Genomic DNA, 144,179 nt, shown 5'->3' with positions numbered 1-144,179 from the left:
AATCACCCTGGTTCTGTGGATGAATTAGGTGGGGTACACACAATAATCACACTGGTTCTGTGGATGAATTAGGTGGAGTACACACAATAATCACCCTGGTTCTGTGGATGAATTAGGTGGGGTACACACAATAATCACCCAGGTTCTGTGGATGAATTAGGTGGAGTGCACACAATAATCACCCTGGTTCTGTGGATGAATTAGGTGGAGTACACACAATAATCACCCTGGTTCTGTGGATGAATTAGGTGGGGTACACACAATAATCACCCTTGTTCTGTGGATGAATTAGGTGGAGTGCACACAATAATCACCCTGGTTCTGTGGATGAATTAGGTGGAGTGCACACAATAATCACACTGGTTCTGTGGATGAATTAGGTGGAGTGCACACAATAATCACCCTGGTTCTGTGGATGAATTAGGTGGAGTGCACACAATAATCACCCTGGTTCTGTGGATGAATTAGGTGGGGTACACACAATAATCACCCTGGTTCTGTGGATGAATTAGGTGGGGTACACACAATAATCACCCTGGTTCTGTGGATGAATTAGGTGGAGTACACACAATAATCACACTGGTTCTGTGGATGAATTAGGTGGGGTACACACAATAATCACCCTGGTTCTGTGGATGAATTAGGTGGAGTACACACAATAATCACCCTGGTTCTGTGGATGAATTAGGTGGAGTACACACAATAATCACCCTGGTTCTGTGGATGAATTAGGTGGGGTACACACAATAATCACACTGGTTCTGTGGATGAATTAGGTGGAGTACACACAATAATCACCCTGGTTCTGTGGATGAATTAGGTGGAGTACACACAATAATCACCCTGGTTCTGTGGATGAATTAGGTGGGGTACACACAATAATCACACTGGTTCTGTGGATGAATTAGGTGGAGTACACACAATAATCACCCTGGTTCTGTGGATGAATTAGGTGGAGTACACACAATAATCACACTGGTTCAGTGGATGAATTAGGTGGAGTGCACACAATAATCACCCTGGTTCTGTGGATGAATTAGGTGGAGTACACACAATAATCACACTGGTTCTGTGGATGAATTAGGTGGAGTGCACACAATAATCACCCTGGTTCTGTGGATGAATTAGGTGGAGTGCACACAATAATCACCCTGGTTCTGTGGATGAATTAGGTGGGGTACACACAATAATCACCCTGGTTCTGTGGATGAATTAGGTGGAGTGCACACAATAATCACCCTGGTTCTGTGGATGAATTAGGTGGGGTACACACAATAATCACCCTGGTTCTGTGGATGAATTAGGTGGGGTACACACAATAATCACCCTGGTTCTGTGGATGAATTAGGTGGAGTACACACAATCATCACCCTGGTTCTGTGGATGAATTAGGTGGGGTACACACAATAATCACACTGGTTCTGTGGATGAATTAGGTGGAGTGCACACAATAATCACCCTGGTTCTGTGGATGAATTAGGTGGAGTGCACACAATAATCACCCTGGTTCTGTGGATGAATTAGGTGGAGTGCACACAATAATCACCCTGGTTCTGTGGATGAATTAGGTGGAGTGCACACAATAATCACCCTGGTTCTGTGGATGAATTAGGTGGAGTGCACACAATAATCACCCTGGTTCTGTGGATGAATTAGGTGGAGTGCACACAATAATCACCCTGGTTCTGTGGATGAATTAGGTGGAGTGCACACAATAATCACCCTGGTTCTGTGGATGAATTAGGTGGAGTGCACACAATAATCACCCTGGTTCTGTGGATGAATTAGGTGGAGTGCACACAATAATCACCCTGGTTCTGTGGATGAATTAGGTGGGGTACACACAATAATCACCCTGGTTCTGTGGATGAATTAGGTGGGGTACACACAATAATCACCCTGGTTCTGTGGATGAATTAGGTGGAGTACACACAATAATCACACTGGTTCTGTGGATGAATTAGGTGGAGTGCACACAATAATCACCCTGGTTCTGTGGATGAATTAGGTGGGGTACACACAATAATCACCCTGGTTCTGTGGATGAATTAGGTGGAGTACACACAATAATCACCCTGGTTCTGTGGATGAATTAGGTGGAGTACACACAATAATCACACTGGTTCTGTGGATGAATTAGGTGGGGTACACACAATAATCACCCTGGTTCTGTGGATGAATTAGGTGGAGTACACACAATAATCACCCTGGGTCTGTGGATGAATTAGGTGGAGTACACACAATAATCACCCTGGTTCTGTGGATGAATTAGGTGGAGTGCACACAATAATCACCCTGGTTCTGTGGATGAATTAGGTGGAGTACACACAATAATCACCCTGGTTCTGTGGATGAATTAGGTGGAGTGCACACAATAATCACCCTGGTTCTGTGGATGAATTAGGTGGGGTACACACAATAATCACCCTGGTTCTGTGGATGAATTAGGTGGGGTACACACAATAATCACACTGGTTCTGTGGATGAATTAGGTGGAGTACACACAATAATCACCCTGGTTCTGTGGATGAATTAGGTGGGGTACACACAATAATCACCCTGGTTCTGTGGATGAATTAGGTGGGGTACACACAATAATCACACTGGTTCTGTGGATGAATTAGGTGGGGTACACACAATAATCACACTGGTTCTGTGGATGAATTAGGTGGAGTACACACAATAATCACCCTGGTTCTGTGGATGAATTAGGTGGGGTACACACAATAATCACACTGGTTCTGTGGATGAATTAGGTGGAGTGCACACAATAATCACCCTGGTTCTGTGGATGAATTAGGTGGAGTACACACAATAATCACCCTGGTTCTGTGGATGAATTAGGTGGGGTACACACAATAATCACCCTGGTTCTGTGGATGAATTAGGTGGAGTGCACACAATAATCACCCTGGTTCTGTGGATGAATTAGGTGGAGTGCACACAATAATCACCCTGGTTCTGTGGATTAATTAGGTGGAGTGCACACAATAATCACCCTGGTTCTGTGGATGAATTAGGTGGGGTACACACAATAATCACCCTGGTTCTGTGGATGAATTAGGTGGGGTACACACAATAATCACCCTGGTTCTGTGGATGAATTAGGTGGAGTACACACAATAATCACACTGGTTCTGTGGATGAATTAGGTGGGGTACACACAATAATCACCCTGGTTCTGTGGATGAATTAGGTGGAGTACACACAATAATCACCCTGGTTCTGTGGATGAATTAGGTGGAGTACACACAATAATCACACTGGTTCTGTGGATGAATTAGGTGGGGTACACACAATAATCACCCTGGTTCTGTGGATGAATTAGGTGGAGTACACACAATAATCACCCTGGGTCTGTGGATGAATTAGGTGGAGTACACACAATAATCACCCTGGTTCTGTGGATGAATTAGGTGGAGTGCACACAATAATCACCCTGGTTCTGTGGATGAATTAGGTGGAGTACACACAATAATCACCCTGGTTCTGTGGATGAATTAGGTGGAGTGCACACAATAATCACCCTGGTTCTGTGGATGAATTAGGTGGGGTACACACAATAATCACCCTGGTTCTGTGGATGAATTAGGTGGGGTACACACAATAATCACACTGGTTCTGTGGATGAATTAGGTGGAGTACACACAATAATCACCCTGGTTCTGTGGATGAATTAGGTGGGGTACACACAATAATCACCCAGGTTCTGTGGATGAATTAGGTGGAGTGCACACAATAATCACCCTGGTTCTGTGGATGAATTAGGTGGAGTACACACAATAATCACCCTGGTTCTGTGGATGAATTAGGTGGGGTACACACAATAATCACCCTTGTTCTGTGGATGAATTAGGTGGAGTGCACACAATAATCACCCTGGTTCTGTGGATGAATTAGGTGGAGTGCACACAATAATCACACTGGTTCTGTGGATGAATTAGGTGGAGTACACACAATAATCACCCTGGTTCTGTGGATGAATTAGGTGGGGTACACACAATAATCACCCAGGTTCTGTGGATGAATTAGGTGGAGTGCACACAATAATCACCCTGGTTCTGTGGATGAATTAGGTGGAGTACACACAATAATCACCCTGGTTCTGTGGATGAATTAGGTGGGGTACACACAATAATCACCCTTGTTCTGTGGATGAATTAGGTGGAGTGCACACAATAATCACCCTGGTTCTGTGGATGAATTAGGTGGAGTGCACACAATAATCACCCTGGTTCTGTGGATGAATTAGGTGGAGTGCACACAATAATCACCCTGGTTCTGTGGATGAATTAGGTGGGGTACACACAATAATCACCCTGGTTCTGTGGATGAATTAGGTGGGGTACACACAATAATCACCCTGTGTCAGAGAAACCTTCAGCTGCAGACTGGTCATCACATGACAAGCACCACATGACTTCCACATGACTTCCTGGCTGCCTATAAAAGCTGAGCAAGTGCTCAGAGGAATTGCTGGTTTGTCTTTCAGCTTCCTGTACCTGAGTTCCTGTTTCCTGTGTGATCGTTTACCTGCTGTGACCCGGATTGACCCTGACCTGCTCTGCTCTTCTCCTGGACCCGACCTTGGCTTGTTTTACGGACTTTGCTTTTGCTTACCTGTGTTTGACCCTCTGCCTGCGACCCGGATTTACCTTCAGTCTCCTGTGCCTTGACCCTCTGCTTGTGACCAAGTCTTGTCTCCTATCTCCAGTGCCTTGACCCTCAGCCTGTGACCTGGATTGTCTGCTTACCTGTGTTTGACCCTCAGCCTGCTCCGGACTTTTACTGCTGGATCCTGATCAGTCTCTGCTCCAGCTCTACAGGACCTCCACGCAAGCTCTACCCTGCCTGCTGGTAGCTTGTGCCTCTTTGTGCCATCCACCCTCTGTATCACCTCCAGAGGGGCGGAGTGCGCTTAGTCGCAACAGCGAACCGCTCTCGGCATCTCGGCCTCGGTGAGTACCTCTATTCTGATAGTACAAACCAGCCATGTCAGAGGCCGACAGAGCGCGTTCTCCTCTTGAGATCCTGTGCCAGCAGGTCACAACCCTCACTGATGCAGTCCAGAAACTGCAGGAAGGCTATGCCCAGATTGACGGTCGTCTCCAGCAACTTTCAGGGTCATCTGCATCAACAGCCGCAGCCCCTGCGCCCACCAGCGGAGCCTCCTCTTCTCAAGTTGCATCAAGCCCCACAGTGATCATGGCTACCCCTGAGCCCAGGGTTCCCACACCGGAGCGTTTTTCAGGCGATCGCAAAAAGTTCCGGGCCTTCAAAAATGCATGCTCCTTGTACTTAGCCCTTCAGCCCAGGACTTTTTCGTCCGAAGTAGTTAAGGTGGGATTTGTCATCTCCCTGTTGACCGAAGAGCCGCAGGCCTGGGCCCACAGCCTGATGGAACAGAGGAGCTCTCTTCTGAACTCTTTGGACCTTTTCTTTGAAAGTATGTCTCAACTATATGATGACCCCCAACGCACCGCTACTGCAGAAGCCGTGCTACACTCCCTGTCCCAAGGAAAGAGACCAGTGGAGGACTACACTGCTGAATTTCGAAAATGGTCAGCTGACACAGGGTGGAACGAACCCGCTCTTAAATACCAGTACCGCCAGGGGCTGTCAGAAGCTTTGAAAGATGAGTTGGCCAGGATTGAAACCCCTGCCACTTTGGAGGATTTAATCCAATCCGCTACCAAGCTAGACAGGCGCATGCGCGAGCGGCGCTCTGAGCGCTCCCAGGGTCCCCGACCTAGTTGGATGCTCCCTAAACCTTCTCCCGTTCACCCATCCTTTCCAGTGACTCCTGTCACCTCTGCTCCAGAGGCTGAGCCCATGCAGCTTGGATTGGTCCGTGCTCCTCTTACCCCTGAAGAGAAGCAACGACGGCGACAGGCCAATCTCTGTCTGTACTGTGGGGGAACTGGACATTTTCTGCGTACCTGCCCCGTGAGACCCAGTAAGTCACGCTCGCAGTTTTTTATGAACTTTCAGAACCCTGGTTTATCCCAGACTTATGTCACCCTCTCTGTCTCCTTACAGCTAATGGAAAAGGAAGTTCATCTACCAGCAATTATTGATTCCGGAGCCTGTAGTTGTTTTCTAGACACTTCACTGGCCCAAAAACTGCACATTCCACTGCAAACCAAAGAACAAGGCCTCCAAGTCTACCTGGCTGATGGGTCTCTCCCTCGCTCTGGATTTGTCACACAACAGACAAGGCCCATCCTTGTCACCACGGACTCCGGCCACCAGGAGCTTCTAAGCTTTGACATCATCTTCTCCCCCATGTTCCCCATCATTTTGGGGCTCCCCTGGCTACAGGCACATGAACCTGACATCAATTGGAACAAGAAGAAAGTCTCCTTTTCCTCTCCCTACTGTTCCCAGCATTGCCTTCCTCCAGCTCCAGCCGCCTGTTTAACCTTAGCACCTACACCTGACAATCTCCAGCACGTCCCTCCGGTATATCTTGAATTTAGAGATGTCTTCGATAAACAAAAAGCTGATTGCCTACCACCTCATCGGTCTTACGACTGCCCCATTGATTTGCTACCTGGTTCTGAAATACCCTTTGGCCGTATCTTTCCACTATCAGAGACTGAACTAGCGGCTCTTAAAACGTATATTGATGAGAACTTGGATAAGGGTTTCATTCGTCCATCATCTTCACCGGCCGGAGCCGGCATCTTCTTTGTGGAAAAGAAAGATGGTTCCCTAAGACCATGCATAGACTATAGAGAACTGAACAAAATAACGATAAAAAATCGCTATCCTCTTCCACTTATCCCAGAGTTGTTTCAGCGTTTCCGTTCTGCCCGAATCTTCTCCAAGTTGGATCTGCGAGGTGCCTATAACCTCATCCGAATCAGGCCTGGAGACGAATGGAAGACTGCCTTCAGGTCCAGGTTTGGACATTATGAATATTTGGTAATGCCCTTTGGGTTGTGTAACGCCCCGGCCACATTTCAGCACCTGGTAAACGACATCTTTCGAGAATATCTGGACAATTTCCTAGTTGTTTACCTGGACGACATTCTTATTTTTTCTGCCACCATTGAGCTACACCGGGTTCATGTAAAGACAGTCCTTGCAATTCTCAGGAGACACAAATTGTACCTTAAAGCAGAGAAATGCGAATTCGAAAAATCTGTTGTGCAATTCCTAGGCTTTATCATTTCTACCAACGGGGTCGCAATGGATCCACAGAAGGTCAAGGCAATTCAGGAGTGGCCGGCTCCAGTAGACAAAAAGGGGGTACAGCGGTTTATCGGATTCGCTAATTTTTACCGGAGGTTTATCGTTGGCTTCTCATCCATTGTTGCACCCATCACCCAACTAACCCGCCAACATAGTCGTTTTCAGTGGTCCCAAGAGGCCCAGGAAGCTTTTACCAAGCTCAAAGCCCTGTTCACCTCTGCACCAATCCTACGGCATCCGGATCCAGCCCTGCCATTTGTGTTGGAGGTAGATGCCTCGGAAACCGCCACTGGAGCCATCCTCTCCCAGAGACAGGGCCCCAAGGCTCTCCTCCATCCTGTAGCTTTCGCATCTCGGAAACTAAGTTCCCCGGAAAGGAATTATGATGTGGGAGACCGGGAGCTGTTGGCCATCAAGTTCGCTCTGGAGGAGTGGAGATATCTGTTGGAGGGTGCTTCCCATTCCATCATGATCTTCACCGATCATAAAAACCTAGAATACCTCAGGACAGCCAAACGCTTAAGACCCAGGCAAGCCCGGTGGGCCCTCTTCTTTTCTAGGTTCAACTTTCATATCTCTTATAGACCTGGCCTCAAAAATGGGAAAGCAGACGCACTCTCCCGGATGTTCCCTGAATCTCCCCAGTCAACGGAACCTAGCACCATCTTATCTCCACAAAACTTCCTTCTGCTCACAGACACTGACCTTATGACCACCATCAAGTTGGCATCCAGCCATTGTACTGACCCAGAAATATCCTCCTTGGAGAAACGAGATGACTTGTTCTGGTCCCAAGGAAGAATTTTCGTCCCACCGGAGGCTAGACCCATGACGTTAAAGTTGCTTCATGACCATAAACTGGCTGGTCACTTTGGGACTCAAAAGACTTTGGAATTGGTTGCCCGTTCTTTTTGGTGGCCTGGTTGGAGGCAGGACTGTAAAGAGTATGTCCTCTCTTGTATTTCTTGCCAGCGCAGTAAAGTGGCTAACACCAAATCTTGGGGATTACTTAGACCTTTACCCATTCCAGAACGCCCATGGGCTGAAGTTTCTATGGACTTCATTGTTGATCTTCCTCCCTCGGAAGGTTTCACCTCCATTCTGGTTGTTGTCGACCGCCTTTCCAAAATGGCACACTTCTTGCCCATGGTGGGCACCCCCTCTGCTTTGGAGACAGCTAACATTTTTATCAAAGAAATAATAAGGCTACATGGAGTACCCGACAGTGTTGTTTCTGACAGAGGGGTTCAGTTCACCTCCAAATTTTGGAAAGAACTTTGTAAAGCACTACAAATAAAGGTCTGTCTCTCCTCTGCGTATCACCCTCAAAGCAATGGCCAGACAGAGAGAACGAACCAAACTCTGGAGCAGTATCTCCGCTGTTTCTCTTCTGGCTCTCAGGATGACTGGTCCTCTCTGCTACCCTACGCGGAGTTTGCGTATAATAATTCAGTTCATTCAGCCACCAACCAAACGCCCTTCTGGTCTAACTTTGGGTTTCACCCTTCTTTCCTTCCAAACGCTACCCCTGAATTATCTGTTCCTGCTGTCCAAGATCGCATAGCCTCCATCCAACAGAACTTTCAAAGGATTCAGGAAACCATGCAAAAGGCCCAGGATGACTATAAGAAGTACTACAACAGGGGAAGGAAGGAGAACCCGGTTTTCAAGGTCGGTGAGGAAGTTTGGTTATCTTCAGCTAACCTCAAATTACCTTTTCCCTCACGGAAGTTGGGCCCAAAGTTCATAGGGCCGTTCAAAATCAAGAGGATGGTTAACCCTGTGGCCTTTGAATTGGCCTTACCCAGCTCTTACAGGATTCATTCTGTCTTTCATGCATCCTTACTAAAACCAGTGATTCCTAGCCCCTTCCCAGGAAGAGAGGAGCCGCCTCCTCCACCGGTCCAGGTGGATGGAGAAAATGAATTTGAGGTTGAAGCCATACTGAACTGCAGGAAGAGGGGTAGACTTCTCCAATACCTAATCAAGTGGAAGGGGTACCCACCTGAAAACAACTCTTGGGAACCCTCAAGAAACATACACGCCCCTCGCTTGATCCGAGCTTTTCATGTGAATCACCCGGAATTGATGTCCAGTTTGGGCGTCCAGAGGCCGCCCCTCGGGGGGGGGCACTGTCAGAGAAACCTTCAGCTGCAGACTGGTCATCACATGACAAGCACCACATGACTTCCACATGACTTCCTGGCTGCCTATAAAAGCTGAGCAAGTGCTCAGAGGAATTGCTGGTTTGTCTTTCAGCTTCCTGTACCTGAGTTCCTGTTTCCTGTGTGATCGTTTACCTGCTGTGACCCGGATTGACCCTGACCTGCTCTGCTCTTCTCCTGGACCCGACCTTGGCTTGTTTTACGGACTTTGCTTTTGCTTACCTGTGTTTGACCCTCTGCCTGCGACCCGGATTTACCTTCAGTCTCCTGTGCCTTGACCCTCTGCTTGTGACCAAGTCTTGTCTCCTATCTCCAGTGCCTTGACCCTCAGCCTGTGACCTGGATTGTCTGCTTACCTGTGTTTGACCCTCAGCCTGCTCCGGACTTTTACTGCTGGATCCTGATCAGTCTCTGCTCCAGCTCTACAGGACCTCCACGCAAGCTCTACCCTGCCTGCTGGTAGCTTGTGCCTCTTTGTGCCATCCACCCTCTGTATCACCTCCAGAGGGGCGGAGTGCGCTTAGTCGCAACAGCGAACCGCTCTCGGCATCTCGGCCTCGGTGAGTACCTCTATTCTGATACCCTGGTTCTGTGGATGAATTAGGTGGAGTACACACAATAATCACACTGGTTCTGTGGATGAATTAGGTGGGGTACACACAATAATCACCCTGGTTCTGTGGATGAATTAGGTGGAGTACACACAATAATCACCCTGGTTCTGTGGATGAATTAGGTGGAGTACACACAATAATCACACTGGTTCTGTGGATGAATTAGGTGGGGTACACACAATAATCACCCTGGTTCTGTGGATGAATTAGGTGGGGTACACACAATAATCACCCTGGTTCTGTGGATGAATTAGGTGGAGTGCACACAATAATCACCCTGGTTCTGTGGATGAATTAGGTGGGGTACACACAATAATCACCCTGGTTCTGTGGATGAATTAGGTGGGGTACACACAATAATCACACTGGTTCTGTGGATGAATTAGGTGGGGTACACACAATAATCACCCTGGTTCTGTGGATGAATTAGGTGGAGTACACACAATAATCACACTGGTTCTGTGGATGAATTAGGTGGGGTACACACCATAATCACACTGGTTCTGTGGATGAATTAGGTGGAGTGCACACAATAATCACCCTGGTTCTGTGGATGAATTAGGTGGGGTACACACAATAATCACCCTGGTTCTGTGGATGAATTAGGTGGAGTGCACACAATAATCACCCTGGTTCTGTGGATGAATTAGGTGGAGTACACACAATCATCACCCTGGTTCTGTGGATGAATTAGGTGGGGTACACACAATAATCACACTGGTTCTGTGGATGAATTAGGTGGAGTGCACACAATAATCACCCTGGTTCTGTGGATGAATTAGGTGGAGTGCACACAATAATCACCCTGGTTCTGTGGATGAATTAGGTGGAGTGCACACAATAATCACCCTGGTTCTGTGGATGAATTAGGTGGAGTGCACACAATAATCACCCTGGTTCTGTGGATGAATTAGGTGGAGTGCACACAATAATCACCCTGGTTCTGTGGATGAATTAGGTGGAGTGCACACAATAATCACCCTGGTTCTGTGGATGAATTAGGTGGAGTGCACACAATAATCACCCTGGTTCTGTGGATGAATTAGGTGGAGTGCACACAATAATCACCCTGGTTCTGTGGATGAATTAGGTGGGGTACACACAATAATCACCCTGGTTCTGTGGATGAATTAGGTGGGGTACACACAATAATCACCCTGGTTCTGTGGATGAATTAGGTGGAGTACACACAATAATCACACTGGTTCTGTGGATGAATTAGGTGGAGTGCACACAATAATCACCCTGGTTCTGTGGATGAATTAGGTGGGGTACACACAATAATCACCCTGGTTCTGTGGATGAATTAGGTGGAGTACACACAATAATCACCCTGGTTCTGTGGATGAATTAGGTGGAGTACACACAATAATCACACTGGTTCTGTGGATGAATTAGGTGGGGTACACACAATAATCACCCTGGTTCTGTGGATGAATTAGGTGGAGTACACACAATAATCACCCTGGGTCTGTGGATGAATTAGGTGGAGTACACACAATAATCACCCTGGTTCTGTGGATGAATTAGGTGGAGTGCACACAATAATCACCCTGGTTCTGTGGATGAATTAGGTGGAGTACACACAATAATCACCCTGGTTCTGTGGATGAATTAGGTGGAGTGCACACAATAATCACCCTGGTTCTGTGGATGAATTAGGTGGGGTACACACAATAATCACCCTGGTTCTGTGGATGAATTAGGTGGGGTACACACAATAATCACACTGGTTCTGTGGATGAATTAGGTGGAGTACACACAATAATCACCCTGGTTCTGTGGATGAATTAGGTGGGGTACACACAATAATCACCCTGGTTCTGTGGATGAATTAGGTGGGGTACACACAATAATCACACTGGTTCTGTGGATGAATTAGGTGGGGTACACACAATAATCACACTGGTTCTGTGGATGAATTAGGTGGAGTACACACAATAATCACCCTGGTTCTGTGGATGAATTAGGTGGGGTACACACAATAATCACACTGGTTCTGTGGATGAATTAGGTGGAGTGCACACAATAATCACCCTGGTTCTGTGGATGAATTAGGTGGAGTACACACAATAATCACCCTGGTTCTGTGGATGAATTAGGTGGGGTACACACAATAATCACCCTGGTTCTGTGGATGAATTAGGTGGAGTGCACACAATAATCACCCTGGTTCTGTGGATGAATTAGGTGGAGTGCACACAATAATCACCCTGGTTCTGTGGATTAATTAGGTGGAGTGCACACAATAATCACCCTGGTTCTGTGGATGAATTAGGTGGGGTACACACAATAATCACCCTGGTTCTGTGGATGAATTAGGTGGGGTACACACAATAATCACCCTGGTTCTGTGGATGAATTAGGTGGAGTACACACAATAATCACACTGGTTCTGTGGATGAATTAGGTGGGGTACACACAATAATCACCCTGGTTCTGTGGATGAATTAGGTGGAGTACACACAATAATCACCCTGGTTCTGTGGATGAATTAGGTGGAGTACACACAATAATCACCCTGGGTCTGTGGATGAATTAGGTGGAGTACACACAATAATCACCCTGGTTCTGTGGATGAATTAGGTGGAGTGCACACAATAATCACCCTGGTTCTGTGGATGAATTAGGTGGAGTACACACAATAATCACCCTGGTTCTGTGGATGAATTAGGTGGAGTGCACACAATAATCACCCTGGTTCTGTGGATGAATTAGGTGGGGTACACACAATAATCACCCTGGTTCTGTGGATGAATTAGGTGGGGTACACACAATAATCACACTGGTTCTGTGGATGAATTAGGTGGAGTACACACAATAATCACCCTGGTTCTGTGGATGAATTAGGTGGGGTACACACAATAATCACCCAGGTTCTGTGGATGAATTAGGTGGAGTGCACACAATAATCACCCTGGTTCTGTGGATGAATTAGGTGGAGTACACACAATAATCACCCTGGTTCTGTGGATGAATTAGGTGGGGTACACACAATAATCACCCTTGTTCTGTGGATGAATTAGGTGGAGTGCACACAATAATCACCCTGGTTCTGTGGATGAATTAGGTGGAGTACACACAATAATCACACTGGTTCTGTGGATGAATTAGGTGGAGTGCACACAATAATCACCCTGGTTCTGTGGATGAATTAGGTGGAGTGCACACAATAATCACCCTGGTTCTGTGGATGAATTAGGTGGGGTACACACAATAATCACCCTGGTTCTGTGGATGAATTAGGTGGGGTACACACAATAATCACCCTGGTTCTGTGGATGAATTAGGTGGAGTACACACAATAATCACACTGGTTCTGTGGATGAATTAGGTGGGGTACACACAATAATCACCCTGGTTCTGTGGATGAATTAGGTGGAGTACACACAATAATCACACTGGTTCTGTGGATGAATTAGGTGGGGTACACACAATAATCACCCTGGTTCTGTGGATGAATTAGGTGGAGTACACACAATAATCACCCTGGGTCTGTGGATGAATTAGGTGGAGTGCACACAATAATCACCCTGGTTCTGTGGATGAATTAGGTGGAGTGCACACAATAATCACCCTGGTTCTGTGGATGAATTAGGTGGAGTACACACAATAATCACCCTGGTTCTGTGGATGAATTAGGTGGAGTGCACACAATAATCACCCTGGTTCTGTGGATGAATTAGGTGGAGTGCACACAATAATCACCCTGGTTCTGTGGATGAATTAGGTGGAGTACACACAATAATCACCCTGGTTCTGTGGATGAATTAGGTGGAGTGCACACAATAATCACCCTGGTTCTGTGGATGAATTAGGTGGAGTGCACACAATAATCACACTGGTTCTGTGGATGAATTAGGTGGGTACACACAATAATCACCCTGGTTCTGTGGATGAATTAGGTGGGGTACACACAATAATCACCCTGGTTCTGTGGATGAATTAGGTGGGGTACACACAATAATCACACTGGTTCTGTGGATGAATTAGGTGGAGTGCACACAATAATCACCCTGGTTCTGTGGATGAATTAGGTGGAGTACACACAATAATCACCCTGGTTCTGAAGATGAATTAGGTGGAGTACACACAATAATCACCCTGGTTCTGTGGATGAATTAGGTGGGGTACACACAATAATCACACTGGTTCTGTGGATGAATTAGGTGGAGTGCACACAATAATCACCCTGGTTCTGTGGATGAATTAGGTGGAGTACACACAATAATCACACTGGTTCTGTGGATGAATTAGGTGGAGTGCACACAATAATCACCCTGGTTCTGTGGATGAATTAGGTGGAGTGCACACAATAATCACCCTGGTTCTGTGGATGAATTAGGTGGGGTACACACAATAATCACCCTGGTTCTGTGGATGAATTAGGTGGGGTACACACAATAATCACCCTGGTTCTGTGGATGAATTAGGTGGAGTACACACAATAATCACCCTGGTTCTGTGGATGAATTAGGTGGGGTACACACAATAATCACACTGGTTCTGTGGATGAATTAGGTGGAGTGCACACAATAATCACCCTGGTTCTGTGGATGAATTAGGTGGAGTGCACACAATAATCACCCTGGTTCTGTGGATGAATTAGGTGGGGTACACACAATAATCACACTGGTTCTGTGGATGAATTAGGTGGGGTACACACAATAATCACCCTGGTTCTGTGGATGAATTAGGTGGAGTGCACACAATAATCACCCTGGTTTTGTGGATGAATTAGGTGGAGTGCACACAATAATCACCCTGGTTCTGTGGATGAATTAGGTGGAGTGCACACAATAATCACCCTGGTTCTGTGGATGAATTAGGTGGAGTGCACACAATAATCACCCTGGTTCTGTGGATGAATTAGGTGGGGTACACACAATAATCACCCTGGTTCTGTGGATGAATTAGGTGGGGTACACACAATAATCACCCTGGTTCTGTGGATGAATTAGGTGGAGTACACACAATAATCACACTGGTTCTGTGGATGAATTAGGTGGGGTACACACAATAATCACCCTGGTTCTGTGGATGAATTAGGTGGAGTACACACAATAATCACCCTGGTTCTGTGGATGAATTAGGTGGAGTACACACAATAATCACACTGGTTCTGTGGATGAATTAGGTGGGGTACACACAATAATCACCCTGGTTCTGTGGATGAATTAGGTGGAGTACACACAATAATCACCCTGGGTCTGTGGATGAATTAGGTGGAGTACACACAATAATCACCCTGGTTCTGTGGATGAATTAGGTGGAGTGCACACAATAATCACCCTGGTTCTGTGGATGAATTAGGTGGAGTACACACAATAATCACCCTGGTTCTGTGGATGAATTAGGTGGAGTGCACACAATAATCACCCTGGTTCTGTGGATGAATTAGGTGGGGTACACACAATAATCACCCTGGTTCTGTGGATGAATTAGGTGGGGTACACACAATAATCACACTGGTTCTGTGGATGAATTAGGTGGAGTACACACAATAATCACCCTGGTTCTGTGGATGAATTAGGTGGGGTACACACAATAATCACCCTGGTTCTGTGGATGAATTAGGTGGGGTACACACAATAATCACACTGGTTCTGTGGATGAATTAGGTGGGGTACACACAATAATCACACTGGTTCTGTGGATGAATTAGGTGGAGTACACACAATAATCACCCTGGTTCTGTGGATGAATTAGGTGGGGTACACACAATAATCACACTGGTTCTGTGGATGAATTAGGTGGAGTGCACACAATAATCACCCTGGTTCTGTGGATGAATTAGGTGGAGTACACACAATAATCACCCTGGTTCTGTGGATGAATTAGGTGGGGTACACACAATAATCACCCTGGTTCTGTGGATGAATTAGGTGGAGTGCACACAATAATCACCCTGGTTCTGTGGATTAATTAGGTGGAGTGCACACAATAATCACCCTGGTTCTGTGGATGAATTAGGTGGGGTACACACAATAATCACCCTGGTTCTGTGGATGAATTAGGTGGGGTACACACAATAATCACCCTGGTTCTGTGGATGAATTAGGTGGAGTACACACAATAATCACACTGGTTCTGTGGATGAATTAGGTGGGGTACACACAATAATCACCCTGGTTCTGTGGATGAATTAGGTGGAGTACACACAATAATCACCCTGGTTCTGTGGATGAATTAGGTGGAGTACACACAATAATCACACTGGTTCTGTGGATGAATTAGGTGGGGTACACACAATAATCACCCTGGTTCTGTGGATGAATTAGGTGGAGTACACACAATAATCACCCTGGGTCTGTGGATGAATTAGGTGGAGTACACACAATAATCACCCTGGTTCTGTGGATGAATTAGGTGGAGTGCACACAATAATCACCCTGGTTCTGTGGATGAATTAGGTGGAGTACACACAATAATCACCCTGGTTCTGTGGATGAATTAGGTGGAGTGCACACAATAATCACCCTGGTTCTGTGGATGAATTAGGTGGGGTACACACAATAATCACCCTGGTTCTGTGGATGAATTAGGTGGGGTACACACAATAATCACACTGGTTCTGTGGATGAATTAGGTGGAGTACACACAATAATCACCCTGGTTCTGTGGATGAATTAGGTGGGGTACACACAATAATCACCCTGGTTCTGTGGATGAATTAGGTGGAGTGCACACAATAATCACCCTGGTTCTGTGGATGAATTAGGTGGAGTACACACAATAATCACCCTGGTTCTGTGGATGAATTAGGTGGGGTACACACAATAATCACCCTTGTTCTGTGGATGAATTAGGTGGAGTGCACACAATAATCACCCTGGTTCTGTGGATGAATTAGGTGGAGTGCACACAATAATCACACTGGTTCTGTGGATGAATTAGGTGGAGTGCACACAATAATCACCCTGGTTCTGTGGATGAATTAGGTGGAGTGCACACAATAATCACCCTGGTTCTGTGGATGAATTAGGTGGGGTACACACAATAATCACACTGGTTCTGTGGATGAATTAGGTGGGGTACACACAATAATCACCCTGGTTCTGTGGATGAATTAGGTGGAGTACACACAATAATCACACTGGTTCTGTGGATGAATTAGGTGGGGTACACACAATAATCACCCTGGTTCTGTGGATGAATTAGGTGGAGTACACACAATAATCACCCTGGTTCTGTGGATGAATTAGGTGGAGTACACACAATAATCACACTGGTTCTGTGGATGAATTAGGTGGGGTACACACAATAATCACCCTGGTTCTGTGGATGAATTAGGTGGAGTACACACAATAATCACCCTGGGTCTGTGGATGAATTAGGTGGAGTGCACACAATAATCACCCTGGTTCTGTGGATGAATTAGGTGGAGTGCACACAATAATCACCCTGGTTCTGTGGATGAATTAGGTGGAGTACACACAATAATCACCCTGGTTCTGTGGATGAATTAGGTGGAGTGCACACAATAATCACCCTGGTTCTGTGGATGAATTAGGTGGAGTGCACACAATAATCACCCTGGTTCTGTGGATGAATTAGGTGGAGTACACACAATAATCACCCTGGTTCTGTGGATGAATTAGGTGGAGTGCACACAATAATCACCCTGGTTCTGTGGATGAATTAGGTGGAGTGCACACAATAATCACCCTGGTTCTGTGGATGAATTAGGTGGAGTGCACACAATAATCACCCTGGTTCTGTGGATGAATTAGGTGGAGTGCACACAATAATCACACTGGTTCTGTGGATGAATTAGGTGGGGTACACACAATAATCACCCTGGTTCTGTGGATGAATTAGGTGGAGTACACACAATAATCACCCTGGTTCTGTGGATGAATTAGGTGGGGTACACACAATAATCACCCTGGTTCTGTGGATGAATTAGGTGGGGTACACACAATCATCACCCTGGTTCTGTGGATGAATTAGGTGGGGTACACACAATAATCACACTGGTTCTGTGGATGAATTAGGTGGGGTACACACAATAATCACACTGGTTCTGTGGATGAATTAGGTGGAGTACACACAATAATCACACTGGTTCTGTGGATGAATTAGGTGGAGTACACACAATAATAACCCTGGTTCTGTGGATGAATTAGGTGGAATGCACACAATAATCACCCTGGTTCTGTGGATGAATTAGGTGGAGTGCACACAATAATCACACTGGTTCTGTGGATGAATTAGGTGGAGTACACACAATAATCACACTGGTTCTGTGGATGAATTAGGTGGGGTACACACAATAATCACCCTGGTTCTGTGGATGAATTAGGTGGAGTACACACAATAATCACACTGGTTCTGTGGATGAATTAGGTGGGGTACACACAATAATCACACTGGTTCTGTGGATGAATTAGGTGGGGTACACACAATAATCACACTGGTTCTGTGGATGAATTAGGTGGAGTACACACAATAATCACCCTGGTTCTGTGGATGAATTAGGTGGGGTACACACAATAATCACACTGGTTCTGTGGATGAATTAGGTGGGGTACACACAATAATCACACTGGTTCTGTGGATGAATTAGGTGGAGTACACACAATAATCACCCTGGTTCTGTGGATGAATTAGGTGGGGTACACACAATAATCACCCTGGTTCTGTGGATGAATTAGGTGGGGTACACACAATAATCACCCTGGTTCTGTGGATGAATTAGGTGGGGTACACACAATAATCACCCTGGTTCTGTGGATGAATTAGGTGGAGTGCACACAATAATCACCCTGGTTCTGTGGATGAATTAGGTGGAGTACACACAATAATCACCCTGGTTCTGTGGATGAATTAGGTGGGGTACACACAATAATCACCCTTGTTCTGTGGATGAATTAGGTGGAGTGCACACAATAATCACCCTGGTTCTGTGGATGAATTAGGTGGAGTGCACACAATAATCACACTGGTTCTGTGGATGAATTAGGTGGAGTGCACACAATAATCACCCTGGTTCTGTGGATGAATTAGGTGGAGTGCACACAATAATCACCCTGGTTCTGTGGATGAATTAGGTGGGGTACACACAATAATCACACTGGTTCTGTGGATGAATTAGGTGGGGTACACACAATAATCACCCTGGTTCTGTGGATGAATTAGGTGGAGTACACACAATAATCACACTGGTTCTGTGGATGAATTAGGTGGGGTACACACAATAATCACCCTGGTTCTGTGGATGAATTAGGTGGAGTACACACAATAATCACCCTGGTTCTGTGGATGAATTAGGTGGAGTACACACAATAATCACACTGGTTCTGTGGATGAATTAGGTGGGGTACACACAATAATCACCCTGGTTCTGTGGATGAATTAGGTGGAGTACACACAATAATCACCCTGGGTCTGTGGATGAATTAGGTGGAGTGCACACAATAATCACCCTGGTTCTGTGGATGAATTAGGTGGAGTGCACACAATAATCACCCTGGTTCTGTGGATGAATTAGGTGGAGTGCACACAATAATCACCCTGGTTCTGTGGATGAATTAGGTGGAGTGCACACAATAATCACCCTGGTTCTGTGGATGAATTAGGTGGAGTGCACACAATAATCACACTGGTTCTGTGGATGAATTAGGTGGGGTACACACAATAATCACCCTGGTTCTGTGGATGAATTAGGTGGAGTACACACAATAATCACCCTGGTTCTGTGGATGAATTAGGTGGGGTACACACAATAATCACCCTGGTTCTGTGGATGAATTAGGTGGGGTACACACAATCATCACCCTGGTTCTGTGGATGAATTAGGTGGGGTACACACAATAATCACACTGGTTCTGTGGATGAATTAGGTGGGGTACACACAATAATCACACTGGTTCTGTGGATGAATTAGGTGGAGTACACACAATAATCACACTGGTTCTGTGGATGAATTAGGTGGAGTACACACAATAATAACCCTGGTTCTGTGGATGAATTAGGTGGAATGCACACAATAATCACCCTGGTTCTGTGGATGAATTAGGTGGAGTGCACACAATAATCACACTGGTTCTGTGGATGAATTAGGTGGAGTACACACAATAATCACACTGGTTCTGTGGATGAATTAGGTGGAGTACACACAATAATCACACTGGTTCTGTGGATGAATTAGGTGGGGTACACACAATAATCACCCTGGTTCTGTGGATGAATTAGGTGGAGTACACACAATAATCACACTGGTTCTGTGGATGAATTAGGTGGGGTACACACAATAATCACACTGGTTCTGTGGATGAATTAGGTGGGGTACACACAATAATCACACTGGTTCTGTGGATGAATTAGGTGGAGTACACACAATAATCACCCTGGTTCTGTGGATGAATTAGGTGGGGTACACACAATAATCACACTGGTTCTGTGGATGAATTAGGTGGGGTACACACAATAATCACACTGGTTCTGTGGATGAATTAGGTGGAGTACACACAATAATCACCCTGGTTCTGTGGATGAATTAGGTGGGGTACACACAATAATCACCCTGGTTCTGTGGATGAATTAGGTGGGGTACACACAATAATCACCCTGGTTCTGTGGATGAATTAGGTGGGGTACACACAATATTCACACTGGTTCTGTGGATGAATTAGGTGGGGTACACACAATAATCACCCTGGTTCTGTGGATGAATTAGGTGGGTACACACAATAATCACCCTGGTTCTGTGGATGAATTAGGTGGAGTACACACAATAATCACCCTGGTTCTGTGGATGAATTAGGTGGAGTACACACAATAATCACACTGGTTCTGTGGATGAATTAGGTGGGGTACACACAATAATCACCCTGGTTCTGTGGATGAATTAGGTGGGGTACACACAATAATCACCCTGGTTCTGTGGATGAATTAGGTGGAGTACACACAATAATCACCCTGGTTCTGTGGATGAATTAGGTGGAGTACACACAATAATCACCCTGGTTCTGTGGATGAATTAGGTGGAGTACACACAATAATCACACTGGTTCTGTGGATGAATTAGGTGGGGTACACACAATAATCACCCTGGTTCTGTGGATGAATTAGGTGGGGTACACACAATAATCACCCTGGTTCTGTGGATGAATTAGGTGGAGTACACACAATAATCACCCTGGTTCTGTGGATGAATTAGGTGGAGTACACACAATAATCACCCTGGTTCTGTGGATGAATTAGGTGGGGTACACACAATAATCACCCTGGTTCTGTGGATGAATTAGGTGGGGTACACACAATAATCACCCTGGTTCTGTGGATGAATTAGGTGGAGTACACACAATAATCACCCTGGTTCTGTGGATGAATTAGGTGGGGTACACACAATAATCACCCTGGTTCTGTGGATGAATTAGGTGGGGTACACACAATAATCACCCTGGTTCTGTGGATGAATTAGGTGGGGTACACACAATAATCACACTGGTTCTGTGGATGAATTAGGTGGAGTACACACAATAATCACCCTGGTTCAGTGGATGAATTAGGTGGAGTACACACAATAATCACCCTGGTTCTGTGGATGAATTAGGTGGAGTACACACAATAAGAAAATTGGGTGAATGATCGTCTGATTTTCCTCGTTGTTTCACAGCAAATCGGAACCGATGAATGAAAATTTGTACGAAAATTTTCGTACGACAAAGGCTTTTTTGTTGTTTATTGTTTCTGATTATGTGCAGTCTTTCTTTTCTGATTCTTCTTGTACAAAAATCGTACGAAAATTGTACACATTAACCACTTGCCAACCGCCCGCCCGTTGCAGATATACTGCGGCAGGCTGGCTCGGCTTCACAAAACGCCATACCTGTATAGCGTTTCGACGGAAGCGCTCTTGGGGGCACTCACCCGCCCCCATTAGGCAGCAGGAAAGCCAATCCACGCAACCGGCGGCCGCGATTGACGCCGGGCACCCGCGATCGCTCCCCGTGAAGAGAGAACGACGGTCGGCTGTTGTAAACACAGCAGATCGTTGTTCTCTCTGGAATGAACACTTCCTATATAGGATCACAGGTCTCTGTGTTGATTCCACAAGTCCCTCACCCATACAGTTAGAAATCACCCCCTAGGCGCACACTTAACCCTTTGATTGCCCCTGGGTTAACCCCTTCCCTGCCAGTGTCATTATTACAGTAAAGGTGCATATTTTTAACACTGATTACTGTAGTAATGTCACTGGTTCCCCCCCCCCCCCCAAAAGTGTCAAAAATGTCAGTTAGGGGTCCGATCTGTCCGCCGCAATGTCGCAGTCCTGCTGAAAATCACTGATCGCCGCCATTACGAGTAAAAAAATAAATAAAAATGACATAAATCTTTCCCCTACTTTGTAGACGCGATAACCAATCAAAATACGCTTATTGGGATTTCTTTTTACCAAAAATATGTAGCAGAATACAAATGGGCCTAACAGGATGAAAAGACTTGATTTTTAATTTTGTTTTGGGGGGGGGGGGGTAATATTTATAGCAGAAAGTGAAAAATAATGTTTTGCTTTTTTTTTCAGAATTGTTGCTCTTTTTTTGTTTATAGCGCAATAAATAAAAATCACACAGGTGATTTAAATACTACCAAAACAAAACTCTATTTGTGGGTAAAAAAGGACATTGATTTTATTTAGGAATAGCGTCGCACGACCGCGCAATTTTCCGTTAAAGTAACGCAGTGTCAAATCGCAAAAAATGGGCTGTTTATTAAGGTGGCATATCCTTCCAGTCCAGAACTGGTTAAATGAAAATCGTTTGTTTTGTTCCCATACGAGAACAATTTTAGAGATTGTCCCTTTGAGAATTTTCGTAGGATAATTCTGAATCAGCTTTCGAAAGTTGTATACACACGATACGAAAATTCTTTGGACACAAATGTTCGCCCAATTTTCTAGTGTGTACTAAAGTGCCTGAAGGTGGTAATTAAACTCACTTAATGCCTTTATGTGCATTATATCAGCCTCAGAACCTGTGTAATTCATATGTGTCCTGGTTTAACCACTTCTCTGCTGCCAAGTGGGGGCAGGAGCGTGGCGGCAGCACGCACTCGCCTCCCCCCCAGCACCAGGCGCGCAACCGATGTACCCATACGTCGGTTCCTGCAGGAGGGGCTGCCTGCCGCAGTATATATGCGGCGGGCAGTCCTTAAGTGGTTAACCAGATGAGAGCATCTATGAAACTGGCAACTAAATAGGCAGCACACAAAGCCCTAGTCCTCCCTCTCAAGCCTGCCACCCCTAGAAACCATCTTCTTGTGTCTCTACCCTATATTGCTGTGTAACTGAAGATTTCTGCAGTTTCTGCATACCTCCCAACTTTTTGAGATGGGAATGAGGGACTATTGGAAAAAGTATGTGGGCATAGGACACACCCCCTTCAATGCCCTTTTAACCGCATTAGATTTACTGCGGCAGGCAGCCTCTCCTGACGTAGCCCTATGTAAGTCGCGCTCATGGTGCTGGGGGGCAAGCGCGTGCCACTGGCGGTGCGCTCCCGCTCCTACTAAGCAGCGGGATCCTGATGCATGGGGCCGGCAGCTGCGATTGCCGGCAGCCACCCGTGATCGCTCCCCTCTGAGAGAGAACAGTCAGCTGTTGCAAATACAGCTGACTGTTCTTCTCTCTGAAATGATCACAGAGTGCCTGTGATCCTTCTATATAGGATCATAGGTCTCTATGGTCATTTCACAAGTCCACCCCCCCCCCCCATAGGCTCACACTTAATCCTTTGAAAACCCCTAGGTTAACCCCTTCCCTGCCAATGTCATTATTACAGTAACAGCGCATATTTTTAGCACTGATTACTGTAGTAATGTCACTGGTCCCCCCAATAGTGTCAAAAATGTCAGTTAGGGGTCCAATCTGTACACCGCAATGTCGCAGTTCCACTAAAAATTGCAGATCACCGCCATTACTAGTAAAAAAAATAAATAAATAAAAATGACATAAATCTTTCCCCTAGTTTGTAGATGCGATAACTTTTGCGCAAACCAATCAAAATACGCTTATTGAGATATTTTTTTGACCAAAAATATGTAGCAGAAAACAAATGGGCCTAATGGGATGAAAAATTGTGATTTTTAAAACATTTTTTTGGGAATGTTATATAGCAGAAAGTGAAAAATATTGTTTTTTTTTTTTTTTTCAGAATTGTCGCTATTTTTTTTGTTTATAGCGCAAAAAATAAAAATTGCACAGGTGATCAAATACCACCAAAAGAAAGCTCTATTTGTGGGAAAATAAGGACATCAATTTTATTTCGGTACAGTGTTGCACGACCACGCAATTGTACGTTAAAGTAATGCAGTGCCGAATCGCAAAAAATGCCCTGGTCATTAAGGGGCAAATCCTTCTGGTCCAGAACTGGTTAAAGGAGAAAATTTAAAAAAAAATGTGTTAAACACACAAGTGCTATTTTTTTTTACCACCACTATTCCTTTATGATGGCTTTTAAAATTTACAAATGCAGCAGTTTAGAAATTGGATGAAAGGTTTAGCACTGGGAAACACTTTTTGAAAGATAAAAAGTGCATTTAATTATATATATATATATATATATATATATATATATATATATATATATCTATATAACTATAACAACTATATAAATCAGACCAAAATGAGGGACAAATGAGAAGGAAAGAGGGACAGAGGGACTTTGTTCCAAATCAGGGACAATCCCTCGAATTCAGGGACAGTTGGGAGCTGTGGTCTCTGGATGGCACATAGCACAGGCCCATGGCACAACAGCTCTCTCTATAAATAGCCTGCTCCCTGCCTGCAGTACAGAAGCCATGTGGTTCTTCTCTTGCAGCCTGCAACATTGAAACTGCAGCACAGTACACAGGTCACCATCCTGTGAAATCTTTATCAGCTCATCCCTGACCTTGGGCTCTGGGCAGACCTACACCCATTGCCCTTATAAGCCCTTTTCCAGTACCTAGGCTCACTCTTGGGCTGCAAATGCAACCCATGAAGAACCCCAGGCTCCTTGGGCTCTCCCACACGCTCTATCTTATGTCTGTTCAGTGGACAATGTTAAACACAATGGTATCAGTGGCCAAAAGGAGATCTTCTGCCCCCGTTGCTGAGGGCTAGCACAGTCCAGAAGGAGAAAAAGTCAGTGTGGCCAGGGAGTAATGCTCTGCTGAGCAGCTTAAAGGGGCCACCATCAGCCAGCACTACACTCATAATAAAATAATGAAATATAAATTACAAGTTAAAGATACATTACAGATATAATAATAAATACAATAATAAAGCATGTGCTGTACTTACTGCATTTGATACACTGACCAGATAATTTTCTCAACATTACTTACTCTATAGGATATAGCTCTAAGTAATATTCTTGAGATTAAACTAATAATATTGGTCAGAAAACAAAAGCAGACAGCAAAAATTGTAGATTGATGGCCTTTGGAAAAATGCCACTTGGTGAGGCGCCCCCTTAAAATGGTGGGCAGTGGAGTGTGGAGTTGCTTTACAGTAATGGTTAGTAGGAGAGGGAACTCTTACATTAGAGTCAGTAAAAGAAAGCCACTGCCAATGTAGGTTGGTTCCAAAAGTATGCAGGCACCATTAGGTTTGTGATCAATACCCAGTCCTAAAGGCATAGCGATATCCAGAAGAACCCTGGAGTTCCACGGAACCGTGGTTGAGAAAGTCTGCTTTAGAATGTAAAGAGACTAGGAAAATGCCTAAATGTTACAGAAAAGTCCATGTTTCTATAAGGCCCCTTTCATACATACGGTCCGTTCAGTTCATCAGTTCAGTCACATCAAAATGTATCAGTTTTTCATCCATTTTTATCCGTTTTTTTTACATCCACTACCAATGCAAAAACGGATGAAAAACGGAGCGTTTGTCCGTTTACATCCATTTTTCGTCCGATCCGTTTTTTTCAGGGATGAAAAATAGGGCATTCGTCCGTTCCAAAAACTGACATTGCCGGAAGCGGATCAAAACAGATGTTAACCGTATGATCATCCGTTGTCATCCGTTTTTACATAGAGATGCATTGATGTCCGTTTTTCATCCGTCAACGGATGGATGAAAATCAGACAAATGGACCGTGTGTGTGAAAGGGGCCTAAAGGCCCGTACACACGTAGCGAACAAAAGACGGCCGATCGTTCAGCCGACAATCGCTACGTGTGTACGGGGCTTATGCCTCGTATACACGTACCGATTGTCGGCCGTAAAGATTCGTCCGACGACCGATCGGCCGATTGTAGGCTTGTTAGTATGATGCTTCCGACAGCCGACAGCGCATTTTCGGCCGAACAGAATCGGGTGTGCAGGCATTAAAATTTTTGTTGGCCAACACCAGAACGGCCGATTGTTCGCCAGTCAGTACAGATTTTGGCCGACAGACAGCAGATTAGCAAGACTGGGCATGCTCAGAAAATAAAAAACACACGGAAAGTTAACCATCACATGACAACACTTCTGCAGTCGGCTGTTGTTGGCCAACAAAATTCGTGTGCAGTCTTTTGCAGTTTTCAACCGACAGGACAGCCCTGGACAAAAGACGGCCGATCGTTCGGCCGACGATCAGTACATGTGTACGGGGCTTTAAGTGTTCTAGGTCAGTGACACAAATTACTGAACTAAGAGGGTCAGCAATGGCAGCCTACATGTTTTTCTCATGATAGGTTTACTTTAAAGCACATAGCTGTCAGAAGAGCCTTACAACAATGTTAGGCCCCTTTCACACACTCCATCGGACGGAGTCCATTTTTTGAGGAGGAGGATGACAGCTGTGTCTCCGATCTGTGTGCGGAGACACAGCTGTCAGTTCCCCATGCATCTCTATGGGGGAAATCGGATGGGAACGGACTGTCGGTCCGTTCTCATCCGATCCGATCCACTGGACGGATGGAAAATAGTGTTTCCATCTGTCCAGATTTGACGGATCGGATGTCAGGGGACCGATGCCCCATAGGGATGCATGGGGGGACCGTTCAGATCCGCCAAAAAAAACGGACAGGCGGATCTGAGCGGTCCGCCTGTGTGAAAGGGGCCTAAAACATATAGGCATTTAGGACAGCTGCTCCAGGGCGAATTGGTCCAGGTGGCTCACCAGACCCATATCTAGCCCTCAGTGAGCTGTGGGGGGGATGAAAAAAGTTTGTGAGGTCAGGAAAAGCATTTATTTTACACATATGTAGTACTTACCTCGGGAGTCACTAATGTATGGGTCCCCTGATTCCAGATAACAATGACCTTTACAACTCTCTCTGACACAACAAGGCATTTATTTCTGCAAATAACACACTTTCTGTCTCTTTAAGGTTGATTTACTAAAACTGAAGAGTGCAAAATTTGGTGCAGCTGTGCATGGTAGCCAATTGGCTTCTAACTTTAGCTTGTTCAATTAACCACTTCTGGACCGGAAGGATTTACCCCCTAATGACCAGGCCATTTTTTGCAATAGGGCACTGCGTTACTTTAACGGACAATTGCGCGGTCGTGCGAAACTGTACCCAAATAAAATCGATGTCCTTTCTTTTGGTGGTATTTGATCACATTTTTGCGCCATAAACAAAACAAGAGCGACAATTCTGGAAAAAAAAAAAAAAACAATATTTTTTCATTTCTGCTATAAAAAAATTCCCATTAAAAAAATAAATAAATAAAAATCAAATGTTTTCATGATTTTAGGTCAATATGTATTTTGCTATATATTTCTGGTAAAAAAAATCACATCACGTGTATAGTGATTGGTTTGCGCAAAAGTTATCGCATCTACAAACTAGGGGAAAGATTTTAAATTTTTTACTTTGTTTTTACTAGTAATGGCAGCGATCAGCAATTTTTAGCGGAACTGCGACATTGCGGTGGACAGATCGGACACCTAACTGACATTTTTGACACACTTGGGGGAACCAGTGACATTACTACAGTAATCAGTGCTAAAAATATGCACTGTTACTGTACTAATGACACTGGCAGGGAAGGGGTTAACACCAGGGGCGTCTCTAGGGAGGTGCTTTCTAACTGTGTGGGGGATGGGCTTGCTGAATGAACACAGAGACCTGTGTTCCTAAATAAGATGAACACAGGATCCCTGTGTTTATTACTGCAGAACAGCCATTGGCTGTGATTACAACGGCAGACCACTAATTCTGTCTCCACGGGGAGCGATCACTGGTGCCCGGGGGACACCGTGGCCGCTGGACCTGCTGATTGGCTCCCCCCTGTAGCCAATCGGCGTGTGCGCATGCCTCCGGCAGGGAGTGCGCGCCCCCACTAGTGGTCCTGCGTGCAGTTACGTTGTTTCCCGGGACAGAGCCGAACTGCCACAAAATATGTACTGATGGCGGTCGGCAAGTGGTTAAAGCTTTGACAAAAAAAAACCTGGAAGCTGATTGGTTTCTATGCCGAGCTGCACCAGATTTTGCATTTTTTGTAAATCAATGCCTTTTGTGTCTACACTTGTTTTTCCACTGTATTTATGGGGGCAGCAATAGTTGTTTCACGGAATAGACTTAAAAATGTCTGCCTTTGTTCGTCTCCATTATATGATGGATTGATGGCTCTAGTAGTTTACACACTAATGATAAGGTTCTTTGTGCTTTGTTTTCAGTTCACAAATAATAAGGTCATTGCATTTCTGGAAAAACCAAGGTATTTTCTGTACTTGCTAAAAATTGTTCTTAGCCCAAAAAGTGAAAACTAATGCAGCCACCACATATAGAGGCTGGTCAGATGCAACATATTATATTTTCGGTTTTTATATGCTTTAATGGTGGTTGAATTTGGTCTACCTCTCTTTGTAAGGAAACTAAATAAACTGCACTGAACGTGTATCTAAATTCACAATTATTACCTCCTCTCCAACAAGTGAAAAGTCCATGAGGGGTCCCTAGCTGGTACCAGCATCTTTTCCCTGGCTTCTTCCCGATGCTGGTCTATTGCCATCTTGATTGGCTGCCACCAAATGATGTAAATTTTGTGCAGGAGTCAGTCATTATGACACACAGGGACCGTGCCAGCAATGTAAACTGAGCAGCTGAGAGTACATGCCACAGAGGACTGCGAACAGACAAGTAGGTTTATTTTATTGCCAAAGAGATATTGCATGTCTCTTTTGTGACCAACCACCCGCCTGCCCGTAAGCTTTCTATTTTTTTCCTTTAGTTCCACTTTGAGGGTATGTTCATACTGATCGGACACCAAAATAGTACGATTATGATTTTCGATCCGACTTTGCTCTGCTACTTCAATGAACGGGATCCGACTTTGAGATGATTACGACTTGTCCTTTGACTAATCAAATCAATACCTTTGCTTCTGGAATAAAGGAAATCTCACACCAAATTGATCAATAAAAATAAAATAAACAGGGTGGCTCTTTGAGTTTGGTATGGATCTTGAGGGGGGAACCCACACAAAAAGAAAACAGCGTGGGCCCCCCCCCAAATTTCTACCAGACCCTTATCCGAGCATGCAGCCCAGCATGTCAGGAAAGGGGGGGGGGGGACAAGGGCCTCTTCCCGACAACCCTGGGCGATGGTTATGGGGGTCTGTGGGCAGGGGGCTTATCGAAATCTGGAACCCCCCCTTTAACAAGGTGGACCCCAGATCCCACCCCATCCCTATGTGAATGAGTATGGGGTATATTGTACCCCTACCCATTCACCCCATAGGGTTACATAAAAAAAAAAAAGATACGGTTTTTGACAGGTCCTTTATTAATTATAGAATATCCCACGTCATGACTCCAAGGGTTCTTCTTCCTCCGGTCTTCTCCCCCAGCTGTCTTCTTCTTCAGCAGAGGGAGAAGACCAAAGGAAGAAGACAGCAGGGGGAGAACACTGGAGGAAGAAGACACATTGGAGCTATGACGGGGACATTCTTCAATTAATAAAGGACTTGTCAAAAACGTCTCTTTGTTTTTTGTAACACTACACTTCTTTTTTAGGGTAAATAGGTAGGGGTTCACAAAGGGGGGCCGGAACCTGGGGGCCTCCATAAGGGGTTGTCGGGAAGAGGACGGGACAAGGTGCTTTGGGGTGGGGGTGCAGAGCCCACCCTGCCCTAAAGCACCTATGCCCCCATGTTGACCTGGTATGGTCCAGGAGGGGTCGCTTATCCCCCCTTTCCTAGCCTGCCGAGCTGCCTGCTCGGATAAGGGTTAAGTATGGATTTTGGGTGGCCCCTATACTGTTTTTTGGCATGGAGTTCTCCCTCAATATCCTCAGAGCACAAGTCGCATGCCATAAGTCAGATCAGTTAAGATGATGATCCTGACTTTACTTCAAATCATAATAGTATCGATAAAACATGCGCTCAGGAGCACCATAAAAGTATCAGTGGTAGTGAAGATAACGGTCTACAAGCTGCATGGAAAGGTAATAAAATTATAAAAGTATTGAATATGTAAATCAGTCCAAATTTAATTTATATATATATATATATATATATATATATATATATATATATATATATATATATATATATATATATATATATATATATATATATATATAATGTCCATAAAAAAAATCCTAAGGAGGGAAATGGGATGGGAGGGACAAGGGAAGGGTGTTAATGGAGTGTGCTAAACACTCAGGGCTCTAGCTCTTGTCAGAGGTTGGAGCCAACTCTGTACACTGTAAGTGAAAGGAGAAAACAAAAAGAGCGCCTCTAAGTGTAATATTTATTGGCACTTTCCGTCACATCAGAGCACTTGGACAGATAAAATTGTAGCAAGCTCACAAATGTGATGGTAAAAAGGCTCTGATGTGACGGAAAGTGCCAATAAATATTACACTTAGAGGCGCTCTTTTTGTTTTCTCCTTTCACTCACTTCAAATCAATGGGCTGAAATCATGCCCAATTCGGACCAAAGTAGTGCAGGAAGCATTTTCAAAATCTGACCGACACAAGTCGGAACAGTTAAGATTGCTCTCATAGGGAACCATTCATTTTGACACGTCCATGTGACCTGTGCTCTGGAAGTCGGAGCACATGTCGGACCAGGGTGAACTGGCCCTAAGTTGATGAGGATATATAACTGACACTTCAATATAAAAAAGTTTTACGCTTTTTGGAGTCCAATTTTTTTCGAATTGGACTTTCCTGAATGTCTATTTATATGGATTTTAATGGATAGCAAACAATTGTATACTATGCTCCCCCCTGACTATCAGCTCCCCTCCAAGAGTGTACTCTCTGCTATCTCTGTCCACCACCACCTTTAGTCTTGGTACACACTATGCAGTTTGATCTGTTTCTGCAGTGCATTTTGCACAATAATTTTTGACGCATTTTTGGATTTTGTTTTTTTTTCCCGGACACGGTAAAATCACGGCAAAAATGCACGACATACTTTTCTGCAGCTTCTCCACTAAAGTCTATTGAATCCATAACAGTGAAAAACCTTCAGCCTTTGGAACCACTTTAATTCCTTATTTCTCTGCATAGGCTGGGTTTCAACTCTCCAGGGAGCCATCAGACCGCTTAGTTCCTGTGATTTCCTATAAAAAAACAATGTCTATCTGGAAGGCATCTGTTCAATATAGGAAAATTACACTTCCCCCAAAACGACGTACTTGTACGCCACTTTGTTGAAGTGGTTGTACCGGGGTAATGCCTGCAGCGGCGGGCTTTACCCCGGTACCGTTTTTTACAGCAGACGGTTGGCTTTCAGGTGATAACAACCAATGCGGCTACGTAGCTGCTCGGCCATTATCACAAGGAGCGGGAGGGAGTGGGACGTCTCTCCCCACTCCCCCTCCCACCGCTCAAACCGGGTCTCCTGTCCCATCAGAAGACCCGAGCAACCAGCCGCCACGTCCGCTGGCTGGTTGGAGTCCCAAACAAAGCTGTAAATCGGCTTCGATCAGGTCACCGATGTAGTAACCTGGAATCGACCTCACAATGTCACTTCCGGTTTACTCGGCTGCCAACGCCGCCAATTTTGAAAAATCCAAAAGTATGCAAAAACGCAGATTTTGACATTTTGAATACTTTGAAGTATAGTGGAGGGGTTTGGGGTCTTATAGACCCCAGATCCATCAATAAAGAATACCTGTCACTGCCTATTACTGTCACAAGCGTTGGTTACATTCCTCGGGACAGCAAAAAAGTGATCTTTTTTTCTTAAAGGGACAGTGTAAAAGATTAAATAAATAAATAAAAAATATATATATATATATATATTTTTTTAAAGTGCCCCCGTTCCTTGCGCACCACAGAAAACACATACGTAAGTTGCACCTGCAAATGTAAACAAAGTGTTCAAATCACACATGTGAGGTATCGCCGGGGTGATCACAGCAAGAGCAAAAATTCTAGCAAATTCCATTTTATTCTCCAGAGTCTTTGCTAAAAAATATTTATAATGTTTGTGGGTTCAAAGCAGTTTTGTAGCAAAAAATACTGATTTAACTTGTAAGCAACATGTGTCAGAAATAGGCTTGGTCCTTAAGTGGTTAAAATACTCCAATTATGGTTCAAAACCCTCTTGATATTAAAGACCATATGATTAAAATGACCCCAACCTTTTCAAATGTTAAAAACAAATCAAGGAAAACAAGGCAGGTAGGATCCACTACATGAGTGAATGAGATTTCAAAGGGGATTACCCTGGAAGTACATTATGAATACCTAAAGGGTGTCCAAGTCTTCCCAAATGATTAATATCTCGTATATACCTTAGTATGCATAGAGAGACAGGTTTGTCCGAAGAAGTTATTGTTCACATATGGAACTGTTCCCAATATCTCTTAAGAGCTTTGCATGGTTAGGGGCGAACCTGGCTCCCATTACTGTCCTCCTTACCTGTCTATAGTAATATTTCAAAAAGACAAATTAAGGGACAGAGTGTATTTAATGCTTTTTCAGAATAATACTATTTTTGAATAGGTGATGATAAAGTGTCATCCTTGATGTAAAGTGTTTTAGATTATATTGGTTAGTGCTCTTTTTATGCCAAAAATGCCCACTTTAAAAGATAATGTTATACACAAACCTATACATAGAAGAGATTTTTAATCTTCAGGTTGTATATTAATTTATTAAAACATTCCATAAAATAATATGATTACAGTAATTTCTAGTAAACAATTCTGTGCATATAGTATTGATTAAAGGCTAAATCCACCTCATTCATAGAATAATAAAAATGCACATATATAGGCATACCCCACTTTTAAGTACACAATGGGACCAGAGCATGTATGTAAAACAAAAATGTACTTAAAGTGAAGCAATTATTATTATTATTATTATTATTATTATTAGTATACAGGATTTATATAGCGCCAACAGTTTGCGCAGTGCTTTTGGGAAGACAATACAGTTACAGTACAATTCAATACAGGAGGAATCAGAGGGCCCTGCTCGTTAGAGCTTACAATCTAGAATATACTTTTTTCACTTCTTAATGCATGTAAAACACTAGCTCTATGGGAAATCTTGGTCAGCTTGACATGGCACTGCTCCCAGTTTTTAACATTTAACATTGGCGTCTATGGGAAATTTTGGCCACATTGACATGGCACTGCTCCCGAACCATAAGTGACAAGGACACCAAACTTGGGGTGCACGTTAAGGGGACCCAAGACTACGACATGGTAGATTAACTAGATAAGCTGGCTGACCTCAAAATCGGATATGTTGTAGTCCTGGGTCCCCGCTTGGTGCTCCCCAAGTTTGGTGTCCCTGTCACTTATTGTTCGGAGCAGTGCTATGTCAAACCTAGATTTTCCATAGATGTTAAAAACCAGGAACAGTGCCATGTCAAGCTGACCAACATTTCCCAGTGACGCAAATGTGTCCGTACTTGCGAGTGTAAGTAAAGTGGGGGTACATAAAGCGGGGTATGCCTATATTTGAGAAAAAAAAATAGCCTGCAAAGCATTGCAACCACAAACAGCAGGTCCTGGGTGGAAGACTCCTCCAAAAGACTCTCTTTATCCAACCCTATGGCCATACCAAGGTAGGGACTTTCAGTAAGGGCTCTTTCACACGGTCCGCCTCCGTAGGCGGATCCGTGTTGCTCAGCGGGGATCGATCCGCGATCCCCGCTGAGCCGGCGGATGACAGCTCCGTCTCCGCTTGCAGAGCGGAGAGGGAGGTGTCTCAGCCCCCGCTGCCCTCTATGGGGGATCGGATGAGAGCGGACCGCCTGTCCGCTCTCATCAGATCCGATCCGCTCCGATTACTGAACGGATGGAAAAATAGGGTTTCCATCCGTCCAGATTTCACGGACAGGATCGGATACGGATGGCAGCGGGTGTCAGCGGAGGTGTCTCCGCTGACACCCGCTGCCCCATAGAGCTGCATGGAGGATCCGATCAGATCCGCCTAAAAAACTGACAGGCGGAGGATGTGTCAATGGACTATAAGTGCAGTGATCACACGGAAGGAACACTGAATATATATTCAATAATGCATAACTGAATCAACTGACACTTTTATTTGAGCCCAGAGTTCACCCTTAAAGTACATTTGCACCTAAAAATAAAAGCAGTTTACTTTTTAAGTAATGGATATATAGATGCTGAAATTGAAAGCATCTCAGTAGACCGGAGAAAGAAATATTAGTGTTTGTATATTGTGCACATAGATGGGAGAAGTAGTGATCTGCATATTCCTCATTGAGGTAAAATTTGTGTTACCTTAGAATGATTGTACCCTAAAGAGTAACTCCACTTTTATGAGGAAAAAAATATAGCATATATGATTGCTACAGAAGCCATGTTGTTAATAACAATTACATTTCCTTTTCAATCTGCAACTACTATAATTTTCTATAAATTCAATGCAATTTGGCAGCCTTTAGGCATTCTGTGCACAGCTGGTGTACAAGAAATATAATTTCCTGCTTGTGTAAAGAACTCTTCGGTAAGATACAAGTCAGGTTTAAGGCATCCTCTGCAATAAAAATGTCACTTTGGAGGAGATACTTCCTAAGGGTTAATCACTTCTAATGAGATGCTGACACTGCAATTTTTCTCATCAGAACCCTAAAAGTGCATCCGCTGCTTCTGAGGCTACGTTCACATGTCGGCGTAGCGATCGCGGGCAGAATCACTGCGATTCTGCACGCAATCCAGAAATCATTGCAACTCACAGGACGCCTGTGCCTTTGCTTTGATTTGCAATAGCACCCCAAACGCTGTGCGATGTTACCGCAATTTCCGCCTGCCGAATCGCGGTAACATAGCACAAAAAAAAAAAATCGCAGGACGCATGACGCCCAAAAAAGGTACAAGAGCTTCTTTGGGGCGTCATGCGTCCCGCAATTTTGTTTGCGCGATGTTACCGCGATTCGGCAGGCGGAAATCGCGGCAACATCGCACAGCGTTTGGGGTGCTATTGCAAATCAACGGCAACGCACAGGCGTCCCGCGATTTGCAATGATTTCCGGATCGCAGGCAGAATCGCGGTGATTCTGCCCGCGATCGCTACGCCGACATGTGAACGTAGCCTAATGGATTAGTCACTACCATTCTGACTCAGAGAGCTATTCCTTCAAATCAGTTTACTATGTTTCAATTATGAATAACACAGTGAGTGATCAGTACCAATCACTCACTGTGTTCATTCATTAAAGGAAGGGGCTGGCAAATTACCGTATTTTCCGGCGTATAAGACGACTTTTTAACCCAGGAAAATCTTCTCAAAAGTCGGGGGTCGTCTTATACGCCGGGTATCGTCTTATACGGCGGATGCTGGAGCCGAACTGGAGAATATGCGGTGGGGGAGTGAGAGCACTTCAGCTATGCTGCCACATGGACTGCCTAAGCTGACAGAGAACTCCCATCCAGGCTCCCCCGCCCCTACCTCCACTGCTGTCTAAGTTAAAAAGCCTGTGATTTGTTGTTGCTAGGGGCGGTCCCAGCAACCAATATGCCTGTTAAATGGAAAGTTGGACACTTCCTGCCTTATGCTCGGACATGCTGCATCCTCTATCTGCTATGTAAGGTAAGGGGACTGTGAAAGGGAGTAATGTGCAAGTAAGGGGGGACAACTTAGAAAAGACTGGGATCCAAGGAGGGGGACTGTGGAGGGGATTGGGATACAAGGAGGGGGACTTGGAGGGGATTGGGATACAAGGAGGGGGGTTGTGGAGCATGGCAGCTCCCATGGGTTTATTGTTGTATCCTTCCTTTCAGCTTTAGAGTGAATTTGGAAAAGTTTAATCCACTTACACTGTTTTATGTTTACATGCATACTCTATATTTTAACTGGAAAAGTTGGGGGTCGTCTTATACCCCCAGTCATCTTATACGCCGGAAAATACGGTACATATTTACCCTCCCCTTCCCCTGCTCTTCATCCTGAAACATCCCCCTCAGCCATCAGTAGGCAAGGAGGGAAGTAGGCAGAACTTCAGGGCAAAGGAGAAGCACATGGGGGGGCTGGAGGTCGAAAGAAGAGGAACAGGGAAAGGAGGGGCGGCACTTACTGGTACTGATCCTCTTTCCTCCTGCAGCCGATGAATGCTGGCGGGATGGAGAGGAGGAGAGGCAGCTTTCAGTGGCTGCAGGAGGAAAGGGGATCAGTACCAGAAAATGCCGCCCCCGCTGCCTCTCCTGTCTATGTTCCAGGATCAGTAAGGAAGGGACCATGGTCTAACCATTACCTATCCACGATCGATGGGTAGATTGAAATCAACGTTTTGCCGACCCCTGCTTTAGCACTTCTAGGAGGATTTTCTTGCTGTCTCCATTAGGGAAATTTCTGCTCACTACAAAAGACAACATTGAAAATTGGTCAGAGCTTCTAACCCTTTCCCACTCTATTCAAAACAAAATAGCTAGAATTGGGCTAAAACATTTTGTTGTGTGTTAATGATTAGCTTTAAAGCCCAGAATTGTGTTTATTCATTTATAGTAGAGCTGCACGATTCTGGCCAAAATGAGAATCACAATTTTTTTGCTTGGAATAAAGATCACGATTCTCTGTGTAACATCTTTTACATTAAAAAAAATTGGGATAACTTTACGTTTTTTTTTTTTTTTTTATTCATTAAAGTGTATTAATTGCGTTTGAAAGACTGCTGCGCAAATACAGTGTGACATAAAAATTTATAACAATCACCATTTTATTCTGCAGGGTCTCTGCTAAAAAAAAATATATAAATGTTTGGGGGTTCCAACTACTTTTCTAGGAAAAATAAACTGATTTAACTTGCAAGCAACAAGTGTAGGAAAAAGGTTTAGTCTTTAAGAGGTTAAACTTCCTTCCTCCGGCAGAGGGAAAGAAAAGATACAATGTAATCATTTGTGTTTACAGTTCAGTGGGAGACTAATGCTGATAGGCTTTTGCGGGAGGCTCTTTTTTTTTTTTTTTGACAGCTGCTCCCTCATAGCTATGTAAAGAATCGAGCAAGTGTCATGTTAGCCCCCGTTCACACTGGGGCGACGCTACTTCGGACCGCGACCTCCGAGGTCGCGGTGCGAGCAGCGTGCCGCGACCTCGGAGCGGCCGCCACGGACTTCATAACATTGAAGTCTATGGCGGTCGCCTCCTGGTCGCCCCAAAGAAGCTCCGGACCCTTTTTCTGAGTCGGAGCGACTTGTGTCGCTCCTATCAGAACGGGTCCGCAGCTTCCCTATGGGAGGCGACCTGCGGCGATCTGTGAGGCGACCAGGTCGCCTCACAGGTCGCCCCAGTGTGAACGGGGGCTTAAGATCCTCAGGGGGAGTGAATCGCGGTCTCGATTCTGTTACGATTAATCGTGCAGCTCTAATTTATAGCCTCTGTTTCATAAAGAAAGTATGAAGCTCTTGTGCTAATGTGGAGCAGTGGATGGCCTCCTACATAGACGCCCACAGATTGGCTGTTTTCATTTGTACAAAAACAGTTGTGAGTGCTTAAAAATGTCAAACCATTTTTTGCCTGGTCTCCATACCTGGACCAAACTCTTGTGCATTAAGGGGATTCCCATATTCTTTAAAAAACTCAAAAACCCTTTTATGACTACTGTAAATTTTGTAAAACCTCAGGTAGTTTGTTCACAGAATGTATAGTATAATGAGGAGTAGGGCTGGGATTACGGTTTATTTGGGGGTTATTATTTAACCAGATGGTTGCCTTTAATCCAGCATTCAGTCCACCTTGAATATCTGTGTCCAGATTATCTCCCACCATCACACAATCCTCTGGTTTTACTGACACTAGATCACAGCAGTGAAGGAAGATAGATGGTGCTGGCTTCTCTTCTGAATGCTCTCCTCCCACCACAATTGCATCAAATAGTGCACTTACACCACAAGCTTCAATTTTCTCTCTTTGAACCTGCCTCTCTCCATTTGTTAACAGAACCAAGCGCACAGATTTCCGCAGTTCACATAGCATGTATTTGGTGCTTTCCGACAAGGTCATGAGTTGGAGACGCTTGGTTTTCCACAATGCATATGATTCTTGGGCCAAGTCCTTGTAATCCCCAGGCTTGATTTCTTGCATGGATTTCTCCCAGTGCAATACCCTGAGATGGTCAATGGTCATTTCAGAGGGGTCAAATGTTTCATGAAGCAGTTTTGCTTGAAACCCATTACATATAATATGTATTTCGTCTTCTTTGAATTGGCTTTTGTCTTTAAGTAATTTAATCACCTGTACAAATAAAACAATCTGTTTTATAAATAGAAGTAACATTTCTGCATGCTTGAAAACGTTGCCGCCGAGCACCCGTGATCCCTCCCCCCGTGAAGAAAAAATTGCGGTCTGCTGTGGTAAACACAGCAGATCGTTGTTCTCTCAGGAATCATTACAGAGCTCCCGTGTTCCTCCTATTTAGGAACACAGGTCCCTGTATTGATTTCACAAGCCCATCCCCCCCACAGTTAGAAAACACCCCCTAGGCTCACATTTAACGTTTTGATCGCCCCTGGGTTAACCCTTTCCCTGCCAGTGTCACTATTACATTAATGGCATATTTATAGTACTGATTACTGTAGTAATGTCACTGGTCCCCCCACAAGGGTGAAAAATGTCAGTTAGGGGTCCGATCTGTCCGCCGCAATGTCACAGTCTCGCTAAAAATCGCTGATCGCAACCATTACTAGTAAAAAAATAAATAAAAATTACATAAATCTTTTCCCTAGTTTGTAGACGCAATAACTTTTGCGCAAACCAATCAAAATACACCTATTGGGATTTTATTTTTTTTACCAAAAATATGTAGAAGAATACAAAATTGGCCTAAAATTATGAAAAAATTAAGATTTTTTTTTTCTATAGCGCAAAAAATAAAAATCACACAGGGAATCAAATACCACCAGAAGAAGCCTTTTTTGTGGGAAAAAAGTACATCATTTTTATTTGGGTACAGCGTCGCACGACCGCACAATTGTCCGTTAAAATAACGCAGTGCCGAATCGCAAAAAATGGCCTGGTCATCAAGGGGGAAAATCTTCTGGTTCAGAAGTGGTTAAAAAAAAAAATATCGGGGCGCTGGGTTTAAACCTTTAGGTCCGGTTCACATTTCTGCAATCACAGAGATCGCATGTAATTCGGAGCGCACTGCTCCTAAATTACATGCGATCTCTGTGCGGTGCAAATTTCAGCCATACTATAGTATGGCTGAATTCGCACCGCAATCGCACTAAACACGCACATGACCCTTTTTTTTATCCGCAGCAGAATCGGATCTCATGGTGGTTCACACTAGTGCAATCCGATTCTGTGCGAACTTGCAGATCGCACTGCGATATGCCATCTTAACTGGGGGTTCGTTAACTTTAAATTGACACCCCCTGCGTATGGCATATGGAAGTGTGAACTGCCAGGGGTGTGGATGCGATGCGGGAACATGCTGCATATCCGCATCGCAGAAGTGTGAACCGGGACTTACTCATTAATGCACAGAATGTAGATAAATATTTTATGTTGTATTCATGTACCGTATATGAACAGAGTATTTAATATACTAGCACTTACCTCTTCTATTGCTTTTTTGTTGGCTCCAGAAGTGTCAATCAAGGTGTTATCCAAATCAAAAAATATAGCTTTAATTCCATTTAATACCATTTCTAAAAAGGTGTGGGTACAGGCTCAGGAAGTATCTGACAATAAATGAATAAATAAATAAATATGCATTACATGAATTAAGACATATGGAATAAACAGGTGAATATTTCATGCTTATTAGGTCCTCACTGTTCATTTTTCAGACAGAAAATAAAAAATGTGCTTGTTACATGGGCATCTTGTTAATGAAGTAAATAATATGGCTGTATCTCCCACACTTAAAGCGGATCCTTACCCTAAATAAAAACATTTTTTTCTCTGCCTTGTCCCCCCTCCCTCTTTAACATCAGCTCCAACACCAAACGACACACAAAGCTTAGGGCTCTTTCACACGGGCGGTCCGATCAGATCCGCCTGTCAGTTTTTAAGGCGGATCTGATCGGATCCTCCATGCAGCTCTATGGGGCAGCGGGCGTCAGCGGAGACACCTCCGCTGACACCCGCTGCCATCCGCATCCGATCCTGTGCTGAAATCTGGACGGATGGAAACCCTATTTTTCCATCCGTTCAGTAATCGGAGCGGAGCGGATCTGAAGAGAGCGGACAAGCGGTCCGCTCTCCTCCGATCCCCCATAGAGGGCAGCGGGTGCTGAGACACCTCCCTCTCCGCTCTGCAAGCGGGGACGGAGCTGTCATCCGCCCGGCTCAGCGGGGATCGCGGATCGATCCCCGCTGAGCAACACGGATCCGCCTGCAGAGGCGGACCGTGTGAAAGAGCCCTTAGACAAGTAGGGATGCTGAAGTGACAAAACTCTTCAGGTTTAGAACAACTTCTATTTACCAAGGGGACCAAGTTAGGTAAAATGCATTCTTAGCCCCTGTTCACACCGGTGTGACTGGTCATGCAATTTGATAGATCAAAGTCGCATGACAAGCTGCACCCTATTTCTGTCTATGGAACCGTTATGCCACTCCAACTTGTACCGACTTTGAAAAAGGTTCCTGCACAATTTTTTGGGATTTCATGTGCGACTTGCATTGATATTTGTGCATGCAGTCACACAGATGTCTGCAAGCTGCACATAAAATCGCACTGACCAGAGGCTGTGAAATTGTGCTGAAGTATCACGAATTCAAAGCTGCATTTGCCGTGATCCAGAGCAAACATTAAACATCTACAAAAGCATTCACACACAAAATTAGCTATTCTCTCAAGTACAAATGCATTTTTTAATTGTAATACAGATCAATTAAATTACTTTTATTTTAATAGATCAATTCTGATCAGATTTTCAATTGTTACCATATGTTTTGAACAGACAAGGACTCACTGCTCAAGGTGGTGTAATTGCCTGATGACTCACACAGGTGCATGCCCCGGCTCGCCTCCGTGAAAACTTGATAAAGGAAAAGGAATTGGCAGCACTCCAGGTTGAGTCAAAATCCAGATTTATTGACTGGACATCCAAATATGACAATCGTGACAAGGTAGACGCGTTTCACACACTGACTTTACCATATGTTTTGCCCCCATTCAATATATAGTAAATGATGAATGGTTAGTTTGCAATTGCAATTTGAATAGATACACGAAGCTGCAACTCAGCTTGGGTGTTGTCATAGCAAGCTGCTTGCTGTGGGGGGCACTTGACAGGAGGAAGGGTCCGGACCACTCTGTGCAAATCCACTGCACAGAGCAGTTAAAGAGGTTGTAAACCCAAATTTTTATTTATTTTTTTCAACCTGAAAGAGAAACCCATAATGAGCTAGTATGCATCGCATACTCTACCTCTACCACTCTTACCTCTATGATGGGCGACATGTTCAGTCGCCCGTCTTCCGGGATTGAGGCATCCGGCCATCTGATTGGCCAGAGCCGCGGTGACGTCACTCCCGCACATGCGCGGGAGCGGACGGTCACGGCACGGGGCTCTGAAGGAACGGCACTAGCCGCCGTTCCTTCAGAGCGCATGCGCCAGTGACGTCACTGGCTGCATGTAAGGTAAATATCTCCTAGACGGTACATGTTTAGGAGATATTTACAGTACCTATAGGGAAGCCTTAACATAGGCTTACCTATAGGTACAACTTGCAGAGGAGGGTTTACTTCCTCTTTAAGTAAAACATGTTTGTTGCTTAAAAAAAAAAGAAAAAACGGGACTTAATCACTTTCAGTGCCCATACTGTTTAAATCCAGTAATACAATAGGGTTGATTTACTAAAGGCAAATTGACTGTGCATCTTGCAAATTGCAGTTGCACTCTACAAGAGAAGTTGTTCCAGAGCTTAGTAAATGAGCAGAAGCACTGCTGACTACCATCATCCAATCGTGCGCAAGCAAAAATACCGTTTTTTTTATTTTCCTTGCATGTGATTGGGTATTTTTTGCAAACTGAAGCTTTACCTCATTTACTAAGCGCTGGAGCAATTGCACTTGCTGAGTGCAACTGCACTTTGCAAAGTGCACAGTCTAGTTGCCTTTAGTAAATTAACACCACTGTCTCACCTTGCTCCGCACATGCTCAGTTGCTCTCCATTTTTAGGAACTGCTGAAATTGTAGAGGACGATCTGCTGACGACCTTAAAGAGGAATTAAACCCCCCTATCCTTTACAGCCAAGGAAGCTGCTTCTGTTTGATCTTCAACTGCTATGGTGCTACACATGTGATCAGTTATGATATCAGTCATTTAATGGTTTGACAGTTTGGTCGAGGACACAAACAAATGTGACAGTTAGCAATTCAGGCATTCCAGGAATGTAACTGTTTTTTGACCCCCCCCCCCTTTTTTTCCCTCTCCTTCCCCCCTCCCCTTTTTTTCCCTCTCCTTCCCCCTCCCTTTTTCTTCTTTTTTTTTTTTCTTCCCCCTTTCTCCCCCCCTCCTTTTTTCCCCTCCTTCCCCCTCCCTTTTTCTTTTTTTTTCTTCCCCCTTTCTTCCCCTCCCCCCTCCCCCTTTCTTTCCTCTTGTTCCCTTCATCCTTTTTTTCTACGGACTAGCCATTTTTTATTTTTATAATTATATAATCTATTTTTCTTCTCAAAGGACATTTTGAACTTTGCAAGTGTTGATAAAGACAAAAACACCTGTTCCCATCCTGTGCAATTACCAGGTTCGTGTACAAATTGGGCACAACGACCTGGTTAGGTCAGTGACTCTCCTATGGTGTTTAACATGCAGCTTTTAAAAATGGTGGTGGTTTCTGCTTCACAAAATATATCTTTATATAGTTAATTTGGCCCCTTATATTACTCTCTATGGGATTGTTAATAAAGTTTTATACTTTCTATGTTGATACCCAATATGTGTCCCCACATCTGCCTTTGTCCTTATGCATGTTGGTTATGGTCCGGGGCTCTCTGGCACAGTAGTAATATATATTTTTGTTAATCCACATTTGTACTACCTATTCATATGGTTCAATATATTGTTTGTACATGAACTTTGTTTCCTATTTGGATATTTTCTGACATGTTTTTGTTATAGAGAAAATATACAAGAAAATAAGCCCCTGAAGAAGCAAAATATCATGAAACATGTAGAGCTATTAGCCAGTTTACATTATATCCCATCCCTGCAACAGGATATTCTCAGGTTCTACTATCCCGCTGGCTCTGACCCTATTGTCAGAACTGGTCTACCAACTACATTTACATTGTAATCTTATCATGTATACATGTTTTTTTATGCAAATTGTTATCAATAAAATGTATATTTTTTAGTAAATTGTGCCTTTAAAAGTCCATATTTAGGATCAGTTATGATACCAGCCATTTGATGGTTTGACAATTTGGTTGAAAGCACAACCTCATGTGACAATTACATTCCCAGCACGTTCCTGGTGTTAGTTTATTAAAAAAAATTGTAAAAGCAGCACACATAGCAAACACAAACACTGGCTAGGCACACAGTTAAAGAGGTTGTAAACCTCAGAATTAAAAAAAAAAAAAAAACAAATACCTGAAAGACAAACACATAATGAGCATAGTATGCATACTAGCTCATTATGAAATACCTTAGAACGAATACCGACCGCGCACCTCTCTCACACGTGACATGTTTGTTCGCCCTTCTTCCCGGTTTGCGGCATCCGGCCATCTGATTGGCTGGAGCCACGATAACGTCCCTCCCGCGCATGGGCGGGGGAGCCGACGTTCACGGCACAGGGCTCTGAAGGAACGGCCTGAGCGGCAGTTCCTTCAGAGCGCATGCGCCAGTGATGTCACTGGCTGCATGCAAAGTAAATATAGGTAAGTCTTATCATAGGCGTACCTATTGGTACAAGTTGCAGAGAAGGGTTTACTTCCTCTTTAACCTTTTGATCGCCCTAGATGTTTAACTCCTTCCCAGCCAGTCATTAGTACAGTGACAGTGCATATTGTTAGCACTAATCACTATATTAGCATCACTGGTTCCCGCATAGTGTCACATTGTCCGCCTCAACACTGCAGTCCTGCTTTAGGTCGCTGATTGCCACCAGTACCAGTTGTAACAGAATCCGGACACCCCGACTGGGTATCTCCGCCAAGAACCTGCTTCCTAAGCTCTGGAACACGGGATCCGTGAATCTGGCTTTAGTTACCCCAAGAACTAGACAGTACAAGTTTTGGAGTCAAACCAGAATCAAAACTCTTTATTGAAACACAAAGCACAAGGAGATATACACTCTGGGACAACCCCTCCCCCTTAGAGCCAATCCACACAAACATACACATCCCATAATAAGGTGACTTTCGGAGAGGGGCGGGGCCGCTCAGTCTGGAGCGCAGAGAGGAGAGATCAGAGCAGTGTGCGGGAGATCGGGGAGCGGGAGCTGGATGATCGCGGAAGCGGACCCATATACATATCGAAGGTCATATTGGAGAAAGTTCCCTAAAGATCCTGGCATTAAGGGCTACTGTGCAATATCCTACAAGGCTTCTTTATATTGGCAATTTGGTGAGTGGGGAACCGAGAGGGGCACCTTATCACTTTGAAGCACCTTATATTTTGGCACTCCAGCACCTTATTTTGGATCACAACTAAGGACTTTTTATATACACTTGGCAATTATTATTGTTTATATGGACTTATTTGATAATTCACAGCACCTGAGCACTTTATTTTTGATCACCTATAGAGTATAAATTTGAGTGTGATAAATTGTATGTTCATTAATTAATTTTCACTTGAACCACAACACTGATGCTAGCGCTGCATAAATTTGTTTTTTAACATCCCATAATAAGCTTACTCAAGGCAGACAGGAACAATAGAACAATGGAATGCAGGTATTCAACAATAACAAACCCCAACCCTTCTAGCAAGGGTCTATGAAACACTTTTGCAATATCCTAGCAATCTGCAATATATCTTCATATGTTTCCTAAGGGACACTGTTCAGAAATATTATTGTCCCAAGTGAAAGAGCCCCTTCACTCTTTCAACACAAACTACATATATAGAACCCACAATAACACGAAAGGCTGAGTCCAGTGTGGTTGTACAGGGAGTCTGATTACTGCAGACCCGACTGGGGTTCTTGGTCACCCTGTGCCCCTAATAGACAAGCTTGACAAGTAGTCTCCCAACCTCCCTAAAGCAATCTGGGTTCCACAAGCCCCCCAACCAAAGTGACTCACGTCACACTAGTATAAAAATGAATAAAAATTCCAGTATATCTCCCATATAGTTTGTAGAGGCTATAACGTTTGTATAAACCAATCAATATAGGCTTATTGGTATTTTCTTTTAACATAAACGTGTAGCAGAATACATATTGGCCTAAATTCAAGAAATTATTTTTTTATTGGATAGGTTTTATAGTAGAAAGTAAATTTTATATATATATATTTTTTTTTTTTTTTTTTCAAAAGTGTCAGCTTTTTTTTTACGTTTACAACGCAAAAAATAAAAAACATAGGTGATCATATACCATCAAAACAAAGCTCTATTTGTGGGGAAAAAAAGACATCATTTTCTTTTGTGTACAGCGTCGCACGACCGCGCAATTGTCAGTTAACCACTTGCCGACCGCTGCAAGTACATATACTGCGGCGGTCAGCCCCTCACAGGCAAAGTGACGTACCGGTACGTCACTAGCCTGTGAGGCTCTGGGGGGGGAGCGAGCGCGCGCCACTGGAGGTGCGCTGTCGCGCGGTCACGGACCCCCCCCCCTGCGCGTGTGAGCGGCAGACCCGATGTCCGCCGCTCACTCACGATCGTCCGTGACAGCGGGAGAAAGGCAGGCGGCTAGTGTAAACAAGCCGCCTGCCATTCTCCCCTGTGTAGAAACAGTGATCATACGGTTCTACTATGTAGGACCGTTGATCATTGTTCCTACACTTCAAGCCACAGCCAATCACAGTTAGAATCACGCCCCTAGGGACACACACAGCCCCTCCCTCTCAAATAAAGTTAACCCCCTTCACTACCAGTGTATTTTTACAGTAACAGTGCATATGTATAGCACTGATTACTGCAGTAATGTCACTGGTAACCCCAAAAGTGTCAAAAATGTCAGTCAAGGGTCCGATCGGTCCGCCCCAATGTCGCAGTACCGCAAAAAAAAAAATCACAGATCGCCACCATTACGCGTTAAAAAAAAAAACAACAAAAATCTTTCCCTTTGTTAGTAAACGCAATAACTTTTGCGCAAACCAATCAAAATATGCTTTTTGCGATTTTTTTTTTTTACCAAACATATGTAGCATAAAACAAATTGGCCGAAAATGTTAAAAAATTTTGATTTTTACATTTTTTTCTGGGGAATTTCGTATAAAAAAATGTGAAAAATATTGTTATTTTTGCAAAATTGACGCTTTTTTTTGTTTATAGCGCATGATCAAAAAAATCGCACAGGTGATCAAATACCACCAAAAGAAAGCTCTGTTTGTGGGAAAAAAAGGACGTCAAATTCGTTTAGGTGCAGCGTCGCACGACCGCGCAATTGTCCGTTAAAGTCACGCAGTGCCGAATCGCAAAATACCCCCTAGTCAGGAAGGGGGTAAAATCTTCCGGGGCTTATGTGGTTAAAATAACGCAGTGCCGTATCGCACCTTAGATTTATAGATTGGCTCAACCAGGAAAACCAAACAGAGCAATCACAATGCAAACAAGAGATCATGGTGTATAGTAGGATTAGGAAGTCACCACTAGATGGCACTGTAAAATAAAGAAATACTTTCTTGGACTTTACTTATGACATCTCACGGTTATATTACTAGAAGGAAAGCATTTCCGCCTACCCTGCAGAGCAGAGCCCAGGTAACATTACAGCCTCACTGAAAGACACATAATAACTTACCACGGTGTATTGGAGTGAAGTGCCACAAGTCACTGCCAGCTGGCAAGAAGGCGGGGTGCAAATTTAGGAATGACTGAGAATTGGCTTCCTGTTTCTTGAGTGTGGTGGCACAATCTAGTCTCTAGAGATATGGTCTACAACAAAATGGCGGCGTCCTTTTTTTTTTTTTTTTTTTTCTCACGCTTGAATAGATTCTTTTCTCTGGTCTATATTGAGATGGCCGCTATCTCATTACACACACGCGGTTGCAGACATATTTGAGAGCAAATGCTGGCAATGGTAGTGGACACTTGACAGCTACTCGTTGTGGAAGTGCAGAGACTGGCGGAAGTACGTCAGGGGCAGCATGTGTGCAGTGACCACACCCCCTTTTCTTGCACATGTTGCTGCTGAGTTTTAGACAGTGTGTGTGTGGGTCATAAGTGGCCTGTGTGTCCTTCCTGCCATCATGGACTGGACTCAGAAGTGGGATAAACTTCTCAGGGAGCCAAGTCTGAAGAAGCTGACAGACCCCAGCTATGGAAAGCCTGGGAAGAAGCAGCACCCTCCTCTACAAGACATCACAAGAGCTCACATCGAGTCCTTCAACCAGGCCATGACAGAGGGGCTCTTCCAGGCAGTGCAGGTGAGGAGGGGGGGCAGAGAAGTTTATTACTTTTCCTGGGTGCTTTCTCTTTATAGCTTCTAACAGACATATTCTTTAACCCCTTGCCGACTGGGCACTTAAACCCCCTTCCTGTCCAGGCCAATTCTCAGATTTCAGCGCTGTTTGAATGACAATTGCGCAGTCATGAAACGCTGTACCCAAATGAAATTATCATTTTTTTGCAGACAAATAGAGTTTTCTCTTTGTGGTATTTAGTCACTACTGTGGTTTTTATTTTTTGCTGAACAAACAAAAAAAAAGACCGAAAATGGGGAAAAAAAAGAAAAAAAAATGTTTTTATAAGTTGTTATAAAATTTTGCAAACAGGTAATTTTTCTCCTTCATTGATGTGCATGATAGGCTGCACTGCTAAGGTGGCACTGATGGGCACTAATCGGTGACACTGATGGGCAATGATAAGCACTGGTAGGTGACACTGATAGGTGGCATTGATAGGTGGCACTGAACTGCACTGGTAGGTGGCACTGGTAGGCACAGTTGCTATTCCTCTTCGGGACTGATGTCCCTCTGACAGCAGCCAGCGATCGCGAGGAGAAAAAAAAAAGCTAATTGCTGGCTGCTGTTTACATCACGTGATCAGCTGTCATCGGCTGACAGCTGATTACGTGGTAAGGGGCCGGTGTAACGTTAAAAAAACCGTACCCCGTGAAAATTCCCTACCCTCGTCCCTTCCTGTGCACGTATGTCATTGAGCAGCTTCCCACTGCGCATGCTCACAGCTGCGGAGGGTAGGGAATTTTCATGGAGTAGTGTTTAACGTTACACAGCGTCATATATCAGCTGTTGCCGCGCGTCCCACTGCGCATGCCCAGCCACTACATTAAATCATCTCTGCTCCAACCCTGAGATTTCCCTGCGGGCATGCGTCATTCATCAGCAGGTGCAGCGTCCCACAAGATCTCGGCTCCGTGATTTATATTTTCATAGACCCGCCACCGCTTTTACGTTTTAGAGCCGAGATCAGGGAAGTCTGACGGGTTGGAGTGGAGATGATTTAATGTACGTGTGGCAACAGCTGATGCGGTGTAACGTTAAACACTACCCCGTGAAAATTTCTCTACCCTCCGCAGCTGTGAGCACACGCAGTGGGAAGCAACTCAGCTGTTGAATGACGTATGTGCACAGGAAGTGACGAGGGTAGGGTTTTTTCACGTAACACCGGGACCGCCCCCTTACCCTACTTCATCAAAAGTGAAAGTAAAAGAAAATCCCACATTTTTGGATTTACACCAGAATCAGAATTGAGTAGAAATTGTGGATGCACTAATACCAGTATCGGTGCTGATACCGTGTATTATCACGAGTACTTGTGAAAATGATACCGATACTTTGCAGTGTGATTTGCGTCCATACAAAATGAATGGGTGCAAATCTCACCGCAAAGAATTGCATGCAATTTAAAAAGGAATGCATTGGGATTCCTATCCGAATCACATGCAATTTTTTTTTTTTTTTCCCCATCGCTCTTGTGTGCAAACCCAGTAAAGAAAGAAAAGCACTACGGAGTGCACCAGTAGGCAAATCTTATAACCACTCACAAAGTAAATATCTAGTAAAATCCATATCTGCAGTGTCCCCGCCCCGCCAATGATAGCAAACCACAGGGCTGGAGATGCCCAGCGGTCCGCCCTCAAGTTGACATCACTTCCACCTTATACCCACAGGAGTCCTGAAACTTCTCCTCTCCTCCAGCCCTGTGAACACCTCCAGCGGCTGTGGTTTGCTATCATTGGTGGGACAGGGACACTGCAGATATGGATTTGTCTAGATAATTACTTTGTGAGTTGTTATAACATTTTAATAAACTTGCCTATTGCTGCTCTACATTGCGCTTCGCTTTTTTTACTGGGTTCACTCACAGAAGCGGTGGGTAAAATCACATGCGATTTTGACACACTGCCATGTGCATGAATCTCAACACACACGGTTTCAGATCCTTGCACCCACTCTTGCATGCATGTCAAATTTTGACACGTGGCTGTGTCTGTGCAGCCAGTTCTGCAGGCTGTCCACATTCAGCTCTGAGGTGGATGCAGACACAGCCAAAAGAGGATCAGCTACCAGGACGAGTGTCAGCGCCCATCTGAATGAGCCCCACGGTGGCACTAAAGGCAAAATGTGTCTTGTGTGATTGGGTGAGCCAATCACACAAGCAGAAAATGCCATATCTGGGGGGCGTTCTATACACATTCTGTGTACAGAAAACCTCCAGGTGGCCATATTGCATTGTGTTTTACAGAAAATTACAGAGGTGCAAATTAAAAAGGAAAGGTATACCAAATACAATAGAACTTGTGTTATTATATTATTATTTTTTCCCCCCATGAAAGGAGAGTTACCTTTAAGTACCCATCATAAATGCTACAGGGGCATTAATGAGCATTGCTTTGTTCTTCATAATCAACACGTGTAACAAGCCCTTAGGGGATGAAATCCTTGGAGGCTAAGCCTTTTTCTGACATGTTGCTCACAAGCTAGAAAATTACTTAGAACCCCCAAACATATATATAGATAGATATAGTATTATAATTTTTAACAGAGAACCTAGAGAATAAAATGGCAATCGCAATATTTTATGTCACAGTGGTTTTCAAAGCAATTTTTTTTTTTTTAAGAAATGCACTTTCATGAATTAAAAAAAAAAATACCGTAAAATTAGCCCATTTTTTTTGTATAATGTGAAAGATGTTACACCGAGTAAATGGATACCTAACATGTCATGCTTTAAAATTATGCACATTGGTGGAATGGTGACAAACTATAGTACTTAAAATTTCTCCATAGGCGACGCTTTAAAAAAATGAACGGTACCCGTTTAGAGTTACAGAGGAGATCTTGTGCTAGAATTTTTGCTCTCACTCTAACAATCGCAGTGATACCTCACGTGTGGTTTGAACGCTGTTTACCTATGTGGGCGTGACTTGTGTATGCGGACGCTTCACTGTCCATTTTTAAAAAATAAAAAATTGTTCACTTTTTTATTGCTGTCACAAGGAATGTGACAGTAAAAGGCAGTGACAGGTACTCGTGTTATGGAGGGATCTGGGGACCAAATGACCCCAAACCCCTCCTCTGCACTTAAAAGCTTTTCAAAAAGCCTTTAGGGCTTCAGTATCCGGAAGTGAGGTCATAACATCCCTTCTGTTTTTTTACATCGGGGACCTGATCAAAAGCCGAATTCGGCTTTGTTTGGGTCTTCGGCCAGCCGACACTAGTAAGAGAACTCGTGAAAATACTCACTATTAGTGCATCCCTACCTGCATATACACAATAGTTACATTGTCCTACGCCAGCCAGTAAAGACGGCCCAGGACTGAGACCCAGGAGATGCCGGCTAGGGAATTCAGACATCAGACCGTTGGAGAGTAGAGGTATCTGTGGCTTTAGTTTCACTTTAAAGTGGAGTTCCACCCATTTTTGGAACTTTAGATCTATGTAATCCCCTTTAAAATGGCTTTTACCAATGGAAACTTTTTCTTTTTTTTTTTTTGCTAGTAAATACCTTAATTTCTGCTTTATTCCTCCTCTCCTCACTTCCGGGTCCGATCGGCGATGACGTCATTCGGCGATTCGCAGTGTCTGCTGGGATGTATTCTATTCCAGAAATCTCGCAGTAGCTGAGCTGTACTGAGCCGTGCCTGCCCCGCCTCCGCCCCGCCTCCGCCTCCTCTCATTGAGTTGTATTGTATGAATGTATTAGGGCGTTCTCTGCCCCGCCTCCGCCCCGCCTCCTCTCATTGAGTTGTATTGTATGAATGTATTAAGGCCGTTCTCTGCCCCGCCTCCTCTCATTGAGTTGTATTGTATGAATGTATTAAGGCCGTTCTCTGCCCCGCCTCCGCCCCACCTTAATACATTGCATACAATACAACTCAATGAGAGGAGGCGGGGCAGAGAACAGCCTTAATACATTGCATACAATACAACTCAATGAGAGGAGGCGGGGCGGAGGCGGGGCAGGCACGGCTCAGTACAGCTCAGCTACTGCGAGATTTCTGGAATAGAATACATCCCAGCAGACACTGCGAATCGCCGAATGACGTCTTCGCCGATCTGACCCGGAAGTGAGGAGAGGAGGAATAAAGCAGAAATTAAGGTATTTACTAGCAAAAAAAAAAAAGTTTCCATTGGTAAAAGCCGTTTTAAAGGGGATTACATAGATCTATGTATTCCAACCTATTAAAAATGGGTGGAAGTCCGCTTTAAGATCGGAAGGATTTGCCCCCTTCCTGACCAGGCCCTAAATTGCAATTCGGCACTGCGTTACTTTAACGGACAATTGCGTGGTCGTGCAGCGCTGTACCCAAATACAATTTTTGTCTTTTTTTTTTTTTTTCACCCCACAAATAGAGCTTTCTTTTGGTGGTATTTGATCACCTGTGCAAATTTTTTTTTTTTTTTTTGCGACATTGCAGCAGAGAGATCGGACCCCTGACTGACATTTTTGACACTTTTGGGGGGACTATTGACATTACTAAAGTAATCAGTGCTACAAATATGCACTATTACTTTAATAATGACACTGGCAGGGAAGGGGTTGACATGGGTGATCAAGGGGTTAAATGTGAGCCTAGGGGAGTGATTCTAACTATGGGGGGGCATGGCTTTTGAAATGACCATAGAGACATGGGATCCTATATAGAAGGATCACATGGGCTCCATTAACACTGCAGGGAGAAGAACGGTCAGCTTTGTTTACAACAGCTGACTGTTCTTCTGTCTCAGCGGGGAGCAATCGGAGCCGCCTGCCTGCTGCATGGGCTTCCCCGCTGACAAGCGGGGGAGGTGCGCGCTCGCCCCCTAGACTCCGCAGAGCGAGCGACGTACAGTTACGTCGATTCGCCGGGGTGCGGCTGCCTGCCGCCGTATAACTGCGGCGGGCGGTTGGCAACAGGTTAATACAGACAGAGGGCTTACTATGGATAGCTTCAATACCTTCCCGCAGTATGCCCCACCCATCACTGATCAATTCAGACATCTGATATTTCCACATAGCGCCCACTGTAAACCAGAATTTAAAAAAAAAAAATCAGTAGTTGACAGTAAATCCATCTTACCCATCCAAGCGATACTGGAGCTAACCATTTCTTCACACACATCATTTGGTCCACCCCCAACTCAGCACTCCTGATCCGGCTGCCAATGTGCAATTTGTCGGTGCACACTGGACAGCAATGTGCACTCTCTGGTCTCCCTCATGGCAAGAAGAAGCTATGTCCTGTACAGCCCAGGAAAATGCAGCTCTTTCACCTCCTCTCAATTACATAGCCTCTTCTCTGGATTACGGTTCCTACAGTGCACTGCTGCCTGACTCCTCTATTGAACTATTTCTGCTCTCTAGCTCCCTCTTCTCACTGAAAAGCTGTTAACTAGTTCAACACCGCAGGGCAGCAGCTACAGAGAGCAGCTGCAACCAGTGTTTCTTTCATTCTCCATTATTAGCAAAGGCACCTGGCTATATTTGTGTATATATTAATGTATTACAGTTGTAAATGTATCTGTTGCCCTGGAGATCAGATTAAAGCAAACCTATTGGAATCAAAATCCGAACCCACCCTGCTTGGTAATAAGACATGTCGCCTTCATCCCCAAACAGGGGGCCTGAACTGCAAACCACTGCCACAGTGCCTTTACAAGGTGTAATAAGGGGTGTGCCATTCAGTGTGCAATATATTATTTATTTATTTTTTTTATAGTATTGACCACAAATGCCATAGATGGCAGCAGAGATTTGGGGATGGCAAGTATAGGCTACAGAAGGTGCCTATGACTAGCAGGTGGATTTGAGAATCCTCCAACTGGTTTATTTTTAACCCTTTCCCCCCATCCTGTTCATACTCTGACCAAGTGCAAATGGTAATTTACTGTATACAGATTGATATAGGCAAAAAGTCATACTATAATTTCTGTACATATGTAACTGTGTTCAGATAGAAAATCCTGACCATACACAACAAACTGAGAGGGTTTTTATTTCTGCTTTCAACACATCAACCTCAGGGACAACATGTTATCTTGCTGCTTAAAGTATTCCAATGACTTTCAGATGACATTGTAACGAGATAATCAATTATATTTACTTTACCGATCAGCGGTCATGAAGTTACGACTTATCGATGTATGTTTAAACATGAAATGTAATATCAGCTACAACGTTTCTTGTATACACTTTTTCCTTTCTCCTCTGTCTTTCAGGCCATAAAACCAATAGAATTTATTTCTAAAAATGCTCGTGTATCATTTAAAATTGTGGATGCGGTTATCAGTCAACCCATGGTACCAAAGGGAGGCCTCTGTAAGGATCCAAAGATTTACCCGGCTGAATGTAGAGGGCGAAGGTGCACCTACCATGGAAGGTTGACTGTGAGTATACATAAGTGGGGGGTTCTTTATATGCCCCTAAAATTTATTTGTGAAGGTTTTTTTTTGGTGGGGGGGTGGAAATCAACAGGTAATAATAGAGACAAATAGTAACAATAAAATATGTATGCATGACTCCTTCTCCACCACTTTGGGCTGAAGTTGGTAATCCTAGCAAAACCATTTGGTTAAATGTTAGAATATAACAATTCATATACAGTATACTGTATAGTAGAAACCAAACATTGCAGACAAGCCACCATAAATGGAACAATGAGACCTCTAGTAATCTTTAAAAAAAAAAAATACTGTTCACTTATGCGGAGTACTTCCTTGCTAGTTTTCAAGTGAGACTGGTGTAATGCACACCCTGTGAAAAACAGATCCTTTCAGATTTGTCATTCTTCCCTGGAACCAGCAGCTAGTGGTGATCCCTATTAAGGTCGATGTATGACCATAAACCTAGCACAGAACAGGAAACATAGCTTGTTTGCAAAAAAGGACAAAACGTATTGGTTGAAAAGTGTAATTCGGAAATCTTTATGTTGTGTGTTTGTGAGATTTTTTTTTTTTTTTTTACTTTTTATTGCAAAAGTATTACAAAATAAAGTAATTCTCAGGATCAGCTAAATAAAATACAACTGAACACAACATATCATAACATACTGTTTCACAACCGTAGACAACGGTCAAACATTTTGTAAATCAAGCATAACAGTCCCTGGAATTAGTGGCTACATCCTTATACATACACAGGGCTATAGCAATGTCAAGAGCAAATATAGTGCCCTGGAAGAAGAGAAATCTAACAGCCTAACAAAATATTCTACACAGAGTGGAGGAGCACCAAACATCCCAAATATTGTTGTATTTTTTGGGGAAACCTCTATGCTAAAAACATTTTTCATAAGGCAAAATTTGATTGACTAATTGTGTCCAATGGCGCACCAAAGGAGGAGTAGGTTGGATCCATCGAAGTGCTATAGATTTATGGGCAAGAAAGAGTGTTTCAGTAAAATTCTCATATATATATATATATATATATATATATATATATATATATATATATATACTATATTGTGATAGAAGATATAGTGCGCTCAACACAATCATAAATTGTAAACATGTAACATCTGGGTTGTCCCAAATACTATAGTGATCATCATACAGTGTTAAAAACCATATGTGAAAGTTCTTTATGAAGAAAAACATATAATCTTTAACAGTTGTGAAAGAATCTAAAGTCCTCCAATTGATCCAGATAATCTCAAATAGTGGATCTTCAATCTTTCTAATCTTAGACCGATATGTGAGGGTGAAATAGAAGAAATAGCCCCTTACCGGATAACACTAAAAAGTGAGCCTTATTGGTGAATAGGGACTTTCCACACGTGAACAAATAAAATCAAGTGAGGTGACACCTCGGTGGTAGTGCAAACTTTTTTACCAGAAGTATGTAGAGGGTAGGCATGAACCACTGTTGTTTATACGGATGCACCAGGTATAGGTATCCAATGGCGGCTTCAGTATGTGGGCTGAATTTTTCTCCACTCCACCATATCTAACTCACCGATGTGGCTGGCTATACTGTACTCTAATGTAGCTCCCCCATAACAAAAGATATAAAGTGCCAACAGTGCATTATCCTTTTTAAAAAAACGTAATTAAAAAAGAAACACACTTGCATGACAAGTGGAAGAAACTGAGCATAAACAATGGTTCCAAGTGTACCGAACGTGACCGCCTGCAGTGCGGAACACGTGGCGTGACGGCGTGGCTGCTCCCCCGACGCGTTTCTCCTTATCAGGCTTCAGCTGGGACCGGAGCACAGCGCGCGCCATCATTTGCAGTCTTAATATACCCTCTACATGAAGAGTACTTCCGGTTGGGGCCCATGCAAAACACTGCTGCACAATTGTATGATTAGCGGCAGCGCACCCTATTTCTTTTTATATATATATATATATATAATATAATCAAAAGTATTGGGATGTCTGCCTGTGCACGCACATGAACTTTAATGGCACCCCAGTCTTAGTCTGCAGGGTGCAATATTGAGTTGGCCTAGCCTTTGCAGCTATAGCAGCTTCAACTCTTTTGGGAAGGCTGTCCACAAGGTTTAGGAGTGTGTCTATGGGAATGTGTGACCATTCTTCCAAAAGGACATTTGTGAGGTCAGACTTTGATGTTGGCTGAGAAGGTTTGACTCGCAGTCTCCGCTCGAATGTATCCCAAAGGTGTTATGTCGGGCTGAGGTTAGGACTCTGTGCAGGCCAGTCATTTTCCTCCTTCCCAAACTCGCTCATCCATGTCTTTTATGGACCTTGCTTTGTGCACTGGTGCGCAGTAATGTTGGAACAGGAAGGGGCCATGCCCATACTGTTCCCTCAGTTGAAATTGTCCAAAATGTCTTAGTAAGCTGATGTTAAAGTAGTGTTGCTCCCATCACATGACCACTGCACGGGTAAACACAAAGCGGCTGGTGGGCCTGTACATCCTCTTGCAAGCAGGAAAGAGAAGGAAGGGAATGCATGCATGCTTTGCAAAGTGATGTAGAAAGTGTGATGTTCTGGCTGATACGGTGTACGGACAGCCAGAACGCATAAAGCAAAATTGCTGTGTGAGTGGTAAATGTAGAAACACATTAACACAGGTGATATTTTGATGCTGCAAAAATATGTGAATTGAGTACATGATAAAAGGCTCCTCTGTTCCCTGTTATACATTGTAGCCAGCTACAGCAGCAACTCTGTATCTAGCTAGAAATCGACATAGGAAAAAAAAAAATAGATATAGATATAGATATATATATCATTTTTTTTATATAATATATTTTTTCTTTTTTTTTTTTTCTTTTACTTTGTGATATTTCAACAAATTTGTTTGTAAATTAAGTTGCGCTAAGTGTGATAAATGGAGATGTAAAGTCCATAAAGTCCCAATAGTAAATGATGATGACAAAATCCTAGATGTAATCCTGGACCAGACTCCCTTAAGGGTATAGGCTTACCAGATTCAGGTAAGAGAAAAGCAGATGCTCAATGAATCTTGTCACCTTGATAGAAGATCCAGGCCCACGTGAGCGGTAGACTCAATGGTCATTGGATCATGAAAAAAATGTAAAATACGCAATAGCGTAAAACCCAACAAATAGGTAAATATCACCAATGTGACTTGAGAATAACGTGTGTAAAAATTAGACCACCACCAAAGATTCTTATTATCAGTGGGCAAGTGTATATTAAAGAAAATGGTGTGTGTTAAATACCCCTTACCAAATATAAATAAGGGTAGGTGTATATAAACCAATAATTCCAGCTGAAGTTGCCTCTTACCAGACGACTATAATGGATGTGCCAAAGTGAAAAAAACAATGATGAAAGATAGGTGTAGAACCATCACCAGCTAGATGAGCCTCTTACCATGTGAACGAAATCAAAATGTGTAAAATCAGATTCCAATAAGACACCAAGATTCAATACCGAAAAGGAACCAGTAGGGGTCACCTCTTACCAGATCTTTAGATCAACCACGCTTGTATGATATTAATTGGTTGGGGGTCCGGCAACAGACTCGAGCAACTGATCCTCAGATGTTCCCAATGTTCACCATTCAAAAAGAGAGAGAGAGGCTCCCATAGCGTTTTACGCTCTCTCTCTTTTTGAATGGTGAACATTGGGAACATCTGAGGATCAGTTGCTCGAGTCTGTTGCCGGACCCCCAACCAATTAATATCATACAAGCGTGGTTGATCTAAAGATCTGGTAAGAGGTGACCCCTACTGGTTCCTTTTCGGTATTGAATCTTGGTGTCTTATTGGAATCTGATTTTACACATTTTGATTTCGTTCACATGGTAAGAGGCTCATCTAGCTGGTGATGGTTCTACACCTATCTTTCATCATTGTTTTTTTCACTTTGGCACATCCATTATAGTCGTCTGGTAAGAGGCAACTTCAGCTGGAATTATTTATTGGTTTATATACACCTACCCTTATTTATATTTGGTAAGGGGTATTTAACACACACCATTTTCTTTAATATACACTTGCCCACTGATAATAAGAATCTTTGGTGGTGGTCTAATTTTTACACACGTTATTCTCAAGTCACATTGGTGATATTTACCTATTTGTTGGGTTTTACGCTATTGCGTATTTTACATTTTTTTCATGATCCAATGACCATTGAGTCTACCGCTCACGTGGGCCTGGATCTTCTATCAAGGTGACAAGATTCATTGAGCATCTGCTTTTCTCTTACCTGAATCTGGTAAGCCTATACCCTTAAGGGAGTCTGGTCCAGGATTACATCTAGGATTTTGTCATCATCATTTACTATTGGGACTTTATGGACTTTACATCTCCATTTATCACACTTAGCGCAACTTAATTTACAAATATTCTACAGGGTGTGGTCACACTTGAAGTTGCTGCTGTTCAATATTATTTTCTTTAAGCGCGGTTAATCCCCCTCTATATAATATTTCAACAAATGACAGCATAAAATGTTTTAATGGGATGGTTGTTTAAAATGATTTTACTATTCTGTATGTTGTTACAGGTGGATATAAGTTGGTCTGTTAATGATGTCACCAGCGGTGTCATCAAGCAATCCCTTGGCTATGTTCCCATCATGGTAAAATCCAAGCTTTGTAACTTGCATGGCCTTTCACCAAAGCAGCTTGTGCAGCATCATGAGGAGGAGCAGGTAAGGATATAATCTTAGACAACTTCTTCAGATTGTTTAGACTTCTACGAACATTGCTGCACCTCCAAAAAGGTGTTTTGACAAGGGGGTGCAGAGCCAAAATATCTTATAAATGCTGCACCACATCCTTGTGTATTACACATGGTTGTGGCACGTCCCCATTCACTTGCAATGTGGCTACAGCATGTGTACACCCCTATCTAACTGCCTTTGCAGCTGGGGACAATAAAAACAGGCTCAACTGTCTGTTTTTACTACCCCCTCCATCTGCAACTGTAAATGAGTCCTAAAAGGCATGTTGCAAAATGCAAACATCAATCAACCAGATGTTGGCTGGTAATTTAGGAATTATTGTAGGAAAGGTATAACTGATATGATCGACACTTGTCTTCTTGCACTGGTATGGAATTGTTACAAACACCAAAGGTACTTCTTAATGCAGTGTGAATTTAATTGGTTTTTCTGTTTTCATAGGAAATGGGTGGCTATTTTATAATCAATGGTATAGAAAAGGTGATTCGGATGCTAATTATGCCAAGAAGGAATTTTCCTATTGCAATGATTCGCCCTAAGTGGAAAAGTAGAGGTCCTGGTTATACCCAATATGGTAATTATTTTTTTCTTTCAATTTTCACTGATCTTCTTTTTTTTTTTCTTAATCCGAATGGGTTACTAGCATCATTTCATTAACATTGTGACAGTGCAACACAAGCTTCAACCCATATGGATGGAATTAATAAAAAGTGATTGAAACTTTGGGCTCATGCACACTGGGCATCAAAAACGCCATTTTCTCTATCGCTCATTGACAGACGTAGTCCTCGGTGATACAGCACCTTCGGGTTATGTTGCCTCCACAGGAGCAGGACTAGACAGGAAATTAAAAAGCTCTGGCCACACCCTAGGGGCAGTCCCAGAGGGTATATCCTCTCTCTCTCTGCCTCAGCAAATCAGACCTTGACAAATCTCCCCTTTCAGGGGAATCGTCTATTTGGGGCCAACCTAGATGAAATCATTAAGGATGCCACTGGGGGCAAGAGCACTTTTTTGCCACAGGCTGCTAAAGCTAAGGGACCTCGCAACAAGCGAGGACCTTTCTTTACCGCCCATAAAGAGGCGCCCGGCTGGAACAAGCGGGAAAGGCAAGACTCCTCCAGGAGGGTTCAAGAAGGGCTGGTCGGACAAACAGAGGACCAACCCAGCCAAACCCGAAGCAAAGGAGTACACAGCCTGAAGGTGCGCCCCCACCCGGTTTCAGGGTGGGGGGACGTTTTCACCGGTATTCAGGACATTAGATCGAGCATCAACCACTACTACCGGTGCGATTCTTCCCTTCCAACATTTAAGTACTACAGGAAGCGGTAGTTACCGTTCCCTGAATAGATCTTTTCCTTTACCTTTTCCTAAGATTAGTCCCTATGCCTCACAGGAATCGGATCTGGTTGACCAGACAGGCCAAGAAGCCTCTAGTCGGGTGACTTCGGTCCCTGAGGTTCAACCAGAAAAGATCACCCTTCCTGATAACAATCAGGTATCTGATAAATGTGTGGGAACAGAAAACGACCAGACTTTCTCGGATGGTCGGGGCCAGATACCTCTAGGGACGCCTGGTTCAGATCCAATCAGCGCCAGTGGTCCTAGAAATTCTAGGCTGGCCTCGTCAAGCCGGCCTGGCCGACTTGGACATGCTAGTCGCAGACGTTCCGTGGGAACTTCGTCTCAGGGAGTGTCTGTGGTCTCAAGGACCAATTTACCATCGTGCTTTACAGTCGCTGGTTTTAATGGCCTGGCCATTGAGACCCAAGTACTGAAGGACAGAGGTTTGTCTACTTCAGTCATTCCTACCCTTATTAAAGCAAGGAAAGCGACTTCCAGCAAGGTCTATTATCACACATGGAAGACTTATATTGCATGGTGCGAATCTTTAGGATTTCCTCCACGTACCTATTTGGTGACTCGAATATTGGCTTTTTTGCAACAAGGGGGTTGAGCAGAAGCTAGCCTTGAGCACCATCAAGGGTCAAGTTTCAGCATTAGCAATCTTCTTTCAGAAACCTTTAGCTACCAAGTCCTTGGTGCGGAATTTCATCCAGGGGGTGCGGCACCTGGCTCCACCAGTCCGCGCGCCCTTACCGCCCTGGGATCTTAATTTGGTTTTGTCGGTTCTACAGAAACCTCCTTTTGAAAACATCAGGGAGATTCCCTTGCTTACTTTATCCCAGAAGGTGGCCTTCTTGGTGGCTATCACTTCTGCTCGCAGGGTGTCAGAACTGGCTGCATTATCATGCCAGTCCCCATACCTAGTGATTCATAGGGATAAGGTAGTACTTCATCCTAAGCCATCTTTTCTTCCTAAGGTGGTTTCAGATTTTCATCTGAATGAAGATATTGTACTACCTTCCTTGTGTCCTCAGCCCAAGCATCATCGGGAACATGCGTTGCATTCCTTAGATGTGGTTCGGGCAATCAGGGTATACCTGAAAGCTACGGAATCATTCCGTAAGACGGATTCACTTTTTGTGATCACGGATGGCCCCAGAAAGGGTTTGCCTGCATCTGCCGCGACCATTGCCAAATGGATTAGACAGACGGTGGTACAGGCTTATTCTATTAAGGGTCAGAGTCCTCCGTTCCCTGTTAGGGCGCACTCCACTCGAGCGCTCAGTACTTCCTGGGCCTTTCGCCATCAGGCGTCAGTGGTCCAGGTATGTAAGGCGGCCACCTGGTCGTCGGTACATACCTTTACAAAATTCTATAAAATTGATGTGACGGCATCGGCGGATGCCTCATTTGGCCGCAAGGTTTTGCAGGCCGCAATTTGAGGAGACCGGTGGTCTACCTCGAGGGTTTTTTTCTGTTTGAAAAAAAAAAAAAAAATTTCTCTTTTTTGTTGAGTCTCATCATTAAGGATGAGCATTGTAAACTTCTAGTTGGCACCGGTTGGGCCTTCTAGATTGGGATTTGATTTTCATTTTCCCACCCCTCATTTGTGATACTGCTCTGGGACGTCCCGAAGGTGCTGTATCACCGAGGACTACGTCGGTCAATGAGCGATAGAGAAAAATGGATTTTTGTAAAATCTTACCGTAAAATCCTTTTCTCTTAGCTCATTGACAGACGTAGTCCCCGCCCCTCTGTTTTTTGAGTTGGGTTGGGTTAAAATCTCTAAAGACTGCTTTTTGACATAACTGATTTGCTGAGGCAGAGAGAGAGAGGCTATACCCTCTGGGACTGCCCCTAGGGTGTGGCCAGAGCTTTTTAATTTCCTGTCTAGTCCTGCTCCTGTGGAGGCAACATAACCCGAAGGTGCTGTATCACCGAGGACTACGTCTGTCAATGAGCTAAGAGAAAAGGATTTTACGGTAAGATTTTACAAAAATCCATTTTTTAAGAGCGTTTGATGGGTTTTTGTTCGGTCTCTAAATACCTCTCTTTGTAATTGCACACACAGGCGTTTCGAGGCAAAACAAAAAAAAATGTGCTTGGGCGTTCAGAAGAGGCGTATTTTGCCACAAAAAAATTGCCCAACCAATTTAAACACAATTAAGTGTTGTGTGTTCTAGTGCTCGAGTGTTTTTTATTCCAGTGGCCACAATAATTTAATCTTGTCAATGGAATGAATGAATGCCTGAACACTTGAGGCTCTTAAACAAGTTTGCAAAATGCAGCTTAAGGCATGTTTTTAATGCTACCTTTTTCCTCCCTCGGAGCAAGGCGCCCAGGGGAAGAACAAAAAAATTGTGTGCATAAGGCCTTTGTCTCAGCTGGAGTAGTTGCCTAGAGTATCCAATCAGCTTCTAAATTTTAATTTGTATGAAGTGAATGTGTATGTGGAAAAAATGGAAGCTAGAAGCTGATTGGTTGCTTTGGGCAGTAGCACCAGTTGAGACAGATACAATTTATAAATCCTCCCCATTGTGTGTTGGGGTGCCAATCAAAAAATAAATGCACATTACCACAGTGGCCTGGTTTGAGTGCACCCCTAAAGTGTAATCCTTTAGTAGACTAGTCCTTTTGTTATTTACAGAGCTGGACAAAATAATAGAATGTATGCAGTGCCAGGAAGTTCAGTTCATAAAGAACTATTAAGAAACTAGATGACAATGCTAGAAAGGATTCACATGAGGTAGAACCCAGCTGTGTGATGTGTGTTGTGACTGATCAAAACAAAAATGATATTGGGGGGCATACCCTAAAAACGCACAATTCTCTGGTTGGTGCTGCTAAAAGACCAATATACAAATTGAACAATATAATAGCGCACACATACACAGAAAAAAATTGGTTTTCAAATTTTGCAAGGCTATTTAAAAACACCTGCTCTTATACAGTAAATATGGGGATTTGGTCACACCATATGGCCATACTGTGCTTAAGCCCACCACTACGTCAAATTACCCCATTTTCAGTGGGTCCTACAGCCTGCAAACTTTTCCCATGACAGGAGTGAGTAATGCCCTATGGTTTTGAGAAGTGGGATTATCTTTTCTATGAATAGTGTAGGACCCACTGAAAATTGGGTACTTTGACGTAGTGGTGGGCTTAAGCACAGTATGGCCATATGGTGTGACCAAATCCCCATATTTACTGTATAAGAGCAGGTGTTTTTAAATAGCCTTGCAAAATTTGAAAACCAATTTTTTTTTTTTTCTGTGTATGTGTGCGCTATTATGTTGTTCAATTTGTGACCGATCCACACATCACTGTTCAATGAAGGTTTACTAAACTTTGAAGAAACTTTAATGTGTTTTTATATCGGGAACTTTTCCCTAATCATTTCCAAGGACTGTACATAATAGGACACCCATTATCCACATTCAATAAAAAGACCATACACTATTTTAAAAGTATTGGGACCCCTGTCTTTACACGCATATGAACTTTAATGTCATCCCATTTTCAGTCCGTATGGTTCAATATTGAGTTGGCCCACCCTTTGCAACTATAAAAGCTTAAAATCTGGGAAGGCTGTCCACAAGGTTTAGGAGTGTGTCTATGTGAATGTTGACCATTCTTCCAGAAGCGCATTTGTGAGCTCAAGCACTGATGATGGAGAGAAGGCCTGGCTCGCATTCTTCGCTCTAATTCATTCCAAAGGTGTTCTATGGGGTTGAGGCCAGGACTCTGTGCAGGCCAGTCAAGTTCTTCCATCCCAAACTCGCTCATCCATGTCTTTCTGGACCTTGCTTTGTGCACTGGTGCGCAGTCATGTTAGTACAGGAAGGGCCAACCCCAAACTGTTCCCACAAAGTTGGGAGCATAGAATTGTCCAAAATGTCGTGGTACGCCGATGCCTTAAGGGTTCTCTTCACTGGAACTAAGGGGCCAAGCTCAACCCCTGAAAAACAACCCCACAACATAACGCCCCCCCCCCCTCCACCAAATTATATGGACCAGTGCACAAAGCAAGGTCCATAAAAACATTGATGAGCAACATCAGTGTCTGACCCCCACAAAGGTGCTTCTGGAAGAATGGTCAAACCTTCCCATAGACACACTCCTAAACCTTGTGGACAGCCTTCCCAGAAGAGTTGAAACTGTTATAGCTGCAAAGCGTGGGCCAACTCAATATTGAACCCTACGGACTAAGACTTGGATGTCATTAAAGTTCATGTGCGTGTAAAGGCAGGCAACCCAATCATTTTGACATGGTTTGGTTTATTTTACCTCAGGTCCTTCGTATTAGTTGCATGGACTCCCAGTATATGCTGCCTCATGATTTCAGGTACAGTGGACCTAGAGGGGTTGGATACGTGGGCTTTTCTTGACTACGATTAACTGTGTTAGTATCCTAGTTGTGGGACTGTCCCCTTTTCCCAAGGCCTCTTCTTGGTCTTAGGAGTAGCAACTATATCCCCATTGGTGCAGAGGCTCTAGTGAAGCCTTTCTTTTTCTTTCATTTGGTCAAGCTAAGATTCTTCCACTGTGTTGCATGGGGTAAGGAGGAGCCCTTGGTGGCCAGCTGGGCACCTGATGTACTCTGGATGAGCTGTGGCCAATGGAATCCCTGGGTGCTTTGGAGGGAATGCACACGGCTAAAGCAGGTCCTTACTCCTCCTCCCTGGATGTCAGTTAGGTTCAGGTAGAGAAGTCTGGCGTTGGATGATGCTTGTCCATCAGGTAAGGTGATGCACTTTTCGTGCATAGGCTAGGTCAGAATGCTGCCTATAAACTGTAGGTCTTCCTAAATGTACAGCAATATATTAAGTGAATGGGAACACCCTGGTGCCGACAAGCGGGTGGTGGATGGAACAATAGGCGGACCTGGATATTCTTAGCAGGGGTCTAGCAGACTTCCTCTGATCAGCAGTGCTACACCAGTCTTATTCTGTCATGCAAGCTGTTAAAAATCTGTCATATGTGGGCCCCAGGGCCTGTTCTTGTGTTATAGCTCCTCTCCTTACTATACCTATAGTGTGGGGAGGCATTGTGTGGTTTACCCTTGGGAGGATGTCCTCTTGGGTGCTGTTTACTATTGTTAGGGTTTCTGGCATGCCTCCTACAAGAGAAGGAATTGAATGCAGTGTGTATACTGGTCTGCCACGGGCATGGCATATTAAAGGCAGAGGCTGCATCCCAGCCACCTCCCAAACTGCAGAGCAGAGTGCCAGCGGTTCAGAGGTAAGCAAAGTTCCAAATTTTTAATAAATTCTACAGTAGGTATTGATTTTTTACATAGTTACATTGGACCAATGTAACCATGCATATATACAATACCTGGCTGATCCCCATGGAAGCTGGAAATCGCCATAGGAGGCACCACTATTAAAGTGATCTCCGCTAGCTTCTGGGTGCAATGCCGAACAGCTGCGACAAGACATCTGCTCAACGTGGTTCCATTTAGAGAAAGCTTTGCATTTTATCAATGAATGTACACTGTTCTCTGGGTAAGGTGGACGGAGCGGTGTCATCAAAATATCCCCTTCATCCTTTCAGGGGATGCTTTAAATTGATTATGAAAATGCAAAACATTATGTAAATGGCACCAGTGCCTAAGCAATAGGGCAGCTGCTTAGCCAGGAAGACAGTTAAGATTACTGGAGTAAGCAGTTCCTACTACAGTGATTTCCATGTTCCAGGAGATCAGCCAGGTGTGGTATATGCATAGATGCACCAATGTAACTTTGTAAAAATATCCATACTTGGATTTCAGCTTGTAAAGATATCCATACATTGAATTCAGCTTTAACTCTTTCCTACACTTGGGTTACACTCGTGCAAGGGTACTGGGGTCTACTTACTGTTTTACTCTTGTACTCTAACACTTTTTTCTGCAAGGAAGAGATGTGATGGCCTTGGAGTGTCTGGGGTGTCTGCTGTGATTTAATGAGGACATTTTATGCTAGATTTTAGGCAATTGCCCACCTTATGAGCTTGGGAGGCTTTGACCATCTCACACCTGAATGTGGGCTAGCTATGTGTATACATCACTAGTAGTGAATTACTTATGTGCTGCTATATCAAAGAACCTAAATGAAAGGAAATGCCGCAATTGCTATAGATGGTAAACTCAAACCATTCAAACTGAAATCGATAAAATGGTGCACTGTTTTAATAGTAATAAAACTCTTACTAGTTACAAAACTCTAGTAAATGCCATATAAATACAACAAAAAACAAAAGTGCATATCTTCAATCCCATATAGTATTCTGTGAAACATGTGCTTTGTGTATATATCACTAGCATACATGTACTGTATATATCACTCACATATACAGTAAAAATGATCCAGATCGTCAGCGGGGAAACCAGTGCGGGTGTCAGACACTGGCGATCTCCCCCTCTAACAGAAGACGGACGGCTGATGTAAACACAGCCGTCCATCCTTCTCCCTGAGATGATCACAGAGACTATGTGATCCTGCGATATAGGATCGCATGTCTCTATGGTCATCTCACAAGCCCAACCATAGAATGCAGTAAGGTAAAAAAAACCTTCTGCCTTTACAACCACTTTAACTTTGGAGCCTTATTGCCTAGAGCCTCTGAGTTCCTCCTCTGGAAACATGTATAGTGGATTGCTAGCCAGAGACTTGGCTGTATCTATATGTGATATCGCTAATTTGTCTGCTTTGTAGCGTAGACCTCATTTGCATACATTTTGCTTAATGTTGGGGAATGTATTAGATGAACACACCACAAGTCTGATCTCCTGCTTCTGCAGTATGCTAGGCCTCATATATTCACCCTTTTGTACACTGTTGGACAAAAATTGTGCTGCTAGTAGCTATTGGCAACCTCGAGTTTTAGTGAAGTTATGGTTTAGCTACCATAAAGGTTTGGGGGTAATTTCAGTCTTTGGCTTCAGCACAGTGTCACAAAAAAAAAAAAAAAATGAACGCATGTTTAAAATATGCTAATGATAAATGCAGTCTAAGGCCTCTTGCACATGATACTCCTGTTTGAGCATCTACTTTTTCAGACTTTTTTTCTTGTATGTATTTGCGCATATATGCGTTCGCACATTTTCGCCCTGATGCGCGGAGACTTACTCTCTCGTTCTTGTTCAGCACATTATGTAAATGGACATTTGTGCGCATGAGGCGTAAATTGACAAAAAGAGATTTTTCTATTTTCTTTTTTCTGTTGAAAAATGCACAGCGCTTGTTTTCGTGCCTGTGTGCATAGGCACATCACAATTAATGGGCTGTATTTTAGCTCACGTAAAAAAAAAAAATAAAGCTGTACTAAGCTTTTTCAAGCTGCAGCGTGCAAGAGGCCTAATAGGTTTATTTCTCGCTTGTCCTCTCATGTGCTTATGTTTTGTTCTATTTATTGCTGTTAAATCTTGATCAGTATTGAGGTGACCGTGCTGCTTTTTTTGATTTGATGATGTTTTTCCTATTTAGGCATGCAGAGACTCTTGTGCTGTCCTTTGAAGATTCCTGAAAATTAAGTTACCAGGTTACAAACTTTTTTTTTTTTTTTTTTTTTTTCTTCAATAGGTATATCAATGCGTTGTGTCAGAGATGAACACACAGCTGTTAATATGAACCTACATTATTTAGAGAATGGCTCTATAATGGTGAATTTCATCTATCAAAAAGAACTCTTCTTCATTCCTCTTGGCTTTGCACTAAAGGTCAGTTATTCTGAAACTAAATTGTTTACTTTTATAGGAAGAATATCTCAGCCTACTTATACTGTGAAGGAGACGTGTGGATAAAATCTTTCAGCAAGGCCCCACTCACACTTGAGCTCAGCATCTTTGGTTTTTTTATGCATTTATTTTTTTTTTTTTTTTTTAGCCAATCGAAAGCTAATTTCTAGGCAAAAAAGTGCATTGTGTGTTTGCAGCTATCTTATGGAAGTCTTTTGGAACCAAAAGGCACAACTCTGTTCCAAAAGAAGCTCCGGTACTTTTGATCGACAATACTCAAATGACACGGGACACCATTGATTAAAATGCAGACAAGGAAGGGAGAACACAGTACAAATACTAAAGAATGTATAACAAATGACCGTGCCTAGGTGATAATTGCTCTTTACCTGATACTGCTGCTATCTTGAGACTGTCTCAATCACAAATCTAGGCAAAAGACTGACAGCGCTGTATCTAGGTATACCCAAATACTTTTACAATCTTTAAAAGTGCTTAAATTATAAATCCTACCATGTGAAAGAAAAATTATTACTAAATTGATATTGTATCAAAAAGTATTTGCTTATCTGAGTATGTAATAAGTGTTCTGGTGCTCCCCATAAATACCCATATATAAATTTACAAATGTAACAAAAAGATGTTACAATGTTTAAAAGAAATACCCACAAGTGCTTTGATCAATCATTAGAGTTCATAATCCATTGAAACAATTCATTGAATTAATATGAATAAAGTGTCCAAAAATTGTGCCAAGTTAATGTGAAAATAAAAAATTGTGCGTTCCTCTTGTCTTAATATCAAGAAAAAATGTGATCCACCACCTCTTCTAATGAATTCACTCACCAGACAGAATGGCTGGTAATGTGATAAACCCGCATGCAAGCGGTTTCCTTTGTGGGGAGTGACAGTCTGCAGCCCTCTGGATCTATCTTTTAAAACTCTCCTCTCCCACTCTCGTTGGATATCCCAGGCAAGGAGGAAATCGATAATTTCTTTTTCACAGTAGGATTTATGATTTAAGCACTTTTAAGGATTGTAAAATTATTTATTTGGGTTTGCCTATACAGTGCAAATACTGCATAGTGTAGTAAGTAAAAAAAAAAGCATGAATATTTATTGGAATGATAAAAATGCACTCCCAAAGGTGATAAGCAACAGGTGGGTGAATAAGGCTGTGATGGAAACAAGAGACTGGCAACCTCAGATGGTGTATATCCAGCCTTGGTCCCAGGCTTGGAGAGAGAGAGAGGGTGTGAGGCTAGATGGCGACACCTTTGTGGGATCCCTTGTGCAGAGTACAGGACTCTGACTTGTAGCTGTAAACACAAGGACCACCTCTGCCTGATGTCACTTCTCAGGCGTGCGCAGTCAGATTTTGAGGCATACATGCCTCTTCATCAGCCTGACTGCATGAGGTTATCCACTAAGACTCTAAGAGTATAGGACTGCATTACAGGAAATGGCAAACGAGCAGAGGTTGACATCCCAATAATAAAGCTGGGCCTAAAGAAACCAGCCAAAGACAACGGGAGGGGGGCACCGCGAGCACAGGTACCCAATAAATAGTAAATAATGGATAAAAATATAAATTGGTAGAAATTACCAAGCACACCAAAGTAACAATATACAAAGAAAAAGAACACCTCCAAGCAATATTAACGACTTTGTGTGATCTTAAAGAGGTAGGCAAAGTGAGCGTGAAATATAATGTATCCACTGTACAATACCTTTTTATATAATTCCGACATGAAAATAAACCCCCTGCTTATTTTTGTTCTCCTCTTCTGGAGCTGGCGCCATTGCTACTGCTGTCTTCTGCATTTTTGCAGTCTAACACTTCTGCCCTTACCTGCTTTAATCGCCGGAATCCCACGCATGCGTCCAAGCAAACAGCAGACTACAGCTGGCAAATACATTCTCTCCCCTCTGCAGATCACTGGACCTGTCCTACTGTTTAAACCCCCATGTGACAAAGCAAGTCACATGGGGTGTATCAGAAAGCTGTGCAGAGGTCTGTACTCTCGCGGTTTTGCAATGCAATATGGCTGAGAATACATGATGGAGGCACGGCACGGGGCGAGCACATTAACGCCACACAGAACATGCCGTAAATAGCAGAAGATATGCGCATGCGCTAGTGATGTCATTCAAGTGGTCCAACCTCAAATTCAAGGGAACGGAAAAGGTTAGCACAAATGCAAAAACAGTAACCTATACATTTAATAGTAATTATTTAATAGCAGGGTTTGGAGTTTACTTAAGCAGAAGAACATGACCTTTCTCCAAAATAAGGCCGGGCTAAAACTGAAATATGAAAATATATTAAATGATAAACATTACTCTACTCTAGGGCTGGGCAAAAAATCGATTTTATCGATTTTTGTAGTGTAAAACGATTTTTATTTTGCAAACTCAAGTTTTTTGCCACAATAGTTTTTTCGGACTTTTCCGCCTTTCGTCCTTGTGCGTTACCATAGCGCGATATGAGCCCGCCCCGCGTAACCGACAGTACACACACACACACACACTAGAGGTCACTCAGGGGCCCCCATGGCCTGCACGCGGGACACTTACCTGTACAGGCGGGCCGCCCTGGGCTCCAGCCAGCTCCTAGTCCGCTGTACACCGCACAGCCAGGCCCGGGAACCGGCCACAACACACCGAGAACTCCCCAGTAACCGGACCACCGCCACTGCCATCTCTGCTCAGAGTCTACGAGGAACAAGCCAATCAGCGGCCACCGCCAGGCCTGGATGTGAGGTCAGCTGCCGGGAGAGGAAGCGGGCGGTGCGTCTGAGGGGAGGCGGGGTTATACCTGTACAGGGGCTGTGATAGGTACAGAGACTAGCCACACCTGTACAGCGCTTCTCCTCAGTCCTCCACACAGGTGTGAGCTCTCCTCCTGTGAGCCTTCCCGCCCCGCTCAGCGCCCCTCATTCCACACAGTCCTTGTGTGCTATCATGGCGCTATATGAGCCAGCCCCCGCCCCGCGTAACCATAGACAGTAAAAGAAGCGCGTAACAGTCAAAACAACATGGCAGCGTGGCTATATGTCTGCCACAGGCATGTTTCATTTTTTATATTCACAGTTCACACTATACTGAGAAGAGTTTATTTTTTTAATTGTAATGTTATGTTACAAAATTTGTAATTATCTGATTTCTTGAACAGAAAATTTAAGCTACTGTGAAGTTGTTGCACTTTTGTTTAAACCTGGGTTAAAGCTTCAAATTGTTGAATGACAGAGCCTCATTTACTTTTTGTTTTGGGATTCTACGCATTTTAACTCTTGAGGTCAATCATAGCAATAAAGTTGCACTTTTGACACTATATCTGATGTCTGCAGTCATTTTTTAAGTGCATTGAAAAAAAAATCGAATCGAAACTCAAATTTTTCTTTAAAAATCGAAGATTTTTTTTTTTTTTTTTAGGCAAAATCGCCCATCCCTACATTACTCCATGCGTGCAAACACGCATAATAGGTAACATTTTAACAAAATTAGCTCTATCACAGGATCATGATATGCCTTCCTCTGGATCAACTGGGGGTGTAGGATCATGTATATGTTTCTGTGTTGGTTGAACTGGGTAGACTTGTGATATAAAAGAAAAGGTGAATATACAGGTGCATCTTAAAGAATATCAAAAAATGTTTTTATTTCAGTAATTCAGTTCAAAGAGTGAAACTCATACATTATATAGGTTCATTACACACAGTGATATATTTCAAGCATTTCTTTCTTTTAATTTTGATGATTATGGCGTACAGCTAGTGAAAACCCAAAATTCAGTATCTCAGAAAATTTTGAATATTGTGAAAAAGTTCAATATTGTAGACTTATGGTGTCACACTCTCTAATCAGCTAACTCAAAACACCTGTAAAGATTTCCTGGGCCTTTAAATGGTCTCTCAGTCTGGTGACTTTGCATTTGTCCAGAAGACAGTAATTGACACCCTCCACAAGGAAGGTAAGTCACAAAAGGTCATTGCTAAAGAAGATGGCTGTTCAGAGTGCTGTATCCAAGCATATTAATAGAAAGTTGAGTGGAAGGAGAAAGTGTGTTAGAAAAAATTGCATAAGCAACAGGGATAACTGCAGCCTTGAGAGGATTGTAAAGCAAAGGCCATTCAAGAATTTGGGGGAGATTTACATGGAGTGTACTATGGCTGGTGTCAGTACTCCAAGAGCCACCACACACATATATATCAGACATGGGCTACAACTGTCATTCCTTGTGTCAAGCCACTCCTGAACCAGAGACAGTGTCAGAAGCTTCTTACGTGGGCTAAGGAAAAAAACGGGCTGGACTGTTGCTCAGTGGTCCAAAGTCCTTTCTGATGAAAGTTTTTAACCTTTTTTATTTGGAAATCGAGGTCCCAGAGTCTGGAGGAAGAGTGAAGAGGCACAGAATCCAAGTTGCATGAGGTCCAGTGTGAAGTTTCCACAGTCAGTGATGATTTGGGGAGCCATGTCATCTGCTGGTGTCGGTCCACTGTATTTTATCAAGTCCAAAGTCAGGACAGCCCTCTACCAGAAAATTCTGGAGCTCTTCATGCTTCCCTCTGCTGACCAGCTTTATGGTGATGCTATTTCATTTTCCATCTGAACTTGGCATCTGCCCACACTGCTAAAAAGTACCAATCCTGGTTTAATGATCATGGTATCTGTATGCTTGATTGGTCAGCGAACTCCCTGACCTAAACCCCATAGGGAATCTGTTGGATATTGTCAAGAGGAAGATGAGACACCAGATCCATCAACGCAGACTAGCTGAAGGCTGCTATCAAAGCAACCTTGGCTTCCATAACACCTCAGCAGTGCCTAAGGGTGATGCCATTGATGCAGTAATTAATGCGAAAGGAGCCCCAACCAAGTAACGAGTGCATACTATACTGTACATGGACATACAGTACTTTTCAGTAAGACCCCATTTCTGTATTAAACAATCCCCCCCCCCCCCCCCCCCCCCCCCTCTGAGGCTGATTTTATTCATTACTTTTGGTCCTGCCCATTGGTTTTTGATTCTGGTCCACAGTCGATTCCTTTCTATTTACCATCCTAGGTGTTCCTAATATATCCTACATCCTAAAAATAGCTTATTGGGTATCTTTGGTGAACTATCGGTCTCCACATACACTAAACGACTATTACCTGTATTATGTTTTCTCACTAAAAATACTATCCTCCTGAGTTGGAAAGAGACCTCGAGGCCCACTGTAACAACCTGGCCCCAATTGATGAACTTGTTCTGGGGTGAAGTCATCTGACTTTGCGATCGTGGGGACACGACCCAACCCCGATCTCAGTAAAGAGCCGATGACGCGGAAATGTTTATCGGCTCTCCTCACCTCACCCTGACAGTGTGAGGAGAGTAGAGCCGATTAGCGGCATATCCTCACATGGGAGACCTGTACGTATAATCAGGGCACTGATTATCAGCCCCAACAGTGCCCAGCAGTGATGCCAGTCAGTGTGCATCAGTTATGCCAATCAGTGCATATAAAATGCCAGTCAGTGCCGCCTATCAGTGCTGCATATGCAGCCCTGATAGGTGGCATTAATATTACTGCCTCCTCTTCAGTGCCATCTCATCAGTGCCGCCTCAACACACATCAGTGAAGGAGAAAAATTACTTATTTACGGAAACAAAGGGAAAAAATAGTTTTCATGTTTTTTTTCTTTAGCAAAAAATTTATAACCCAGCAGTGATTAACCACGTAAGGATCAGACCTATTTCTGACACGTGTGGTTTACAAGTTATAAAGTTATAATCAGTATTTTTTGCTAAAAAAAATTACTTGGAACCCCCAAACATTATATATATATATATATATATATATATATATATATATATATATATATATATATATATATTGCAGCCATTTGCTAAAATCATTTAGGTTCATTCTTCTTCCTCATGAATGTACACCTAGCACCCCATACTGACAGAAAAACACAGAATTGTTGACATTGTTGCAGATTTATTAAAAAAGAAAAACTGAAATATCACATGGTCCTAAGTATTCAGACCCTTTGCTCAGTATTTAGTAGAAGCCCCCTTTTGATCTAATACAGCCAGGAGTCTTTTTGGGAAAGATGCAACAAGTCTTTCACACCTGGATTTGGGGATCCTCTGCCATTCCTCCTTGCAGATCCTCTCCAGTTCTGTCAGGTTGGATGGTAAACGTTGGTGGACAGCCATTTTTAGGTCTCTCCAGAGATGCTCAATTGGGTTTAAGTCAGGGCTCTGGCTGGGCCATTCAAGAACAGTCACGGAGTTGTTGTGAAGCCACTCCTTCGTTATTTTAGCTGTGTGCTTAGGGTCATTGTCTTGTTGGAAGGTAAACCTTCTGCCCAGTCTGAGGTCCAGAGCACTCTGGAGAAGGTTTTTGTCCAGGATATCCCTGTACTTGGCCGCATTCATCCTTCCCTCGATTGCAACCAGTCGTCCTGTCCCTGCAGCTGAAAAACACCCCCACAGCATGATTCTGCCACCACCATGCTTCACTGTTGGGACTGTATTGGACAGGTGATGAGCAGTGCCTGGTTTTCTCCACACATACCGCTTAGAATTAAGGCCAAAAAGTTCTATTTTGGTCTCATCAGACCAGAGAATCTTATTTCTCACCATCTTGGAGTCCTTTAGGTGTTTTTTTTAGCAAACTCCATGCAGGCTTTCATGTTTCTTACACTGAGGAGAGGCTTCCGTCGGGCCACTCTGCCATAAAGCCCCGACTGGTGGAGGGCTGCAGTGATGGTTGACTTTCTACAACTTTCTCCCATCTCCTGACTGCATCTCTGGAGCTCAACCACAGTGATCTTTGGGTTCTTCTTTACCTCTCTCACCAAGGATCTTCTCCCCGATAGCTCAGTTTGGCCGGACGGCCAGCTCTAGGAAGGGTTCTGGTCGTCCCAAACGTCTTCCATTTGAGGATTATGGAGGCCACTGTGCTCTTAGGAACCTTAAGTGCAGCCGAAATCTTTTTGTAACCTTGGCCAGATCTGTGCCTTGCCACAATTATGTCTCTGAGCTCTTCAGGCAGTTCCTTTTGACCTCATGATTCTCATTTGCTCTGACATGCATTGTGATCTGGAAGGTCTTATATAGACAGGTGTGTGGCTTTCCTAATCAAGTCCAATCAGTATAATCAAACACAGCTGGACTCAAATGAAGGTGTAGAACCATCTCAAGGATGATCAGAAGAAATGGAAAGCACCTGAGTTAAATATGAGTGTCACAGCAAAGGGTCTGAATACTTAGGACCATGTGATATTTCAGTTTTTCTTTTTTAATAAATCTGCAGCAATGTCAACAATTCTTTGTTTTTCTGTCAGTATGGGGTGCTATGTGTACATTCATGAGGAAGAAGAATGAACCTAAATGATTTTAGCAAATGGCTGCAATATAACAAAGAGTGAAAAATTTTTAAGGGGGTCTGAATACTTTCCGTACCCACTGTATATGTATATATATCTCATATTATATTATAATTTTTTTTTTTTTTTTTTTTAGCAGAAACCCTAGGGAATAAAATGGAGATTGTTGTAATACTTTTGTCACACCGTATTTGCGCAGCTGTCTTACAAACGTAATTCTTTGGAAAAACATACACTTTTTTTAATTAAAAAAAATAAGAAAACAGTAAAGTTAGCCCAATTTTTTAATTTTTTTGTAATGTGAAAGAGAGTGTTACAACGAGTAAATTGATACCTAACCTGTCATGCTTCAAAATTGTGCATGCTCGTGGAATGGCAACAAACATTTTGTATTTAAAAACCTCCATAGGCGACGCTTTAAAAATTTCTACAGGTTACAAGTTTAGAGTTAGAGGAGGTCTAAGACTAGTATTATTGCTCTCACTCTAATGATCGCGGCAATACCATGTGTGGTTTGAGCACAGTTTACATATGTAGGCACGACTTGTGTATGCGTTTGCTTCTGCACGCAAATTCAGAGGGACAGGGTGCTTTTACTTTTTTTTATTTATTTATTTTTACACTGTTCCTTTTTTAAATGTTTGATCACTTTTATTCTTAATACAAGGAATGTAAAAATCCCTTGTAATGGAAATAAGCAGGACAGGTCCTCTTTAATGTGAGATCTGGGGTCAAAAAGACCTCAGATCTAACATCTACACTTAAAGCAAAAGAAAAAAAAAAAATGGGCCCTTTTTATGGCCGTTGGGCGGAAGTAATGTATGATGTCGCTCCGGTCCTCCAAGGCTAAAGAGTCGAGTGGTAAGCGACAAACGACCCGGAAGCGGCGGGAGGGGGGTTGGCACCTCTCCTGCCACCCATAAAAGTCACCATGCAGTGAATCAGCTGCTGGGACCACTTTTATTTGAAAGGAGACCGCCGGCCGCGCAGAAAAATACCGGGGATATGGCAGCTATCTTTGCCATAACCCCGGTATTTGACGTCAAAGTACCGACATAAATACACGGTGGGAGGTCCAGGAAGGGTTAAATAGACCAAAAGAGAGCTCTATTTTGTGTAAAAAAAAAAAAAAAAAAAAAAGCTTTCATTTGGATACAGTGTTGCGTGACTGCGCAATTTTCAGTGTGACAACGCTGAAAGCTGAAAATTGGCCTGTGCAGGAAGGTGGGTAAAAGTGCCCTGTAATGAAGCAGTTTATGAAAGCGGAACTAAAGTCGCTCTGCTCACATCCTCTCTAACGCCCGGGGGCTGCAAGGTGTCCTGTGTTGCACCCACACCGTGACTGCCGGCAAAGTAAGCAGATTTGCATATGCGCAACACTGTTTACATGCTGCAGAATGTGCCAAGCAAGCAGACAGGTAGGTGTGGTGTATTTTATTGCAGAAGAGACATTGCTTGTCTCTCTGCCTGCTCTCAAGTTTTAGGAAAATGCCTTCAGTTGTACATACAACCCCCCAATATCAAAATTCTACATAAAACAGAACATCTACATAGAAACAGAATGCAATGATTTTCAAATCTCCTAATCCCATATTTTATTCACAATAGAAATTAGAAAACAAGTCAGATGTTTAAATTGAGAAAAGGTACCCTTTTTAAAACCAGTGATGATCAGTCCCATAAATAAATGATCATTTTTCATGGTAACCTTTTTGTTGAAAACTACACAGCACATCAACAAAACAACGTAGTGCCTGCCTGATATTGTTTGTCTCCCCTCCCCCCCACCCCCCCAAGCATCCAATTTATATCTTGATTTAAAATTCCAGTCCGAGGTAAAATTGTACAATTTTTGGCTAGTGTGTACACAACTTTCAGCAGCCGATGCCGACATTTTCAACGAAAAAAAACGGAGGGACAAACACAAATTTTTATTGTCCGTCCCTAGACGACCAATTTTCGTTTAATGTGTATGCAGTACGTCCGCGAACAATCGGATACGAAAGACCAGGCATGATCTGAAGTTGCTGACGACCCAGAAGTCTAGGAACAAATTTCCCAAAAAAAAAATTAGGACGAGAAATTTCATGAACATTATGCACTGTGAACTAAAAATAGTTATGACTGCTGAGCATGAGAGCGAAAAATCTGAGGATATTTCATCCGATTTACGTCAAGTGTGTACGAGCCTTTAGTCTTATTGTTGTAAGATTGCAGTGGTATCATTCAGATGCTATGACAGTAAATGAGAACCTCCAGCAAATGTAGTTCTGACCAATTTCACACAGGCATTCTGTTGCTATTTTGCTTTAAGGTTACTGGATAGAAAAATGCAATTTACGTTTTACACATAATAAACTGGAAGCGTAGGGAGGTGATCTCATACTGCTAAAACTTCTTAATTATTACTTTTTTTTTTTTTTTTTTTTTCCCAGGCACTTGTTAACTTCTCAGATTATCAGATATTCTCAGAGTTGATTAAAGGCAAGGAGGAAAACTCCTTCTACAGAGACTGTGTCACCCAGATGCTCAGAGGCGTGATGGAGGAAGGTTGTCATAGCCAGCAACAAGTTCTCAAGTATCTTGGAGAGCGATTCCGTGTCAAGTTCTACCTCCCAGACTGGTATACTGATGAGCAAGCAGCAGAGTTCCTTCTAGAGTAAGCCATTTGTGACTAAAGGGAGGGATTGTCATTTACCATGAACATGACTTCTATAGTTATGGTTTAGGTTCTGTTTTCATATTTGTATGTATAGAGCTGCCAAAATAACCTTTGCAAAGATTTACATACAGAATCGGCAGAAAAAACTTAGGATCAGCATGTATTTTAGAATAAATGGAAGTGCTGTATATTGAGGTATACCTGTCAACTTATAGTTTGAAACTACTGTGATCTGTGACACAAAGGCCCAATGTAGAGCGGAGGACAAGGATCTGCAGTAACCGCTATCACAGAACAGAGTTGACTCTCTAGGGTTGGGACTATGTAGGCACTTAAGAATGGTCAAAAATTACTATAAAAAGTTTAATATTTATTGCTACAAAGATTAAAATTGAAAAATATAATCAAAGGTAGTACAATGTGATCATACATAATAGTGTAACACAGGGCTTGACAAATTTTCCTGAAATCTAGGAGCCAGCTAAAAAAGTTAGGAGCCAGTTTTTTTTTTTTTTAAACTAACAACCAAGCTTTATTTAAGAAAACGGATACTAAATTTACACATAAAGACGACTAGAACCCCACTCTCCTCTATAGCGCAATTGAATGAAAACAGACTGTCTGTCTCTTTCCATCCGATGCCATCTGATCCGATCCACGGGATGGATAGAAAATAGAACCACCAACCGTCTGCTTTTGGCGGACAGGATCAGATGGCGGCAGATTACTGCTCCATAGAGGAGAATGAAGGGTCCGATCAGGTCTGCCGGAAAAACTGACAGGCGGACCTGATCAGACAGCCCGTGTGAAAGGGGCCTTCGGCTGTGGCATGGCGATGAGGGAAAAAAAAAGATTATATATATATATATATATATATATATATATATATATATATATATATCATTATTTTTTTTAATAATTGGAAAAAAATATATTTTAATAATTAAAAAAAAAGAAAAAAATATTATTTAGTTGTTACATTTAAAAAAATAAATTAAATTAATAAATAACCACACTCCCTGTCAAAGGTAACTAACTGGACAGGGAGATGGCATTGTGAACAAACAGGCAGTGGAAACAGTAATTACAACAGTCATTACTCCCGGCCACCACAAGAGGGTGCCAGTTCCCCATTGGAATCCTCTCATCTCAAGTAGGCCGAAAAGCCGGGGCCTCAATTTTCGGACGGCCCGAAAGTCCGTGCACTCCGTGCGCGGAAGTCCGTGCAAAAATGACAGGACACCTTCTGCAGGGCACCCCAGGCGCCAGGTCGCTAATTCTAGTTGCAAATGCGACCTGGCGCCCGGGTTTTGTCGAGGCCTGGTGTAACAATTTTTTAAGACAAAAGAGCTGTGCAAACATAGGAACGACACCTCTTACCTTCTTTTATACAAATTTTTGACCATTGTTAAGTGCCTACATAGTCCCAACCCTAGAGGGTCAACTCTGTTCTGTGTATATCAGGGATGATCGCACTCTACAGCGCCTAGCCAGATATTATAGTAACCACCATCAGGGATTTAGTCTACTTAACCAGTTACTACCCGCCCGCCGTCAAATGACGGAGCAGTGTACCTATTATCCTGGGACGCCGTCATATGGCGGCGCACCAGAACAGCCTCTCTCGCGCGCCCCCGGGGGCGAGCGGAGCGGCGATCGTGACCGCGCCGTGTTGCTAGGACACGGCGCGATCCCGATCTCGGTAAAGAGTCAATGACTCTTTACCCATGTGATCGGCTGTGTCCAATCACAGCCGGTCACATGTAAATGAGGAAGTGCCGTTATTCGGCTCTCCTTGGCTCCCACTGACAGTGTGTGAGCCGAGAAGAGCTGATCAGCGGCTCCTCCATAATAGGGGACACAGGGAAATGTAATCAGGGCACTGATCACCACTGACCCTTGACCGGTTCTTTGCCAGTCTTTTGGGTCCCCAATGCCGCCTTGCTAACTGTGAGAACTTGGCTGTGACTCAGTGTGGCTTCACTGCTCTGTGAATGGTCTCGCAGCCTTCTGAAGCTTGACATGTGGGCAGAGGGGGTCTGAGCTGTCAAAAACCAGGTACCAGCTCCCCAAAAAAATAAAAAAAAACCCTTCCAAAAGTTGAAGTAGGGGGGTTGAAGAAAGCAGAAAAGTGAAACCTTTTAGGTGAAGTTTCACTTTGAGTGTTTGAGCTATCTTTAAATAAAGTTAAGACTACAGTATCCATTTTTAAAGACTATACTGGCATTGAATGGGTTCACATTGTGATCGATGAACAGCTTTTTGCAATGTGAAATATTTTCTGATTGCACTGTGCTAAACACTATTTTTTCACTTGATTTTCCAGACAGTGTATTTGCATACACCTTAAATCCAACTTAGAAAAATTCCACATGCTGTGCTATATGACTCGAAAGCTTTTCACTTTTGCTAAGGAAGAGTGTATGGAGGAAAATCCTGACAGCTTAATGACCCATGAGGTTTTGACCCCAGGACAACTGTTTCTCATGTTTTTAAAGGTTTGTTTTTTAGCTTTTAAAATGGGAACATTATCAATGTTCAAAGGATTGTTAAAATGTAACATGTATCACTCTTTGCCTTTGCACTGTCCTGTGCATATACAGGGTAAAGCAACAGATTCACTTTAAAGCCGGCCCATGCAGCAGCCGATTGCCCTTTGCTCCCCCATCATGGAAAAGAGGCTCTGTATAAGCCCATTGAAGATTCTGATTGTACCTTCCACTGTACTGAAGACTCTCACCTTCCACTGTGCTGAGAAATCTACCCAGTGTATAATCCACACTTTTTAAAATGCTGCAGTTTTAGAGGAAGCAGTAAAAATGCGGCTCAACTGCGTGTTTCTACTGCCTCCAACCACAAGTATAAACTAAGCCTAGGACTTGTAACACCTTTTTGTTTTGATACACATACAACACAGAAAAGTGACTACCTCTGCCAATAGTTTATTCCAAGCATCAACTACCCTTTCAGTTAAATACTTTCCAAGATTCGTTTTGAACTTTCCTCCAGTTTGTTTGAGGTCATGTCCCCGTGTTCTTGATTTGGACTTCATATTAAAAATAATGCCCTCTTGAACATTATTCACCCCCTTGATGTATTTTAAGGTTTCAGTCATGTCTCCCATTTCCCTTGTTTCCTCCAGACTGTACATATTTCCTGAAGTAGCTCTTGATGGCTTTTATCCCCCCCCCCCCCCCAAACCTTTCACCGTTTTTGTTACCTGTCTCTGGACTCATTCTGTCTTATCAATATCTTTAAGTGAGGTGTCTAGAACTGGACACAGTATTCTAAATGAGGTCTCACTGAAGATCTATATAGAGGAATTCAAACCTCCTTCCTCCTGCTGGTGATTCCTCTAGTGATGCATCCTAAAATGCTATTTAGTTTGCCCACTGCCTGGTCACACTGTTTGCTCATTTTGCAATCATCTGAAATTAGTACCCCTAAATCTTTTTTTTTTTTTTTTTTTTTCTTTAGTGCTGGCTAACACTGTATCCCCAATGTAGTACTCTTTCATGGGATTCTTTTTCCCAAGGTGCATTATTACATTTGGAAACATTGAACTGCAGTCTTCACTGCTTTGACCAATCTTCCCGCAATGCCAAATCCCTTTCCATGTTAGACGTATCATCCCTATCAGAAAAAGACATACCTTGCCCAACAAACCTTTTAGTTATATCACACATAGATTAACCACTTTACCCCCAGCCCTATTTCGGACACTTTTTGTTCACAAGTTAAAACCAGTATTTTTTCCTAGAAAACTACTTAGAACCCCCAAACATTATATATATTTTTTTAGCAAAGACTCTGGAGAATAAAATGTCGGTCATTGCAAAATTTTTTGTCACGCGGTATTTGCGCAGCGGTCTTTAAAACGCCATTTTTTTGGAAAAAATTTGAAAAATCACATTTCACTGCATTTAAAAAATACTAAACAGTAAAGTTAGCCCATTTTTTTTGTATATTGTGAAAGATGATGTCACGCCGAGTAAATAGATACCAAACATGTTACGGTTTAAAATTGCGCCCCCCCCCCCCCCCCCCCCGTGGGATGGCGACAAACTACGGTCAATAGAGATCTCAATCTGCGACGCTTTAAATTTATTTAACGGTTACCAGTTTAGAGTTAGAGTGTAGCTCTTTTTTTAAAATTATTGCGCACGCTCTGGCGATCGCGGCGATACCTCACATGTGTGGTTTGAACAGCGATTTCATTTGCGGCTCGACTTAAGTATACGTTTTTTTTTTGTGCTTGAGCTGACGGGGGCGGCTAAATGTTTTTTTTTTTTTTTTCCTATTTATTTTTTCTTTTTTTTTAACTTTATTACAGGTTTTTAAAAAAAAATAAAAAATCTGATCACTTTTATTGCTGTCACAAGCAATGTAAACATCCCTTGTGACACCAATATGTAGTGACAGGTACACTTTATGGAGGGATCGAGGGTCTAAAAGACCCTAGACCCCTCCACTACACTTCCCTGTATGCAAAACGCCAAAAACTGCATTTTTGCATACAGCCGTTTTTCAAATCTGCCGCCTTTTGCAGCACAGTAACCCGGATGTGACGTCATGGACGCCGCCTCCGGGTTACGTCATCGGGACTCCAGCCGGCGGACGCGCCGGCTGGGTGCTCGGGGCTCCCGGTGGGACGGGAGCCCCGAGCAAAGCCACGGAAGGCGGCGGGAGGGGGGGGGGACGTCCCCTCCCGCCGCCCCGGGTAACGATCGAGCGGCTCCCGAGCCGCATCGATCGTTACCGACGGAAAGCCAACCGTCGGCTTCAAACAACGGTACCGGGATGATGCCTCTAGCTAGAGGCATCATCCCGGTATAACCACTCAAAGTCAGCCGACGTAGGTCTACGTGGCTGGTCGTTAAGTGGTTAAATAAAACTGGATCCAGTACAGAGCCTTGTGGAACACTACTAGTGTCTGGGCTCTGTTCTGAGTGAACCCCATTTACGACACTCTGGTATCTATCCTTTAGCCAACTGTGTACCCACTGAACCACTTGCCGACCGCCGCACGACTATTTACTGTGGCAGGCAGCCGCTCCTGGGCAAACCGACATAGGGCTACGTCGCTCGCCCAGGAGCCTGTAGGGGGCGAGCGCGCGCCGCCACTCTTTCACAGGGATCCCCGCGCTTGTGGCCGGCGGCTCCGATGTCCGCCGGCCACTCGCAATCTACCGCAGGAGAGAGAGAAAGGCAGATGGCTAATGTAAACACAGCTGTCTGTCATTCTCCCTGATGTAAGTGCAGAGACTATACGATCCTGCTATGTAGGATCGTATGTCTCTGTGGTTACATCACAAGCCACGCCCCCCCCACAGTTAGAATCACGCCCCTAGTGATACATTTAACCCACTGATCACCAATAAAGTTAACCCCTTCCCTGCCAGTGTCATTTTTACAGTAACCGTGCATATTTATAGCACTGATTACTGTAGTAATGTCACTGGTACTCCCAAAAGTGTCAAATATGTCAGTCAGGGGTCCGATCTGTCTGCCGCAATGTCGCAGTCCCGCAAAAAAAATCGCGGATCGCTGCCATTACTAGTTTTAAAAAAAAAAAAAAAAACAACAATAAAAATGACATAAATCTTTCCCGTAGTTAGTTATTAAACGAAATAACTTTTGCGCAAACCATAATACGCTTATTGCGAATTTTTTTTTTTTTTTTTTTTTTTTTTTTTTTTACCAAGAAATATGTAGCAGAAAACAAATTGGCCTAAAATGTTAAATTTTTATTTTTACATTTTTTTTTTTTTTGAGAATTTCATATAAATGTGAAAAATATTGTTATTTTTTCAAAATTGTCGCTCTTTTTTTGTTTATAGCGCAAAAAATAAAAATCGCACAGGTGATCAAATACCACCAAAAGAAAGCTCGCTCTGTGGGGAAAAAAAGGATGTCAATTTCATTTGGGTACAGCATCGCACGACCGCGCAATTGTCCGTTTAAAGTCACGCAGTGCCGAATCGCAAAATAGGGCCTGGTCTTTGAGCAGCCAAATCCTCCGGGGCTTAAGTGGTTAAAGGTTAAGTCCTAGCTTGTACAACTTTTGTATTTGATCATTATGTGGAACTCTATCAAATGCCTTGCTGAAAGCAAAATATGCTATGTCCACAGCACCACCCTGGTCCAAAACATTGGTAATATAGTCAAAAAATATAATCAGATTAGTTTGACACGATCTGCCCTAAGTAAAGCCATGCTGCCTTTGGGTCCAGCAAGTTGTGTATTTTTAAGTGATCAGTGATCCTTTTCATGTGATTCCATTAACTTGGCGACAGCTAAAGTTAAACTCACTGGCCTGTAATTGCCAGTTTCTACCTTGCTGTCCTTATGCATAGGTACAATATTAGCTGTCCACCAGTCATTGGAAACTTCTGGAATGCATTTATCTGATTTAAACTGAATGTTCAGTTGGGCTTAAACTAAATCCTAATGTGATTTTTTTTTTTTTTTTTTTTTTTTTTTTTTATCTTAATGTAGGAAAAAATGGAAGGTTGGCTTGTTGCTGCCAAACTCAACTTGGACAAGAGAGCTCAGAAACCCAATCTAGTTCTCAACACAGAGTCCATCATGAGGATATTTGGTAGAACAACTGATCTCACACGAGCCTGTGAATTTTTGCTGGCTACTGGAAATCTTCGCTCTAAAACTGGTAAGCTGAGGCTAAGTATGTGGAAAAGAAGGCTGGTTGAAAACTAGAGTGCTGTGCTGGGTTTATTTAAAGTTATTTAATTCTTTATTTCCATGGGTTCCATTGGAGGACACATTAAATTCATATCCATTTAAATTTCCAATAACAGTACTTTTACATATTATTGCATGTGTCATAATAACACAAAAGAATACTGCCAGAACTGGCAGAATAATATTGTTGGACTTTTATGCAATGCCTCTGGATGTTTTTAAAACGTTGGGTAAGGGCCACTGGCAAATAAAAGAATGGGGGATGTTTTCTTTGATATGCAATGTACTGCCAATATGGGAATTTATAGAATTTATTATCATACATGCTATATCATTATTTGCAATGTCTGATGGGAATATGGCCAACTACTTTACTTCTGAACTTCTTACTGGGCTGATGTTGAATTTTTATTACGTGGGTCAAACGAAACCCCGGGAGCTCCTGCGCGTCGTTATTTACTGGCCTCTATAGCGCAGCCAAAATTTTTGACTTGGAACGTCTGTGGCCTGAGAGATGAATTAAAGAGGTCTGCTGTATTTGCCATTCTTAAACGCCAGAGGGCAGACGTTAGAGTGTTGGTGGAGACCCACTTGGAGGCGTTGCGGCGTCCCTGGATAGGCTGGACGTTCCACTCCATGTTTACCTCCCACTCTCGGGGAGTGGCCATCCTGGTTGCCAAATCTGTGCATTTTGAGCTCCGGGGGTCCCTAGTAGATCAATCGGGGAGATATGTGTTCCTTCATGTACTGTTATATGGTGAACTCTTCTTAAATATAGCCCTTTTATGTACCTCCCCCCCCTTTACGTCCTCGATTCTAATGGAGGGTCTGGATTTCATGATGTTGCACCCCCGGGTTCCAGTGCTTTGGCTCGGGGACTTTAACACCATGAACCCCAGCTTGGACAGACTACATACCCCTGGGTACTCTGTCCTCGCCTGTCATGACCAGGTTTGCTAGACTGGTGGCGGAGTTCAACTTACTTGACACCTGGAGGGTTAAATACCCCTCTGTGAGGGCCTACTCGTGCTATTCACTATTCTATGTCCCGCATTGATTTTATCCTCCTCCTCCCCTACACTACTTCCCAGGCTGCTGGTTGCGGGCTTCTCTGCCAGGAGTCTATCGGACCACAGCCCCTATTGGGTGATGGTTGCACTCCAGCATGGATGCCCTGCACTCGCCTGGCGGCTTAATCCAATCTGGCTCACCCTCATTCCTGAGGAGGGGGGGCTTAGAGACCATCTGGCAACAACTTTTTGATGACAATGACCACACTGTCTCCTCTCTGGCGGTTTGGGAGGCGTTCAAACTTCATGCCAGGGCAACTCTCTCACTTCTAGTGTCAACAAAATTAAATCTGACTCCACGGCCTATATCCAGGCCACCCAAAACGTAACCGCTGCTGAACGGGCCTTTGTAGCTGACCCAACACTCCCTGCTGCTGCACAACTCAAACTGATGACCAGGGTGGTTGCACAGTTGGAATATGTGAGGGCTCGGAGGAAGCTTTTCTTCCAAAAACAGAAGCTTTATGAACATGGGGAGAGGGCGGGGTAAGCTCCTAGCCTATCTGGTACATAGCAAGGACAGGCCCCCGGTGGTGATTAGTTTGTGCCCCCAGGGGGAGCCCCTATAGCTGACCCTAAGCTAGTGGCAGAGAAATTTTAAAGACTTCTTCCAAGACCTATACACCTCTACTGCCCCTGTGGATGCCTCCCCAATGTCCTCGACTGATCCCCCTCAATTGACAACTGCACAGGTGGAATTGCTGGAAGCCCCACTTACACACGAAGAAATAGTCGAAGCGATATCCAAATTCCCCTGGTCCAAGTCTCCGGGCCTAAACGGTCTAAGAGTAGAGTTCTACTCCTTGTACTCTTGACGTACTAGTGCCCAAACTTTTGACGTTATTCGAGCAGGCTTTTGAAACCTCCACCTTGCCTCCCTCCATGCGGGAAGCCTTAATCGTACTAATACCTAAACCTGGCAAGGACCCCCATCAGCCGGAATCATATCGCCCCATTTCTCTCTTGCAGGTGGACATCAAAATTCTAGCCAAAGTACTCTCGATTAGGTTAAATAAAGTAATCCTCTCCCTGATCCATGCTGACCAGTCGGGATTTATGCCGGGCAGGAACACCTCATTCAACCTGAGATGGTTGTTTATGAACTTGCAGGCCCGTCATGACAACTCTGGCACTAGAGTGGTGGTGTCTTTAGACACCGTTAAGGTATTCGACTCTGTTGAATGGGGATTGCTTTGGAAATGCTTATAGATTTATGGGTTTGGCCCCAATTTTAGCCGTTGGGTGAGGATCCTATATCAGGCACCTGTGGCCAGAGTCCTGGCAAATGGCTGGACGTCTGATATTTTCCCCCTTACTAGGGGCACCCGGCAGGGTTGCCCTTTGTCCCCTCTCCTATATGCGCTGGTAGCGGAGACGCTCGCTATCGCAGTACGGGCACATCTGGACATGGGGGGCCTCCGGGTGGGTTCTTTTAGAGGAAAAAAATCTGGATTTATGCTGACGATACACTGCTTTTCTTGGCTGACCGGGGTGATTCCTCTGATTGAGCAATTTGGTTGATTTTTCGGGCCTTAAAATCAATTGGGACAAGTCCCAAATGCTGCCAATTGAGGACCTGTCTTCCTTCCCGATCAGTCCAGATCTCCCCCTACGGAGAGTAGACCGCATCAAATATCTAGGGGTCCAGGTAACGAATACACCGGCAGACTATGTACCTGACAATCTTAAGCCCCTGTTTGCCCTGGTTAAAGCCAAGACCCAAACTTGGGCCCGCCTCCCCCTCGGGGTGATGGGCCGTGTTAATCTTGAAAAAATGGTGCTACTGCCCAAGTTACTCTGTGCTCTGGCATTCACCGGTTTACCTTCCCCTTAACTACTTCCTACAGTTGGAATCCCTCCTTAAGACATTCGTCTGGGGGCCCAGCAGACGTAAGCTCTCTTGGCGGAAACTCAAGAATCACACCGACCGGGGTGGAATGGCGCTCCCTGACTTTAACCTTTATTATCTGGTGTCACAACTTTCTCAACTCTTTCACCTTAGAAACACTGACAAGGCAAGATTCCTTGCTTCCTCCTGGGCACATGTATCCACGGATCCGTTGTTGATTGTGGTAACGGGACTCCGCGGGGCTGAGATACCGGGAGATAGTAAATCCATGCTCTTCCACTAAAGACGAATTTGGGATGTGGTGTCCGATAAATTAGCTCTCCCCCCACTTCATGATCATACACCGTTGTGGCATAACACCCTGCTTCCTGAGTTCTCTCTTGTCCCGGATGCGCATGCATGGGCCCAGCTTGGAATCTGTTTTCTCACACGTACTCACGAATGGCACACTCAAGACCTTCGATACCTGTCAATATGGGTTTCCGAACTACATATATTTTCGCTACCTGCAGATCCGTCACGCGTTTCACACGCAATTCCCACAGCCTATTCCTGACATTGCCCCAGTTCCTATATTGGCGGTTGTTGGGAGTTCCGATCCTAAGCATCTCATCTCGATCCTCTACAATATGCTACATCTATCTGCCTCTACAGTGCTGGCGTATGCCCCTATGATTAAATGGGGAGAGGGATGTGGGTGGGTTGGAGGATGAGGAGTGGGGTGACGCACTAGATACATGTAAATTAGTTTCTCCCAAGCTGTCTGACCATCTCACCCAAATTTATATCCTTCACCGTGCTTATCTCACCCCCCTCATGACTGCCAGATATAGAAAAGACACTTCTGATCTCTGCCCCATGTGCCGACTGGAACGAGGTACCTTTTTATCACCTACTTTGGAGCTGCCCGGAACTACAGGGATTGTGGATGCAGGTTGTCAGATTCCTGCATGACACTATGGGCTCCCCCCCGACACTGCTCCCTAAACCGTGCCTGCCTGCTGGGGGTATTCCACGATACCAGTATGGACAAATTTACCACCCTTTTCTTGCATGAGACACTATTTCTTGCTAGGAAAGTGATAGCACAACAGTGGATGTGCGACAACCCCCCCCCCCCCCCCCCCCACATTCATATCTGGCTCTGAGAGGTTAACACGCTTCCCTACAAAAAGTTAATCTATACCCACAAGGTTGTCCCTCTAAATTTAATATGGGACAGATGGTTGCAGGCCCCAGAGACGTGCATTTGAAACTTGAGCTGCTGTCTGACCATGTTCACCCCACTGCTCTCGTGTTTCCTGTTTAGAACCTAGACCCGATACTGCTACAACTATGTAACTCTTGCACTTATTTGAAAGTGATGGATGTACTTTTATATATGTTGACACTCCATGTTTCGCTCTTTTCCCATGGCACTTGCTTTGTTTTGTTTTATTTGCATTTTCTTATCAATAAAGAACCTGTTTGATTCAAAAAAGAATGAGGGAAAGAGAGAGGGGGGAAAAAAGGGTAAGGTGGTAAAGGAGTATTTCTGTCTAGGATCTTTACTGGGGCGACCTTCATCTGGGGTTGTTGAATACTGTGCAGACTGTTAACCAGAGGATTTATGTTATCCGGAAGTTCTCTGATCTTCCCCTGAGATGAAGTTGGGTCTTTCATGGCCATAGTTTCGTTCACTCTAGCAAACTATTAAGCAAGAATGGGAACGGCCAACGACCTCCGATTTTCTTGGGGTACAGGCATTTTAAAGCCTAATATAAACTATATTTGATTTTTTGTATTTTTTACTACGATTTATTACTTGGTTAAATGAAAAATAATGTATCTGTCCATTTTCTTTGAGTAATGGTCTATCTTCCTGTCTTATTTTTTTTTTTTTCTTCCTAAGGTCTTGGTATGCTCCAGACCTCTGGTCTGGCAGTAGTTGCAGACAAGTTGAACTTCATTCGGTATCTCTCACACTTCCGCTGTGTGCACAGAGGTGCTGCATTTGCGAAGATGAGAACCACAACTGTTCGTCGTCTCCTGCCAGAATCTTGGGGTTTTCTATGTCCAGTACACACACCTGATGGCGAGCCCTGTGGGCTTATGAATCACATGACTGTGACGTGTGAAATTGTGACTCAGACCTCCATCAATGCTCACGTGCAGGTTTTGCTATGCACATTAGGCGAGTATCTGTTGATTTACTTTCACGTTTGCCTATTCTGGGTTTTTGTGAAGGTATCTGCTTTTATTAAATGATTGAATACAAAGCTTCCTCTGCAGCACACAGCCCGACTTGATTTTGTTTCACGATTGGCATGGTAAGTTTGCATCCTGCTGCTGCCAGAACAGTTCGATATACTATACAGTATCTATCAAAAGTGAGTACACCCCTAACATTTTTGTAAATATTTTATTCTATCTTTTCATGTGACAATCTGAAGAAATGACACTTTGCTACAATGTAAAGTAGTGAGTGTACAGCTTGTATAACAGTGTATATTTGCTTTACCCTCAAAAAAACAACACACAGCCAATGTCTAAACCGCTGGCAACAAAAGTGAGTACACCCCTAAGTGAAAATGTACAAATTGGGCCCAATTAGCCATTTTCCCACCCTGGTGTCATGTGACTTGTTAGTGTTACAAGGTCTCAGGTATGAATGGGGAGCAAATGTGTTAAATTTGGTGTTATCGCTCTCACTCTTACTGGTCACTGGAAGTTCAACATGGCACCTCATGGCAAAATACTCTGAGGATCTTTAAAAAAAAAAAAAAAAATCTTTCTCTATATAAAGGTGGCCTAGGCTAAAAAAAGATTGCCAAGACCCTGAAACTGAGCTGCAGCACGGTGGCCAAGATCATACAGTGGTTTAACAGGACAGGTTCCAATCAGAACAGGCCTCGCCATGGTTGACCAAAGGAGTTGAGGGCACGTACTCAGCATCATATCCATAGGTTGTCTTTGAGAAATAGACATTTGACTGCTGCCAGCTTTGCTGCAGAGATTGAAGGGGTGGGGGGGTCAGCCTCAGTGCTCAGACCATACGCCACACACTGCATCAAATTGGTCTGCATGGCTGTCGTCCCAGAAGGAAGCCTCTTCTAAAGATGCACAAGAAAGCCCGCAAACAGTTTGCTGAAGACAAGCAGACAAAGAACATAGATTACTGGAACCATGTCCTGTGGCTGATGAGACCAAGATAAATTTATTTGGTTCAGATGGTGTCAAACGTGTGGTGGCAACCAGGTGAGGCGTATAGAGACAAGTGTGTCTTGCCTACAGTCAATCATGGCAGTGGGAGTGTCATTGTCTGGGGTTGCATGAGTGCCGCTACAGTTCTTAGAGGGAGCCATGAATGCCAACATGTACTGTGACATATTGAAGCAGAGCATGATCCTCTCCCTTCGGAGACTGGGCCGCAGGGCAGTATTCCAACATAACGACCCCAAACACACCTGCAAGACGACCACTGCCTTGCTAAAGAAGCTGAGGATAAAGGTGGACTGGCCAAGCATGTATCCAGACCTAAACCCTATTGAACATCTGTGGGGCATCCTCAAACGGAAGGTGGAAGGAGCGCAAGGTCTCTAACATCCACCAGCATCCACCAGCTCTGTGATGTCGTCATGGGAGAGGAAGAGGACTCCAGTGGCAACCTGTGAAGCTCTGGTGAACTCCATGCCCAAGAGGGTTACGGCAGTGCTGGTAAATAATGGTGGCCACACAAAATATTGACACTTTGGGCCCAATTTGGAGATTGTCACTTAGGGGTGTACTCACTTTTTTTTTTTTTCCAGCGGTTTAGACATTAACCACTTGCCTACTGGGCACTCAAACCCCCTTCCTGTCCAGGCCAATTCTCAGCTTTCAGCGCTGTCGCACTTTGAATGGCAATTGTGCAGTCATGCAACGTTGTACCCAAATACATTTTTATCATTTTTTTCACGCAAATAGAGCTTTTTTTTTTGGTAGTATTTAATCACTACTCTGGTTTCTATTTTTTGCTTAACAAACAAAAGACCGAAAATTTTGAAAAAAAAAAAAAAAAAAAACTTTACCTGTTTACAAAATTTTATAACAAACTATAATTTTTCTCCTTCATTAAAGTGTGCTGATGAGGCGGCACTCATAGGGCTGTACTGATGGATACTGATAAGGCAGCACCGATGGGCACTAATAGGGCTGCACTGATAAGGTGGCACTAATAGGCGGCACTCATGGGCACTATTAGGTGGCACTGATGGGCAATGATAGGCACTGGTAGGTGATACTTATGTGCAGCACTCATGATGGGGCACTGGTAGGTGGCGCTGGTTGGCACTGGTATGTGGCGCTGGTGGACACTGGTAGGTGGCACTGTTAAGTGGCACTGGTGGGCAAAGATGCCCTCTCCTCTTCGGGACCGATGTCCTTCTTACAGCAGCGGCGATCGGCTTTTGTTTCTCCTCACACTGACAGCGTGCGGAGAAAAAAAACAGCTGATCGTCTGCTACTGTTTACATCACATGATCAGCTGTCATTGGCTGACAGCTGATCACGTGGTAAGGGACGGGGACCAGCCCCTTACTCCGATCTGTGATCAGCCGAGTCTCATGGACTTTCTGATCACAGAGCGAGCCATGCGTGCTCCGCAGGGAGCATGCAGGCAGCTCATGCACGGGATGACGTACATGGATGCCCTCCCAGCAATTAAGGTCCATGCTGTAGCCATCTTTCGGCTATAGCGCGGACGGAAAGTAGTTAATGGCTGTGTGAGTTATTTTGAAGGGACAGCAAATTTACACTGTTATACAAGCTGTACACTCACTACTTTACATTGTAGCAAAGTGTCCTTTCTTCAGTGTTGTCACATATATAATCAAATATTTACAAAAATTTGGAGGGGTGTACTCACTTTTGTGAGATACTGTATGTAGTTGAGGCTATATTTTAAACAGGATGCACAACCACTGCAACTGTTAGTAAAGTAAATTGTTTGGGCCAGCTTGGTCCAAATGAACTGTTTAAAGTTAAAGTAGAACTATAGGCAAAACTTTTAATTTTGAATAGAGCAAGGGAGGGTTATATAACCTGTCAGATTTTTTTTTTTCGCTATCTGTGTCCCATTTGGGGACATTTCCCTTCATTTCCTGTCCCATAGCCAAACAGGAGCCGAGAGGAAATCAAATTACTGCAATTAAGGAAATTCCTTGGGGACCCCAGAACTAGTGTCCCCATTAGAATATTTCCCCTCTTAATTTTCTGTGGACAACCCAAAATTTTAGGATTTTCTTTTACTTTCACTTTCAATGATAATGGTAAACTGGACAAAGAGAGAGGGTGAATCTCTCACGGCCACAGGCAGCAATAAAAACTGACTCATTGTAATCCCTCTCCAGTCTGTCCAAAAAAAAAATATATTTTTCCTTTTAGTTATACTTTAAATGGAACAAACAAGAAATTGCACCGTGCTTTCAGTGCAAATGAATAAAACGACAGAGTGAAATAAAGTGCATAAAGTCCCAACTTAAATCAATTCATGGAAAAAATGAGTTAATGGAAAACTTAGTCCCAAATAGGATTGTTATCTTCCAAACACCCGAAACTGATGATTCACCCATGATCTGGTGTGTCTGCTCTCTACCAACATTCCTATGTGCATCACACTCGCCAGACGATATTGACCCCCATTACAGGTAGTCAAAACCAGCATGAAATAAGAGTTTCCACTTATAAAGACATGGATCCGGGAGAGCCTGTCAATGACAGTGTTTCTTTGTCTAGATACTCATAGTACCCATGTAGAGGTAAAAAAAGAGAGAAGCCTCTCATAGTGCAGTGGGTTCAAGTATCTTTATTAAAAAGTTAAACATACTTACAATGGATGAAAGTTTTCAAGCATAATCGTGAACCAGGGGATGGCGCAGTGCATTCCACCTGCGTTTCAGGAAGCTGAAGTGGCATTCCTGGAACGCATTGCGGCATCCCCTGGTTCACGATTATGCTTGAAAACTTTCATCCATTGTAAGTATGTTTTTAACTTTTTAATAAAGATACTTGAACCCACTGCACTATGAGAGGCTTCTCTTTTTTTACCTCTACATGGGTACTATGAGTATCTAGACATAAAGAAACACTGTCATTGACAGGCTTTCCCCGATCCATCCCTTTATAAGTGGAAACACTTATTTCATGCTAGTTTTGACTACCTGTAATGGGGGTCAATATACTCTGGTGAGTGTGATGCACATATGAATGTTGGTGGAGAGGAGACACACCAGATCACAGGTGATTCATATAGTTTTGGGTGTTTAAAGGATAACAATCACATATGGGACTGTGTTTTGCATGAATTGATTGATTTAAATTGGGACCTTATGCACTTTATTTCACTTTATCCATTTGCACTAAAAGTGCGGTCAATTTCTTGTTTTGTTTCAATTTGTTAAGCTTTGCCTTATGACTGGTTGTTATATATATTTTTTTTTTTAGGGGGGGGGGGGTTATTTGCATAGGGGGCATTTATTATACTTTAAATGGTACATGGAGATCAGCTTAAATCTTCTTCTTCAGGTGTCGCACCAGTTGATGGAATTCCAGGAAAGTCTTTAGCAGATTGCTACCAGGTTATGCTGGATGGTGCCATGGTGGGCTGGATAGACAAAGACTTGGCTCCAAATCTTGTCAGTGCTCTAAGAACCTTTAAGGTATTTTTTTTTTCCATGTTTCATTACTGTGCCTTTGTTTTCACCCGGAAAGTGTGCCTGTTTTTTGACCTGCTAATTTAGAATGGTGTGTTTGGTTTTTGTTTTTAGCGGTGTCATTAGTTATGTTAGGTAGTGTTTTTTTATATTACGTCAGCATTGCCAAAGTTGTTAGGCCACTTTCACACCGGGAGGATTGCATTCAAAACCGCAGGGGATCAGCTCACAGATTCCCTGCTGATTGGAGCAGAGTGGGCTGATGACACAAGCTTTTGCTCAGTTTCTGCAGAATGGACAGAGCCTGCTCTGCTGTATGGGCTACTGGGAGTAAACAGACTCCGCTGTCCATTTACACCGACTACTGTGGAGCCGCTCTGCCTAAACGGAAGAGAACAGAATAGAATCCCTTTCTATTTTTTGATCAGACCCGGAGTTAGGCAGGTGTGAACTGAGAAGTTTTTTTTTTTTTTGTTTTTTTTGCTAGCACAAGGGATGAACAACATTCCTTGTAAAATGGGTCGTGACAGGTCCTCTTTATGGACCGATCTGGAGTCTGGCCTCCAAAGCACCTGATCAAACCAAGATTGGTTTAATCCGATGCTGTACAAACCGCTAACGAATTGTACATAAAGGGAAAATGTAAGTAGCGAAATCCTCGTCGCTTCCAGTTTGACGTCACACAGTGGGAAGAACAATATCAGTTCTTCTGTGTGAAGGAATGATAATGCCACCAGTAGCATGCTCCTTGAGGGTGTAATGCTGACTGTGTCCAAGAACCCTCCAGTGCTGCTAACGGTAAATATCCCTCCCCCCCCCCCCCCCCCGCCCCTCTCTCCCTCTCCCCCCCCCCCCCACCCCTCTTTCCCTCTCCCTCGCCCCTCTTTCCCTCTCCCTCGCCCCTCTTTCCCTCTCCCTCGCCCCTCTTTCCCTCTCCCTCGCCCCTCTTTCCCTCTCCCTCGCCCCTCTTTCCCTCTCCCTCTCCCCCCCCCCTCTTTCCCTCTCCCTCTCCCCCCCCCCTCTTTCCCTCTCCCTCTCCCCCCCCCCTCTTTCCCTCTCCCTCTCTCCCCCCCTCTTTCCCTCTTCCCTCTCCCCCTGCCCGCCCCTCTTTCCCTCTTCCCTCTCCCCCTGCCCACCCCACCTCTTAACACCCCCACCCCTTTCCCTCTCTTGCCCCCCCGCCCCCCCCAAACCTTTCCCTCTCTCTCTCCCCCCCCCCCCCACCCCCCCACCCCTTTCCCTAAAATCTGATTACTTTTATTGATGTCACAAGCAATGTAAACATCCCTTGTGACAGCAATATGCAGTGACAGGTACTCTTTATGGAGGGATCGAGGGTCTAAAATACCCTAGACCCCTCCACTACACTTCTATGTATTCAAAACGCCTAAAACTGCATTTTTGAATACACTCACTTTTTAAGACTGCCGCCTTTAGCAGCCGAGTAACCCGGATGTGACATGTGGCATGGACACCGCCTCCGAGTTACGTCATCGGAGACCCGATCGAAGCCGCATCCGGCTTAGATCGGGACTCCCGATCGAAGCCGCATCCGGCTTAGATCGGGACTCCATCCAGCCGGCAGAAGGTGGGACGGGAGACCCGGGCAGAGCTGCAGAAGGCGGCGGGAAGGGGGGGGACGTCCCTTCCCGCTCGTGGGGTAACGGTCGAGCGGCTCCCGAGTCGCATCGGTCGTTACTGCCAGAAAGCCAACCGCCAACTCTAAAAAAAAAAAAAAAAACAGTACCGAGATGATGTCTCTAGCTAGAGGCATCGTCCCGGTACAACCACTTAAAGTCAGCTGACGTAGGTCTACGTGGCTGGTCGTTAAGTGGTTAATGAACAATGTCACATTGATTACCATGAAAATGAACAATGTCACATTTGATTACCATGAAATGAGAACAGAGTCACAGTTTTAAATATTTGTAAATAATAGCCTTTGTGCTTTTTATCACAGCTTTGCTTCATTTTGTTTCCATAATAGGTAACACAGGAAAAAAAGATTCCACCCTGGACAGAAATAGTGCTGATTCCAATGACTGGGAAGGCCAGTCTATATCCTGGACTTTTTATCTTCACCACTCCTTGTAGAATGGTTCGTCCTGTCAGGAATCTAGCTGTTGGGAAAGAAGAGCTTATAGGAACATTAGAACAGGTATGTTGGTTTTAGTCCCTCCAAGGTTTCAGGAACAGCAGTTTCCCTACTAAATACTAAAGCGTACCCTGCAACAGTGTACGCAGGGAAATCGCCAAAATATTTTCAAAGGGAGGCTTCTGTAGAGCTGAAAACACCAAATTAAGATCCCAAGGCAGCAACGGAGCCCCGCACTGGAGTAACCAAAATGACGGACACCCTGAAGAAAAGTATGCACCAGGGAGTGTGTGGCTAAAGGTCGTTGGAAAAGGACTGCCAAGGCCGATACCAGGCCCTTGATGGTACTCCAAGGCCAATTTCTGTTCAACCCCCCATTAAAGGAAGGTTAAAATCCGAACCACCGAGGATGAACCCCAAAAGACTCACACCACGCAATGTACGTCTTCCACATACCATGGTAGATCTTCCTAGAAGTAGACTTCCTAGCTTTTAAAAACATAGGAATCGCCAACTCAGACATACCTCTATCCTTTAGCACCTAGTGTTCAACAGTCAAGCCGTCAAAGCCAGCGACTGTAAAGCAGGATGGAAGATCGGTCCTTGGGACAGCAGATCCTCCCTGAGAGTAAGCTTCCAAGGAACGTTGGCGACCAGCTGCACCAGATTGGCGTACCAAGCCCGGCGACCGACGAGGCCAGTCTGGGGCCACTAAGATGACCGGAATCCCTTCTACCTCGATCCTTTTCATGAATCTGGGCAGAAGCTTGAGAGGAGGAAAGGTGTAGATCAGATGATACTGACCCCACAGTAGTCACAGAGTCACAAACCTCTGCACCCCTGTTGAGCCGAGACCCACCAGAGACACAGCTGATGAAATGCCTCCGGATGAAGCGACCACTCCCCGTGGTCCAACATCTGCTGACTGAGGTAATCCGCCTACCAATTTTCCACCCCGGAATGTGTACGGCGGAGAGGGCTGGAACGAACAAAAAGTGTAACACACTAAGAGACGACCCCACCGCGCTGGCAGCACCACTCGGTCGCCAAGCACAAGGCACAGAGCGATCTTCAGCAGAGAGGTAGAGGACCCCACCAGACTCACCACCCAATGACACAGGCACCTGCAACCACCAGGGGAACCTGCACTGCAAGTGCGGCGATCAGGAAGCTAAATGATCCAGGAGTCAACATCAGGGGATAAGGATGGGCTCCCACCGCCAAAATCGCCACCCACAGGGCTCCACTGGCATGGCCACAGCTATTTGCGATGGCAAACCACAAGAAAATGGCCACCGAACTACACAAACCTAGCCGCTGTGTATAGGAATACACAGGCTACAACAAAATGGCGGCATCACGAGGCATACAGGGACCCAGGATTGGGAGACCATGCCTCAAGGACAGATCCAGTCAGGACGGGGGGCCCTAGCAGGAGCCCCCACCAGGTACAAACCCCTCCTCCCCCCCCCCCCCCCCTGCACAGTTGATCACCCCCTTGCTGGCGGTGCACCAAACTGGACCCCATCGCCAGGTAGCGCCCTGCCCCCATCCCAGGCCAGTGACCAGATCACCCAAAAAGCCCCAGTGTATGTGGGGGGGGGGGGGTGGGGGGCAGGTTGAGGGACTCGGCAAAAAACAGGAGGGGGATGTCTGCAGGACCTGGGGTTCCAGCCGTCCCAAGGAGGGGCCCAAGTCTCCAGGGGCAGAGGGGGGACAGCTACTCACCATACCAGGAACCAGACGGGCACCGCTCCAGACAGATCCTCCTCTCTATCGAAGAGAGACATTCACCTCGCAGGGCCAGCCCTGTCCAGTGGGGCTTTGTCGTGGCCGACCTAGCGTGGAGCTGATGTCTGCGCGTGCTCGCTGGCCATACTGGAGTGACCACTGGATCTAGATTATCCAGCCCATCGCCCAGTCCGGCAGTTGATAGTAGATCTTACAGGAAAAATCCAGGAGGAAAACATTTTTCTATCTAAAAAATTTTGCCAGGACCAAGCAAGGAACTTGGTCCTTACTTCTGAGTAGGCAGAAAAAAAAGCTGACTATAGCAGGGAGAGGGAGTATACCCCCTGGGACTGCCCATGGGTGTAGCCAGAAGTTTTTTCTGCCTAGTGTCCCAATGGTCAAGAATAACAGGAGCTGTGTCTGTCAATGAACGTCAGAGAAATGGATTTTATGATAAGTCAAAAATCCAGTTTTTTATGTTTAGTGCATGTGATGTGATTTGTAATACCTGCAGGTATTTGTTACAGTTATCATGACAGTGCCTTCATCTTCCTTTCTTACCATATGATAAATGCTGACTTTGTTCAAACAGCACTGAGGCTCAGTTATACTTCATAGGCTAAGTCTCAGCATCTGTGCTAAAGCTTGGATATGTATGCGGTTGCATATCTTAGCACTGTATTCTTTAACTAGCCAGCTTTAAAGTCTTATCACTCTAGAAACCAGTCCCTCTGTTGCCACAAACTATGACCTGCCAATGTAAAAATCTATTGCACTCTCAGACTAATCATCCCACTGCTCTTGCCTATTGCTCTACGACCTACCAGAACACAGCACTGATCAGATTGATCACTGGGAGAGGGAGAGAACATATTTCTACAGCAGTCATGATGGTATTACAAAATACTGAAAACGTTGAGAGACTCTGCGTAAAGAATAAGTAGAGCTATTCATCCTGCTAAACTGCATTTACATTCATTCTGTGCGGATGCTGAAATAACAAAGCCATCAGGCTCAGAAGTTCTTATTTCCTAAAAATAGCATGAATCTGTAAAATACTGCATTATGGCCACTAGATGGAGCAGACCGTACTACTAAAGAAATATTTTATTTTCTATTTTCCTGATAAGTTAACGTAGTAATCCTTTTATATTCACATCTGACCTGGAGAGAAAATAGCCTCACAACATTCAATTTTGCCCTTTGGGGGGTAAACATTTAATGGGGCTTTTTTTTTTTTTAAATGTAGGAATACATAAACCACTGTTGTTGTTTTTTTGGTATTAATGTAATTCAAGTGGTTTTAAACCCAAAAATAAAAATATATTGCAACTTAAGTATCTTAAAATGTGGCGGCTGTATTCGTTTTCCTTTTTAGGCTTTTCCCCCCTCTGTGTTTCACCTGGCAGTTCTACCAGTAACACACCCTCCTGTATTGTAGTGCTTACACTCTGGATGAAGCAAAGAGACGCCTTTTGAATGGCAGAATTGTCAGTCTGGGAAGAGGATAGTTTGAGATGTACTAGCACATTTAAATACACTAACAAATTAAAGCCAAACTCCAGCTAACACTTTTTTGAGCATTTGCAGCAATTTTTTTCCCGTTTGGGATAAAGATTTTACACAAAAGCTGACCATTGTAATCACCCCTGTCAGTAGTAAATAGTTTGTCTAAACACTCCCAACTGCTACATCTGCAGGACCGCTTGTTCTGTTGAAAAATTTGACTTACTGGCCAGATCAGATTTGCAGATTGTTAATCTGCAAATTAATGTTTGCTTTTGGTTCCCATAAAACTGCTTTAACCTCCCTGGTGGTATTCCCGAGTGTGGCTCGGGGTTAATATACAGTTCCAAAAGCGGTAACCCCGAGCCACACTCGGGATTACCCCACAATCACACTTACCTTCCACTGCAATTCTCCTGCCGTCTTCCAGCCATCCTCCTGCTGTGTGATCCGGCCAATGCCATCAACTGTTTTCCGGTTCCGTTCCCTGTGAGTGCTGGGACGCAGGGGGTGCAACTGGCGGGAAATTAGAACTAAAACAAATGACATAATACAGTGTAATCTGTTAGGATTACAATTTTGTATCATGCCATTTCACCACAGGTTTTCACCTAGTGGCTTTTCCAGTGCCCTGCCTGTACTTTTGCAGTTCTTTGTGCCTGGAAAAATTAGAACGTCCATGGCGTACAAAGCATTCCTTTAGCTCAAAACGCTTTTGGACGAACTGGAAAACAGCAACGGCGAATCGGAATTATTTGATGAACTGAGCGATAGCGGTTCGTGGGAAAATTTGTCATCCGGTACTAAAAGGGACGACCACGTCGATTCTGCGAATGAGCTCAGTGATGTGGGAACTTGGTGCTCTATTGACTGCGGTACAGATCAGACAGCGCCCCCCCCCAAGATTCCCATTTACCAGAGCACCTGGTATGAAAGTTGACGTTGAGCATGACAACACCTTGGCATACAATTATTTCTGGCCGATGAAGTTATTGAAAAAATAGTTACCGAGACAAACCGGTACAAAGAGCAACAATTGACTACTTGGAAGTTTTCAATATGCAGAAAGTGGGATCCAGTGACCAAAGATGACATTTGGAAATTTCTGGGCCTAATAATTCTTCAGGGAGTGGTGGGGAAACCCCTGCAGAAGTTGTATTGGACAACCAATGCATTACTTGCACTCCATTCTTTGGCACGGTCATGTCAGAGTACAGATTCTCCCTCATAATGAAATATCTCCACTTTGAAAACAATGAAGAATTTGATTAAATTTATTATTATAATATTATAATTTTTGATTTCGTGTTTCAAACTTTATCATACCCGGGATGTCTGCTAGACTCTTGTTTGGACAGATTTAAGTGAGTTATTCCTAAGAATTACAAGCCTAAAATATAAAACACATTTCCATGCAAAGCAATGTACCACTTTTAGATAAAAACTTCTGACATAATCAGACCGCCAGGGAGGTTAATCTCAACTTGACATGTTGTGTGTTTTTTTTTTTTTTTCCAGGTATTTTTGAACATTGCGATTTATGAAAGTGAAATTGTCCCTGGTGTCACCACTCATCAGGAGCTCTTTCCACACAGTCTGATGAGTGTGGTAGCTAACTTCATTCCCTTCTCTGACCACAACCAGAGCCCCAGGAACATGTACCAGTGCCAGATGGGTAGGTTTATTTTTGCCTGTGTTGTGTGTATTGGAAAACAAAATTTGTGATTTTAGGGTTCCTCAAGACTGTACAAAGTACATCCCGGATATGCATTTTCAATTCTTTTAAGCACTATATTTAGTAAAATCACTGATGCATTTGAAACCATCCAAAATGTGACATTCATTGCGTGGACAAGGTATATTATAGCTTCAATCAAAAAGCTGAGGAATGCAAACTGACCAGTGGCAGGTTGGTGTTGTGTATTGCATTGCGTTAAAATGCTACATGTAGGCATTTTAACTCAGTGCACCTAAATGCATGTAAATGCACATCAGCGCACTGCATATCTATTGAGGGGAAACATATATTTTTTATTTTTTTTTTTTTTTTGTTCCTTACAGTACCCATAGCAATTTAACACACAAAAAGATGCATGCAAATGAAAGGCAATGCACATCTATTTTTCAAGCATTTTCATGCACTTTAATGCAGATTTGTGTGTGAACAGGGCCTTAAGGGTTACATACGCTTTAAAGTGTTAGAGTAAAAATGCTGCTCTATGTTGGCCTATGTGTCCATTCACATTTTGGCTTTTACAGGCATATTTGTAGAGGAGCTTTTACAGACTGAAAAAAAAACATTGCAAGTGCATTTTTTTAAGGGGAACTTTTGGGAAGAAACAAAGCGCATACGCTCCTAAAAGGGCTGTTTAGGATCATCAAGCATTAAGTGTATATTTTTTTTTCTTCTAGTGCTTTGGGTAATGTTTATAAATGCAAACACACCTAAACAAGTGTACAATATGCGCCATAGGTGCGTTTTTATGCTACTTTTTTTCTGTCAGCAGTTCTGGCATTTTTTTTTCCTGCCTAGTATGCACAGACTCTTAGGCTCCATTCACATACTGGTGTATCGTATCACTGGCAGAATCACGAAAAAATAAAAACAGTACAAAGAAAACTTCTTTTTGGCTACAGGCGTCCTGCGATTTTACCACGATTCGTCGGGCAGCAATCGTGGCAAAATTGTGCCGTGTTTGGGGTGCCATTGCAAGTCACTGGAATCGCATGGGTGTCCCGCAGTTTGCAATGATTAATGGCGATACTGCCCACAATCCGATAGGCCAGTATGTGAACGGAGCCTTAACATTTGTGTCTTTTTTGTTTTTTTTTTAAAACTAGAGACGTACCACTTACCGGCTCTGTGCAATATGCAACGATTCTGCGGTTATGGGGGTACCGGGGCTGGCGCACTCCTTAGGTATTACAAAGTTTTTTACATTTTACGTCCCCCCCCCCCCCCCCCCCCCAAGTCCTCCTTCCAGGACCACTTATGAGAGAGAGGCTCAGTTCACCTAAACAGGAAACACATGATCCATATATTGTACAAAGCCTGGTCAAACACTCAGACCCTCAATTTAATGTGTTTCTTCCAGCCAGACAGGATCAAATCATTTGTTTGTTTTTTGTTCTTATTTTTCTGCAGGACATCATGCCAGCGCCTGGGGCCTCCCAAGCACATCTTTTCCTGGTACAGGAAGGAGCAGGGTTCTTAGGCAAGGCTGTTGCCTGGGGTGTTCTCTCCTATGGTTCTTATCAGTTCCAGTAGGTGTGGGACCTTCTCTCCCATAAAGTGTCCACAGTTCATTCTCAAAATAGGGAAAAGCAACTGGTCTGTATGGGGAAAGAGCTCCAGGGGGGAGGATCCATCTGATGCGTGCATCTGTCCTGGTGGTTACCTGATTGTGTATATCTATGCATCAGCGGCCTTTCAGAGTGTGCAGCTAAGAAAGTCCCGGCAGGTGACGTAATTTCTAGCAGAAGTGTACTGACCGAAGCAGACGCAGGTGCTGACCTCATATCCGAGATTTGCGCCCAAGATGGCGCGAGGGAGGTATGCTGTAATTCCGGACTAGGAGGTTTCAGCTGGGATGGCGGATTAGCGGCAGAGGCACAGCTTACAGAGGGTGCCCGGATCCACAGTGCCATGCTAGAAACCCACACAGACAGATTGGGAGGGAGCTTTAGCAGGTTATGAATTAACTGAGCCAGGCGCTGCTTGCATGATGGAGGCAACAGATCATGCAGGGCTGGTTACCAAGGTAGGAAAAGAATGAACAGACTTGGCCCCCTTTTTTTCTATTTCCCATTTGATTGCAGGGTCACAGCGATTCTTTGTATTGAGATGACGGGAGGTGCTTTTCTTTTGCATGGAGTGCTAAATACGTCTGACAAAGGCTTGTCCTATTTTGTAGGCCAAAGCCCCGGAAGAACGGGATCCAAGTGCAACCTCCAGCTTGCCCAAGATAAGATGCGCCTCCCGCAAGAGTACATTTTCTGCCTCCTTGAAGAAACCACTGACAGGATTGCACAAACTAGTCAAAAATATAGCTACAGTTCTATTTAAGGGATTAATGGACAGTATGAGAGAGGAGATAGTTCATACCTTTCAGTCCTTTACTTCCCTCTATGTGGAACCCACTCCCTAGTAATTCTAGTGTGATTTCAGTGGCAGCTGTGCAGGTGGCTGAGAGTCACTGAAAAGCAGGGCTCTGTGGCAGCATTGAGGATTTAGCTAGCTCCTCTTTAATGTCAGAATTAGAGGATGGCGGATTAGAGGAAGGACGCAGCTGAAGCTGCGATGGAGGCATCGGTTCCCTTTGGCACTCACAAGCCATCCAGAGCAGCAAAGGTGTTTCCTTTACTTTCCTATTTTGACAGAATTGTCGCTAAAGAGTGGAAACGACCAAAATATCCCCTTGTGGTCCCTAAGCGATTTGCTATGCAGTACCCATATAAGGCGTTTCTTCTTTAAAATCTGACTGTTCCACTGGTGGTGGACCCCCCGGTCACCAGATTGAACAAGGCAACCATAAATCCGGTTGAAGAGTCCCCGGCTTTTAAGGAAGCAGCTGACAGGAAGGCGGAGGCTGTGGTCTGCAGTATGTACACTGTGGCTGGTTCGGAACGAAGGCTGGTATTTACCATTACACTGGTGCCAGAAACTCTGAGTGAGCTAAGCTTTTATGCCGTGACCTGAGCAGTTTGTCTACGGGCTGCAGTTTATCTGCCTCTTTGGAAGCGGCTCCCCTAGTCGCTAGGCTGTGTTTCAGCAGTGGTCCTTCGGCATATTTTATAGCTCAAATGCTGGTCTGCTGACCAGACTTCTAAAAAGGCCTTGACTGATCTTTCTTTCTTTCTTTTCAAGGAGATCACCTGTTTGGAGCTACCCTGGATAACATTATTAAGGGTCTCACAGGGGGGGAAGAGTACCTTTCTCCCACAGGCTAGTAAGGGCAAGGGCTCTCTGGTTGTAGGCGCGGGCCATACTTTTCGGCTCATTTTTTTTTTTTTTCTTCCCTCGGCGACGATCAAAGCCTTTCAGGGCCTCCTCTGGTGGATCAAAGCAAACTTGGTCTAAACGAGTCGAGAGCGGGTTTCTCCAGACCCATGGACAAGGCTCCTTTAGCATGAAGGTGCGCCCTCACCTGTTTCACGGGTGGGGGGGATGTCTTCACTAGTTTCCAGACCCGTTGACTTTCCTGATACAAGACAAGTGGGTCTACGAAGTCATACGGTCCGGCTACAAGATCGAGTTTCATTCTTACCCTCCGGATAGGTTCTCAAGGCCTGTTATACTTCAAGGGGTGATTGTCCCGGTTCTGGCATCAGAACGTTTACAGTTCCCAGGAAGGAAGGCGAGGTGCATCCAATTCTGAAACCTCAAGACGATGAACTGCTTTGTACAGGTGCAGATGTTCACACGGTGGTGTCATCCCTGCATCAGGTTGATTTTCTTGCCTCTATCGACATCAAGGATGCTTACCTTCACATTCCAAAATTTGCCAGTCACCAGCGCTTCTTCCGCTTTGCCGTGGGAGAGGAGCACTATCAGTTTGTGGCGGTACCCTTTGGTCTCGCCTCCCTTCCTTGGGTCTTCGCAGAAGTGTTAGCCCCGGTGCTAGCATTAAGCCAACAGGGGATCGTGGTAATGCGCTACTTGGACGACCTCCTTCTGCGAGCGGAGTCTCCTACTGCTCTGGTGGAAAACCTGGAGATCACCATACGAACTCTGAGGGAGTTCGGCTGGATTCTGAATTCTCAGAAGTCTGCCCTGGGTACGTCCACAAAGCTGGACTATCTGGGTCTGACTCTGGACTAGGCCTTAGCCAGAGTGCTCCTTCCTCTGGACAAACTGCAGGCTGAAATTAATCTCCTGCTGTCCAGCAGATGGTCATTCCTCTGGACTTGCATGTGGATGCTGAGCCTGATGGTGTCTACCTTTTGAGATGGTTCCGTTTGCACAGTTCCATATGAGGTACCTGCAAAGGGAGATTGTGGGCAAATGGGACAAGAATCTGCAGTCTCTGGACAAGCCGATCTGGCTGAGCCCCCGATATGGTGCCTTGTTCTCTGGTGCTTTTTGCTGGGCAAATCCTTCCTCCATTTTGTTTTGGACAGTGGTCACTACAGATGCCAGCCTGTCAGGGTGGGGAGGCATCCTCGGCAAAAATTCTGCTCATGGGGTCTGGACACTGGAAGAGTCCAGACTACCTATCAATGTCTTGGAACTCCAAAGCGCTCAGACTGTGCCGGGAACATTGGAGTAGTTCCAGTCCTTTTTTCTGCCTAGTGTCCTACTCCTGTAGGGGGCAGCATAGCCCAATGGTTAAGAAGATCAGAAGTTGTGTCCGTCGATGAACATCAGAGAAGTGGATTTTACGGTGTCAAAAGTCCCATTTTTTTTTTCCCCCACAAAAGAGACCAAGGAATTGCTAAAGGCTATTCACGACCTGCGTGGATTTGAGGAAAAGTTGTGTTGATACTCTACAGGTAGACTGCACAGGGGTTGCAGTCTAAAAAAGCTCATACGTTACCTGTACATACCACCCTTAAACCATTTTAAGGGAAAGGAAGAAGCCCGAAAAACGAGTGTTTGTTTTTTTTTCTTTTTTTTTTTTTTTTTCTTTTCCTTCTAATTTGAAGATAAGATTCCCCATTAAGGAGGAAGATGCTAATTTGTGAGACAAATGTCCCAGGCTAGATGCATATCTCTCCAATGTCTCGAAGTAGACAGATCTGTGTTTTCGAGAATGCAGGCACCCTAATATACCCGATAGACAAAAAGCTGAAGGTTACTTTTAGAGGGCATGAGAGAGAGACAAGTATGATAAATTTCAAACCAGTACTAGCCACCTCCTATGTTGCCCGAACTGTAGACTTATGGCTCAGACAGCTGCATTCACACTAAGTAGGGACCCCTGTGGAGCAAATACTCAAATCCTTACCAGTTCTAAATAAGGCTATGGCCTATATAGCAGATGCCTCCATAAAATCAATCCAATTCATAGCATGGAGCACAGCTCTTGTCAACTTGACCCGGAGGGCTTTCTGGCTTAAAACCTGCTCAGGTGATCCAGCTGGCTGATCAACCTGGAAAATTACAGCCACTACCCGTGCAAAGTCTATGCTGTATATTCAGTGAAGACCAAGGCTTTCCTCATGGGGGGCAAAGACCAGAAATTGACACAGGCTGCCTGCAGCCTGATCTAAGTTCAGCATCATCTGTCTGGGAGATTATGGGGCTCTTAGGTCTGACTGTCACCTGTCCTGGGGTACAGTGGGCACAACTACACACAAGAACACTCCAGAATCTCTTGATCTGGGATGGGTGCCAGGAATCCCTGAACAAGGCGTTTGTCATTCAAATGTTAGTGAAAGAATCCATTCAAATGGTGGTTATTTTCGGCTAGTGTGTACACAGATTTCAGCAGCCGATGCCGACATTTTCAACGAAAAAAAAAAATGGAGGGACAGACCCCAACATTTTTATCGTCCGTCCCCAGCACGACCATTTTTTGTTTAATGTGTATGCAGTACCTCCGAGATATCGGATACGAAAGACCGCGCATGATCTGAAGTTGCTGACGACCCGGAAGTCTAGGAACAAAGTCCCAAAAAAAAATCGGATGAGAAATTTTGTGAACATTATGCACTGTCAACTAAAAACAGTTATGATCGATGAGCATGAGAGAGAAAAATTGGAGGATATTTTGTCAGATTTTCTTCCAAGAGTGTACAAGCCTTTATACACCAGGGACCTGTAACACACCCTCCAGTGGGCAGACTATTACTCACTGCTTGGCATTTAAAAGGGACATATTGAGAGTCAAATGATTCTCCTACAGAGTGATAAATACAATTATGGACAGCAGGAAGCATTCCACAAACGCAATTTATGAAAAGCTATGGAAAAAAATCTTATTTTGGAGATGATCTAATGAACCACTGGCAAGTTCAATCATTCTGTCAGTACTTGAGTTTCTCCAGAATGGTGCAGACCTCAATTTGGCTGGTGGTACTCTTAAAGTGCAAGTAGTCGCTCTTTCCATTTTTTTTTTTTTTTTTGAAATATGGTTGGTGGAAGAACCTCTGAAGGCAAAATAAAAAAATTCTCTGAAAAGTGGGAAGGTTCCCCATATGCAACTACATCCTCAAGCCTGATCTGTAAAGTCACCACTTGGACTAGTTTTCAGACATTTGTCACTACTGTCTGGATCTTCTCTCCAGCTGCAATCAAGCTTTCGGGAGGAAAGTGCTCTAGGCTGTGGTCTACTCCTACTAACATTTTTTTCAAGCCAGTCCTCTCAGGTAAGCTGACCTGGACGACGACTTGGGAGGGAATTGAGTAAATTGCCTGTAAACTTTATTTCCAGGAATCTTCCAGTACAGCGCTAATGCCCTCTCATATTGTCTGTCCTGTTATTTTTGCTCTCGGTATAAAGCATCGTTTCTGAGGATTTCTGTAATTGCCTATAACTTAGGGTCTAGGATTTGACCAGGCTTTTTTTTTTTATATATTTTTATATAATATGTGGATTCCTGTTTAGTTGGGTAGTGCCTCTCTCATAAGCTGTCCTGGAAGATTCCTAAAAATTAGGTGTAATGGGTAAATAAATTTTTGTCTTGGTGACACAAGAACATTACAATAAATGTACTTAGTGGCGACACAGACTGCAATAACACTGGACTCTAATCTAATATTTCCTCAATCTATCCAAAGCTAAAGAAAAATGGCTGTACATATGTTTCATAAAATGTTATATTTCCTTTACTGCCACTGCCATATTTTTTCGGTCAGTGGCAGCAGGGGGTTTTACACACACACACTGTGTACAGTCCCTGACTATTGGCTTTCTTTTTTGTTTAATATGTTTTTATTGAGAAAAAAGGCAGAAAAAACATGACATAAGGTACATAACATACAATAATGGCAAAATGGTGTACCAGCATGAAATGATTTGAACGACATATAAAACCCAAGAATATCACAGTAAAGTACAACATGTACCTATCAGCATTCGCGTAGATAACTCCCTTAAAAATCACAACAGTCATCTTGAAAAACCTGTAGGTGAAGAAAAGAGAGCAGAGGAAAAGAAAAAGTAAGGCAGACTGAAGGGGGGGGGGGGGGAGGGGGGGTGGCGACCGACTCGTGGGGCCATTGACATTACAAGTGAAATAACAGAGAATATGTAACAGTCATCTAGTGATGATTATGCAACCAACTCAGCATAAGTGGATGAGTACTTAAAGGCTAGCCAGCAGGCCCATATCTTATGCGCTCTATCAGATTGGTTTCTGTATTCTAACGTCATGTCTTCCATATGGTAGATATGGTCGACCAATTGAAGCCATTGCGAAACCGAGGGTATAGTCGCGGTTTTCCAGAATCTGGGGATTAGTGCTTTCGCAGCGTTTAATAAATGAGGAGTAATAGAGTTCCGGTATAGGCGTGCTGACGACCTTGTGCAATGAAACAATACGACCCATGGGTTCCTCTCGACCGGGGAGCCCTGTATCTGGTCAATCAGATTCAAGATCGCTGACCAATACGGCTTGATAGCCCTACATGACCACCAAATATGAGCGTGGGTGGCAATTTCGCCACATCCTCGCCAACATAAGTTGGAGCATTCAGGAAAAATTTTGTGAAGTTTTGCTGGGGTGTGGTGCCAGCGAGTCAATAACTTATAGTTGGATTCACAGGCCCTAGAGGCAGTGGAGGAGACTATTGGCTTTCTAATGAACGCCATCTGAGTGCTTTCTGTCTCCCCCGAAGTGTGTAACCCCTCCCCCACCATGCTTTTTGCCCTCTGTTGTCCCACCTGCGGGCCCCCAAACCCATATGGTTGGTATTGCTAAGTGGAGGGAGATTAGCGAACTCCACAAATCTGGCCTTTGTGGAAGAGTGGCAAGAAGAAAGCCATTGTTGAAAGAAAACAAGAAGTCCAGTTTGCAGTGTGCGAGAAGCCATGTGGGCGACACAGCAAACGTGGAAGAAGGTGCTCTGGTCAGATGAGACCAAAATTAAACTTTTTGGTCTAAAAGCAAAACGCTATATGTGTGGTGGAAAACTAACTGCACATTACCCTGTTAACCTGTTAGTCTGCAAAAGAATTGAGACTGGGGCGGAGGTTCACCTTCCAGCAGGACAACGACCCGAACTATACAGCCAGAGCTACAATGAAATGGTTTGGATCAAAGCCTATTCATGTGTTAAAATAGCCCAGTTAACCACTTCTGGACCGGAAGGATTTGCCCTCTTAATTACCAGGCCATATTTTGCGATTCGACACTGCGTTACTTTAAAGGACAATTGCGCGGTCGTGCAACACTGTACCTAAATAAAATTGATGTCCTTTTTTTTTTCCCTACAAATAGAGCTTTCTTTTGGTGGTATTTGATCACCTTTTTTTTTTTTTCTTCTTTTTTTTTGCCAGGACTGCGACATTGCGGCGGAAAGATTGGACCCCTTACTTTTTTGACACTTTTTTGGGGGGACCAGTGACATTACTACAGTAATCGGTGCTAAAAATATGCACTGTTCCTGTAATAAGGACATTGGCAGGGAAGGGGTTAACACTGTGGGTGAATGTGAGCCTAGGGGAGTGATTATAACTGTGTGGGGGGGGGGGGGGTGGCTTGTAAAATGATCTCAGAGACCTGTGATCCTGCATAGTAGAATCAGAGGAGCTCTGTGATCATTCCAGGGAGAAGAACAGTCAGATGTGTATATAACATCTGACCGTTCGTCTCTCTCAGCGGGGAACAATCGCGGGTGTCAGTCGGCAATCGGAGCCGCCTGTCCCGTGCATCGGCTTCCCCGCTGACGAGCAGGGTTGGGAGCACACCATCGGCGGCGCGCACTCGCCCCGCCCCCTAGCTGCGTGCGACCGACGTGTACCTACGGCGCTGCCTGCCGTAGTATAACTGCGGCGGGCGGTCGTAAAGTGGTTAAAGTCTAGAACTAAATCCAATTGAGAATCTGTGGCAAGACTTGAAAATTGCCGTTTTAGACACTCTCCATCCAATCTGACAGAGCTTGAGCTAATTTGCAAAGAAAAATGGACAAAAATCACTCTAGTGCCACTTTGTGTTGGTCTATCACATAACATCCCAATGAAATACATTTACATTTTTGATTGGAACATGACAACATTTTAAAGGGGGAGGAATACTTTTTCAAGGCACTCAGGGCCGTCTTTACCGCAGGGCAAAAGGGGCAGCTGCCCAGGGCCCTGTCAATCTTTAGGGGCCCAAAGCAGAGCTGCCCCTTAAGCCGAAAATCGGGAGCCCCATCGGCGCTGTAAATCTGCACAGAAGCCGACATCAGACACTTCTTCTCCAGGAACACTTGCTGCTTCTCTCCTGGAGAATCTCCTCCCCCGTGGGCGGTACGCCTCTAGTCCATCACACTCATCTGTGAATTGGAGGTGAGTGAGAGAGGAGGGGGAGCTGAGTGAGAGCAGGGGGAGGGGCCAGCAGGCACAGTGAGTGCAGGACTGCAGGAATGGCACGGATCTTCAGTGGCAGCATGGCTGACTGTGCTTGTTACACAGCCTGCTGCATGTTACAGGTACATCATGGGGACCATGTAGAGATACAGGGGAAATGGATAAGGACAGAGAGGGGGGAACATAAAGACAGAGTAATGGAATAAGAGAGATGGGGGTAGTTGGAGTACATGGGGATAGACCTAGCAGAGGAGATGGGGGTGGTTGGAGTACATGGGGACAGACATAGCAGAGGAAATGGGGGTGGTTGAAGTACATGGGGACAGACATAGCAGAGGAGATGGGGGTGGTTGGAGTACATGGGGACAGATAGAGCAGACGAGATGGGGGTGGTTGGAGTACATGGGGACAGACATAGCAGAGGCGATGGGGTGGTTGGAGTACATGGGGACAGACATAGCAGAGGAGATGGGGTGGTTGGAGTACATGGGGACAGATAGAGCAGAGGGGATGTGACAAAAATACATCAACAATAAGGCCCCTTTCACATGGGACAGACTTTACTTTGCTTATAAGGGAATCTGTCTGCTGATCCCCCCTGAGCAGAGCAGGAGGTTAACAGATCCACGTCTACTCCATTTATGCCAAGCAGACACAGCCCACTTTGCTCTATGGGCAGTCAAATGTAAACAGACTGCCCAAAAAGAGGGTAACTGATCCCCCTTCCATTTGATTTTGTCAGACTGGATCGGAGGTAGGTGGGTGCAAATGGACATAAGTCCATTTACATCCGCCGTTCCATAGTGGAGAATGGAGGGTCCAATAGAAGGGGGATCCATTACCCTCTTTTTGGGCAGATCAGGACGAATTGGACCATTCGTGTGAAAGTGCCTAAAAGACAATGTGATATCAAGAATAATATCAATACAGTATATATATCCATTCCAACTGTGCTCTGATAAACTATTGCAAACCCACTGCAAGCTGTTTGCACCAACTTCAGCGTACCATCACCAAGACAAAGCACACACCATCTGCTTACCAAAAAAAATGTGACTCCTTAAACTTATGAAGTGACATGCACTTGTCATCTGCCAGATATTTACAGCCACTTCACTCAAAAGTGACAATGCATAAATAGTAGCTTTCTGCCAAGAGCAGCCTTTCACCACTCCACCTGGTCAGGTACCAACCACAGGCAACCCCTTATAAAGCATACTAGAGTGCATTACCAGGCCATACTGCGCTGCTTTATTAAAGTGATGTACTTGAAGCAAACTTTACTAGGATAAAGCAACAAATTGTTTACTTGCCCTGGTATTGCACTAATGCGTGCTTTGTTGTTACATTTACAAGGTTCCCTCTAGTTGGTACCGGACCAAGCTACTTACTCTACCTGCAGTGCTGCTTTTTGAGCAAAATGGTTGTAAATATCCAGCAGATGAAAAGTGCATGTGGCCTCATAAGTTTAAGGAGTCAATTTTTTTGGTAAGAAAATGGTATGTGGTTTGTCTTTTTGATGGTACACCGAAGTTGGTGCAAACAGCTTACACTGGCTTGCTGCATTTTTAGGTATGTGGGCCATGCATTTAAAAACGCAGTGCATTTGCGTTAACTGTGTCATGCAAACGCACTGTTTTTTAATGCATGGTACACATACCTAAAAACGCAGCAAGCTTGCCAGTGCAGGAACTGCAGGTAAGTCGCATTGTGCAAAAGCAGGGTGGATTTCAAGGCCACTGAAATTGGCTGCAATGTAATGGGGTGTTGGTATGTGATAAGGGGTACTGTGATGTGTAAAGGGGCACTATGACATGAAAATGGCTGCAATATAATCGGGTGCTGTGATGTGATAAGGGGTACTGTGATTTGTAAAGGGGCACTATAATGTGAAAATGGCTGCAATGTAATGGGGCACTGTGATTTGATAAGGGGTACTGTGATGTGTAAAGGGGCACTATGCATGAAAGTTTCTGCAATGTAATGGGGCGCTGTGATGTGATAAGGGGTACTGTGATTTGTGTATGAAGGAATGCTGTTGGGGGACCCCAGAAGAGGAGGATCGGGGCTTCTCTGTGCAAATCTTTTCCACAGAGATTGAGATGTTGGGGTGGAGAGCTAAATTGCATCATGGGGGGGCCCAAGAAAATGTTTGCCCAGGGTCCAAACCATATTAAAGACGGCCCTGAAGGCACTATATTTTGTGCCCCAAAATTACCTTTATGTATTTATTTTTACGTAAATGTTTGCGCATGATAAACCATTGCGCGAATATAGTGTTGCACAAATAAATTGGAGCTACCACCATTATATTCTCCTTTCTGAAAAAGTGAAAGGATTAAAATGGAAAAAGCCCCATCTTGTGATCTTCTGCGATTTTCTGCAAATGTCGCCCAACAAATTGCGTAAAAAACAAAAACGCACAAACAGAATTTCACGCCTGTCACCCAAAAGAAGTTCCGGAACCTCTTTTATGCGACGGGCATCCCACGATTCTGTTTGCGTGATGTTACCGCGATTTGTCTGCTGACAAATTTGCGGCAAAAACGCGCCACGAGTTTGGTTCCCATTGAAAGTTACAGGGATCACAAGCGCATCACGTGTTTTGCAGGGATTCGGAATAGCGGGCAGAATCATGGCGATCCGGAACCCCATGGTGTGAATGGAGCCTTACTCAATATAACCGTGAAGTTGTTTCTATACAGCTGAACAAATGAGTTCCTGCTTTGTGTAACATAGCCCTTTAGTTATTTACATTCTGTTCCCAAGTAGTTCAGAGATGTTCTTACAGCCACATGTAAATAAACTCTGGAATGACTGATTCACCACAAACTCAAATGTCACTACTTGCTGCAGTTACATTGTACCCTTGTCAAAGATCCAGACCACAGATTTCATATCCTTTATACAGAATGCCAATGTGACACATCTATGCTGATGTTTTTAGAAATATGCAACCCAACTGCTTTACAAGGGCCCTGGCGATTGCTTGCATCATTACGGATTCTGCCCTAAACAAAGGAGGGCTTCTGTCTTTTATATATATATATATATATATATATATATATATATATATATATATATATATATATATATATATATATATATATATATATATATATATATATATATATATATAATATAATATTTATTTTTTCCTTTCAACAGATTTTTTTGGATGCCCATTACTTCTCCAGTTATGTTTCTTTTTCAGGTAAACAGACTATGGGCTTTCCACTCATGACCTACCAGGATCGTTCTGACAATAAACTTTATCGTCTCCAAACCCCACAGAGTCCGCTAGTGCGTCCCTCTATGTATGATTACTTTGACATGGATAATTATCCCGTTGGCACTAATGCTATTGTGGCCGTCATTTCATACACCGGATACGATATGGAAGATGCTATGGTATGTATATGCATAAATCATCTTGAACTCTAGTCTGTGGTGTCTGAGAACTGTACATGGTCATGGCCAAAAATATTGGCACCCCTGTATTCCTGTCAGACAATGCACCACTTTGCTTTTGTTTGTATTGGTATGACCTAAAGTGGAGAAACCGAGCCAAACCTGACACATTCCATACAAAACTCCAAAAATGGGACTGGACAAAATTATTGGCACCATCTATTTAATATTTGGTAGCATACCCCTTGGAAAAAATAACTGAAATCAATCCCTTCCTGTAACCATCAATGAGTTTCTCACACCTCCGTACTGTAATTTTGGACCACTCTTCTTTCGCCAACTGCTCCAAGTCTTTCAGATTGGAAGGGTTCTTTTTATCAACTGCTTTTTTGAGATATCCCCACAGGTGCTTTATGGGATTAAGATCTGTACTCATTGCTGGCCAGTTCAGTACCCTCCAGCGCTTTGTCCTAAAACATTTCTGGGTGCTTTTTGATTTGTGCTTTGGGTCATTGCCCTGCTGTAAGACCCATGACCTCTGCCAGAGACTCCACTTTCTGACACTGGGCTCCACATTGTACCCCAGAATTCTTTAGTAGTCTCCAGATTTCATAATCCCATGCACACAGTCAAGACATCCGGTGCCTGAAGCAGCAAAGCAACCCCACAAAACGTCAGTAAACCTCCACCATGTTTGATTGTAGGGATTGTAATTTTTTTTTTTTTTTTTTTTATTCTTGAACCACTTTACCTCCGGAGGATTTACTGCTCCCCCCATAGCACCAGGCCATTTTTTGTCCAACAACTTATTAGACGTCATGCACACTGCAGCTAAACGTTTTTTTTTTTTTCTCCTGCCTCTAAACTTCCCTCTGTTAGCAGAGGTGTTTAGGTGCAAAAATCGAAACGCAACAGAGAGGAGTGTTTGGGCAAAAAAAAATGCCAGACGCACCTAAACATTAGGAGCTTTTAGCACATGAGCGTTCATTTCAGTGGCCAGAATAAATTCATAATCTGCTCAGTAAAATGAATGAGTGCCCATATGCTTGAAATGCCTGAACTTGTTTTAAGTGTGCCTACACGCACTTGAAAAATGCTGCTTTAGGCCCATTTTTAACGCTGCTTTTCTCCTGCCAGGAAGGAGGCATTCAGAAGAGCTGGTAAAGTGCCCAATGTGCATGAGGCCTTAGGCTTTTTTCCTTTCTTTTAAAATCCATTATTTACCCCATGCTGAAAACCATTCTAAGTAGCAACACAGAGGAACAATCCTGTTTTTTTTTTTTTGTTTTTTTTCTGTGGTTTGGCTGCGAATAATAAGGCTTCAGTATGTGTGAGAGCAGTGTTTTACAAAGTGTTTGCAAAGCTTTTAGCAGGCTTTGTTAAGGTAAGCAAACTTGGTTAACTTAAGCAAACCTAAATTCTGGTTTGGAAACGTTAAAATGTATGGCAGTTTTAAGGGATTCAGTTTTAGATTCTCCCAGAAGTTCCACATGCCGGGGAATGTAGGTGCTGTGTGTTCACAATATCTAAAGGTGGTATTTGAAAGATCTTAAAGCAGAACGAAACTCTTAAATCCCTCACCAGCTGCTGTCATCTTCTCCCCAGGTGTAGCTAAGTGTACGTTCAATAGACCCCTAAAGTGTAAAAAGTAAATAGACAGTACGCAAGTTCTTGACAATTCCTTTATAATAAAAATGTTCCCCGATGTAGATCCATCTTGCACCGCCAAACCAAAAAAAAAACTCAAAGCCTCGAACGCTCCCTGTGGACAGCCTGCTCCTCCGTCTGACATTTCTTAAATGGCCAGGGAGCAGAGTCACCCGATAGCGTCACCTGGTCACAGTTGATGGAAAGATGGATGGAGACAAATACAGAGGAATCTTAGAAGAAAACCTGTTAGTCTGCAAAAGACTTGAGACTGGGGCGGAGGTTCACCTTCCAGCAGGACAATGACCCTAAACATACAGCCAGAACTACAATTGAATGGTTTAGATCAAAGCATATTGCAGTGTTAGAATGGCCCAGTCCAGACCTAAATCCAATTGAGAATCTGTGGCAAGACTTGAAAAATTGCTATTCACAGACGCTCTCCATCCAGTCTGACAGAGCTTGAGCTATTTTGCAAAGAAGAATGGACAAAAATGTCACTCTTTAGATGTGCAAAGCTGGCAGAGACATACCTGAAAAGACTTGCAGCTGTAATTGCAGTGAAAGGTGGTTCCACAAAGTATTGACTAAGGGGAGCTGAATACAAATGCATGCCACACTTTTCAGATATTTATTTGAAAAACATTTTAAAAACCATTTATCATTTTTCCTCCACTTCACAATTATGTGCTACTTTGTGCTGGTCTATCACATAAAATCCAAATAAAATACATAAAATTTTTGGTTGTAACATGACAAAATGTGAAAAATGTCAAGAGGTATGAATACTTTTTCAAGGCACTGTAGTTACTGTACATAGTCAGGTTGAAAAGACACAAGTCGATCTAGTTCAACCAATAAAAGTAAAAAATCATATGATCCCATGTACACAATCCTTTAACCACAGTTATTCCCGAGAGGCATTTGGATATTTCCTTTATCAAGTTTAGCTATATATATTAGTATCCAGTTATATTTTACATTTTGGAAAGAATCCAGTCCTTTTTTTTAATGCAAGCTACTGAGCTAGCCAGAACCAGCTCTTGGAGTCTCTTTCACATTTTCACAGCAATTGCGGTGAAGAAACCTTTCCGTATTCGTAGAGCTGCATGATTCTGGATAAAATGAGAATCACTATTTTGGCTTAGAATAAAGATCACGATTCAAGGCGTAACATCTTTCACAATATACAAAAAGGTTGGGCTAACTTTACTGGGTTTTTTTTTGTTTTTTTTATTGATTGACATGTATTTTTTCCCCAAAAAATTGCGTTTTGAAAGACCGCTGCGTAAATACAGTGTGACACAAAATATGTCGTTGTATTCTCTAGTGTTTCTACAAAAAAAATTATATATATATATATATATATATATATATATTACAGTTGTGCTCATCAGTTTAAATACCTTGGTAGAATTTGATTTCTTGGCCATTTTTCAGAGAATATGAATGATGACACACAAACTTTTCTTTCACTCCATGGTTAGTGTTTGGCTGAAGCCATTTATTATCAATCAACTGTGTTTAATCTTTTTAAATCATAATTACAACAAACTACCCAAATTACCCTAATTAAAAGTTTACACACCCCCCGTTCTTAATATCATGTTTTGCCCCCTTTAACATCAATGACAGCTTGAAGTCTTTTGTGGTATTTGTGGATGAAGCGCTTTATCTTCTCATGGTAAAACTGCCCATTCTTCCTGGCAAAAAGCCTCCAGTTCCTGTAAATTCTGGCATGAACTGCACGTTTGAGATCTCCCCAGAGTGGCTCAATGATATCGAGGTCAGGAGACGGAGATGGCCACTCCAGAACTTGCACTATTTTCTTTCTGCTGTAGCCAATGACAGGTCGACTTGGCCTTGTGTTGAGGATCATTGTTATGTTGGAATGTCCAAGTACGTTCCATGCGCAGCTTCCGGGCTGATGAATGCAAATTTTCCTCTAGTATTTTTTATTATTATTATTATTATTAACATACTGCATTCATCTTGCCATCAATTCTGACCAAATTTCCTGTGCCTTTTTTGTAGCTCACACATCCCCAAAACATCAGCGATCCACCTCCGTGTTTCACAGTAGGAATGGTGTACCTTTCATAATAGGCCTTGTTGACTTCTCTCCAAATGTAGCGTTTATGGTTGTGGCCAAAAAGCTCAATTTTGGTCTCATCACTCCTAATCACTTTGTAACAGAAGGTTTGATGCTGGTCTCTGTGATGTTTGGCTAATTGTAAGCGGGATACTTTGTGGCATTTGCATAGTAATGGCTTTCTTCTGGCGACTCGACCATGCAGCCCATCTTTCTTCAAGTGCCTCCTTATTGTGCATCTTGAAACAGCCACACCACATGTTTTCAGAGTCCTATAATTCACCTGAAGTTATTTGTGGGTTTTTCCTTGCATACTGAACAATTTTCCTGGGAGTTGTAGCTAACATTTCAGTTGGTCTACCTGACTGTGGTTTGGTTTTAATAGAACTCCTCATTTTCCACTTCCTGGTTAGAGTTTGAACACTGCTGATTGGCATTCTTAATTCCTTTGGATATCTTTTTATATCCCTTTCCTGTTTTATACAGTTCAACTACCTTTTCCCTCAGATCCTTTTGACAATTCCTTTTGCTTTCCCCATGATTCAGAATCCAGTAACTTCAGTACAGCACCGGATGAAGGATGCAAGGGTCTGTCAGGAGTCCTGAAACTCATTGACCTTTTATACACACATACTAATTGCAAGCAAAGAGATCTCAGCTGAGGATGGTTACCTTTTAATAGCTATTCAAACCCCTTTGTGTCAACTTGTGTGCATGTTATGACCAGGGTATGTAAACTTTTGATCAAGGTCATTTGGGTAGTTTCTGTTGTCATGATTTAAAAAGAGTAAATACAGTTGATTGATAATAATTCAGCCAAACAGTAACCATAAGGGAAAGAAAAGTTTGTGTTCTCATTCATATTCTCAGAAAAATGGCCAAGAAATCATGAATTCTGCCAGGATATGTAAACTTATAAGCACAACTGTATATACATGTATACACAGTATATTACAAAAGTGAGTCCACCCCTCATATTTTTTTTTTTTTTTTTTTTTTTTAAATATTTTATTATCTTTTAATGTGACAACACTGAAGAAATTACACTTTGTTACAATGTAAAGTAGTGAGTGTACAGCTTGTATAACAGTGTAAATTTAATGTCCCCTCAAAATAACTCAACACACGGCTATTAATTAAACAGGACTAATACGCCATCCCTGATGCAGCGAAAAACAGGGGTGTAATAGGGTACAAGATCATGTGCCACGTCCTATAAGTCTTAAGATAAGAGGAACCAAGGAGAAAAAATTGGACTTTCAAGGCACCGTACATAAAAGAGCAGAAATCTTTATTAATGATAATCCTAAAACCAAAAAGAAAAAAAGGGAAGGTTTTTTTTGTCAACCATCCCAAAAGGGGTGGAGACAATAGATTACAATACAGGTGGCATGGTGAAATACACCCTGCCAATAGAACATGCAAAGTAACAAAGATTGGCAGAGGTAACAATCCAAATTACAGTTTGATAGGCGAGGACGCTGTGCGCCGCGATCGAGGAGGGTCCAAGATACAAAGCAACGCAAAGCGTCCTCAACAATACAATGCAACTTGCACAGATGAACAGGTTCATGTAGCCAGATGCTCTATATGTTTCGCCTGATGTTCAAGCCTCATCCGGAGCTGGTAGGATACATGTTCCCTATATATAGAAGGAAAATCACTGGAGCCAATAGTAAGGCGCCAGGGACGTAGCCAAAAGGTAACATATAGTGTTAGTAATCACGAGGGACGACCTGCTGAAGCAGCCCTTGAGAACACGCTGCTGCAACCGATTTCAGAATAGTTGATTGTCATAATAAAGGACAAATCAAATAGTAACCAGTACAGAGCATAGCAGCACATACACTGAAGGGCTCAATCCGGAGCAGTCCCTCTGACATAAGCAAACATGCAGCGCGTCCTCAAAGTGCTCCTCGTGCAGCCACAGATCGGATCCCCCGGATGGGGAAAAACCACCATACCATGTCTGCTTATGTCGGAGGGACTGCTCACTAAGGGGTGTACTCACTTTTGTTGCCAGAGGTTTAGACATTAATGGCTGTGTGTTGAGTTCTTTTGAGGGGACAGCAAATTTACAATGTTATACAAGCTGTACACATTTACTACTTTATATTGTAGCAAAGTGTCATTTCTTCAATGTTGTCACATGAAAAGATATAAAATACTTACAAAAATGTGAGGGTTGTACTCACTTTTGTGAGATACTGGATATAGTGTGTGAGTTCTAAGTAATTTGCTTTCTAGCAAAACGTACTGATTTTTAACTTGCAAGCAACGAGTGTCAGAAAAAAGCTTATGCCCCGTACACACGCGTCGATAGTTGGCCGTGAATTTTCGGCCAACGTCCGATCGGCTGTTTTGCGGCTTGTTAGTATGATGCTTCCGATAACGGACTCCAGTCGGTGTGCGGACTATAAAATTTTTGTTGGCCGTCACCACAACGGCCGATTTTCCGTCAGTCAGTACAGATTTCGGCAGACAAAAATCTGATGAGCAAGACTGGGCATGCTCAGAGAGGAAAAAAACACACGGAAAGTAAACCATCACATGACATCACTTCTGAAGTAGATTTTTGTTGGCCGAGAAAATTCATGTGCAGTCTAGAGCACATTTCAACCAACACAACAACACTGGACAAAAGTCGGCCGATCGATCGGCCGATAATCGTTGCGTGTGTACGAGGCATTAGTCTTTAAGTGGTTAAACTGGCCTCATTTGCAGACGAAGTTCATCCCTTTGATCTCTAAAAGAACAAGTGTTTCTTTTTATCTCTCAGCACTGAGCAATCTTGTGAAACTTGCCAGCTGCTTTTTTTTTTTTCTTTTGATAGCTGTGAGCAGAGAACTGCTGTACACTTGTTACATGAATCGTGGAAATGCTGGATTAAGATTGTAAGGGGGGTTAAATCGAGAGAGTGAATATTATTATTAATTTATTTATGATTAATCGTGCAGCTCTATGTATTTGAAGATCCCTCGAGACATAATGTACCCCCTTGTCCTCTGTGATGACCTTTTTAAAGTGAATAACTCAACACCAAGTTCACTATATGGACCACTTATGTATTTATACATGTTGATCATATACCCCCCCCCCCCCCATATCTCCTCTTTTCAAGAGAATAAATACAGTTCATCTAATCTTTCCTCATAGTGAGCTCCTCCATGCCTCCTATCAGTTTGGCTGCTCTTCTCTGCACTTTCTCTATTTCCTCAATATCCTTTTTGTGTACTGCCTGAACCACATATTCCAGATGAGGTCTTACAAATGATTTTTACAGGGTCAAAAATCATATCCCTTTCTGAAGTCTATACCTCTCCATATACAAGAAAGGACTTTGCTTGCTTTGGAAACCGCAGCTTGGCATCGCATGCTATTATTAAGCGTATGGTCTAACAAAACACCCAGCTCCTTCCCTAAAGAATTCCCCAGTTGTACTTCCCCCAAGTATGTATGATGCATGCATGCATATTCTTAGCCCCCAAATGCATAACTTTACATTTATCAACATTAAACCTAATTTGCCACATAGTTGGGTTAAAAAACAGTGCATTGAGGTTGGCTTTTAAGTTGGAGACATCCTGTAAGGACGTTATTCCACCGCATAGCTTGGTGTCATCTGCTAACTCTGAAATGTTACTTTTAATCACAGACTCTATATCATTTATAAAGATATTAAAAAGTAAGGCTCCCAACACTGAACCTTGGGGTACACCACTGATGACCTTAGACCATTCAGGGTATGAATCCATTAACCAGTACTTTCTGAATACGGTCTTTTAGCCAGTTTTCTATCCATTTACAAACTGATTTTTCCAGACCTGTAGACCTTACTAAATCCATAACAGTAAAAAGGCTGTTTGATCCTGTATGCACAGATCCTCCGCTTCTTGTCCTTCTAACATGTAAGAATAAGACTGCATTACTGGAGTCAGGCTGCACATGCTCAGCTTGGTGTATCTTGCTAGAGAGTTTTTTTTTTTTTTTCTTGGGAGGGTGCATGTGATCAGCACAGGGCCAATCGGCACTGCCCAGAGGGCCAGGGGTCCTGTATCCTGATAGAACAGCCATTGCAGTATGAAAACACCTCCTACAAGCTTTAACCAGGTACTGGTAGAAGTCACAAGACTGCTATTTACTACTGATGAGAAAAGGTATTTAGCAGTTTATATTTACTTAAATAATTGCATTTCCATGTACTGTGTGAGACCAGATATAGAGAATGCAGGATCCTGGGTTTGGTAACACTTTAACCTTACACATTAGCTGTGAGTAGGGAACCGTGACAAATGCTTTTGCAAAATCCAAGTATACCACGTCCACAGCCACCCCTCTGTCCAAGGTTTTACTTGCATCCTCTTAAAAGAAATCAGGTTTGTCTGACAACTTTGGTCTTTTAATCATCCTTGATGGATGTTGCTTAAAATACTTTTTTTTTTTTTTCCCAGCAATAACTTATCTATGTGGTCTTTTATTAAACTCTCCAGTATCTTTCCAACTATAGAAGTTAAACTAACGGGTCTATAGTTACTTGGTCCCTTTTTAAATATAGGTACCACGTTGGCCTTAACGCCAATCCAGTGGTACTATTCCAGTCCTAAATGGGTCCCTAAAAATTAGCTTTTAAATGACAGCGCTCAAATCTTTAGGGATCTGTAGGTGTTTGCCATCTTGTCCAGGTGCTTTATCCACATTTATTCTGTCTAAATATTTCTGGACCATATAAATTTTGAGCCATTGTGGATCATTTGGGGCTGTGGCAATACCATCTCCATTATGGACATGAGCTCCCCCTATGCCCCTTTGTATGCACAGAGTAGAAGAAGCTATTTAATTAATGTTGCCTTAACTTTGTTCCCAGTCACCCACTCCTGATTATTTTGCACGGGGCCTGCATGCTCAGACCTGACCTTTTTACCATTAATATATTTGAAGAATTTTTTGGGTTTGTCCTATCTTTTGCAATCTGTCTTTCGTTTTGAATTTTTGCATCCTTGATTTCCTTTTTACATAATCTGTTATATGCTTTATAACATTTAAACGATGATGGCGTTCCTTCATTTTTATATTTCTTTTAAAAGCCCCTTTCTTATTTATAGCTTTTTCAGCTTTGGCCATGAGCCGCATAGGTTTTATTTTTTAGCTTTTTTAAACTTTTTGCCCTTTGGAATATAATTTGCAGTAAGTTCACACAGTCTTTTTGAAGAATCCTCATTTTTGTTCTGTGTTCATTGATGCCAATATTCCCTCCCAGTCTAAGCCCCGGTTCACACTATAGTGATGACAGACATTGCATGTGATTCGGAGCGCACTGCTCTGAAAATCACATGCGATGTCTGTGCGATGCAAAATCAGCCATACAGATTGTATGGCAGAATTTGCATCTGATTTGGACTGAACACGCACAGGACCCTTTTTTGAGTCCGCAGCAGAATCTGATCTCATGGTGGTTCACACCAATGCGATCTGATTCATGTCCGAACTGTCAGTTCGCACTGCGATATGCAAACTGATCTGGGGGTCTTGTTGACTTTGTATTGACACCCCCAGTGATTTGCATATGGCAGTGTGAACTGCATGCAATTTGAATGCGATCCGGGAACCCGCAGTAGATTCGCAGGGTTCCCACATCGCATATGTGTGAACCGAGCCTAAGATTCGGAGAGCAGCCCTCATCCTTGGAAATTGTTGCTCTCTTAAAGTTACGTGTTTTTATATTTCCAGTATGAGCTTGTTGCTTACAGCATTAAATGAAATCATTTTATAGTCCCTGCTACCAGGGGCATAACTACAGGGGTTGCAATTGCAACCGGGCCCCATGCTCCAGGGGGCCTGTGCGGCTTCCCTGCACACTTGGATAGGAGGGCCGGCGGGGAAAGCATGTAGAGAAATTACTGTCCTCCTTTTTCCTCCTGCAGCTACAGGAGGAAAATGGAGGAGATTGGTTCCACTGTATGCTGCCTCCGCCACTCCTCCTTTCCAGTTCACTTGTGTTCTGCTGTCTCTGGGCCCCTGTGTGCTCCCCTAGCCCCCCCCCCCCCTACTGTGCTGCCCCCCCTCTCCTGCTGGCTGCTGCAGGGGATGTCGCAATAGAGAACCAGGAAGGGGTCGGTAAATATGTAATTTACCAGTTCCTTCCTTTTCTGAATGGACAGAGTCCTAGTCAGTTGTAAAAAAATAAAATGAAATGATAAAAAATAATACAATTAAAATACCAAAAAAATAAAAATGACTAACTCCATTCGGGGAACTTCCAGGATCGCAAAGGTCTCACTTGCAACCAGGCCCTGGCATTCCACCACAGTGGGGAGGCCCCAAGGTGGCAGGAAGGGGGCCCACTGCAGAACTTGTGAAAGGGTCCTGCTGCGGGACCGTAATAAGGGGCCCCGCAATGAGAGTAAAGGATCAGTGGGAAGAGCCCCAGGCTTAAAGGGAAGGACCCCGGCCAGGGGTCCGGGGGGCCCTTCATGGTTTCTTGCACTGGGGCCCTGAAGGTTCTAGTTACGCCTCTGCCTGCTACCCAGATGTTTTTATATGATTATTGGTAATAAGCTCAGCATGGTTTCAGATTACCAGGTCAAACAGAGCATCATTCCTAGTTGGGCCTCAATGAACTGTACCATAAAATTGTCTTGTAATAGGTTTATAGTAGTTAAAATCCCCCATTATTATCACTGCGCCAGCGCCTTGGAGCCCTTTATATCTGTGCATGGAGCCGAGCATCCACCTCCTCAATAACACTGGGAGGTCTATAACAAACTCCAGTGATTACTTTTGTAGTACACAAACCCATGTACAGTCCCACCCATAATGCTTCAGCCTCATCACACTCTCCATCAACTAGGTCCTCTTTCACACTATGAGATCACTACTCGCATAGAGACAGACACCACCACCCATCCATTTTACACTTTCATTCTGAAAGGGAGCATAACCAGGCATATTAATAGCCCAGTCATATGAAGAATTAATCCAAGATTCAGCAATACCAAATAAATTCTAGTTCTCTTCATGCACCAATGCTTCCAACCCGCCTATTTTGCTTGGCAGACTTCTGGCATTGGTGAATAAACACTTTGATTCATTGTCACATTTTGCACACTTATTTTGCATATTTTTTTATTTTAGTACAAATAGTACCATTTTCAATGGTTGTTTGTAACATGGGAGCCTTCATATCACCTGCCATAGCCCCCCCCCCCCCCATCCTTCCCCATTCAAATTCCACCCACCAATAGTAACTGACCCTGTCTGCCCCATTATATACTTCACCCTACCCCCTCTCAATCCTAGTTTAAATATTCCTCCAGCCTTCCCATAAACTTCGCCCCCAGCACAGCAGACCCCTTCTATTTAGGTGCAAACCATCTTTAGCAATATTGGTTGCACTCCAAAGAAAAGTCAACCCAGTGCTCTTAAAACCCAAATGTCTTCTTGTTACACCAGGTCTTTATCCATGCATTCAGTTCTCTGACCCCCCGTCTTTCCCGTGTTACCTATTTAGATTCTAAGATGTTACCATGGGGTTTATTTACTAAAGCTAAAGAGTGCAGAAATCAGGCTAACTTCTGCATAGAAACCAATCAGCTTGCAGGTTTTATTACCAAAGCTTAATTGAACAAGCTGAGCTTAGAAACTGATTGGGTTCTATGCAGAAGTAAGCCTGATTTTGCAATCTCCAGCTGTAGTAAATAAACCCCTATGTGTCTACTATGACTGCTGAACTAAGGAAGATCATCTATAAAAGTAACTCTGTAAAACTATATCACTTCAATATTTTAAGATCATATCTCAACTATCAATAAGATCACCCGCTTTTACATTTGTTACCTCTCCGCTATTTGTAATGTTATTTCTGTAATTTTATATTCTAAGCCACAGTCATTTCCATATGCACTGAGAGTGAATGTGGGTGACTGGTAGAGATGGGCTCAGGGGTCTTCGAGTTCCTATGTGCCTGATCCCTCCAGAAAGCCGACACTGCACTCTGCTAATCACAGGCAGTGAGACATTTCCTGATCCACAGCTGCACAGATCGGATAATCCTTTCTGCAGGATCGGGCATGTGGGAACTCACACGCCCGAGCCCATCTCTACTGGCTGGTGAACTTGTTAGTGGCTTTGATTTGTTCATAATCAAGCTGTGTAGGCAGTTTGCAATAATCAGTTGCCTCTTTATCTACAGGATGTTAGAGAAATGAACTGTTTGCTATAAGTAGTATTAAGACCTGAGAGTGAAGAAGTGTGGACACCTAAAGTCAGCTCCGCAAAAACTGTAGAAAAGAAAAAAAGAGCACCATCGTTCTCAATGGCAGCCAGTCAGATTTCACCATTTGTTTTATTTAAACATTAAGAATTCAGTTTCATTCTTGCACTCTATCAAAGTCAAAAAGCTCACAGGTCCCAGAGCAATGGTTATTTTGGCTGTGACAGCTGCACCTTTTACTAAATATGTTCAGATTTAGGTGTCTCTAATAACTTTTGAGTGAGATTCAAGAGTATTTTTGTCTTTTTCAGATTTTAAACAAGTCCTCTTGGGAGCGAGGATTTGCCCATGGCAGCGTGTACAAAACAGAATATGTAGATCTTTCACTAAAAATTAAAAGTGGCGAGGATAATTTAGTGTTTGGCATCAAACCAGGTGATGAGCGGGTGATGGGAAGACTGGATGAGGATGGCCTACCTCCAGTGGGAGCTATCCTGAAATTCGGAGACCCATTCTATAGTTATGTCAATCAAAGTACTGGAGAGAACTTCATTGTGTATTACAAGTAAGTATTGATAACTAACTAAATTCTCTTTTATCCCCTATTGTCCAATTTTACACTGACAGCAGTAACCATTATCTGCTGTCCACTACACACCACAGCTTTATTGCATGCGGCGGCCTGCACTTTACATGGCATTAAAAAAATGCTGGTTGCAGTGTGGATTCTGTGGTGTATCCCACAGAGATCTCACTACCTAAAATTTATGTAAACCTCTAACAATGAGTGTCCTTTATTGGCTTCTGTTTGGTTTGTTAAATAGTATCATTAAAAGCATCTTGTGATATCTGTTTAGGGGTGCAAAAAATACCGGTTGAGCCTGCCAGAAATTCAGAATTGTCCTACATTTTGTGAGCTTTGCACTACAAAATACCTCCCCTCTGCAAACAGGAGAGGTAGGTGATTTGTAGTAGGCAGATACAGCCGGGCTGACACCATTGGTACGTAATCTGTATGTAATCTCCATTTAGTAAAGACTCTATGGTGTCAGCCCAAAACAGAAAATCAGAGAAGTGGATTGCATTTCTGCCAGGATCAGCTAATTTGTCTGTGCTTGCAGGGTCTTTAGATGGGTAAAATATGGGTGATGTTGAATGTTGTGTGTTTTTGTTTTTTGTATAATTTTTTATGCCCTGACATACACCTAAATAGTGCAGTGAGAACTGAAGGAAGGCAAGCAGGTTTAAGAGGTCTTGGGACTTGAGCTTTTCTGGCTTTTTGTTCTTCGTGACTCTGAATGGTGCTCCACTTGCTTAGGAGTGTTGTGGGAAGTGAAGTGTGTATTGCTGATTTGTAAAACGTACTGCTGTGCTGTATAAATATTCAGTGTTTTTTTTTTTTTTTTTGGGCAGCAGCTTGGTGGTATTAATGCAGTACCACTGCTTTAAAAATAGTGCTCTAAAGCCTTGTGTGGCTGTTTTACTGCCCCCTCTTTTTAAAGCAATACACAGAGGTCAAATGACACGTGGCTCAGGGCGATATGTCTCCTCCTGTAAATGCCGGTTTTAACTGTTGAAAGTCTGCAGAACATACTGCTGCATACTGGCTCCATGCACTTGTATAGGTTATAGAATTTTCACCGCACCAGAATGGAAGCACTGTGTGCGAACATGGTTGCTGCCCATATCAACTTGTGTTTTGAGGGGCAGAACAATCACAGCTCAACTGCCTTTTTGCCTCCCCCAGCTTCTTTTTGATCCAAGTCATGTTTTTTGTATTGTAAGGTTGTTGCTGTGCCTTGCTAGCTGGTTTAAATTGGGTTTGTCTTGTTTCAGGAGTAAAGAAGACTGTGTTGTGGACAACATCAAAGTTTGCAGCAATGACATGGGCATTGGAAAATTTAAATCTGTTTGCATCACCATGAGGGTGCCACGCAACCCAACTATCGGAGATAAATTTGCCAGCCGGCATGGCCAGAAGGGCATCCTCAGTAGACTCTGGCCATCGGAGGATATGCCATTCACTGAAAGTGGAATGGTTCCAGACATTCTGTTCAACCCACACGGATTCCCATCAAGAATGACCATTGGAATGTTAATAGAGAGCATGGCTGGTAAATCAGCAGCCTTGCATGGTTTGTGCCATGATGCCACACCTTTTACCTTCTCTGAAGAGAATTCAGCTCTGGAATATTTTGGTGAGATGCTGAAGGCAGCTGGCTACAACTACTATGGCACAGAGAAACTATACAGTGGCATTAGTGGGGAGGAGCTAGAGGCAGACATTTTCATTGGTGTGGTCTACTACCAGCGACTGCGTCACATGGTTTCGGACAAGTTCCAAGTAAGGACAACAGGAGCTCGGGACAAGGTGACCAACCAGCCTGTGGGTGGCAGGAACGTACAGGGAGGTATACGCTTTGGAGAGATGGAACGTGATGCCTTGTTGGCTCATGGTACATCCTTCCTGCTCCACGATAGACTTTTTAACTGTTCTGATCGATCTGAGGCCCATGTGTGTGTAGAATGTGGTAGCCTCCTGTCCCCTTTCCTAGAGAAGCCTCCTCCATCCTGGTCATCCATGCGGAACAGGAAGCACTATTGTTCGATCTGCAATCGTTCTGATACAATTGACACTGTGTCTGTGCCTTACGTGTTTCGATATTTTGTGGCCGAGTTGGCATCAATGAACATCAATGTTAAACTAAATGTGAGTTAATGACGGATGTTATGCGAAGTGCCTTGTCGCTACCTTTGCCTTGTGGACAAACTGGCGAATAACAACTTGGACTTATGAACTGTCTAATGATATAAATTTCCTCTTGAGGGACATCTGCCTGTGGAAAATGATTTATTTCTGTTCTGTGAGAACAGAAAAACAAAAATACGGTGTTTATTAACTGTTTTATTTGTTGCTAAATGCATATTGGGACATGGCAGAGGGGCAATTCTATTAAATACTGGGAAAAAAAGTAGAATTAAAGATGTGCTATAATATACACAGCACTAAAATGTTTTTTTCTAGAATACTTGGAGGTATACTGTGGTTGGAAAATACTTGGAGGTATACTGTGGTTGGAAAATACTTGGAGGTATACTGTGGTTGAAGTGTAAAGGTGGCCACTCATATTGCAGTCCTATTTGTATTATCTTGTAAAGCTGGCTGTAGTAGTACGTAGTAAGATTTCCATTTGCCACCTAACCTAGCAACCACATCATGTGGATACAGTCTATATTTTAAGTACACCAGCTAGTAAAATCTTTTTAAAACAAGCTCTTAGTGTAAGATATTTCCCCCCTGGTGCCTATAGGTACAAACAGTATTATTATCCCATTGGGCTATTTTTATTAAGGCTTTATTAAACAGATCTTTAAGTAGACTATGGGGTTGATTTACTAAAACTGGAGAGTGCAAAATCTGGTTCAACTGTGCATGGTAGCCAATCCGTTTTTAAAGAGGTTGTAAACCTCCAAAAAAAACCCCTGAAAGACGAACACATAATGAGCTAGTATGCATCGCATACTAGCTCATTATGAAATAGTTGCCTTAAAACGAAACCCCGAAGTGTCAACCGCTCACCTCTCTCATGGGGGACATGTTCTGTCGCCCTTCTGGGTTTGCGGCATCCGGCCATCTGATTGGCTGGAGCCGCGATTACGTCATTCCCATGCGTGCGTGCGGGAGCCGACGGGCACGGGGCTCTGAAGGAACGGCACCAGCGGCAGTTCCTTCAGAGTGCATGCGCCAGTGTGGTCACTGGCTGCATGCAAAGTAAATATCTCCTAAACGGTGCATGTTTAGAATATATTTACAGTACCTATAGGTAAGCCTTATCATAGGCTTTACCTATAGGTACAAGTTGCAGAGGAGGGTTTACTTCCTCTTTAACTCCAGCTCCTTCAATTAGAAGTGGATTTCACTCACTACAGTTTTAGTAAATCAACCCCACTCTCTACAGACTATTCATCTCAACAACAATTTTCCCATAAGTTTAGATGTGCACTTAATATATTATAGGTGTGTAATTTACCTATGAAAGCCTGTCTTGTGTAGATATCAAAAAGGTCTGAGCCTGCTTTTGGGTGCCACTATCTTGCATGGATGTCAGCAGACTCAGATCGGTCATTCAAGTGCCACTATAGTATTCCTCTTTGCTTCTGTCCCAGCTGCTACATAAAAGATTATGTAGGGAGGGAAGGCACAAATGAGCTACGCCAACATAGACCATAATTAGACATTCCCAGAAGAAGGCAGGGCCATTAATGAACAAGCAGGGGAGGTGAGCTGTGCTAGAGAATTGACTCTTGCTGAAATATTCTGGTTTGCTAGAAAGTTCAGTGGTACATTGCAGGTTGAAATTATATCACTGCAAGTAAGGGCTCTTTCACACGGGTGATCCGATCAGATCCGCCTGTCAGTTTTTTAGGCGGATCTGATCGGATCCTCCATGCAGCTCTATGGGGCAGCGGATGTCAGCGGAGACACCTCCGCTGCCATCCGTATCCGATCCTGTCTGTGAAATCCGGACGGATGGAAACCCTATTTTTCCATCCTTCCAGGGATTGGATCGGATGGGAGCGGACAGGTGGCGTGCTCTCATCCGATCCCCCATAGAGAGCAGCAGGAGCTGTGACACCTCCCTCTCCGCACTGCAAGCGGAGACGGAGCTGTCATCCGCTGGCTCAGCGGGGATTGGCGGATCGATCCCCGCTGAGTAGCACGGATCCGCCTACGGAGGCGGATCGTGTGAAAGAGCCCTAAGCGTTTAAAATACTTTTTTTTTTTTTTTTTCTGTAACTTGCGAATATTTTTAAGATGGTGAAATTGTCTCTTTAATCACTTGCTGGCTGACCGCTGTGTTTATACTGCGGAAATGTGGCTCTATTGCCCAAAATGACATACCTGTAAGCCACTCGGTCAACGTCCCTAAGATCGGCAAGTGGGGCTGTCAATCAGCGGTTCCGGCGGACCCAATGTCCGCTGGCCATCTGCGATCATCCCCGGGAGAGGCAAAACAAGGCAGATCAACGTTCTGACAGGGAGGAAGACAGATCTTGTGTTCCTGCTAAGCAGGAACATGGATATTGGTCTTCCTCCAGTGACACAGTTACCAAGCACCCCTTAGGAGCACAGTTAACCCTTTGATCGCCCAATATTAACCCCTTCCCTGCCAGTGTCATTAGTGCAGTGACTGCATTTTTTTTTTTTTTAAGCACTGATCACTGTAATGTCACTGGTCCCCAAAAAGTGTCAACAGTGTCAGGTGTCTGATTTGTCCCCGCAATGTTGCAGTTCCGCTGAAGATCGCTGTCATTACTAGTAAAAAAAATACTTATTGGAGTTTTTTTTTTTTACCAAAAATATGTAGCAGAATACATATTGACATAAATTGATGAAAGCATTTTGATTTTTTTTACTGGCTGTTTTATAGCAGAAAGTTTATTGATTGATAGATAGATATAGATTTATAGATATTTTTTTTTTCCAAAATTGATGCTCTTTTGTTTAATGCGCAAAAAATAAGGGCAGAGGTGATCACATACCACCGAAAGAAAGCTCTATTTGTGGGGGAAAAAGGTTAAAGTGACGCAGTGCCGTATTGAAAAAAAATGGCCTGGTCATTAAGGGGGTAAAACCTTCCAGGCCAGAAGTGGTTAAAGGGGAAAATAAATTGCTACATCTATAAAGACCTTCAGGCGTCTCTCCAAAATCTGGAAGAAGAAATAATATATACAGTACTATGTTTTAGGCAGGTGTGAAGAAATTCTGTAAAGTAATGTTTTCAAAAATATATATTTTTTTGTTTTATACATTTTTAAAAGCATAAAAGTGAGAAAACATAAGAATAATCTAAATCAAATCAATATTTGGTGTGACTACCCTTTGGCTTCAAATCAGTATCAATTCTTACACTTGTACATTTGCACAAAGTCAAGAATTTTGTAGGTTTGGTCAGGTGTGTGATTAACCAATTATACCAAGCAGGTGTTAACGATCATTAACTTTTATATGTAGGAGAATAGGGATGCCACATGATTACTAAGGGCACTGCACATCTTAGGATAGCAGGTCCCAAACAGGCGTTTATTCTTGTTCATTTATTTGTTGTTGGTTTTTAAAACACAAGTGACCTTTAGAGCCAGTTCACACTACCTCGACCAGAAAGTTGCCCCATGAAGAAGAGACTTTTTTTTTTGAAGAGCTCACTTCCGGGGGGTGTGGTTGGGCATGACGGGGTGAGGACGCTCGACATGAGCTCTTGACTGCTCCCTTCTCTCAGGCCGGCTCCAGCCTTTCCAGCGACCCGGCAGCATTCAACCGCCAAAAGTGGAGAGAATCCCGGCTACCTGACCGGCTATCTGAGCTACCGACTGAATAGCCCAGCACCCACCAGCCCGCCTACGGCCGCCCGCTCACGGTCCCCCGCCCACTCCCGTTGAACTTACCTTGCGATAGTGGCTTGCGGGAGAGCCAGGACAGGGATATCGAGGGAGGCGGCTGGCACAGTGCGCTGCAGAGAGGAGGATCGGCGTGGGGAAGTGCTGAAGGATGCCGAGAGGAGCTGACGGTCTGGGCGGAGGAGCTGGACCTCGGAGAGGCGACAGGCTAAAGACCGCTGCTTACAGGCACACTGCTGGAGACTACTCGCTGATCGCTTGAAGGGGGACATAGAGCAAGGGATCGGTCTGAGACTGGTGATCCGGGAGGTGAGAGGGGCCGGCTCCCCATGCTTTGTTTGGGGGATGTAGAGAGTTTTACCCTATGTATTTGTGGATGCTGCTAAAGGGACATATCTTATGATTTCAAACTGTGGGTCTCATGAAGGGGAAACTTTGGGACATTTAAAACCAGAAGGAGGGCTACTAAATCATAAAACCTCCAGAAGGATCCTTGGTCTAAGCCTTTTAAAATATCTAAAGGTTCTAGTAGAGCGTGCTGGGAGTGCAGATCTGGATGGGTGAAAGAGGGGGTTCACCACATATCCATATCTTGTGATACAAATACTACTTGTACATCACTGTGGGTGGAAAGACATCCTTTGAGACTGGGGCGGACAGAGCACATACAGTAAATGGAGAGATATTAATAAAACCTAACCAAGAGAAGGTAACCGATTCCAAACACCTCCCACTGTTGGGCTTTTCTTTCTTCTCTCTCATTTTTTTTTTTTTTTTTCCTCTCCTCTTTTTTTTTTTTTTTTTTTTTTTTTGGGAGAGGTGATTAAAGTATGGCAAGGTGAGGATGTATTCCAGCCCTTAACAATTTAACCATGTGGTGAAGAATGCCAGCGAGGAAGAAGCCTAAAGCCTGCGCTACTGCTAGACAGACCCGCAATCAGACCCGCAAGCAAACACGGAACCCGACAGCAGAGATAAAGCATTTTTTTACTTGTGCACAGACTAGCCAGATGGAGACAGTGATGGCGACATCAACGGAGGTGGAGATTAACTCGGCGGCGATTGCGCTGGGACCAATAGCGGAGGGAGAGATTCATGTTAAGTCGTCGGAGAGAAGGGCGGTAATGTATGTTGGAATGGAGGCAGACATCAAAGCACTAATTCGAGCACTGCCGACTAGAACCGAAATTGAAAGCTTGATACTGAGGTTAGAAGAGACCCACCAGAAAGGCAATACAGAAGGTTCACAAGTAAATTGGAGATCTATCAGATAAAGTGACTACAGGAGAGAAGATGGTATCAGCGCTATCATGTAGAGTGTCAAACATAGAGAAAAAAAGGATTCCCTGGATATGATATCCTCCATGCAGTTACACATTGGGGATATGGAAGACCGGAGCTGCCGGTGTAATCTCAGGCTAAGGGGCCTCCCAGAACCAGCAGAAAGAAGATCTGCAAGAGGTGATGAGAGACATTCTTGCTAAAGCTTTGGATTTTAACCCCACTAGCCCCGTAGTGCTGGATAGAGTTTTTATAGAGCCCCAGGTCCCAAAAGGACAGATCCTGACAGACCCCGAGACGTAATTTGTCAGTTTCAACACTTTCTTCAAAAAGAGGAGATTATGAGGAAAGCATGGTCTAGAGAGTCAAATTGAGTATAACGGGACTAAAATTAAAATATTCTCGGATATCTGCAAGACCACGCTTTATCGGAGGGCTTTGGTACGCCCAGTACTAGAGAGGGCTAGACAACTGGGCTACACTTACCGCTGGGGATACCCGCTAAAAGTGACGTTTCGCAAGAATAATCTCTTCTATAACCTACGCTCTCCGATAGACCTACCAGGCCTGTTCGCTTTTATAGGTTCAGAAGGGATGGGAGGGGAAGATGGACCCCCGAATTTTCTCCCTCCTTTTTTTTTTTTTCCCTCCCTATGCCTCCCCTTTTTTTTTTCTCTCTCTCTTTTTTGGTATAGATCCCCTGATTGATGTGTGGTCTGGATTTGCCTACCCTCCCCTCCTTAGAGTAAATGAGGATAAATACTGATGAAAGATATGTAACATGTGCAAGATATGGGGGTTATTTAAGGGGGTACAATTGCATACCTATACATTAAGTTGATAGAGATTAATGAATGAATATATATATATATATATATATATATATATATATATATATATATATATATATATATATAAATTTTTTTTTTTTTTACACATATTTTACTAAGTATACATAAATAATGGAGGGTTTTCCCTCCTCTTAATTTTTGCACTTTTTTTTTTTTTTTTTTTCTTCCTTTTTTTAGAGGGAGTTAAAATTAACCCCCTCCTTAAGAAAAAAATGTTTTTTTTTTTCAAAAGAATTAATTTTTTTTTTGATTGTTCACGTTTGTTTGTACTGGGTGTGCAGTTTTTCCTTTTTTTTTTTTTTCTCTTCTTTCTTTCTCACGAATAACACTTTTTTTTTTAATTTTTTTTTCTTTTTTTTTTTTTTTTTTAATTTTTTTTTCTTTTTTTTTTTTTTTTTTTTTTTAAGACACTAGGCTAAAATATCTAATGGATAAATACACTGATTGTAATTAAACGGGTGATTTTTTTTTTTTTAAATGTTTGGGATGATGGATATATTCAATACACAGTCAGATAAGTGCCGGTTCACACAGGCCCGACCCGACTTGCCGGGGCGACCTGTGAAGTCGCGGTGCGCAGCTCGCACCGCGACCTCGGAGCAGCCGGCACGGACTTCAGATCATTGAAGTCAATGCAGGTCGCCTCAAAGAAGCTCAGGACCCTTTTTCTAAGTCGGAGCGACTTGTGTCGCTCCTATTAGAACGGGTCCTGTGCTAATCCTATGGAAGTCGCCCCAGTGTGAACCGGCTCTTATAATGTTGGTGAATATTAAAGTATAACCCTTATATAAATATGGATAGATATACCTGTTTTATAGATATTCTTTTAGGACATATAGAGATTGTACCCTCTAATCTACTTTATTTTTGAAGAAGGAGGAGAGGGAGAGAATCAATCTAGAAGGGATGGGGGTATCAGACTGGAGGGAGGAATATGGACAGGATAGGGGATGAGAATAGAAGGAAAGGGCTAAGAATATATGGGCAGATATGGGTTGATTAATAAAAATACAAGATAAGGTTGGAGCTGCGGTGGTGGGGGGGGAGGGAGTCGAGATCCCTCCTCAAGGTCCTGCCCGACCACAACCCCAATTAGGTTTATGTTTACACCTCAGGGAGGGTGTATGTATAGATAACAGATAGTTATTAATAGAAATAGGGAAAGGTTTTTTAGGGTTTTGGAGTTCTTCTTTTTTTTTTTTTTTCTCTCTCTCCCTTTTCTCGGCAAACATAAAAGTAATGTCATTAAGGTGTACGTTTAGTAACCGGTGTTAAATGGGTGTTAAGTGGTGTTAGGCTTTATCACAGAGAATCAAGGTGATAATTTCCTAAGACGTGTTTAGTAAACGGTGTTAACTAAGGTAGGAACCAAATATCCCGTCTCTTCACCTTACGGTGTTGTCTTTGTGATAACGACAGTGTTAGTATAGGAATATACCTGTTTAGTAACCCGTGTTAGCTCAGAAGAGGCTTAAAACCAGTGTAAACTTGGTGTTAAATCTCCTGAATTTAACACCTAGACAGACCAGGTGTTAAGGCCTTTTTTCAGTGTAGAAGAGGAATTTTACTGCTCATTGTGGTCAGTAAGTGCTTCAGGACAACACTATTGTAGACTGCAGGGTATGTGTTCATCTCGAACCCTGTGTCTGCAGCATTCACATATCACGCATATATAATGGCAGAGCAGAGTGGACATCTATGCTGAGAAAGGAGAGCAGTAGACCTCAATGACAGAGAGGTGCATATTTCCTACTGCATGCGACCACAATCTTAAGCCAGCCATACATGGACGGAAATTTGGCTGGTTCAGCACGGACCAACTGAAATTCCATCAATGTATGGGCAGGCTGGTTGTACAGAAGTTGAGTGGTAGATGGACTTCTGTACAACCAGCCTGTTGGGGTTTTCCCCGATCAATTAGTGCTGCCAGCTATAGCCTGCAGTACTGATTAGTATTCTGAGAGAGGGGGAAGCATCCCTGTGGTCAGAACACAATAGCTCAGTGGAAATGATTTCCCTGTCCACATAAATGGAATGGGTGAATCAAGTAATTTTTTTGTTTAACTCGGTGGCTGAAAAAAAAAATATATATATTAATGTATGCCACGTAGGATTGATATGTACTTTTAAGGGCCGATTCACACCATGCCAGCACATGAATTACACAGAAATGCACTGTGAGTTTCTGTGCGATCAGAAGGCATGCAAAATGCATTCCATTTGTGATCTGCAGTGGGTGTCAATAGAAAGGTAATGACACCCCAAATGCAGGTTGAAAATGCAGTGCGTTTGCCCGCACTGGATCACATAGTACTTTTGTACCATGCGATCTGGTTACAGTGCGGTTTAAAAAGTAGTGCATGCACTACTTTTGGTGCAGCGTAGTGCGATTTTAGCTCATTCAGGGCCGGTTTATACTATGCCTACACATGCATCGCACAGAAATGAGCTGTGCATTCCTGTGCGATTTACATGTGGTTCAATGCAGTGCGATTTCAGCCAATTTGTTTTGAATGGGCTAAAATTACACCACGCTGCACCAAAAGTAGTGCATTCGCTACTTTTTAAACCGCACTGTAATCAGATCTTTTGTACCATGCAGTCCAGTGCGGGCAGGTGTGGGAAAATGCAATGCGTTTGCAACCTGCTTTTGGGGTGTCATTAACTTTCTATTGACACCCACTGCAAATTGCAAATTGAGTACATTTTGCATGCAGTCTTAATCGCATAGGAATATGCACAGTATATTTCTGTGCGATTCATGTGTGGCATCGTGTGAACCAGCCCTAAAAGAGAAATGAATGCAGTTAGCTAAGGTGGGAGGGATGGCAGGGTAATAGTAAAAAAATCTTTATTTTAATAAAAGTGTGTATAGGTTTTAAATGTGTTTTTTTTTTTTTTTTTTTTATTGGCTATATTTTAACCCCATAACTCAGTTCTAAGGATTAACTTATGATCCTTTAGGGTGGAGGATGGTAGAGGAATAGTAGTTTTAAAAAAAATAAATATATGTAAATTTATATTTTAGAATATTAGTCAGGGTGTGTATGTGCTTTTTTTTTACATGTGTTTATTTTTTATTTTTCAACAGCTCTGAGAAACATTCAATGTTCCTTTACTGTGGATCATAGGTTTTCACACACAGGATGGCTGCTGTGTAGCTAGTTAAACCTTCCCCACTCTCTAACACGCTGATAGCTAACACCGCTTATCACCGAGCTGGAGTCAACACAACACGGTTTACTAAACAGCCTCACAGCCGGTGTAAAAGTTGGCGGTGTTAGAACATGTTAGGAGAATGGTGATAATGCAAGAATTAACACCGGTTACTAAACGTACACCTAAATGTGAGAGGTCTTAATGTACTGGAAAAAAGACATATGTTATTGAATGATCTAAGACGGTCTCAAATTGATGTGGCACTGATCCAGGAGACACATTTTAAGGAAAATAATTTACCGATACTTGGAAATAAAAACTATCCATGGGGATATCACTCAACCAATAATGTGTCCAAATCGAAAGGGGTATCAATCCTTATCTCTAATAGACTTTCATTGACACTACAGGAGATGCAAATAGATACAGAGGGGAGATATGCATTTGTTAAAGGCTCAATTGGAGGAGTGAAAGTGACACTAGCAACTATGTATGCACCAAACTACAATCAAGACACTTTTATTAAACAAATTCTAAATAACTTAATGAACTTTTCAGCAGGTCAGCTGATAGTGGGGGAGGACTTAAACGTTTCTTTAAACCCTAAGTTAGATACTCTAAAGGGCTTCTCTTCCATGCCCCCACGAGTAGGTAAATGTATAAAACAAGATTTACATAAACATCAACTAGTAGATGCGTGGCGATTTAGTACATGCGGAAGAAAAAGATTATACATATTACTCCCAGGTTCATAAATCATACACAAGAATAGACTACTTTATAATACCTCACAGACAGTTCCATGCAATACAAAAAATAGAAATTTGAAACATAACTTGGTCGGAGCACGCCCCAATTTTGTTATCATATTCACTCTCTGAAACCACCATACTTGCAAACAGGTTCTGGAGATTGAATGAGAGCCTACTACAGATCCCGGAGATCCTTAGAGATGTTACAGAGGAATTACAGCAATACTTTCAGATAAACGTAACCCCAGAAGGTGAACCGGGTATTGTGTGGGAGGCACATAAAACAGTTACCCGAAGAATAATGATTAAACACGGTTCCAGGGTTAAAAGAGAAAGGGGAAAAAAATTAACATCAATGCTTTCTACATTACACGAGATAGAGACTAATCATAAAAGATCCCAAACATGAATTAGAGATAGAAGTAATCTCACTATGGAAATAAATAGCGGATTTACTGAGTTATAGGGCTAAAGCCTCCCTACAAAGAAGTCGTAAAATAGGTTATGAGTCGGGGAATAAATGCAGGAGAGTACTTGCGAAGGCCGTAAAAGATATCAAGACAGCCACATATATCCCTTAAATTTTATCCACAAAAGGGGACAAATTGTCACTACCTAAACAAATTGCCCAGACATTTGGAGATTTTTACTCCTCTTTATATAACCTACCAGATCAAACCTTATCAACAACACAGATGGAGGAATATATTACTTCATCTCAACTCCCTAAATTATCAACTGAAATCTGTAAGGAATTGGATTTGCCAATAAAGATGTCTGAAATTCAACAGGCCCCGAATTCGATGAAAGCTGGGAAAGCACCAGGACCAGATGGGTATATGCTGCAATATTATAGAGCTTTTCTACCAATACTGTGACCACACCTGTTGAAATTATATAATAGTGCAGGATTGTATCCTGCCTATTGTAAAGATACTAAAAGAGCTCATATAGTGGTTATACCCAAGGAAGACAAAGACCCAACGTTATGTGGTAGTTATAGACCTATATCACTCCTTAATATAGATCTTAAGCTGTTTACTAAGATATTAGCAACACGATTGACACAACATTTGCACTCCTTGATTCATCTGGATCAAGTGGGATTTATAATGAACAGAGAGGCAAGAGACAATACCACAAAGGTACTGAATCTATTATATGCCGCAAATAGATCTCAACTACCAAGCGTTTTTATAGGAACTGATGCAGAAAAGGCGTTTGACCGAGTTAATTGGAAATTTATGCTAGCTACACTTAAACATATAGGTCTGGGCAAATCCATGTTGCAATGGATATCTTCCATATACTCGGCCCCATCAGCTCAAGTTAAGGTTAACGGAATTCTTTCTGAACCTTTTCTTATTAAAAATGGGACGAGACAGGGGCGTCCCCTATCCCCCATACTTTTTGTTCTTTCTTTAGAGCCATTTCTGTGTAAGGTAAGACAAAACCCAGATATAGAAGGTATCACGGTGGGGAAAAAGCAGTATAAGATATCTGCATACGGCGATGATTTACTTTTTTCAATAGTTAACCCGATAATATCATTACCGAATCTTATTAGGGAGTTTGAACAATATGGTACTATTTCCAACTTGAAAATAAACTTTAACCTGCTGCCATCCGCGCTACAGCCTATATACGGCTGCAGCGCGGACTCGAATTTTCGGGAGGCCGTTTTTAAACGGCCTCCAGTGACACGCCCCCCCCCCCGCGTTCCCGCGAGCGCGCAAAATCTGAGTCGCCCGTGTCCCTTGGACACGGCCGATCACAGATCGTGGTGAATGGCCAATCACAGCGGCCATTCACCACGTGATCGGGCTGTCCAATGAGCGATGATTTCATATGTAAACATATGAGATCATCTCTCATCGCCGGCGCTCCTTCCTCACACAGAGCCTGCAGTGTGAGGAAGGAGGGGGAGCCTCACAGCGCCGGGGACACACAGTGATGTAATCAGGGCACTGATCACCAGTGCCCTGATTACTAAAAGGTAAAAACATACACACAGTGCCCCCCCATCAGTGCCCACAGTGCCCGCCATCAGTGCCCCCATCAATGCCCACAATCAGTGCCCATAGTGCTGCCAGTCAGTGCCCATCAGTGCCTGCTCATCTAGGCACTGATGAGCACTGACTGGCAGCACTATGGGCACTGAGTGTGGGTACTGATGGTGCTGCCCATCAGTGCCGCTCGTCAGTGCCGCCTCTGTGCCCAGCAGTGCCACCTCTCAGTGCTTATCAGTGCTCATCAGTGCGGCATATTAGTACCTCCTCATCAGTGCCCATAAGTGCCACCTCATCAGTGCAGCCTATCAGTGCCGCCTCATCAGCGCACATCAGTGAAGGAGAAAAATTTATTTTCAAAATTTACTCGCAGAAAATAAGAAAAACTTTTTTTTTTTTTTCAAAATTTTCTGTCTTTATTCTTTTTTTTTGTAAGAAATAAAAAACCCAGAGGTGATTACATACCACCAAAAGAAAGCTCTATTTGTGTGAAAAAAATGATAAAAATTTCATATGGGTACAGTGTAGCATGACCGCGCAATTGTCATTCAAAGTGTGACAGCGCTGAAAGCTGAAAATTGGCCTGGATGGGAAGGGTGTTTAAGTGCACAGTAGGCAAGTGGTTAATAAATCAGAAGCTATGGGAATAAACCTACCTAGTAGAATATTTTTACAGTTGAAACAGAATTTTGCATTCAAATGGACAAAAAGAGCATTAAGATATTTGGGTACACTTATACCAGCCAGACCAGCGCAAATCTTTGAACTTAATTTTATCTCACTTTTGACGGAAATTCGTCTTAAATTAGAGAAATGGAATACAGGCCTACACTTATGGTTTGGCAGGTGTAACTTGATCAAAATGTCCATATTACCTAGATTCTTATATTTATTTCAAACACTACCTATTAAGATCCCAGCTTACTATTTTAAACAGATAAACTCAATATTTATTAAATTTGTCTGGGCACATAAGAAACCCCGTCTTTCAAGACAGTTATTGACACTACCAAAAAAATTAGGGGGAGCGTCACTACCAGACATGCATAAATATTTTCAAGCTTCTCAACTAAGAAGGCAAATCGACTGGTGTCGACATGGGGACTTCAAATTATGGGTACAAATAGAACAGGCATTTTCCCCTATTCCCCTAAATAGAGCAATTTGGTGCTATGACTATCTTCCGATAGAGGTGAGGAAACATCAGTTAATAGGCACGACGTTACAAATATGTTCACAAATTAGTTTTCAGAAATCCCTATCCTCGCGAGATTCGCCATTATTCCCAGTTTTAGGGAACCCAAAATTTATGATGGGTTTAGAGGCACAACCTTTTAGATCTTTCAGAGAGACAGGTCTTTTCATTTCCTGAGAGAAGACAAATGGCTCACATTAGAAAGGTTGGTAAACGAGGCTGATATCTTTAGACTCCCTTTCTGGAACGCATTGCAACTTTCTCACTTTTTACGCTCAATTCCTAACCCTCAGAATTATAATTGACAAATGACAACTTATGAAAAATACTGTACAGATACAGGAAGTCTTACACATGCGATATCTAAAATATGAGCAGTACCAATTACCATATTTGGATAGATGGGAGAATGAAATGTTTAGAGTGTTCTCCCCAGAGCAGAGACAACAGATGATTAATTCGGTCTTTAAATCTTCGATATGTACTAAATATCAAGAGACAAATTTCAAAATTTTAACAAGATGGTACTACACCCCGCATAAGTTAAACAAAATCTCGGTGAATAATTCTGATCGGTGTTGGCGGTGTCTGGATGAGGAGGGCACGTTATTACACATATCCCAGAGATTGTTCTAGACTAAAAGAATTTTGGAAAAAAGTGAGAGAGATTATGCAAAAGTTTACAGAGACGGAGATACCGGAGGATACCGCTTTTTTTCTTCTACAATTAAATAACATACCAGGGAAAATATATAGAAAATCTGTGATATGTCAATTAGCAAATGCGGCTAGATCATGTATACCTCTTAACTGGAAAAAACAAACATCACCAACAATAGCAGGGTGGATACAGAAAATAGAAGAAATAAATAAAATGGAGGACTTGGTAATGTCAGCACAACATAAAAGGGAAAAATATACAGAGACGTGGGGAGCATGGAACTTATTTATCCTTTCGAAAGAAGGGGAAGCTTCTCTTTTTCAAACTATTTTTTTCAAACTATTTTTTGGATCGGAAACAACACAAAAAGTTAAGAGACACTAGGGTCAATAATGATAGGAGAGAGAAGAAAGAGATTTTGTTTGTTTCTTCGCTGTTTGCTTCTTGGGTTTTTTTTTTCCCTTTTTTTTTTGTGTTGGTGGGTTATTTTGGTTATAAATAGAAAAGATAGGGTAAGTAGACCGAGAGGACTAGAAAACTACAGTAAGAGTACGAAGTAGAGAGATTTGATGGAGGTTAAGAGGGGAAAGAAGTACCCGTTTGTTAGATAATCGTATTGAGTATGAGGAAATAAGAAACCTATGCTGATTCTTAAACCAGATGAACATATGATGTTGCGATTTTTGTTTATTACCTCTGGTTGATTGTACAGCTTATTACAAACCCTTAATAATAATTGTGGTCAGGGAATAACTGAGTGAAATACCATTTAAAGAAGTATGGTTGAGGCGTGCCGAAACCGTGGTTCGGGCAGGCCTGTAAATAAAGAGGGCCCACCAAGATGGAATTGTTGAAAAAAGGGGAGTGGAGGGAGGGGTACCCCAATACGTCAGCCCAGTGAGGAGGGCGGCCTGACGTTAAATAGGCCGGCCCCTCCCCTCCCACAACTGCAGGCTCCGCCTGCCCATTTGTGGTCAGGGAATAACTGAGTGAAATACCATTTAAAGAAGTACGGTTGAGGCGTGCCGAAACCGTGGTTCGGGCAGGCCTGTAAATAAAGAGGGCAAAAAGGTATAACTTAACCAAAACGACCTTTAATACACACATGTCCCAAAACGGAAAGCAAGAGCTGTAGTGCTATGTGGCCAGATCTCTAAAAGCCAGTCTGAGTTCATTCTCCGGCTGGGGAATGTACCGGCTGTAAGCAGAGGACTTCCATCGGCCCATCCTTTTGATAATATGCACTGGTATGTTGTGGCTAGATGCTGCCGAAGCTGCCCCTATACGGAAGGAATGACCCGAGAAAGCTGCAGGGTCACAACCTATTTTGGAGAGCAGGGTTCTCACG

General features: G+C 43.4%; 2 protein-coding genes across 2 annotated transcripts; one reads left to right on the top strand and one right to left on the bottom strand.

Moving 5' to 3' along the window:
- Positions 1 to 37,839: 37,839 nt before the first annotated feature.
- NANP (N-acetylneuraminic acid phosphatase) lies at positions 37,840 to 47,295 on the bottom strand. Its single transcript, XM_082251501.1, has 3 exons — positions 47,205 to 47,295; positions 39,893 to 40,017; positions 37,840 to 38,566 (listed from the first exon to the last, which is right to left on the bottom strand). Exons 2-3 carry the CDS (start codon positions 39,980 to 39,982, stop codon positions 37,931 to 37,933), a joined length of 726 nt encoding a protein of 241 aa, XP_082107627.1. The 5' UTR covers positions 39,983 to 40,017; positions 47,205 to 47,295; the 3' UTR covers positions 37,840 to 37,930.
- A 311-nt stretch (positions 47,296 to 47,606) lies between these two features.
- On the top strand, positions 47,607 to 129,264 carry POLR1B (RNA polymerase I subunit B). Its single transcript, XM_082250157.1, has 15 exons — positions 47,607 to 47,829; positions 54,067 to 54,234; positions 58,794 to 58,940; positions 59,415 to 59,547; positions 67,886 to 68,022; positions 77,859 to 78,082; positions 80,412 to 80,583; positions 84,584 to 84,755; positions 89,598 to 89,879; positions 94,250 to 94,383; positions 96,365 to 96,535; positions 101,228 to 101,384; positions 114,380 to 114,576; positions 126,836 to 127,089; positions 128,361 to 129,264. The coding sequence occupies exons 1-15, from the start codon at positions 47,653 to 47,655 to the stop codon at positions 129,241 to 129,243; spliced, it is 3,408 nt and encodes a 1,135-aa protein (XP_082106283.1). The 5' UTR covers positions 47,607 to 47,652; the 3' UTR covers positions 129,244 to 129,264.
- Positions 129,265 to 144,179: the final 14,915 nt, after the last annotated feature.

Source organism: Pelophylax lessonae (assembly GCF_965119305.1).
Source record: "Pelophylax lessonae genome assembly, chromosome: 3".
NCBI classification, from domain to species: Eukaryota; Metazoa; Chordata; class Amphibia; order Anura; family Ranidae; genus Pelophylax; species Pelophylax lessonae.
Note: the sequence above shows the minus strand (reverse complement) of the source record. Positions and strands in the feature narration are given on the sequence as shown.

Excerpts from the sequence above, each read along its gene's own strand:
- NANP (XM_082251501.1), bottom strand. The coding sequence starts at position 39,982 with ATGGTATTAAATGGAATTAAAGCTATATTTTTTGATTTGGATAACACC. Across the intron at positions 38,567-39,892 it reads ACAAAAAAGCAATAGAAGAG|GTGATTAAATTACTTAAAGA; the intron begins GTAAGTGCTAGT and ends TTATTTGTACAG.
- POLR1B (XM_082250157.1), top strand. The coding sequence starts at position 47,653 with ATGGACTGGACTCAGAAGTGGGATAAACTTCTCAGGGAGCCAAGTCTG. Across the intron at positions 84,756-89,597 it reads AAATCTTCGCTCTAAAACTG|GTCTTGGTATGCTCCAGACC; the intron begins GTAAGCTGAGGC and ends TTTCTTCCTAAG. Across the intron at positions 101,385-114,379 it reads CATGTACCAGTGCCAGATGG|GTAAACAGACTATGGGCTTT; the intron begins GTAGGTTTATTT and ends TTTCTTTTTCAG.